The 142,722-nt window shown below is 45.2% G+C and overlaps 7 protein-coding genes and 2 long non-coding RNA genes across 13 annotated transcripts; 3 read left to right on the top strand and 6 right to left on the bottom strand.

Annotated features, from left to right (window-relative positions):
• Window positions 1–13,579: 13,579 nt before the first annotated feature.
• Window positions 13,580–17,233, bottom strand: LOC143523399 (uncharacterized). Its single transcript, XR_013133328.1, has 3 exons — window positions 17,190–17,233; window positions 15,318–15,380; window positions 13,580–15,150 (listed from the first exon to the last, which is right to left on the bottom strand). It is a non-coding gene; the product is annotated as an uncharacterized LOC143523399 (long non-coding RNA).
• A 16,483-nt stretch (window positions 17,234–33,716) lies between these two features.
• Window positions 33,717–44,982, bottom strand: papola (poly(A) polymerase alpha). The gene is made up of 23 exons (XM_077017814.1): window positions 44,790–44,982; window positions 42,304–42,474; window positions 42,088–42,154; window positions 41,913–41,994; window positions 41,495–41,604; window positions 41,342–41,395; window positions 41,154–41,265; window positions 40,947–41,036; window positions 40,225–40,363; window positions 40,046–40,118; window positions 39,325–39,445; window positions 39,078–39,162; window positions 37,299–37,352; window positions 37,016–37,135; window positions 36,734–36,843; window positions 36,340–36,461; window positions 36,084–36,238; window positions 35,921–35,994; window positions 35,697–35,818; window positions 35,490–35,552; window positions 35,348–35,401; window positions 35,157–35,192; window positions 33,717–35,073 (listed from the first exon to the last, which is right to left on the bottom strand). The coding sequence occupies exons 1-23, from the start codon at window positions 44,795–44,797 to the stop codon at window positions 34,978–34,980; spliced, it is 2,118 nt and encodes a 705-aa protein (XP_076873929.1). The 5' UTR covers window positions 44,798–44,982; the 3' UTR covers window positions 33,717–34,977.
• Window positions 44,983–45,808: 826 nt separating this feature from the next.
• ak7a (adenylate kinase 7a) lies at window positions 45,809–50,806 on the bottom strand. Its single transcript, XM_077017813.1, has 18 exons — window positions 50,683–50,806; window positions 50,453–50,602; window positions 50,213–50,321; window positions 50,039–50,130; window positions 49,826–49,936; window positions 49,656–49,739; window positions 49,310–49,398; window positions 49,122–49,212; window positions 48,950–49,027; window positions 48,640–48,789; window positions 48,368–48,496; window positions 48,079–48,157; window positions 47,745–47,873; window positions 47,579–47,644; window positions 47,220–47,417; window positions 46,753–46,973; window positions 46,421–46,579; window positions 45,809–46,317 (listed from the first exon to the last, which is right to left on the bottom strand). The coding sequence occupies exons 1-18, from the start codon at window positions 50,767–50,769 to the stop codon at window positions 46,282–46,284; spliced, it is 2,058 nt and encodes a 685-aa protein (XP_076873928.1). The 5' UTR covers window positions 50,770–50,806; the 3' UTR covers window positions 45,809–46,281.
• Window positions 50,807–51,026: 220 nt separating this feature from the next.
• Window positions 51,027–56,175, bottom strand: galca (galactosylceramidase a). The gene is made up of 17 exons (XM_077017812.1): window positions 55,409–56,175; window positions 55,256–55,324; window positions 55,094–55,157; window positions 54,328–54,441; window positions 54,082–54,221; window positions 53,955–53,993; window positions 53,658–53,785; window positions 53,418–53,573; window positions 53,183–53,307; window positions 52,942–53,069; window positions 52,770–52,859; window positions 52,594–52,683; window positions 52,302–52,446; window positions 51,975–52,155; window positions 51,631–51,791; window positions 51,451–51,527; window positions 51,027–51,363 (listed from the first exon to the last, which is right to left on the bottom strand). Exons 1-17 carry the CDS (start codon window positions 55,538–55,540, stop codon window positions 51,220–51,222), a joined length of 1,983 nt encoding a protein of 660 aa, XP_076873927.1. The 5' UTR covers window positions 55,541–56,175; the 3' UTR covers window positions 51,027–51,219.
• A 2,391-nt stretch (window positions 56,176–58,566) lies between these two features.
• Window positions 58,567–64,712, top strand: lgals8a (galectin 8a). Its single transcript, XM_077017811.1, has 9 exons — window positions 58,567–58,985; window positions 59,484–59,572; window positions 59,979–60,186; window positions 60,846–60,965; window positions 61,270–61,320; window positions 61,722–61,748; window positions 62,219–62,307; window positions 62,495–62,660; window positions 63,002–64,712. Exons 1-9 carry the CDS (start codon window positions 58,947–58,949, stop codon window positions 63,149–63,151), a joined length of 939 nt encoding a protein of 312 aa, XP_076873926.1. The 5' UTR covers window positions 58,567–58,946; the 3' UTR covers window positions 63,152–64,712.
• Window positions 64,713–65,176: 464 nt separating this feature from the next.
• Window positions 65,177–84,661, bottom strand: zdhhc14 (zDHHC palmitoyltransferase 14). The gene is made up of 9 exons (XM_077017810.1): window positions 83,625–84,661; window positions 80,180–80,340; window positions 78,806–78,964; window positions 78,192–78,329; window positions 76,423–76,471; window positions 74,764–74,866; window positions 74,145–74,254; window positions 73,250–73,352; window positions 65,177–66,409 (listed from the first exon to the last, which is right to left on the bottom strand). Exons 1-9 carry the CDS (start codon window positions 83,861–83,863, stop codon window positions 65,975–65,977), a joined length of 1,497 nt encoding a protein of 498 aa, XP_076873925.1. The 5' UTR covers window positions 83,864–84,661; the 3' UTR covers window positions 65,177–65,974.
• Window positions 84,662–85,792: 1,131 nt separating this feature from the next.
• Window positions 85,793–94,620, top strand: tmem242 (transmembrane protein 242). The gene is made up of 4 exons (XM_077017808.1): window positions 85,793–86,065; window positions 92,369–92,469; window positions 93,054–93,191; window positions 93,275–94,620. Exons 1-4 carry the CDS (start codon window positions 85,975–85,977, stop codon window positions 93,383–93,385), a joined length of 441 nt encoding a protein of 146 aa, XP_076873923.1. The 5' UTR covers window positions 85,793–85,974; the 3' UTR covers window positions 93,386–94,620.
• arid1b (AT-rich interactive domain 1B) lies at window positions 93,317–142,271 on the bottom strand. Of its 5 annotated transcripts, none has more exons than XM_077017804.1 (22): window positions 141,205–142,271; window positions 137,424–137,618; window positions 134,302–134,448; window positions 130,508–130,618; window positions 116,812–117,055; window positions 115,997–116,086; window positions 114,513–114,692; window positions 112,354–112,690; window positions 111,884–112,036; window positions 110,705–110,832; window positions 108,966–109,075; window positions 106,248–106,388; window positions 105,363–105,572; window positions 104,932–105,145; window positions 102,891–103,029; window positions 100,785–100,957; window positions 100,456–100,585; window positions 100,247–100,366; window positions 99,771–99,849; window positions 98,107–98,872; window positions 97,621–97,751; window positions 93,317–97,509 (listed from the first exon to the last, which is right to left on the bottom strand). In XM_077017804.1, the coding sequence occupies exons 1-22, from the start codon at window positions 142,177–142,179 to the stop codon at window positions 95,749–95,751; spliced, it is 6,534 nt and encodes a 2,177-aa protein (XP_076873919.1). In that variant the 5' UTR covers window positions 142,180–142,271; the 3' UTR covers window positions 93,317–95,748. The 5 variants fall into 5 exon arrangements, with proteins under 5 accessions (XP_076873919.1, XP_076873918.1, XP_076873920.1 ...); XM_077017803.1 differs by having other exon boundaries at window positions 134,302–134,451; window positions 141,205–142,270; XM_077017805.1 differs by lacking the exon at window positions 106,248–106,388 and having other exon boundaries at window positions 134,302–134,451; window positions 141,205–142,270.
• On the top strand, window positions 106,722–119,632 carry LOC143523393 (uncharacterized). Its single transcript, XR_013133327.1, has 4 exons — window positions 106,722–108,141; window positions 108,756–108,859; window positions 117,901–118,032; window positions 118,761–119,632. It is a non-coding gene; the product is annotated as an uncharacterized LOC143523393 (long non-coding RNA).
• Window positions 142,272–142,722: the final 451 nt, after the last annotated feature.

The following is a 142,722-nucleotide window of genomic DNA, read 5'->3' as shown; positions in this document are numbered from 1 at the left end:
TTCCAGAAACATGTGAATTAATTACTTTTGATGTTTTCTGATATTTAATTTTAAAGCTACAATAATAGATAAATACAATGTGCTTAAATTGGATAACACACAAACAACTGTGCTTCTTCTCGCAAATACTGAACATCACGGCTGGCTCCGCCTCCCTACCGTCTGTGAAGTCTTTTGTTTTCTTATTCCATGTGCTTCTGTTTACTTCCTGGTCTTCCCCATCTAGTGTTCTTTAACCCCGCCCCTTCTGATTGTTCTCAGGTGTTCCTTGTTTAGTGTGCTGGCTTTTTGGCCCCTAAATGTTTCAAGGATTATGACTCTGGATCTGCTCCTAAATCTCGTTCTTCTCAGCGTTTGTGTCTGCCTCCTTATCGCTCTGCGAACACGACGTTACACACACGTTCACAGTCAAGACTAGAAAAGGGTTAATGATTTCTCCAGAAGACAAACGGAGGTAGTCGTTCTCATCAATGAAATGAGATTACAGGTGTTGGTAGGTGTAGCCCTGCCTGATAACAAGCCATTCATGTGGTTACAGTTCTCAAGCAGGAAAAAGTTGTAAAAGTCTACGAAGGCATTTCTAAAGACATGGATGGTGTTCAATCCACAATGAGATGAATGCTATAGAGATGGTTGTTGCTCTCCTTAGAAATCAATGTACCCTAGCAAAGAACATGACAGCAGGTGAAGGAGAAACCTGCTAACAGTAAAGGATCTGTAGAAGTCTCGCCTTCACTGTTTAGAAGAAACACACCCAACACATTACTGCAGGTCTTAAGCTTGAAACAGATCACCTGGATGTTTCATAGTGCTTTTAGGTCAGTGTTATATGGGTGGAGGATCAAAAAAACTCTGGCAGAAATGTAAATGTGTTTTTGTTTGAGAAAAGTGCAACACACCAGTAGCAAACTCCTCATTCCAACCATGGCACCATTATCTGGGGATTTGGCAACCCCATGGAGGGATGGCGCATTCAGTTCAGGGTTGTGAAATTTCAGAATAATGTAGGAGAAGCAGCATATCATCAAACCACTTTAATAAAAGTTGGGCAAATGACCCAATAAATAAAAGAGCTGTGTTCTTAAGGAGCAAAGTTCACAGCTCAACCCATCTGAGATGCTGCATCATGACCTGAGGAGAGGTGTTTGTGAAAGGCATCCTAGCTATATTGGTGAACTGCACCATTTGTGAAAAATAAAAATAACGCTTCTAACGCCTTCTAATCCGAAGACTCCTGAGCATATATGGGAAATGGATGCTAGCAGTTGCTGCTTAAAAAGATCCTACAAGTCACTAAATACAAGGGCCAGACTTTGAATGTTTAGATTAAATAATTCATCATTTACATGAACTACTCCATAACTTGTGTTATCAGTTTAAGCAGATTTATATCTTTATTATTGTGTCTTAGTTGAAGAATAAGCCATTTCTTTATACGTTATCTAATCTTATTAATTCATTAATGCCGAGAGTCCAAAGAGTTCACAAATTTTATCTTGCTACTGCTAAAGAAGTAATTTGTTTCTTTCTGAGAGAAAAGCATTTCGCTTTTTCCTGGCCTGTCTGTGAGAAGTGCCCTGTTTCTACGTGTTCTTACAAATGCCTCATAAAGATAACACGAATGACAATTATTCAAATTCATTCAGATCTGGGCACTCAAAGCAATCAGTTAAAAATCAATTTCATCCCCATACGGGGCAGCAATTGAATGCTCCGGGAGCAGGCAATTATTAAACACACACAGACCAAATCCATAATTAGCAAAATTGTAATAAAGCTTATGCACTTGGAGCAGGAGATGTTAACAGCTCAGCATGGGGAGGAGGGGAGACAGTGCGAGACCCTGGCCTGCTGCTGACACCCTCGTGGGCACGAGTCTCCAGGACAGCCCACCCCCCCCCCCCCCCCCCCCCCCCCCCACTCCCCCAAGGGCTTATCCACCACACCGGTGACACTCGGAAGGGATGACCCTGAGAATCTCATTATGCATACACCCAAAGAGGCCTCTAGGATTTGCATACAGAAGACAGACCAAATAAGGTCATAAATCAGTATCCCATATTCAAATGGATTTGAGGTTGAGAGATGTTGGGTAAGGGGGGGGACCCCTGGTATGTACTCTGAAGTCATATATCCCGCATGGGGTGTGCGCGAGAGAGGTATTCGCTCTCATTAACCAATCCAGCCCTTCTGACCAGGGCGAGTCTGCAGTTTCGCCTCATTGCATTGCCCAGGGACAGCCCTCCACCTCAATATATCAATATTCAAACACACAGACAGAGCGTAACGCCGTGAACTCAATGCCACCTCTGTCTTCTCTCGCATCTTTTCAATCATTTGAACTCTTTTATTCTTGTATTCAGACACTCAAACATGATAGGTGGAATGCACTGTGTCCTAACACTGACATATTGTAACGCTGAAAACCAAGCAAAGTCATTCAACGATGCTAAAAGTGAAATTGTACTTATAATAAAATCCTTTTCTTTGTGTCAGGGGATGTCTATAGCTTACGCTTGTCCCTTAAATCCAAGGATCCAGGAGTGCATGTCTAATGACAAAGCCACAAATGAAAGTCAATGTTCAAACATACGTTTTCTTTATGAGAAAACTGACTCAGGTGACAGCTGAGATAACAGTGAAGCTGTTTACAGTTCACACACTGTCGGCCTCTACTTAGATCAGGATTTTTAAAGGAAAACAAATCATTAATACGACTGCCCTCGTGTCTCTAGCTCCAGGTTTCCCTGTGCACGGGGAAAATCTCATTTTTAGTTACATGCAAATAGCTATCCATCAATCAATTTGCCAGCCACAAAACTACCATCAGAAGGCCACGGGCTATGAAGTATGCAGTCCTCCATCAACAAAGCAAGCTCCAAAGTAATGCTCTCAGGCATAATTAATACAGAGGATCCCTCTATTACTTGGTTTGTTTAACTCATCTCAAAACTGAGGGCAAGATGCCCTTATTTGAATCACTGCACAAAATTCGCTTGTTCAACATCACTGAACTTCGGCTCATCACAGAGGTGGAGGAGGGGATGGGTCTGGCTTTTTTATTATCAACCTTGCACCAGCTGACAACGTCGTTATTTCTGCCTGGACATATCGCCATGCAAATGCATTTACTAATAACGAAGGGCAGAGGGTGAGATCATGGCTTCTACACAAAAGCGAATAAACATATCCATGAGCTAGATAGCTGGATAGGAAATGTGAGTAACGTCTTAGTTCAGTCGTTCCATATGAATTCTGCACTCTACTATAAAGACCAGAATGAGTCACAAAAAAAATGTACTGACAGCATTAAATTGCCAGAAAAAAAATGTCATTACTTCATGTGCGCTTTAAATTGAAAAAGTCATAAACCACAATTGAACACCTTTTATAGACCTTTTTGTGAGTGTAAACATTAGAGAAATGAATACGAACCATTCCAACAAAACAGTAAAACCAAAAGATTAAACGTAGCACTGGGATTTTACTGGAGGTTCCCCAATTATATCTCTGTAAACATAATCACTGTTGCAAAAAGGTTTTTGGAGAAGGAAAGTCCTAAAGTTTGTTCAAAACCTTGAATCGTAGTTTCTTGGAGAGAACTAAATGGAAATGAGTCAAAGCAAACAAAACATGATTAAAGTTTCCTATGGTGTAAAGTCAATTGTGGAAAAATTCTCCAAAAAAATACCAGAAAGTTTTCAGCCTCTTGATCTAATAACTAGTGATGGAGAGAGACTCAAACAAAAGATCAGTCAAATGTTCATTTGAATATTTGAATATTCATTAAAAGCCAGCTTGATCCTTTTCCCGTAGTCATTGTTAAAAACATACTTTTTTCAGACTGCGAGAGGGCATCGTCATTTAAATCTGAGAGAGATTTTGTGTATGCGGAGTGGCAACCGCTGAACCTTTGTATGTTTGCTTATTTTATTGAAGATCCATTGGCTCACACAAACACCACCACATAATTTCATGTGATGACAACTCAGCGCAGCAACAAAGAGTACAAAAATGAGCCGTTTGGCACAAACCGGTTATAATATCTGCTGCCCTCTCAAATACAGAGGACAGTTTTATTATTTTTCTCATTAAAGAGCAGAGATGAACGGAGATAAGGGGTGGCTTGGTGGTCCGTGTGACAGTCAGCTCAGTGCTTTCACAGTTTATTTGGGAGGGTTTTTAGGAAGTCGGGGGCAGTCATCCAAACCAGCGTGCAAATTAACAAATGGTCCTTGGCTAAAACAATTAGGCTCGTTAAGTGGTGGAGTTGTTGACAAGAGCCTGCATGTGTATTAAAATCAATCAGCGCTCAGAAGAGAGGATGAAAGACTCTTGGGTCCTCTACTGTGCACACACGTTAAGCTTGTACCCCACTGATCTGGGTACAGTTTCATCACTTCAGCTATGTGTGCAAAGTGCATGTGTAAAATCTCATTATTAATAGTTAAACAGTCTCAGAATATGTAGAAATCAGTCCGGCCTTGTTTGCAGCAGTGATAACCGCTGTTAATCCCCAAATCCCTTTGAAATGTGATCCCTAAAAGAGATCCCAGGTGATTCTGGAACCTCTTGCAGAGGTAGTTCTAGATATAGTAGAACAATGCGGCTTGCTTTGAGTGGTAAGGAAGGTGTATCATTCTCTTGTAATGGATTCTTAATTATTTCTCTATTGCAACTCCTGCATTTCAGTGGTGGCAGAAATTAAATCACATGTATTATTAATCAGTGCATTATCTTTCCGCACATCCATAAACAATACTGCAGGGGTGTTTCGTCAATTATTCTGCTTATGAGAGTCCCTGTGCACAAACCTCTCTTCTCAGACCGTCAGTGATGGCATCCACACAGTCCAGATACAGAGGAAGACTCAAAATGCTCTTCATTGTAAGCAGAGTTGACCGATAGAGACTCGGTACAGTTTCCAGTGCACATTCCTATGTGGGCTTTGCAATGTCCCTTTGTCTATTTACAAAGACTTGTAATCATATCAGATATGGTATCCATCTGTGTGCTTAAAAACTGCTTAGTGATATCAGAGATCTGAAGACGAACATTTGACATGAAGGAAAACTTCTATACACATCTTCAGTACTATGTTATGGTTACTGATATTACAGTCATTGCATTATAATGGACTGTACTAAACTTTCACCTCACAGACAAGAAAGGAGAGTTCCATTCTCCTATCAACGAGGAAACACTATCTCCAAGGCCTAGGCACTCATAAACAAAATGATTTATCTTGAGTTTCAGTATCAAAAATCTAGTATTTAATTATTCCAGAGGGCTGCAGATTCATCTTGCACTGAGTTATGGAGTGGCTTCTTTATGATTGAAGTTGATGGAATATCAGGAGAAGAACGTCACCATAAATCCTCAATAACGCAAACGTTTGAGGAATCTCTCAAGATAAAAATGCAAATGTGATTAAGAAGCGGTTACCTTGTGCTGATATAGCAGCTCATATTCAAAACGCCGCTACCTCACGGCACGCTGGAGCCGTGGAATAAATATAGCGTCGGACGCTCCTTAGCGAACGCCTTCACGCCTCACGCAAGGCAGGGCCTTGGAAAATAAAGGGGGTTTCCCGTTTTTAATCTTACACCACTGCTACGTCTAACGAGAGGGCATAAACTTTTAGGGAGGGGTGGTGCAGAGAGAGTGGAGGGTTTGGAGATGCAAATGGGAGGTGGATGAAAATGGCATCTGTACAATGTGGAGGGTTGTTAGCAGTCAGAGCCCAACACTGAGGACAATCAAGGCACCTCGTCACTTGCCTTTTATCTCCTGTCACTCGCCAGATGAAAAATCACTATGAATTCGCAACATCCAGCTGCATTAACATAACAAAGACCTGGAGGGGGGGGGAGAGAGAGAAGGGGGGGGGGGGGGGGGGGGGGGCTGTCTTCATCGAATCTCCCGAACGTCCCACCAACACGCTGGAAACTCACACGACTCTGCCGCCGTCTCTCCGCTCCCTTCCCTTCTCTTGCTCTTGCTTCTCTAACACACACTGAGACACACACACACACACACACACACACACACACACACACACACACACACACACACACATACAGTAAGAGCAGCTGTCTGCCAGACACCTCGAGATCTCCCATCGAACATCTTTCCACTGCTATGCTGTCAGCACAATAGATTAGAAGCATTACAGGCCGTTGTTCTTGAACAGCGAGAGAAAGAGGGGGTAAGATGGGGGGAAAGAAGAAAATCCCTTTCCATTTTCTTCTCTCTGTCTCTCTCTCATCCCCTTCTCTCTCTCTCTCCCCTCCTCTCTCTCTCTCATCCCTTTCTCTTTCTCTCTTTCTCTCATCTCCCTTCTCTCTTGCTCTCTCTCGCTCTCTTTTTCTCATCCCCCTCCCTTCTCTCTCTCTCTCTCTCTCTCTCTCTCTCTCTCTCTCTCTCTCTCTCCTCACAGGTCTCATCTCCCGGAAAGAAACAGGATGAGAAGACATTATGCATATGAAAATGTCTTGTGATTTATGTATGCATGCCATGCAGATTCCATTACAGGACAGCAGGTTTGAGCGAGATTTCTCTCATCTTCCTCTTCGGCCACCGTGATCAAACCCTGTTCGTGCTGCACCTCACAGTAGCGTGGGGTGGGGGTGGAGGGGTCAGGGTTGTTGGGGGTACAAAAAGGGGGATTATTTACTACCTCCACATGAGGAAGGGGAAGCACACCACTTTAAAAGGGAATGCAGTTGTGATGTTGGGCCATGATCTGCTCTTTACCACGGCATGGATGCGTACTGGAATACATGGGGAACCACAAAGAACACAATCTAAACAAACCGGGCAACGTGCAATTGAAACATTTATGCCACTCTTCATATTGAAGCCTGTCTGTGCAGAGCGTGATTCCAGTGTGCCAAAGGTTATAGTGAAGGCTGCAATATGAAATAAATACTATTTTCAATTTATCATTATATTTTATTAGTCTATTTTGCCTAACATTGGGTGGAGTACAGATTCAGGTTTTTTTATTTAAGGGATATAATAGTACTGGAGGAATATCATACATTTCATATATAGTTTGAAAAACACACTTTTACACTATTATGGTTATGGAACAGCTGTCTATTTCAACTTTCTTTTCTAAAATGGCAAAATATTGATCTTCGATACCTGTACACTAAGGTCGATGCCTTACAAATGAAATCAACATTTTTGTAAAAGTTTAAGTTTTAAACACAGTGGTAGTTTGGAGAAAAAATTATGCTATTTGTAGTCAGGGATAAACTTTACATGTACCATGTTATTCATGACATTAAAAACTAGAAAATTGTCATTATTTTGTTTTTTCGTTTTTCTTTGTTTGTTTAGGTATATTATGATATAATAGTTATTGTCCAGATATTGGTAAATACTGTAATTTAAATTTCAGTTCATACCACACCTTCCAACTCCACAAGCACATACTTCAACATCCACTAGATACCACTGATCACTGCAAACCTGATTAAAGGTCACAGTTACAGAAGACCAAGTGCCTGAAACCATCTTTCTCTCTCTCTCTCTCTCTCTCTCTCTCTCTCTCTCTCTCTCTCTCTCTCTCTCTCCTCTCTCTCTCTCTCTCTCTCTCTCTCTCTCTCTCTCTCTGTGTCTCATACACACACACACAACCATGGCTGGTATTGTGGACACAATGTCTGCAGCAGATCTATATAAACACACAAACTATAAATAGGTCCAGGTATATTATTACTATTCTTATTTATTTGTTTATCTGTTTGTTCATTACTTATATTGTTGTTGTTTTTGGTGGTGATGTCATGACCATTGTCAGGCTTGGCGTCCAGCCAAGTAAAACCGTGTTTAATAAACGCTATACAAAAGTACAGATGCAGTCTACACAGGTACATCAGTAAAGCAGGCAGATAAACCAGACAAAAACTACCAGCAACCAGGACTAGGCAATGAGTCCACACCAGAATGTTACCAGTGGCTTAGAAACGATAGATAACACAAAGAACAGGAAAAAACTCATAAATACAAAAACAAATCTCAAAGGTCATGGACAACAGGTGAACAGAAAGAGGAATGAACAGGAGGATTATGGGGAATGTAGTCCATGAGTGTTGCACTGGGAGGCACAGACATGACGACTACAATGGTGATTATGATGATAATACCAGAAGCAATTTTCAGAATCAGCGTAAATAGATATTTTACAGCATGCTAAACACATTACATCAGCAGGCCAAATCAAGACCAGCACAAGCACCCTCGCATCGACGTGATTTCGCATACAGGATCCAGTGTGCTGTTTGGTTTGTTAATCCCATGCAGATGAGAGAACAGTGGCTCGAAGGAGAAAAGCCAACAGGTCTGTCTAGCCTCTCCTCTCCTCCTCTCCTCTCCTCCTCTCCTCTCCTCTCCTCATCTCACTTCTCCAGCCTCCAGTGATTGAGGTCAGACAGCCGTTTTCCTCCTCTGGCCAGCTAATGTGATTGCATCGGAGCAATCCCCCCTAAACTACATCCAGCACTGATCTGCATAGTAATTGGCTGTGCTCTCCTTGGAAGTAACCTTGGTGAGGTGCTCTGTCACTTTCCCCTGTGGTGCCAATCACACCAAGATGCCCCTTTCTCTAGGTCGACTTCCATGACTTCAGCTTCTTGCTGGACATCATCCCACACACGTGTAATGTGCTCGGAGAAACGCGGTTCAGTTTAGAGAAACCCTAGTTTTCTGCACTAGAGTGAAAGAAGAGCCACTCACAGGGGTGGATTCCTAGTTGACCCCTAAACTTTGACCCCGAAGTATGCACGTCGTCTACATCACCGTACACGAATGACCCTTAATCAGATACGAAGAGCCACAGCTCGATGTGCAAAATCTTATAACGTGTCTCAGTGTGTCACAAATCTCAAAGGAACGTAATGGATTCTACAGAGATGAATTGTCATGTGTGCGGAGCGTGAATCGCGACAAGGAAGGCATAACACACTCGCACCGCTCCAAAGCACCACTGTAATAGTTATATATAATAGCAACAACATAGCTCTCAACCTTGAATTCCGCAAGTCTGTTCAGGAAATATTTCGCATTTTTTTATACTCTGAGTCTTCGCAAAATGCTCACTGTCAACAGAAAACAAAAAAAATGCACATTCGCCTCAAGACAAAGCCGAGGGAATTAAGATGTTAACCACAAGCGAGGCTAGATAGCTGCTCTTCGTGGCAGCTGGGCTAAAGACGACTGCACGAGGAAGACGTGGCTGTTGAGCAGAAGGTTTGTCATATAAGACGCGCCCAAACACGCTGCTTGTGTAAAAGGTGTCGCCGTGTTGAAGGCAATCTGAAGTCCATATCTACTCTCACTGGCCAATTTGCCCTGGAATCCGACGGTACTGACCTCACCGAGTTTGCTTAACACATCTCCAAATAAGAAAAAATTATTTTACAAACTCATGTGCAGTGTATTCAGTTGGACGTGTACTTTACATTGTTTCATTTTACTTATCCTTTAACTGGATCTATATTAGTTTAGGTATACAACCCTGGATAGTTCAATATAATGGCTGTTTTAACATTTTTCATGGACTTGTTATGACAGCACACAAGTTAAGCACAGACGTGAAGGGTTTGATAGGGAAACACATTAAGGCTTGAAAAGCTGTTTGTTTGTTTATTCAAATGTGTAGGAGATTATCTTGTCCTACCTTCTCCCTCCGGTCCAATCAAACCTCAGGAGCATTTCTCCTGCTAGACCTACTGCAAATTGTTCAAAAAAATGTATAATTGTTTTATTATTATTATAGATTTTACATAAGGCAATGTATTAGCTTAGCTGATGTAAAGTCTTGTGAGTAATATAGCTTACCTGATTACTGCTGAAATGTGATACATACTTTCTTAACTGTTGTTAAGCAGCAAAGAGAGGAGTTTCATCTTTGACAATGCATTTAATAGGTGAACTAATGCAGAAGCTTTGAATGGTAGAAATGCAGAGAATGAGTGATATCTGCTCTATGGCACTCCATGGGTAGTGTAGGACATTAGTGTGCTGCCCTATGCCACCTCTACCCCATCGTAACACACTCTCATGTTCACATTACAGGTTAAGATGCTCAACAGGTTAAATGTGCATGCAAATAGAATTGAATGTAATTAGAATGCCTCTCATTTCAGGAGTAATTGATTAATTACAAAAATTGTTTAATTTTAACAATTTAAAATTTTAACATTACATCATAATTTGCAAAGTAATTTTCACCAGCAGAAACTTAACACTACCACTCATATTGTTATATTGTAAAAAATTACATGCATCCTTTTAAAAATGTAATTAAACTATATTTAACTGTGCTTGATTACGCTAATTAAGTATATGCTATATGCTAATTAATTATATGTACTTGAATTCGGATTCATTTGAATTCATGTTTTTATTTCATTTTGAAAATCTAAATGAAAGCAAATGTTTGCTGGAGACATCCTTTAAAAAGCCATACATCAAAATACATTTTCCATGGAGTGAAAAGTAGCTCATTAAAAAATCTCAGCCTATTTACACACTATTTGAAGAATAAGGACTCACTGTTCACTGTGCTCACTGTTCAGATGCTGTAACCTATAAATTAAGAGCAAGTGTATGAATCCACTTTTTCTGAAGGAAATCCCAACATGTACTTCTGGCTTCTCAGCATGAGCTGCAGTAATTTCACGAGAGACAGGCTTGTGAAACATGACTTAATGCCGTATCAGCTGTCAGTAAATTTGATTTTGCGAGAAAAAAAAAAGTTTCTAAGTAATAAAGACTAAGTATGAAAAAAATACCAACAATTACAACCGTAACACTGGCTCAGACTGATAACAGACAGGCGTTAACAGTGAATATCCGATTAAAGGTGAATATGAGCTGTATGAATGGTTTTCGGCTATCATTTAAAAAATAATATGCTCTTTTACATTAGGCAAGATTTCTCTGCAAAATGTTTCAGAGTAACCTTCTCCCTGTCCTTCCAGCAGTAGGCTACACCCATTTATGTGTGTAGATATAGAAGATAAAAGTCATATGTATATTTTATGAATGTGTGTCTCTAGAATTTCTCCCATCCCACCCTCCACTCCAGGCTGAAAACAAAGGCTCACAACTTCATATGTCCCCAGATGTCACTGACAAGGTACGGAGCTGCTTTTTCTGCTGATTTGATGTGCATTTCAAACAGGGAACTTCACAACTATGGTGCTTATTTGCAATGGAGATTCTGCTTTTTTCTATCGTTCTCTGCTTTGGAAGCAAAACAGAGTGTCAAGTGAGTGACAAGTTTGTTTTCCTGTAATGATTTCTACAAACTCTTGGTCTGTTATGTTTTGTTCCTTTGCCAGTTTGACCTAGTTGCAGCGCAACACAGCTCCACCCTCCACCCTCCACCCCCACCCCACCACCATCATTCCACCGCTGGGTCCCCAATGCTCAGTCCTATTGTTAATCACAGTATAGATGAATGCTGCCCTAAAACAAATCAACAATACGGACGACATTTGGTCACGAAATTCAAACATTGCCAGCACCCTGCGTGTATAATCGTTTCCTACAGAAATTAAGCAGATGTTTATGCCAAGGTTATCAATAAATTCACTGGGCTTGATTGTGGGATTTCCTGTTTTTTTAACGATTTATATGGGTATACGTAGTTTGTGTTTCCAGTAATGAACGTTGTTTTATTACGTCCCTGAGGAAGCTGCTGCCACCAGAGGATCAGCCCAGCCAGCAGACTTAGCTGGAACGTTCTTAACCGTATTCAAAATGGAGGAATGCTTTGTTATACGAGCAAACTGCATCCCTTGGGCTGTCTCACAGCATAAGCCATGGTCTGTGATGACTTTCTCACACCAAAGCAGCACCTCTCTCGCTTTCTTTTTCTCTTTTTCTCTCTCCCCTCCTCTATCGCTCGCTCTCAGAGCTATGGTGGCATAATTGTGCCACAGGGTTTTAGACGCTGACATATTTGTCACCTGGAGATGTGCCACTGCAATCTCTAGACGAAGCTCTCCTTCCTCTTTGGGGGTCTCATATATAGAGGCTCTTTGTTGACTTTTCACTTTCTCTCTCTCTTTTTCTCTTTCTGTCTCTCTCTCTCTCTGTTTTTTTTTGTCAGTGAACTGACAATTTGAAAAAGTTTTATTTTCCTCCAAGTTTTTCCTCAGACTTCTGAGCGTCGAGAGGCGGAGCAGTGCGTAAAAGGCAGAGTCACGTGCCTAAGTCATTTGGATAGATCTCCACGATGGAGGCGTTTCCAGCACTGTAATTTCACCACTGTGGTAAATATTTTTCTTGACTAGTGTACGTTAGGTTAGACACTTCTAAACCATAACGTGTGATAAAATGTCAATATTCCCTTTTGTCTGAGGTTTGGCCCTCATGACGCAGCATTTGGTTAGTGTGTTCTGTGGCCGTGCTGACCTGAATCCTGGCGCCTCAGGTGCTGTTTTACCTGTACGACCATTGCAAGCACCTCCTTGGCCCACCAGCACCAACCAATCATCTCGCTGATTCCACATAATGACTTGGCACCACTGTAATTTACTTTTCAACAAGTTAGCAATCCTGTGTCTTAAGCTTCTGTTTATCACTATGAGGAATGGTGAAAGAGCTGCCTCTAATATCTAAACACGGTGGCGTTTATAGGCCTGGCTAGGGCAGTAATCTCAGAAGAAAAGAAAATGATGATCAGAATTTCACCTAGCTGTAGTCAACTTTAGTGTATCGGAAGACATGTATATGGAAGATTTAACTGTTAGTAGGACTCACATATTTGTGCGTGTGGAGAAGGTGAGTGTGTGTGGAGATAAGCCCTACATTGGGTATGCTGACCTAATTGCATGCAGTCTTATCCGTCTGCTTGCGTCTTGCACCAGTACTTCATACCGCTTCATTTCCTCATTCAGATTATTCATCAGGCAAGCGTTTGGGTTTATTTCTCTCACCCTCTTTGTTTTGATACCTTTGGTGTGCTCTGGTGTGGGATTTCCGCAGAAGAAGAAAAGTGGTTCTTGTTTCTCTCTCTGTTTCTTTCTCTCTCTCTCTCTCTCTGTCTCTGCCAAACACTATTGTTGAAACACCTTAAGTCCCAGGTGTGAGATAGAGGTGGAGGCTGTAGGACTGAAATACATGCCTGCCCTATTTAAATGCTTCAAAGGAAGCAGGCAAGAAGCATCTGTGTGATGGAGCTCTCAGATATGACTGGACCTGTGATGCTTGCTTCATCCATTTGATGATTTTTTTTTTTTTTGCCCCTTTAAGAAAGTTTCAATTGTTGCAGAACTGAATGTATTAAAAATGCCAACAGCCTTTTTTTTTGCTTAAGCATTTGCATTCTTTGGCTTTCTGGAACATTTTTATGTTAAATAAGCAGATTATTGAAAATGTACAGGTGTTCAAATCAAAACAGTTGCTTGTGCGTCCTTGAAAAAGAAACGAGAAAAAACACCTAAGTCACTACTGTTATGACTTTTGTCTTATTTAATGAACTGTGGTGTCCTGAAGCGAAATGCAGAAATCATTGCACAGGTAGACCCACCCCATCCCCCACGTCCATGTCTCTACATGCAGTGGGCTGAAAATGAAGGTCCATAGTACAGACAACATAACATGAACACAAACCCCCACCCGCCCAAGAGAAAACAGCACATATACATACACACACACGCAGACAGCGAGTCACTTCCACGCATCAGAAATTGAATGAGTGTCGTGTGAAGGTGAGACAGGGGGAGGATTTGCAGCCGTTACAGCTCGTCCCGCTATTTGCATGCGAGCTGGTTTTGGCGCCGCTCGAGGGTGGGCAGGACGCAGCGACCCTGCAGGGGATTCTGGGGGAGAAAGGAGCCCACAGGAAGGCGGGTGACAGCAGCTGCTGTCTGACAAGGGACAAGTGTGCCCACGCTCATCAAATCTCGTCAGTCACAGTTCTCGTAATTAACAAGCATCTGCTTCCTCATTTCATTTACACGCTTCCCCCTGACCCCTGACCCCTGACCCGGACTCAAGCACGTTCGCGGTTCTCGCCCGCAACTCCAGGCGAAACGGGATGAGCGCTTGGGAGTCGGGATTGAAGGTCACGTGCAATGATATGTGCTGTCAGACGTCAATATTATTACTACAGCCGCAAATGTATGACAAAAATGCCTTTTGATTCCACGTGTTATTTGAGAAATCAATTAAACCTAACTGTAATGATGCAGTCCTTAATGAAAAGGAACAAATACATAAATCACATCAGCTGGCAATGTTTAGAATTTAGAAGGCCTGTAATTAAATACTATGTTGTCATGATAATACTTTTACGCTCAGAAGCAACGTTCTTCAAATCCTATAGAATTAAGAATAAGAATTCCAAGGAAATACACAGCCTTTTGACATATATAGAAAATGAATGCACAGACATGTATGTATGTTCCTTTAATTCTTTTGTAACTGGCAGTGTATTTGTCAGTTAAAGTAATTAACATACAGCTCTATACCGTGCATTAGTATTGACAACAAACAAAACGTGAATGTCATGTTTCAGAAATTGAAAAAAAAAAACATCCTTTTTCATCCGATATGAAAAATACATTTAAGCACATTGTTGTTGGCTTTTTTGCATTCGTCAAAATTGTTTCACAGCCAAAAATGACTTGATTGAAGCTCAGATTCATTAAAACTTAATTAATATGCATCATTATGTAAATGAGACGGTCGTTAATGAGTTTTTAAAAGAACCATTCCTTAATTAGTTCACTTTTAATAGCATCATCATTTATCTTTCCCTTCTTTGAAGCAAAATGATGTGCAGGAGCAGTCAGTATCAAAATGCTAATCTATATTTTATTATTTCAATCTTACTGATTTTTATGCAATTTGCAGGACATTTTCAGCAGAGGGATGTGATTGCATTTATTATTATTTTTTTGCCTGTATATGAAATTTGAACATCCCTCTCTTCATGTATTGGTGAGTCCAACTCAACAACTGCCCATTTTTTAAGAGCCTGAAGTGAGACCCGGTTCAGCTGCCACTGCTCCTGCAGTAGGCCCAGGCAAACAGCTCCAAAACAATTAAAAGCACATGTGTAAATCCTGTACATGGCACCATCCAGTCAGATCTTCTGCTATTGCTGTGAAAAGTCATCAACAGCTTTGTTTTTTAAGGAGAGAGGAAAAGAGTGAGAGAGTGAGAGAGAGAGAGAGGGAGAGAGAGAGAGAGAGAGGGAGGGAGAGGGAGAGAGAATGAGAATATCAGGTTTGATGTGCCAAGACATTTGCTGAAAATAAGAGATTTCCTCTGCTTCACAACAAGGTTACCTTCTCTCTTCCTGTGAGAACCAGCCAATGTCTTCTCTGAGAGTGAGGAGACAAAGTTTTGAGCTGCAGATTTTGATAGTAAATATAAATACTCAAATTTTAGGTGTTTATAATGCACTGTGATTAATTCATTTATTTATTTGTCTGTTTATTTCACTATGGCAAGTTACACATGTCCTAACATGATCTTATGTTGTTCAGTACAACATTGATGTAAATATGGTCTCAAAATAAAGCAAGACTAGACCTACAGTAGACATTTTTTAACTTGTCACACTGATTTGAGTTTATTTCTATGTTCCAAAAATAGAGTGATTCAAATGAGTCAAGACAGCAGCCTTACTAATTAAATAATTCCAGATACTCATAATTTAAAATTAGCTCCCTCCCCTTGTTTCATTGGCAGTGTTTTGTAGCAAGGTGCTTTTCAGCTGATCAAGAATCTCAGACAAAACATTCATGTTTTAATTTATATGCATAATTATTTATCTTTGTATGAATGAATATTCTGGCTGCTCCTTATAATTTTTAAAGGCCAGATAAATTAGTAAAGACATAAAACATTGCTGTATTGTACCTGAACCCTTTCTGTTAATCTGAGGTGAATTATATGTAGCAATGTGTCACAGCTCTTCTACACATTTGCACAAGCTTTCCAGAGTTAACCTATTAGACATTTATTCTGATGCGCTTAAAGCAATAACACAAGAATCATTATTAAACAATAACACAATATAACTAATAGCAAGTATTACCCTCTAATAATAATAATAATTTTGTAATTTATTATTATTATTATTATTATTATTATTATTAATAATAATAATAATAATAATAATAATAATAATAATAATAATAATAATAATAATAATGATAATAATAATAATAATAATATAAGTTCCACAAACAGTGTGGTTGTTATCATTATTTAAGTGTGCGCTGCTGTGGAAATCAATTCTCAGAAACACATATAAATTACTGTTTAACGAGATGCCATATTTCATAAATTATTCAAAACACCTGGGATTACAATATGAGATCAAACGATAGGAGAGAAAGGGCACTCTGCTGGAGGCAGCGTCAACACCAGCCATCACGCTCCTGTTTTGATGTTAAATAAGGCAGGAGTCCTGTGAGCTGTTCACACAGGCAGCAGCACGCACTCTTCAATCATAAGTTTTTTAAAAGCGCTTGGTCAAACATGCAGAGCAGATTATCGGTTAGTCCTCTGAAACGTTGATCTTAAAATATTGCTTTAGTAGTTGCAGTAAAACAGCACTCTTTTGTCTTACTTTTTAACTTTAGTTAGTTAACAATTCCTAAAGATTTTAGCTGATTTGGCTTAAGTATATTAATTTCCATAGTGAGTATCAAGGCTTCAGTCTCACAACTGTCGCTTATAAACATATCAGTGGAAATATCATGTTGTCATGTAGTAATGTGACGAATGTCATGCCGTGTACTTTAACAGAGCCCCAAATGGAAGACTATTACTACACTAATATCCGGTCTGAAACTAAAAAATAAGCAACAAGTTGAACAAAAACTTTTATGTATGAAGTTCAAACACAGGCCTGCCACATGGCTAGAGAAGACGTTGACTTGGTTTAAATCAGAGTGTAAATAAATCAGTGAAATACTGCTAAAACCTTTATAGGCCTTCAAAACACACAACAAGAATCTCGGATTTGCTCACTATATCCTATTATGTGATATGCTGTCAAACACACTATAGTTAAGTTTCTTAGTAATATGACTACATCAAACAATAATATATCTTGACAAAAGGAGTTGCATGATTCTGAGTAAATAAAATACACTCTGTGTTTTTTTTTTTTTCTTTTCAAAATTCAGAGAAAGAAAAGTGCTCACCACAACGACGTCAACGAGAAAATATGTGAACATGGAAAAAGCAGACAGATAAGAGTGAATACTGTACGCGTGCATGCGTGGGTGTTTGTTTGTGGGGGTGTGTTCATATATGTCTATATGCGTATGTATGCGATTCATTAGTACTGTACAAACTGAAGCAACTGTATTCTGGGAAATAAAGTCAGGCACTTAAAAAGTGTGCTACAGCGCCCCCCGTGGGCCACAGGCCACACACCTCCTCCTCTCAAACAGGAGGACTGTGCACAGAACTGGGTGAGATTAGTGTTCCATGGATTCGTCAGAAACGCACAGAGCATGTGCCCCATCGCAGGCAGCTTCCCCAGACCCTCCCACGCCCCTGGTAAAAGCCTCCCATCACGTCTGGTAGCAGAACACCATGATGCTCCACAAAGTGAAGACAGTGCTCCGTGATTTTACTCCCTGTGCTGAGGAAGATCTCTCCTCCTTCGGCTCCAGCTCTTTCCCGAGACCCACCAGGAAATCGCGGATTACACGGGCAGGAAGGCGAGGTCACAAACCGAGGGACCAGGTGTGGCCCACCCCAGACCACAGAACCCCAACCGCCACCTATGAGCTGTTTCCAACTGTTTTGCCGGAAATCAAGAAAGAAAGTTTGTACAGGGAGGGGCGGTGGGTTCAGGCTAGGAGATATGGATGAAGAAGGGAGGAGTGTTCATTATCATTGTCTTTTGGTGTGCAGAATGGTTCAGAGTGATGGGTTTAGTGTGATGACAATGAAATTTAGATTGCACAAGCAATGTAAAAAAGGGGGGAGAAAAAATGCTTTGACGCATGATTGTGCATTTGCAGTCATGTTAAAATACTCATCATTTTATGTGATATATGGGATTGTACACACTTTTTTATGCTAATGGATCTTCAGTGCATGAGCAGAAATATAAAATTATGACCAACACTGCCACCCATCTCCAACATAAAGACACAGCAACTGTGAAGAAGGGTGCATGTATGTGTTTTGCAGAGAGAAGAAAATAAGTGAGTTGGCCACCCATGCCAATCTTCGTGCACACACCCACGCCAATCCGCGTGCACACTCGGTGCATCACAGCCCCATTCCATAATGCCGGAACCTCATTTAGCCAGACCCACAGAACTAAGAGAAATACAACAAACTGTGTGAAGAACTGAGTAAAATTCGTCAGGCGGAGGATGAGCTAAGCGGGGGAGCCGTGTCAGACACTGACAAAATAACTGCAGATAATTAGACCCTTTTGTAGCGTGAGCGTATTTCAACAAAGACACCTGCACTTCCTGCGGAGGGGAACGTCGCACGCGGTGATTGTCATTTTTAATCTGCTGCTCCCGCGGCGCTCCGCGCTGCTCTCGGGGAGACCACGGGGATCCCGGCGCGCGCGTTGCGCACCGGCCCGGCTCCGACAGGCCCCCCGCCGCACGGATTAATCACTGTCTGCGCATAAAGTCCACATCAAAATTTTAAGACCGTAGGGTGGAAAACGCTGTGATGTCAGCGGTTAAACTGTAATTTGAATGAGTGCTCATTTCAGCATAACAATTGAAATAAGCTTAAAATGATCTTTGGGAGATCACGTTCGCTGCCACAGAGGCCGAGCTGACGCAAAGTGGCCATCATCATCATCATCGTCAGATCACGCTTTTCACATGCCATTTCAGGTTTGAAAGAGCCCGTCTTACTCGATTTAAGGCAGGGTTTTACAACAGGTCAGGCATCCAGGAAGCCAACACGCTTTAGGGCAAACAGCAGCGTCTGCAGTGTAAAGTTTCCTTCAAGGTCTCAGGGAGCTCAGAGGTGCTTTATCCCGGCAAGCTCATCAGGTCGGGGAAATCACCGAGCCTGGCTCTCTTTCATCCCCCCCCCCCCCCCCCCCCCCCCCCGGAATGAAGCTCTGTGTCTGATCGCCCAAGCCAATTTGCCAGTCCTCGTGGCACACATCCCATCAGACCTGGGCATTGTGCCTCCCACATTCTGGCACTGCACGCCAAATTATTTCCTTCCCTCCCCCACCCCACACCCCCCCCCCCCTCCCAAAAAATGCACGGATATGCCCCGCTGATTTCAAATGCCTGGCTCTTGCATTGTCGGGATCGCTTTGGCTCGCCGCCAAACCTATTATATTGATCTCTCTTTTCTGCGCACTCCAATGGCCCCAGACAATGCAGATTTCGAGCAGAACATATTAAGCAAATAACACGAGCTTGGAGCCCCGCACTCTGAGACTGATGTCGTTAATATCAATGTCTCGTGTTCTCAGCCTATAACTCAGCATTTCAATACTCCCGGGCCACGGGGCGAGCCTCCCTCTTGCGCGCGCGCAACTCCGCTCAGTCTCCGCGTTTCGCCCCCAAATCGCGTTACGTGCCATAATAAACTCTATGTAATTATGTTATGGGATATTTCCGCGCTGGTTGTGCGGATTTAGAGCGGGTCGACCTGCTTTAATGATACTTATCGGACGCTATCTGCAGAGCAGCTCCGCGGGGTCCTCTGCTGGCACGCGCCGGGCGCGCTCTCGGCTCTTAAGCGTCTCGCAAAGCCAATATGGGAATAGTCGTCGGTTTAAGCCCGACTGGGCACGGCGCGTCTGCTAATGAGCACGTCTATGAGTCCATTCTCCGTGTCCTGAGAGGAGAATCGGGGTAAACATTTAAATGGCGGTGCTCCACAGGCCCAAAGCGTCGTGGCAGGCGTGCAGGGGAACCAGGGACTCCTCTAATGTCCGTCATCCACAGTATCACCAATCTGAATTCAGATCTGATGTGGCGCGCTGTGGTGAACCCGGTCCACCAGCTAACTTATAGATTCAGCACAACGTTGGACCTCTTTTTCACAAGAGAGTCCCTGCACTCGGGGAAGGCAGCACACTTGTCATTACTGCAGGACTAGTGGTGAGCGCTCACAGATAGACCTGCTCCTGGGACACGGTCCTACACCGCCCCGGGCAGCCGGAACCGACACCCCATCGCCATTTCAAATGAAGTACAAACAGCCATGACTTGCACAGAGTTCACCACTTAACGCGTGTCACCTACATTGCCAGCCAATAAGAAACATTTGATGCATCGCATCTATTTTACAGGATAAAGTCATAATCGACTTATCAATTAATTTGTCCCAGCATTTCTCCGCCCTGGTGTTGGTGTACTGCAATTTCCCCAACTCGAGTCTCAGTGGCGAGCACCTCCGCGCCTCCACGCAAGGAACAGAGGGCGCATGTGCGTGATTTCAATACTGAATTCATTTGTGCCGCCACTGACGTCCTATTCGCTCAGCAGTCGCTAAGGGGACCCTGGGGAGCCCTATCACAGTTCTATATGCAAATGTCCTTGCACCTGGGCAGCGGTGCAGGCATGCTGGGAGCTTATTTATGCAAATCTGATAGAGTGCCTGCACGCACGCGAGCCACAGACACCAGCAGCTAGATTTCAAAGAAACGCTGAGCTCCTGCCAGGAGGTTTTACGTGAGCAAAGGACACAAAAATACAGAGCAAGAAAATAAAAAAAGATTGACAAAAGTGTTATGGTAGACATTCACCAGCCCTCGACACGATAGCTCATATACAGTCATACAGGTATGTTCTATTCTGAGGGCGAGATGATTTGTCAGTGTCAAAAGCGAATGCCCCAGAAAAGTAATTGTATTCCAGTGTAAGGATGTGCTGTCAACAGCAAATGCTTGCACGGGTGACCCAGAATATGAATGTAGTCAAGGATTAATTTGAATATTAGGGAAACTGTAGCCTCACAGCCAATCAGAGGTCCTAAGCTTCAAGGAGTAGTATTACATCAGCATTGATCGTGTATGACTTGGCAATTATTTAATCAGTTACAGCAAAGTGACGGACTTCCAGGGGCATTCAGTCAATGAGATTCCTGTTTCTGTTTAGCTTTGTCTCAGGCATTTTGTGAATTTCTTTGGATCTTTGGTTCTTCTCAGAAAAAAATGTTGGAGTAACTGACTCTGCAAAAAGTGAACAACAGAGCATGTCTGTGTAAGAGTGTGTAAGAGTACAATTGATTAGTATGTAAAAGTACATAAGTAGCTGGTTAGTAAGTGAGTATTATGTAAAGTACATAAGTAACAGTAGTATTTAAAGTACATAAGTAATTGATTAGTATGTATGAGTACATAAGTAATTGAGTAGTATGTAAGAGTACAAACGTAACTGAGTAGTATGTGAAACAACATAAGTAACCGAGTAGTATGTATGTGTACATTAGAACATAAGTAACTGAGTAGTATGTAAAGTACATAAGTAATTGATTAGTATATGAGTACATAAGTAATTGAGTAGTGTGTAAGAGTACATCAAGAATTGAGTAGTATGTAAAAGTGCATAAGTAACTGAGTAGTATGTATGAGTACATGAGTAATTGAGTAATATGTAAGAGTACATAAGCAGTTGAGCGAATGAAAGGATTATTGGTGAGGGAACAATAGATACAAATAGATGAGGGATTAAGAGCAAAGTACACGAGTAATAGTGAGTGAATGAGGGAGAGAGTGTGTGTAAGAGTGAGTGAATGAGGGAATGTGTGAGTAAGAGTGAGTGAATGAGGGAATGTGTGAGTAAGAGTGAATGAGGGAGAGGGAGTGAATGAGGGAGAGTGTGTGAGTAAGAGTGAGTGAATGAGGGAGAGTATGTGTCTAAGAGTGAGTGAATGAGGGAGAGTGTGTGAGTAAGTGAATGAGGGAGAGGGAGTGAATGAGGGAGAGTGTGTGTGTAAGAGTGAGTGAATGAGGGAGAGTGTGTGTAAGAGTGAGTGAATGAGGGAGAGTGTGAGTATGAGTGAGTGAATGAGGACAAGTGTGTATGTAAGAGTGAGTGAATGAGGGAGAGTGTGTGTGTGTAAGAGTGAGTGAATGAGGGAGAGTGTGTGTGTAAGAGTGAGTGAATGAGGACAAGTGTGTATGTAAGAGTGAGTGAATGAGGGAGAGAGTGTGTGTAAGAGTGAGTGAATGAGGGAGAGAGTGTGTGTAAGAGTGAGTGAATGAGGGAGAGTGTGTGTAAGAGTGAGTGAATGGGGGAGAGTGTGTATATAAGAGTGAGTGAATGAGGGAGAGAGTGTGTGTAAGAGTGAGTGAATGAGGGAGAGTGTGAGTAAGAGTGAGTGAATGAGGGAGAGTGTGTGAGTAAGTGAATGAGGGAGAGGGAGTGAATGAGGGAGAGTGTGTGAGTAAGAGTGAGTGAATGAGGGAGTGTGTGTGTGTAAGAGTGAGTGAATGAGGGAGAGTGTGTGTAAGAGTGAGTGAATGAGGGAGAGTGTGTAAGAGTGAGTGAATGAGGGAGAGTGTGAGTATGAGTGAGTGAATGAGGACAAGTGTGTATGTAAGAGTGAGTGAATGAGGGAGAGTGTGTGTGTGTGTGTGTGTGTGTGTGTGTGTGTGTGTGTGTGTGTGTGTGTGTGTGTGTGTGTGTAAGAGTGAGTGAATGAGGACAAGCGTGTATGTAAGAGTGAGTGAATGAGGGAGTGTGTGTAAGAGTGAGTGAATGAGGGAGAGTGTGTGTAAGAGTGAGTGAATGAGGGAGAGTGTGTATATAAGAGTGAGTGAATGAGGGAGAGTGTGTGTGAGTAAGAGTGAGTGAATGAGGGAGAGTGTGTGAGTAAGTGAATGAGGGAGAGGGAGTGAATGAGGGAGAGTGTGTGAGTAAGAGTGAGTGAATGAGGGAGTGTGTGTGTGTAAGAGTGAGTGAATGAGGGAGAGTGTGTGTAAGAGTGAGTGAATGAGGGAGAGTGTGTAAGAGTGAGTGAATGAGGGAGAGTGTGAGTATGAGTGAGTGAATGAGGACAAGTGTGTATGTAAGAGTGAGTGAATGAGGGAGAGTGTGTGTGTGTGTGTGTGTGTGTGTGTGTGTGTGTGTGTGTGTGTGTGTGTGTGTGTGTGTGTGTGTGTAAGAGTGAGTGAATGAGGACAAGCGTGTATGTAAGAGTGAGTGAATGAGGGAGTGTGTGTAAGAGTGAGTGAATGAGGGAGAGTGTGTGTAAGAGTGAGTGAATGAGGACAAGTGTGTATATAAGAGTGAGTGAATGAGGGAGAGTGTGTGTGTGTAAGAGTGAGTGAATGAGGGAGAGTGTGTGTGTAAGAGTGAGTGAATGAGGACAAGTGTGTATGTAAGAGTGAGAGAATGAGGGAGTGTGTGTAAGAGTGAGTGAATGAGGAAAAGTGTGTGTAAGAGTGAGTGAATGAGGACAAGCGTGTATGTAAGAGTGAGTGAATGAGGGAGTGTGTGTAAGAGTGAGTGAATGAGGGAGAGTGTGTGTAAGAGTGAGTGAATGAGGGAGAGTGTGTGTAAGAGTGAGTGAATGAGGACAAGTGTGTATATAAGAGTGAGTGAATGAGGGAGAGTGTGTGTGTGTAAGAGTGAGTGAATGAGGGAGAGTGTGTGTGTAAGAGTGAGTGAATGAGGACAAGTGTGTATGTAAGAGTGAGTGAATGAGGGAGTGTGTGTAAGAGTGAGTGAATGAGGAAAAGTGTGTGTAAGAGTGAGTGAATGAGGGAGAGTGTGAGTAAGAGTGAGTGAATGAGGGAGTGTGTGAGTAAGAGTGAATGAGGGAGAGTGAGTGAATGAGGGAGAGTGTGTGAGTAAGAGTGAGTGAATGAGTGTGAGTATGTGTCTAAGAGTGAGTGAATGAGGGAGAGTGTGTGTGTAAGAGTGAGTGAATGAGGGAGAGTGTGTGTAAGAGTGAGTGAATGAGGCAAAGTGTGTGTAAGAGTGAGTGAATGAGGGAGTGAGTGTGAGTAAGAGTGAGTGAATGAGCCAGAGTGTGTGTAAGAGTGAGTGAATGAGGGAGAGTGTGTGAGTAAGAGTGAGAGAATGAGGAGGAGTGTGTCTGAATAAGAGTGAGTGAATGAGAGAGAGTGTGTGTAAGAGTGAGTGAATGAGGGAGTGTGTGTGAGTAAGAGGGAGTGAATGAGAAAGAGTGTGAGTAAGAGTGAGTGAAAGCAAGGGAGTGACTTAAACCTACTGAATCACTATTAGTGGGTTGATGATGCCTCTCACTGCATGTAAAAAATGAAAGCTGGGAGTAAATGTGATAAAGCCATGGGTTGTAAATGAGGACAAAACAAATCATCACCATTCACAGCTGGAGCGCCACCCGACTGGGCCACACTCCTGTGAAAAACATCACACAGGAAATCTTTCTTTAGAATAAACAGCCCCTCACAGCAGACAATAGGCAAAATTAATGTGCAAATGTATGCAAGAAATTAAAAAGCAGAATTACCAGGCAAATGAGGTAGCTACACTTGAATCCTTGGAATTATGAATAATTACGCTAAATTTCCTGCTCCTATTATGACTTTTTGGGGTGTAAACAAAGGCCTAATTGTGGAATCTGGGGGTGAACATTGGTGAGCCACAACCGGTTGTTGCAAATGACACAGAGTAGTCTGTAATGTACCAGTGTTTAGGCTACTTGATGAACCTTAGCACAAGAATAACAGCCACCACTGAGTCAAAATGTGAAAAGCAGCAGTTAGCCTATACAAAGAGAGAAATGAACTTCTTGTATGTGGTGTGTTACTTGGCCAGAAACAACCTGTCGGCACTCTCAACTTTTATCTCAGTCTTATCTCAGTTTTGAAGGCGGGGGGGGGGGGGGGGGGGGGTCCGGATGGAGCGCTTTGTGACAGCTGAGGGGGAGGAACGGAAGAGAGCGTGTGAAAAAGTGGAGGGATAAGGGCAGCTCCCACGCGCCTTGAACGAGGAAGAGGAAGCAAGGAGGAAGGACCACGGGAGAGCTAGCACGGCGGCGTGTCATTGGATGAGAGTCCCGACAGCTCGCAAGCGCTTCGGGTGCCTCGGGCAGGGGAGACGGCCGTGTTTCAGACGCACGCTCACTGTGCACCGACGTGCAGTTTGGCTGCGCAGAGAACCCATCGATACAGTGCGCATGCTTTAAAATACACAGCTTTGGACCGCAACGGAAGACACAGGCGTCATTTCCGCTAACGCCGGGGCCTCCGCGTAAGTGGCGTTTAAAGAAATGCGGAGCTGTGAGCCTCCTCGTGGCCTCGTTCTTACTCTTGTTCAGGTACCATGCTGACAACCCCCAACCCCACAAGGATACCAGCAGAGTCAGCAAACGGTCATTCTCATCCCAGCCATACTGAAACCACCCCACCAGCAGACACAACACGCCCTGAATCATATCTGGCTCAGGAAACAAGTATATTCAAAGGGTATCAGGTGCATCCGTGTTCTGTTTGACAGGATGTACATGACGTAGGCTATCATTACAGAGACACTCTGAGCAGGATTCCTCAGAGAGAGCGCACAATTATAATTTTTATATCACCTCGGTGCTAAGTTGGGCTGCGTAATGCACTGAGTCACTATCTAGTCTGTCAGGGTTGCCAGCTGATGAGAAAAGAGGGACCAAGAGACAGATGCAGTTTCACCGCACGCGTCAGCGACGATCACGGAGACATGGCCTGGAAAAGGGCCAGAGATAAGCTTGCATTCTAAAAGCTCATGAACAGGGCCACAACACCTCCGGCCTTGTTTACAATATAACGGGAGTTTGCAATTTAAGATTACAATTGAACGTGATTTAATACAACGCAGTTTACAATTTAACGTAAGATACATTGGTGCAGGTAGAAAACCGTTTTTTCTACTCATGTGTAGCAGGTGGCAAACAACATGAACAAATCGACGTTCTGAAATTCCTTTACACTGCGTTTCCTTTATTTGGAACATTTCAGCGCTTTATTTATGCATGAGCCCGCCTTGCTTGAAGGGGTTTTAAAGGCCGTTGAGCAAGGGTGTCTGGCTGCTTAGCTCTCTGTGCGATCAACAGCCAGTAATTCACACAGGGAAGGTCAGTAAAGACAAGGAGCTAGTTGACACGAGGGTGTAAACACAAGTGGCCTAGTGGTCACGACTTGGCCACTGCACCACAGTGTAAAAGCAGAGATTTGGGTGCATTGTTCGTGTGCGTTTCTGGCTGGCCATGGCAGATGATGCGTGATCTGCGTCTCCTGCTGGAGTTCAGGATGGGGAAGCCCGAGTAGTGGGCATCTCCAGCGTCGTCGGGTACTTGGAACATCTGTCAAGGCGGACACACGCGAGTTCATTTGTGCTGAATGAACAAATGAGCAGATTGATGGAGGGTTAGTCGCTGGAACTGACAGCAGAGCCTCTGTGCTGGGTGTCAGTTGAATTGAATCAACATATTGGCACAGTGGGAGTCTCAGACAAGTGCTACAGTTTCCTGTAAAAGACTGAGATGCTCATTTTCACCTCCTCCTTCCTCCAAGAATGAAGGGAAGAGAAGAAAGAAAAAAAACACGAAGCGAAAACTTTTAAAGTAGAGAGCAGCAATTAGCAAAGTGTTAATGAACACTGCTTCATTGTCTAATCTAAAGGTCTGTGCTAATTATGAGCAGAAACATCTCAGTTCAATTGGAGCTTGGGCTGAAGTTCCCACTGGACTGAAAAGGTACAGAATGTACAGATACACACCTTTGTACAGATACACACCTTTGTACAGATACATACCTTTGTCAACAAGTGCCTTGTTGAATGAAGAAAAGATCTGAGAGCTTTTAACCATCCAACAGTCCAGGCATCCACACAGAACCTGAAGCAGAGAGCAAAATGGTTTTGATGTGAAGCCCTTCAACTTTGTCCACACAACAGGAACATCTAAACATTAATGAGCTTTAGTAGTAGAAACCTGAGTATCAAGGTTGTAGAACCGATGAATGGATTCATTTTCAACTGCCAGTGGTATTCAGTGAGTTATACAATCGCATGATATTTTCACTTTAGTGATCTTGTGTATGGCTGGTTTAAAAAATGGTATTGGTAGTTTTTTTGATGTATCGGTTATAACCCAGTAATTACACACGTACAACACATTTGTGTTGTTAGACACTTTCAAATGCAAATGATGAAGGCTGTAAATTACTTTAACAGCTGCATTAAAAATAAAAGAACATTAATCAGTGCATTAAAAATAAAATGACATTAATCAGTGCTTTAAAAATAAAATGTATATATTACACTCTTTATATTTATATATATTATGTATGTATATAAATAAATGTTAAACTTTTTCCATGGTATGTGTTCCAGTTCTGGAATGTGATGTAAAATACAGATGAACAGAAACAGGATGGGCATATACATCATGTATCCACTAGAGGAAACAGCTTTGTGATACACCCCCCCCCCCCCACACACACACACACACACACACACACAAGCCGCCCCCCACTTCCCCCCTACCCCCACCTCCGAAAGGCTCTGTGGCATCACCAGAGAACGCTGACTAAACATGCATGTCCCATGGGCTCTGCTCACAGAGTTGTAATTCAGAAATAGCACTTTAATAACAAGCTACTGCTAGTGCACATCGTTAATCCGCAAATTAATGAAATGCTCCACCCCCACGTTAATTCTTCTTCTAGTATTATTTTTAGTTATGGGGCCAAGCACTTAAAGGCTCAATGCCGCTTGCATGTTTTAATTCCACCAATCATCAATTGAGTGGCCCACTAGAGAGCAAGGGCTTGTGGGTCTTAGCACATAACCTTGGTTGATCTACATTCTGACATCATTATGTCTTCTCCATAAACATATGGCTTCCCTTTTCTCTACTGCACCTCACAATAAATACTGTAAAGCGGAGTGTCCTGCTCGTGTGTTTCGCCGGGTTCGGGACACGGCGGCGTCCTGTCCGTTCAGTCGGTTCGTTTTCCACCGCGGCCTGATCTCTACCCTGTAAAAGTCACCTTGTTCAACAAAACATTTCTGTGTCAGGTTTCTATAAGGCAAAAATAAGTTGCTAATTTTGTCTGGTGCTCTTTCCAGACAGTGCAGGTTTAATTGCTAATTGTTAACTGGGAATGAATGCATTTGCATATTAATTAGGGAGCCCATTTACATTTTTAATTTGCTGCCTTCAAAGGGGGTGAGATAAAAGGTCGCACAATTTTAAATAATTTATGCTCCGTTGCTGAAAAGAAGCTGAAAGGAAGCGCTCAGCTGATTTTAACCCCTGAGAGCTTTTACAGAATGAAGCCCTCCAAAAATTGTTTTTACAAATCTAATTAAAGAGAAAAGGACCAGGAGCAGAGGGTGGAGTGACGAGACAGTCTGCAAGGCTGAAGCAGCTCTACCACACCAGAGATCTCCGCTGAAGATACGCAGGCTATCTCACAGCCTTTCCTACTGCTCACTCACGCAGGTGGGCTCACAACTCGGCGAGACCATCACAGATTTTTTTTTTTGCGTTACCAGACACCTCTACGGAGTTGGCCACTTCTAAAATACACAGATATGGCTTTCTTTGTTTTGGAAATACATATACTAACATGAAAGAGAGCTGTCAGGTCATAATATCAGACTAGTGTTGCCATGACAGCCTTGACGTGACAATCACAATTCATATTTCCTGAACACAATATTCAATCACGTGTAGTGTGTTTGTAATGACAGTCACACAGTGCATAGGGCATTACGCTGCTGTTACGTGTCCTGCCAAGAACAACTGAGAAAGATATGGCTAGTCAAGATCACTTTCCTTTATTTCTGATGAGAACCAATTCTGCCTACTTATAATGATCTCAGAAGGCAGAAACTACTAACCAGTCATAACCGGAGGACCATCCTACCCATAATGAACATGAGATAATAAGACTGAAGAGAAATCAACATTGCATCTGTAACAGTAAACCACAAACTTTTCACCTATTCCAGCTACTTACAGTTAGCAGCTAAATCTCACTCGTTATATTGCTTTTGTTTTTCTTGAGAAACGGCGGCTGTTCGTCCGCTCTCTATATTTGAAATACAGTCAATTATTATTATTTCTTTGGACTCTTTTTGTACCAGTGATCCTAATTACACAGCAGCAGCAGGCACGCTTAAATCTGAGCACGTCACCGTCCTTATTGTCTACGTGGCATTTGGTCTTTGTGCCCATGCTCTTAAATTACACCCTGACAATCCGACTGGTCACAGGGAGCAGAGGGGGGAGACGGAAGAGAAGAAAGGAGGGATGGAGGAAAAGATGTGATATATATATAAGTGTCACTTCTCTGAGCTCTTTCCTACTCATAAAAATAGTGGCCAGATCTGCTCTGTCTTCCTCGATCGACACAATTAACTCAACATTCCACTGAGTGGAAACAGCGTTGGGGAGCTCTGGAATTAAGGGTCTGCACAGTGGCACGTTCGCCCTGGCCCCTAAAATTAAGTAAACCAACTTCATTCACCTCGTTGAATACAACGGAGGAGGTGGGGTGGGGGGCTCTTGATTGAATAATTGATTTTCTCGAGCAGTCTATGTTTAAGAGGGATAACTTGACATCTTTTGGACTGTAATGATTGTAATTACTACAATGACTGGTCACGTCAAATATGACACTGAAAGGGCTGTTATTAACCATTATTATCCACAAAGAGAAATTTGAAATAGTGAGACACTTCTGTCTCTCGCCTCGGCGTGACTGACCTCAGCGGAAGGGCTGAACGCCTGGTTGCCTCCCCAGTAGCTCCTCTTCATGTGGAAGAGCCTGGTTAATTGACTGTGCATTCAGAACCACTGAGATGTCCACAGCCCACTGCCCCAATTCTCCCCTCCACCCCCTCCCCCCCAGAAATCAGGCGTCCTCCTTGTCCGTGGGGTTACTCGACGGTACTCTTTGGGTCACCAGGGGTATTACGAGTACGGCCACCGTGGAGTCGGACTCGGGAGCCCGGTGGCCGCCTGAGGCCCGACGACCCGGTAGCACTCTATCTCGTTACTGCTTCGGAGACTCGAACAGTGACCCTTCAGTCTGTTTCATCATCCAGCTTAAAGCCTCAATGCACTCCTGACAAACACTCCGGAGAGGAAGGGGAGGGGAAAAAAAAACCCACCACACGCAGTAGTTTGACAGCTGTTCTCATTTGCATACTGAGGCATTAATTATCGTGTGAGAGCGGAGGAGAGAGTGTGTGACCACGGGACTCTGAGCAGGGAGGGGGATCAACAGGGCACAGGACGGGGGCAGCGTGGGCGTGGTGGTGGTGGGCGTGGTGGTGGTGGGCACGGGGAAACGTCTCTGCTGTGGCGTCATCGGGGCTGAACGGAAACGCCACGGGTTCCTCTGGCTACAGTGAAGTGAACATCTATGGTCCCACATTTAAGGGTGTGCAAAGACAGCGTTGGTATAAGGACAGCGCACACGTCTCTTAAGGCACTTTTCAGTAACGGGGTTTTCTGGCCTGACCTAGACTGTGTCAAGAGGTCCTATTACATCCTCAGTCACAAAGCTGTGTTGACCTAATAAAGGAACTAAGGGACCCGTTTTAAGTTCTAAGAGCCTGAGATATTATCATTTGAATGTTTGGTCCTTCAGGGGCTAACAAAGGACAATTTGCATGCTATTTTCAGTGAATTTTAACAAATAACCAAGCGCTTGCTATTGGCTATGATTAAAACCAGGAAAAAAAAATCTGTAGCTAGCTCAAGTCTGGAGCAATGAATATCACCCACAGTCACAATATTAAGGAATACAGATGACACGTTCACATTAAGTATTACCTTCAGGATGTAAGGTAATATTGTGTCAAGACCTGTATTCATTGGGGTGGTACATATGCATATGTTGCCATAAGTGTCTGGAGACAGCGATCAGTTTGCTAGAAAATTAACTTACACAAAAACTGCTTCAGGTTACATCAAAAAATTGAATCTTTTGAATCTTTGTGATCAAGCTTTCTGGGGCACACGTCCTAACCTTACTACTGCAATGGATCAGGTCACAAAAAAAACCTGAGCCAAGTGTCACCTTATTTAACCTTATTAAATAATAACCTTATTAGTAAAGTGACCTAAACCATGCAATGGAAAGACATACTAAACACTACTGCTTTAGCATAGTCTAAATAACATATTACTGTATTTTAGCTTTAAAATGTTTAAATAAATATTCTATTTTTATTAAGGCCTATTAGCCTGACAAAACGTATATTACTGTCATTTAGCCACAGTTAATTGCTATTGTTAAAATGTTCGAGTTAATCCATTAATCTGGTTTATCAGACAGTCATTTGCTGCAGGCCATATTTCATTTGGTGCTCATCGGGCTGAATTTAATAACTTCAGAGGACTATCAGCGTTTAACCTCTCCTTTGGAGACATTTAAGTACCCTCGTGGAGACCCAGTTCTTATGCACTCCCAAGGCTACTTGCGCACTGATTTGTTTGAGCAGACTATCACAATGCAACACAGGACCTGGTCATTTTAGGGAACTCAGTTGGCTAGACACAAACCAACACACACAGAACACACATATTTAAGGCAATTATTGGACTGAGAAGTATCCGGCACTGGACAGATATTCAAAAGGAAAAGAAATGCATCGAAAAAGTGGTCAAAACCTTTGTCTCAGTAACTATATGATGCAGTAAACCCTTTTTCCACCCATGATGCTTTGCTCTCATTAGCAGCCTTAGTCGATCCCTCCGTGCGATGTGTTTTCTAACGCTCTTGAGTTTTTGATCCGGATGAGGAAAGAGAAAGCTCTTTCATTTCAGAAACCTGGCACCGCTCTTTGAACACACCAATGGTTTAGTGTCAAGCACTTCATTAACGTGAAGGTCCCTCTTTTATCACCTGTTTTGGGGCTGTCAGTGGTAGAGAGAAAACAGGAACTTTGTAGACAGACACAGTGAACAAAAACACGTATAAAGAGGACAGTCGAGAAAGAAGCGGCGAGATCTCACAGCAACTGTTCAGAAGAAGAAAGTGGAAGAGACTAGAAACATTAGACAACAGGATCTGTCCATGAGCTTATTACAAACCCCCGAAAACCAATTTCCAAGGGCTTGATGCAGAGCAACGGTCATGTCAGCGACAACACATTAAGATAAAGAGGTTGTGGAAGCAAAGACATGACTGTTGTCATTGGCCGTGCTTCTCACAGCAGTGCTGGCCTTACACCAAGGCAGCTGAGTGGATCAGTCCCTCAATTCGACACCGAACACGTCCCAAGGATGTGCTATCTGTCTTGTTGCTAACTGCCCCGCAGATGGGTGCTCAGTGGGGTGACGGGCTAGTTTGTGCACTACCCAGGGGCCCCGTCCCAGGCCACGCTGGGTGAGAGGGCGAGAGGGTGGCATCAGTCTTCTCAAATGTGCTGTTTGGCACCAACGCTCTATTAGCAACTTAGCAAAGTGCGATTTTTAAAATGACTTTGGATATGTCTGGGAATATTGAGCCAGTCAGCATTTTATTCCCAAAGTGGATGAAGCGTTTGTTTTGTTTCGAGTCACTAAAAACAGCAATATCAATACCAGTGCGGTTCTCTGCAGCTTCATGTAACCGATTGACTTTTTTGCTCATTTAGACACTGCTCAGTTCAATTTGTGACAAAAAGCAGGCCAATCACAAAACGCAGAGAAGTACCACCACTATGGATGTGGGAAACACTATGCAATCAGCCAGAGACATCTAGGAGCAGTACTTGGCAACAAAATGTGACTTCATTTAACAGGATCTTCAAAAGCATTTCTTCACCGAGGTTACAGATGGAAATCAACAATGACCACTTCTTCGTCCAGTCTGAATATTTGACTGACGTGTAATATGAATAGGACACTTCATTTTGGAGAGGGGCCTTGAATTTTAAGGTTAAAAGAGCCAATCAATACTGTAGTTGTACAAGCTGGCTGAGAAAAAAAGTATTGTAAGTATTTTAGAGATGTTTATGGAATGAGAATCAAGCAGATGCTTTCGGTTGCATATACTACAGAAGAATACAAGAGAAGGCCAACCTTCATCGCACCTTAAGTACAAAATCACATCATGACTATGAACTGAAGGAACACTAGAAAGATGCGGAGACGTTCAGTCATCACTGTAATGCTTCTGTTGATGAGTCCATGGGTCCTGATCTGGGATCATTCCTGTGCTCTGTGACAGGTGACCTCTCAGGCTGACATGGGGTGGACGACCTCCTGGAGGGAAGGACTAGTTTGTTCAGTGGCGGCAAGGCCAAGCTAAATATGCCTCTCGAACACTCCAATTAAGCCCTAGAGGACTCAAAAGGTTCGAGACTACTGAAGGTTTCTGGCAGGTGTTGGAGAGTACAAGAGGAATGAAGATTACAGCGAGCTATCAAAGCACTTGATCTCATTATTAGCTGAACATGCTGATCACGGTTATAAAGGAAAATGGAAAGTAGACAAAGGTGTGGGGAAATAGGGGGAGGGGAACAATTTGCTTACATATTGTTCAGGACTTCCGTGACATTAATGTAGTCGTATATTATAGTCATTACGCATACAGTCGTTATTATAGTTCCTGACAATGCGAACATGGAGATCATAGAAGTATAAGATAGTGATTTTAACTGTAGGAAAACGCAAGTAAAGTGTGGATTACAGAAACCAGCAGATGTGTCTAGAGCCATAACTGAGATTCACAATACCGCAGACACCTCGGGCGTGTTTGTTCCCTCAAACTATTTTTTAGGTATTTGCACCAAGCATTCACCACAGCATTTCACTGCAACTTTGTAGACCTTTATTTGTGAAAAAAGTACAACAGCTTGTTCTTACAAATAAGCCTATGGAAAGTTGAACTGAGAATACTGGAACCAAAAGGTTTTTCACTGCAGAGGTGAAACGGACAGCGGAACGTCGGCTTTCTTGAGAGCGTACCGTCACTCGTCCCCACATGATTTCACAAACGTAATCAAGACCAACAAATCTCAAAAATATCAGCAAAAGTATTAATAAGAAAAGCCCGTGCACATTTCAAGAATCAACCCAATCAATCTCCTGCCTCTGTAATTACAGATGTCATATACTACAGCTTTGATTTCAACATCATATCCAAAAGCTTATGACAGCATATGCTTGGGTTTATGTAGTACTAATACCAGATCAAAAATGCATTTAAATATGCATCACTAGTTCCAGGTTGTTTAAAAAAAAAAAAAGATGAAAAAAAGAACAAAAGGGAAAGGAAGCCTGGCACTAAAGTAAAAGGTATGAAGCAAATAAATGTATTTTTCCTCTTTTTTTAAATAATTAGATTTAGATGAGATAAAAAGACAATGCCAGCAGGAATCAACCACCACAGGAACATATGACCCATACCACTCTGTTTTACACACACCACTGATTGATGCTTACAAGGCAAAACAGCAGAGATGTTCAGACTAGAATAATCTCTAATTAGAGATTAATTTGGTCATACTTTCATTCATTCAAATGAGCTTTAGTTCCATCTTAGTTTTCTATTAAAAACAACTAATTAGTCCTGACTAACCAGATGTAGCTTCATTAGCTGAGCACCTTTTTTTAACCTGATCTCCAAATGAGCTTCATATACAGTGGACTGACTCCCAATCAACCTACTGCAGTCTAAAAAATATGCCACATTACAGAATCACAAAAAAAAATGTACACGTATGTAAAGGAAATGTTACCGGCATCAGAGAACAAACAGGAAGATAGGACTATGGGAATATACAAGCTTTATGTCCACGTGCTCACACGTTTAGTTGTTACAAGGAGGTTGTGAGGGCATGACATCAAATTTATGCATCGTTGTTTTCTCCATGGAGGGAAGGAGTGGAGCGATAACCGTCAAGAGTTTACGGAAGAGCGGCGCTGCCCTCTAGTGGACCGAGCGGAGCACTGCACGTGGGGCACTCGTGAAGAGGCTGTGCCAGAGAGCGCCCGAGACTCTGCGTGGGGCGGGGCGCTACCGCTGGGTCTCCCGTCTGGCCGCTGTGAGAGAGGAGCTGACCGACTCTACCTGCTTAGTCTGAGTTTTATGGAGTTTTTCACCACGGGAATGGGGTTGGCAGGGAGGAGGGGCACGTCGGAGAGATCCGCACTGGCTATTCTCTAAAAAACACAACAGACACGATCAGTGGATGGTTGCTTAAAAAAAAAAAACCAGTTGAAAAGTTTGTGTTGTTATACCCTACCTGAGCAGGTGCCACATTCTTTTCCGTGTCCAATTCCTATGCATGAGAAGTCATTGCATGCAAAAATTATACACATTGTATGTAAATATATACACACACACTTTTAAATGATGAACATAACCCATGAAGTCACACTCCAAACCTGCTCAGAAACATATTTGAGTGAAACAAAACGAGATTCCTGCACTTACTGTCGTCACCGTCTCCATTTTCTCCTCTCCTTCTAAAGCAGCCGGATCTCCTGCCTGGAGCAAAGGAACAGCACTGCTTTTAGAACCGAGCCTCACTGGTCCCGACAAGCAGCATGTGTGCGTCAACAGCCGAACTCCCTACCTCAGCCTCCGCAGGCGGGTCACTGTCCCCGTGGTCTGGGCTCTTTGCCTCTGAGGTAGACTCCTTCAGGAAAGAACAACTCCGTTGTTTTTACATGATTTACTTTCACGAGCAAGAAAAAAAAATGGATTTACATGAAACTGGTCGTAAAGAAGGCTGAGAGACCACGGGGAAGGGGGTCCAGCCAGGAGCCCCACGCTTCCTTACCTCCTCCACCTTCAGCCTCTTGTCCTTGTCGGAGTGAAGAGGCGAGCCCGGTCTCTTCCCCGCGGGGGGGGCCATGGGAGCCGGGCTGCTGCTAGCACAGGGGGCCCCAGGCGGGTTGGCCTCTAGCAGGGAGAACGCAAGAGGGGAACAGGGGGTTCAGGCGACGGCGCCGGGGGTGAAGGAGAGACTCGGGAACGAGGGCGGAACGGCCCGGGTGTACCTACCTGCGGCTGCGGGCACGCCTCCCGACGGGTCCGCTTTAGACTGGGGGTCCGAAACGATGGCGGCCCCTGTGGAGCTGTGCATAAGGCAGAGGGGAGATGAGGAGTTAGTAGAGGAGGAGAAAGGCTCCGGTATGCGTCTCCGGGGGGGGGGGGGGGGGCTCACCCGTGCGGGCTGGTGGAGCGGCCGGTCTTGGAAGCGCTGAGGCAGGAGGAGGACGGTGTGGTGCCGGTGGGGGAGGGCATGGACATGCTGTTGTCACTGTCCAGGGCCAGATCCACGCCGCTCTCGTTCAGCGACCGCAGACCCTCCGTGGAGTGCTGCAGGACGGGTGGGGGGTCAAGGGTTCCACACGGTCAGAGGGGCGCCAAGGAGGCGGGACAAAGACAGCCGGGCCTGTACGCGGAGAGGACTGACTTGCCTTTCGTCTTTTGACGATGACCAGGTCTGGCAGGAGTTGGTGAAGCTGCTTCCTCTTCACATGCATGGCTGTTATTTTCATGTCGGGCTCGAACATCTTGCTGCTGATGGCCTGCCGGTACACTGCACTCACACACAAGGTGGGAGATGTCAGACAGATCGCAGGCAGGCCTGAATGGGCGCCCAGAAACCCACAGAACCTGCACCAGAACACTACTGGGACTCTTCCATGTAACTGACCACGAACAACAAATTCTTGCTCAGTTTGTAGACTTCTCTTTATGGTATTAAACTTGCATTTCACCAGTGAGGTGTCTCAGAAAACACCCAGAATACATGGCCATTACAAAAGAAGGTGACCAGGACTGAATTATCCAAGAAGGAAATAATCCTACCGGTGTCTGTGAAGGACTGGATATCAAATGTCAAGTCCACGTTAAGATGTTCAGACCCTTCCATTTTCTTGAATTCAATGCCAATAACCCACATAGTGTTGAATTCCTCCCTGTTCACATTGATATAAAGAGAGTAATGTAACATCATGCTGACAAGATCAATAAACAAGCTTATGTTAATTGTCAAGTTGCATTACCTTGACCTCTGAGTAACATACCTGACATTTTATACTGAACCATCTGAAAAGCATTTGCAGAGTTTTAAGTGGAGGAAAAACTCACTTATCATTGCCTTCCTTGGGTCCTGGGAATGATTGGGGATTCACGTGGGCCAGTGTAATGAACTCATTTTTCTCCAAGTTCCCCACCAAGATTCTGATCTTGGACTCAACGAGACCGACCCTGTTGGAAATATCCCACATAGGGTCACCGAAAAGATCACAAGTCTAACACACTGCAAACAAATCGACAGCCAGATGGACAAACTTGGTAAGCAATGTTTGCATAGCAAAATCAGGGGTCATCACACCAGTCATTTGACTCAGGGCGGGAAGGCTGTACTTACCACTCAAGGTGCTGCTTCTCAGTGGACGCACTTGCTAGCAACACAATATAATGCCTTGGAACATAAAAAACAGAACAATTCCGTTACGTCCTTTTAGCACAAGCCGTTAACCTAATTTCGGGGAAAGCACTGCGCATCCGGGGCCACCAGACCTAATCTCAGACCCACACTGGGACTGCACGGAACTCGGAGCGAACACAATCACCACAGTTAGACCTAACCTACGCAGCCAAAACGAACGAAAAACAGGAACTGTTTGAAAAACGTTCACGCTATAAACAAAACGGAACATTTACATTAAAAAGTGTTCCTCCGCAATACTGCATTTAAATAAAAATAAAAGCTAGCATACGGACATAAATCTAAAATGTGCACACAAATGATAAGGCACTGAATTTCTGACACAGACCTTTAAGTATGGGGAGAAGGAATCATTGGTGTACTTGAAAAAGAAAAAGAGATAAAAAGCACTGCACAATTTCACATGTACATTTATTTACGTTTGGAATACTGTAGAATGAAAACAAAACCAAAACCAAAAATGGGGGGAGTGTTTTCCTCTGCAGGAAAATGCTTTAGTTCTCAGCACACTGGTCCAAACAGGCCACCGTAAGGAAGGCAGTTAAAACCACCCCAAAAAAAAGTCACAGGTTTGTCCAAATAGCAGAACTTGCACAAGACTTGAATGTATTGTGCTGTACACGAAGAAGTCGTTAAAAGCACAGGCAAACCGTCATCTGCAGTCTGATGGCATCATTTACGCAGCACTGATTGGTCAGCTAAAGAATCACGGGCTTATTTACATGAAATCAGTCGATTTTGTTTTTTATTATTACATGTTTCAAAAAGAAAATGCATTTGTCTGCATCATAAAACTGCCAGACCTTCTTAAGAAACAAAAGGAGCATCTTCCATAGTTTTATTTTAGTTGTAGTAACATTAATAAATAAAATCTAATAGTAATAACAGTCCATTAGATGCTAGATCTTTAGTTCACGTAATACACAGAAAAACAAACAGGATGCAATAAGAAAACCAAATAACCTAGTGCTTTAACTACGACCTTCCCCTTTACTCCCCCCCCCTCCCCCCCAACAGGAGAATTTTAAGAGGCTCTGATCAGACTAACAGGGTGTTCTTTGGTTCACCAAATACTGTGTGCTTAAAAAAAAAAGAATATTCAGAAATTAACTGTGATTAACCCAAATGTGTTAACTTCAGATCATGTCATTTTTTTCAATCATGAGATGAGAACATGCACACTAAATGCTTATGGAGGAAAAGAAAAAAAAAGGGGGGGGGAACGCTGTAAAAACACAGACTAACAAGAAATCCATTGTACAAATTGTGAACTAAAACATTTTATTTTTGAATTGTATACAAGTATAAGGCACAAGAAAAACCAGAAAAAATCAGTTTGCGTTTTCTAAATACCTACCTTAGGAAACACAAACAGTACGATTTCTAAGACGAGACTGGTACATTGCGGGCACAATACTTAATATTTAAGCAGAATAATGACATTTTAGATTTACAAAAATGCTATCGCTATGTCAAGCCCACTGTTTTATGCTCAATGTGTTTCGAAATATGAGCATAATTATTCAATAATTTTATTTTTTCATACTCAAATCATGTCGGTACGCAACATATAACGCAGTAGTTTTATGCAGATACTATGTAGAAGTGGCTGTGTGTGCAATTTTGAAAAATAAATCTTTATTGAAATAGTTGAATCTCACCATGTGTGTCCAACAGGATAAGCAGCTCAATACATACTTGTATTTCTGAAAGAAGTTTGGAGCTTCAAATAGTTTGGACCATTCTGCTTTGTTCTGCAATATTTCATCTGTGATGGCAAGACCTGAAAATAGATGCCAAAAGATAAGCACGTGTTCTCCGTCATACAATCATGCACCTTGCATCTTTAAACTACATTATAACACGTACTTCAGTGATGCTGCCGCATACTGAACTGTAACCAACCACAAGTGTTATTTTGAGTTCTTTGCCACGTGTGACTGACCCTGCTTGAACTCTTCGACCATGATGTTGCGTGTAGACACGGACACGTTGTACGTGGAGTTCTGCTGAGGGTAGGCTGGTGTGATGATGGGCATGAGGTGATATCGGTCGCTGGGGGTTACCTGCAAAACCAAGGGCACCCAGGTAACATTTGGTAATGTTACGGTCACCGACCACCTTTTTCATATAATCATAACACTCTACCAATACAAAGCTATGTGGAGGCAAAATATCATTAATATTTTAAGGATGAGATGAAACCAAAGAGAATATTTATTAAATTCAGTGGTTCCTATCCAAAGAGCTCAGCACAATTCCTGTGAAGGTCTGAAAGTGTCGCATGGAGCCAAAAGCGTTTTGGCGACCTCACGTGAACGCATCTGGTTTTGTCAGTCACGTACACTCCACACCTGCGGGTGGCGCCGTGACATTTTATGATAAGTTCCATGACGATCATTGCGGTTCTAGATATGGCGAGGTACTAGACGGAGCAAGAACTGTTTCTGCTGCTGTCTGCTCCTCAAAGGAGTTTTTTTCACAGCACACCGCTTTTTTAATCGACCAATCACAGGTTTTGCAGCATGGCGTCATCTTTGCCACGTTCACGATGCGACAACCGTTTTTGCCGAGAACAGCCAAACGCCGTCTCTGCAGGAAGTATGCTGAGACCTTTAGGTCAGGCTGTGAGTCTACGGAGGCGTTCTCCGTAACGGCAGTAATACCCTTGGGTCCCAGACTGGCAGGTTGAGGTTACAGTCCTCCGGCTGCTTCAACAAGACTGGATTGGGCCACTCCCTAACACCACATGACGACAAAAAGCAAAACACGATCACGCTCCACACGTTCGCTCACAAAACCTCGCTTCAATTCGCTCTTCAACAGTGCGGAGAACAGAACTCACCACTTGGAGAAGACCAGGAAGAACTTGTGCACCAGTGTGGAGGCCACAGCGTTGGGGTACAGCTGGCATGTCCGCGCCACCAGCATAGCCCACGACACTCCACCCAGGAACCCCAATATGTTCGAATAAATGTTGTGACCTGAAATGGAAATTAAAACAATACGCTACAGGGTCTGTTTGAAAGAGCGCAGTTAAAATTTCAGTTGACTGATTACAGTTTACTAAGGCAGGGTGGATTAGCTTAAGATTAGTAGGTGAAGTCACTGCAAAATCCAATAAATCAGAAGCCAAATAAAAAGTGCAAATGTTTGTTCCACTACATGGAAACTTGTGCTTATGACTACGTTCTTTTCAGAATTGTGCTCCCTCAGTATTATGCATGTATGTATTTTTTGTTAGTTAAAGTGGTGGTGATAAAGTACTAAACGTGTTTTTAAACTGAGGTTGTAATGCAGTTGCTCCTCAGCATCCTGTCAGTGGCAGTTTTGCTATTGTTTACTAAAGTAAAACCTCTCAGACAAGCAGAACAAACAAACCAGACTATTCCAGACAATGAGCTGCTCAGTACCCAGGTTCCCCTACGACTCGACTTCCCTTTGAAGAGCGCGGCAGGTTAACGTCTAAAAGCCACGATCACATTTAGTGCCACAGAAGCACTCAGAAAACAGGCCTCACAGGGGAAGGCGTAAGAGGTGGGGGTAGTAAATAAAAGCAAGGCTCACGTTTGGCCCACAGTTTGATGGCTCTGAGAGTAAGTCGGAAGTTCTCAATGTTGGGTACCAGATGAAGGATCTCGTCCGTCACCCTGCAGCCTGAACACAACATCACACGTCAGCCGTGAGTTTCACGGTACAAACATGTTCACATGTGGAATGCTTCACTTGTATTTCAAAACAACATTTTATTGTAAGCAAGAATGTAAAACTAACCATTCAGGCTTCTTATACAACGGATGTCCAGGTTCTTCAGTAAACCATCATCTCGCAGGTCTAAATTCTCGGGAATGGTCTGCAACGCTAGCCGAGCAAACAGTATGTCAATCTGTTCACAAAATAAAACGAGTCAGTGTCCAGCATTAACATTTTGACAGTTTAAACACCGACATGGCAAAAGGTACCTCAATTCCATCAAAGGATAGTTTAATCACAGGAACAAAAGCCTCTTCCACAGCCTAGAAAACAGAGAAAGCCAAACGTTACAGAATAACTCCCACATCTCGGCCATTCGGAACAAATGATTGAAGCAGACATGCATTTCCTAACTAGTGTACCCTCAAGTCTTTGACCTCCTCTTGCTCTTTTAATTTCTCATAGAAAGAGGTGAAGAAATCCGACCTCTCCACATGGCGAGGGGAGACACAGAGGGCGTCTATATCCGCACCTGGAGGTGGAGAAGGACCACAGTCATGCACAGGTTCAAAGTTCACAATCAAGCTACACAACAGGCTCGCTTCATTAGCTGGTTTAAAGAACCAAAACGGCTGCAAACGAATTATAGCCATGGAGTTCATATACTGGTTATCCAGCATATAAACTATTTGTCTGTTATAACTTGATTTCATTTCAAACTACTAGGAGACCAACAAAAAGGGATCTCCTTTAGGGATAAATATACTTTTTTTGTTTTTAAAACACAGGGCATCTGCGCTTATATGTTGTGTTGTGCAGTGCATTATGAATAAAGCCTACCTTTTGTATGTACTCCTAACCTGTATGAGCCAAATGTAAATATTTTGCCTCCAACATTGTCCATCAACGACGCTGGTATATTCTGTAAACAGAAATGAGAAAGAGAGAACACATTTTACATCGTCGCCTTTCCTGAAGTTGAACTATTTCGCTAATCGAGAAGGTAGCATCATACCTTGGATTCACTGATCTCACGGATCCACTCCTTAACCAACGTGTTCAGTTTTCCCAAGACGAGGATTCTGCAGACAGATAACACAGCCTTGTTTTATTTTTTTTCCTTCCTCCCCACCCAAAAGCCACCCCACAATAATTCGTCGTCCCAAGGCCAGCTCAACACAGCCGATGACTGCATCGATCACGGGTGTGTAACACAAGGAAGAACACGTACCTCCTCTGCAGCTCCAACTCCTCCTCGAACACCCCGAATGGTTTCAGTGCATCGGTGAGTTTCTGAGTCAGCCCCAGGTCGGCCTCCTTGGGCAGGGCCAGGCTGATGGGAGAGGTGATCCCGAAGTGCTTGGCAGGCTGCGGGGCCATTTGCACTTGATTTGTAATTGGACTGGGGCAAGAGAACGCAGGACGTCAGACAGGTAACAGTTACAATACAATGTGACTGTATTATGAACCAAACAAGGATGTTGCTCATCTGATCAAATATATTGACACCTTTTGCAATACGTTTAATAAACTGCAAGAAGTTGTCGGACAGCCTAAAACACCAGCCTCATATAACATAATAGCCAAATATAACGGCACTCGACCAAACAAGTTCCGTCAAGAAATTTTACTTGCTGGTGAAAATGTATTATATAGCATACACACAGATTTACAATACCAACAAAGTACTGGTATTTCTCCCACAATTGGCTCGTCCACACAATTATAACCATCAATGAACGTGAGAATAAAATGTAACTTTAAACGATGAAGTTGAAATGATGGAGCATGAAGACAAGGCTGAAAATAAAACGTCCAGTAGGAAGCTTTAGACAAACTCGCGAATGTTACTTTCTTTTAGATAGCTAGGTTAGCTAACCTAACAGAATTAAACTAGCTAAAAGCTCTTTCAGCTGATGAGTTAGAAATATTCAGATTACACACATTTCAGTCGTATATGGTCATTTGAAGGTATTTGAAGGTAGCTAACATTGGTTAGCTAGACTAGGCCTAGTTAGCTACATTAGTTAGCTAGCCTAGGTAGATACATTAGTTAGCTAGCCTAGGTAGCTACATTAGTTAGCTAGCCTAGGTAGCTACATTAGTTAGTTAGCATAGATAGCTACATTAGTTAGTTAGCATAGGCAGCTACATTAGTTAGTTAGCATAGGCAGCTACATTAGTTAGCATAGGCAGCTACATTAGTTAGCATAGGCAGCTACATTAGTTAGCATAGGCAGCTACATTAGTTAGCTACATTAGTTGGTTAGCCTAGGTAGCTACATTAGTTAGTTAGCCTAGGTAGCTACATTAGTTAGTTAGCCTAGGTAGCTACATTAGTTAGCTACATTAATAAGGTAGCTACATTAGTTAGCTACATTAATAAGGTAGCTACATTAGTTAGCTACATTAGTTAGTTAGCCTAGGTAGCTAATTAGTTAGCTACATAAGTATGTTAGCCTAGGTAGTTACATTAGTTAGCTACATTAATTAGGTAGCTACATTAGTTAGCCTAGATAGCTACATTAGTTAGTTAGCCTAGGTACCTACATTAGGTAGCTACATTAGTTAGTTAGCCTATGTAGCTACATTAGTTAGCTACATTAGTTAGTTAGCCTAAGTAGCTACATTAGTTAGCTAGCCTAGGTAGCTACATTAGTTAGCTAGCCTAGGTAGCTACATTAGTTCGTTAGCCTAGTTAGCTACATTAGTTAGTTAGCCTAGTTAGCTACATTAGTTAGTTAGCCTAGGTAGCTACATTAGTTAGTTAGCTACATTAGTTAGTTAGCCTAAGTAGCTACATTAGTTAGCTAGCCTAGGTAGCTACATTAGTTAGCTAGCCTAGGTAGCTACATTAGTTAGCTAGCCTAGGTAGCTACATTAGTTAGCTAGCCTAGGTAGCTACATTAGTTAGCTAGCCTAGGTAGCTACATTAGTTAGCTAGCCTAGGTAGCTACATTAGTTAGTTAGCTACATTAGTTAGTTAGCCTAGGTAGCTACATTAGTTAGCTACATTAGTTAGTTAGCCTAGGTAGCTACATTAGTTAGCTACATTAGTTAGTTAGCCTAAGTAGCTACATTAGTTAGCTAGCCTAGGTAGCTACATTAGTTCGTTAGCCTAGTTAGCTACATTAGTTAGTTAGCCTAGTTAGCTACATTAGTTCGTTAGCTACATTAGTTAGCTAGCCTAGGTAGCTACATTAGTTAGCTAGCCTAGGTAGCTACATTAGTTAGCTAGCCTAGGTAGCTACATTAGTTAGCTAGCCTAGGTAGCTACATTAGTTAGTTAACTACATTAGTTAGTTAGCTACATTAGTTAGTTAGCCTAGGTAGTTACATTAGTTAGTTAGCTACATTAGTTAGCCTAGGTAGCTACATTAGTTAGTTAGCTACATTAGATAGTTAGCTACATTAGTTAGTTAGCCTATGTAGCTACATTAGTTAGTTAGCCTATGTAGCTCGCTAGCCGGCCTACAATGACATAACCAGTGTTAAGTTAGCTAGCTGCTTCCCCAATGATCATAATACACAAACTGAGGCCAATTCACAAACACAAGTGCAGTTCACCACAAACACCCACAGTTACATCACCGTGTACCGACACCGCCGTTAGTCTGATCAAGGGGCCCGGCGCCAGCTACAAGTACACCCGACCACCCAAGGCCTCATCGGCTCCGATATCTTATCACCGTGTTTGAACACGGACCACATACTCACAAGGGCATTGTGATAGCCACCGTCTAATCCAGCGCTTCACATCGACTATATCACATGTTGATGTTGTTTTGTGGCCGTCGCGAGGCGCACCTCATGCACGAGCGCGAACAAGCGTACAGGTGCGGAAAGTGTTTCTTTTGTTTGCACAAACATGGCGGTCGAGCAGCGCGAACGGTGAAGTTTATTCTTCTTCTGTGATGAAGGCGCCTGCCAAGATGAATACGCACATCGCCACCATGTGGACATGAAGCAGAATCACTGGATCGTATCGTCACGTTGTTATTTTGAAATACTTTACATACGAAATCTATGTCCTATATGACAATAATAGTTGATATGGCAGAAACAAAATAAAATGTGTATATATACCACATTACTACAAATTAACATATGTAAAAGTAAACAGACTCAAACATCCTAAACTAAAGAAACAATTTTTTCTAATAGTCTTTGAAGTATGTTCAGCCACAAAATATAAGCCCAATATATTTTGCCCAATAGAATTCCACAAGGAATAAATCAGTGACATTTATAATACAGAGAAAATTTATCTCAAATTAGCCATATTGCCTGCATTTCGTGTTGATGTCTGAAAAAAAATAGAAAGCTCATAAAATTTTATCTTGTGATTACATTTTCACACATTACACACACACACACAAACACTTAGCTGGTGTCATTTCCCAGCCAGAAATCATGATGTGGCAGTTCAGTGATGGTAACATACGAAGGAATAAAAAATCCAACTGTGAGTAAGAATACTAGCGGGTTATGAATTTGAAGCATGGACGAAATTTTGATTTCACAGGTGGGGGGGGGGGGGGGGGACGGACACAAATGGCTTGAGAACTGGGGCACAGGGTTTACCAAAATCGGCTTTTGAAAAAGTGCAGGGGACATGTCCCCCCCCCCCCCCCCCCCCCCCCCCCCCAATTACGTCCGTGATTTGAACTGTAATATCTGAATTAATATGAAGGCAATGCAAATAAAAAAGATACTCATGTGGGTGGAGGGCTACTTTTTATTGTACTTAATAAACCAACAAGTGCTAAACTAATTTTACAGAGGATTTACGCAATGGGTGAAAAAAACAGTAAACATCAAAATTACTTACATTAAGAAATGAACAAGTTAAATAACTACATTTAAAAATAGAATTACTGTTTAAAACCCAAAATAACAATGCATCTCTGTTTGAATTCTTGCAGTCAAAGGGTTTAAGCCATAGCACTACATTTGCACTGGACACTCAAGAGATAGGGTGTGCGTTCAGCAAACTGCACACCTCAGCTTTCCAATTTCACTTGATCTTGCCTCAGAATAGCTGAAATACCTGGTTTTGTTAGTACTTAACCACTGCAGGACAAATATATAGTCCTTGATATTTTACGACTGTAAAGATGCTGGAAATATAATGCATAAAAAAGCATGTACAACATCAAGTCAGAAATGACTCATTTCGTCCATTCTAGATCTAGCCCAGAGCAGTTGACTAGTCTTCCAAGTTGTTCCTGAAAAGATATTCCGCCTAAAATGCAGATCAAAATTAAATGAGTACTTTAAAATACCCAATCTATATAAAAAAGTATTTAACAAAGGAGAACAAACCAAGACAATAATAAAGTCAGTACCAAAAATTCGACAGGGTCATCGGGCTTCACTTTGCAGCACTCCAGCAGGGCCCCGGTGAGTGTTGGTATGACGTTCTTCATCAGGTAGTGTCTCATGGGAATGGAGCGTGTCTCCAATAACTCCTGCTCCTGCTTCTTCACCTCTGTCACGTTTCTGCTCTATAGGGACGTGCAAAAAAAATAATAAAACAACTCTATGAATAGCTTCAAGCCACAAGACCTGCCGGTTTCACAGATTTCAGAGTCTAAAACAGGAACAGTGGCAAATTCAGAGGCTCTTGCAATCAAAGGGATTTTCTTCTCGTCATTCTGTGAGAATCTCTGGTTTTTACCCATTCCTCTTGCAGGACGCTCATTCTGGCCTTTTCTTCGGCCTCTCTGCATGCGCACTCTGCTGCCCCCTGCAGTCGCTGCTGGTACATAGCAGCAGCTCTTTTCTGGTCGTCTTCTGCCTGTTCTTCTGGGGTGGGACCATAGTTCATTGCCTTTCCCACTATCTGGACTATCTTCTTAATCACAGCATCATTCTCGGGGTCACTGGTGCTGTTGATATCTGCGGGGGGCAAATTTGGCTGACTATAAAATTAACATAAGCAACTGTTTTCAAAAAATACTTTGGAAAATCTGGTCTTGCAAACAGATAATTAAAAACACACAAAACATTTTTTGAATTTGAGTTTTGTCTAGAGACAAAAATGTTATTGTCGTGAGCTCTATAATCCTGAGGCTGGTGTTATTATTAACTATTCTCAATGAAAGGAAGTAGCACTTCTGGTTAAGTACAGATTACAACGCTGACCTATGTGCTCAGGATGGATCTCTAGCTCATCGAAATAGTTAAGCACGGTTTCATCCTCCGCATTCTCCTCCCTGAATCTGTTAAGGCGCTGCAGAAACTCATCCTGAGTGTAGTGCATGTTCTCTGCTACACTCTCCGGAAGGTTCTGCACACGCTCTGTTAGAAACTCATCAGTAGCATCCAGGGAGAAGATGTACTCTGTGAAGAAAAAGACCCAGTGTGCATTATTAGATCACGTACATAAATATTTGGTCATTACAGTTAATCAAAGTTGTGACATATTAGTCTATATTTATATATATCATAAACATTCTGAATGTATGTAAGGCAATACTTCAGTGCTTCTATTAATGACTAACCTGGTATTATATCTTTGTTAAATGGCTGCAATTTGAATCTGGACCCTTCCAGTTCCATGTCTTCATCTGAGACACATACCGCATGTTAAAAGTCTCAAATGTACCTTGGGAATTTAGGAAATATGCCTTTTTCTACTGGCCCACAGTGTTAATAAATGTGCCTCACCGTAGAAAAGATGTTTAGCTTGCTCAGAAGTACCGGGGTAACCATCCAAAACAAACCCTTGATTTCTACAAGGCTTCGAGTTCAGCTTCTCTCTGATGACCCGTAAAACATTCTGGTCATCCGATTGTCCTATACAAATACAGAAACTGCGTTGCTAAATTCTATATACGTTTTGTTGTATTCCTAAAATTAACAAAATGCAAACTGGTGATCCAATGGAGCAAAGTCCTCAAAGTATGCTTTATAGAAATTTGACAAAGGGAAGTGTAGATGACAAAGGGAAGTGTAGATGACAAAGGGAAGTGTAGATGCAGTCTTGGAAGGGATGCTACACCGTGGTGAGACAGACTGTCCTTCAGAGAGTCCACCTGCAATGCTTCATCACTCTCATTTTCCCCATCACCCATTTCTTCCTAATGCAAAAATATGTACATTTAACCCATTACCTCAAAAAATACAATTCCACAATACCTCAAACACCATACCTCAAAACACAAATCCATTTAGAGCAAGTATGTACACAGTTACCGTAATTAAAACCTTGTTGCTGAGGGCAAATAGTTTTAGTTCCATTCAATGGGAAAAAAATGTTTTCATGAACTTTTCCTATGAATCACACTGACCAGATGTTTGATTTTCTCTTCAAGGGCATCCTTGACTTTAATATGAGAGAGTTTATAATGCTTGCATAGTTTTGTTGCCACTGAACTCTTCCCAACAGCAGGGGGGCCAAGGAGACAGATCTTGAGGGGCTAGAGAGAAGGGAGTTAATCAAATGAACCATGACGCTGTTCTTAAGTAGTCATTCTCCTTACAGCTGATGCCTGAGAACAGCTGTGGTCTAACACTCCTTTGTGCTGAATAGTTTCAGAACTTGACATGCTCTCATACTTACTAGAAGCTGTCTGATCTCTTTGTACTCCTTCACAACACGGCTGATGTTGTCAATAAATCCAGATTCACACACCCAGAGCACATTTAGCATCTCTTTCAGGAAAACTGCCTCAAACCGAAGGTTTATACTCAGGCAATCCAGATCAGCTTTCTAGAAACAACCACATTTTTCTATTCATAGTGCTCCAAGGATTTCATTCGCAAATCCACGTTTATATGTACAGTTTAGTAATAGAGTCATCATTTTTGTCCATACCACCTACACAAAATAAGTAAACAATGCACTTTTTTCCTAAGGCTAAACTCGTTACCGTTAGTGCCTTTGTGAGGGATGCATTGTCTCTGGGGACTTTTTTAACTTCTCCAGGACCCAGAGCATATGCAATGGCCTGATAAATAGGGCACAAACCAAATTAGGCACATTAAATACAAACGATTTTATGCTATTTCTTTAAGATAGCAGAGAATGTAGAGAACTGTTACCTTTACAATATCTTCAAATGTATTCTTAGAGTCATCCACAGCAACAAAGTAGTGCTTTTTGGGGCTGTGATCAATTACGTTTTGCACTACCCTGTTGATAATTACACATTTAGAATAAACATGTGCCTGAAAAAAGCTTCAACCCTCAACACACACTACTACAATAAATATATATCAGTTCCACAAACCCAGCCAGATCGTTGACATGAATGGTAGGAATAACATTAGTGCCCGGCTCCAAAATCGGGATACTGCTCCACTCTCCAAGCCAAGATGCCTGACATAATTGTTAAAAACAAATAATAAGCTTCAGATTACACATTAACAATACCGAACCAGATATGACATTAGAGATCAGTATTGCATCCAGTCCCAGGGAGCACAGCATTTTCCTTCCCATGTTTGATGCTCGATCATACTTGATGCAGCTAACCAGGAGGAACAAGTCAAAACCATGAACCATGGAGTTCAGGATTTCCCAAAGACCTGAGCCAACAAATAGATAACACTCAAAATATTCATGAGTTAAAGTACCTTAAAGAAGAAGTGGAATATACCCTCACCCATGCCGTACTGCAGGCCTGCAGCCACAACGTAAGTGGCTAGCTTGGACCTTTTCTGAGGAGAATATTGTAAAGGGTATCAAAAAGAACCATTAAACTGTTGATGTATCATCAATGCACATATACGTATCGCTTTCTAACCGTTTTCCCCAACTTCAAGACTAGTTTCTCTGCGCTAGTTTGCTCTCTGAAGTTGGGATGTGGCCTTCTATGTCGATAGTCATCTTCAGTCAAAGGCATTTCGGGGTCATCCTAAGAAAAGAAAAAATTATGAATAATGTATTCTATTAAAAAAAAAATTATCATCAAAAATCATTACTTTCTCAACTGTGCATTAAATAACCGAACACTTACAGGAGCTGGTTTAGTCATGGCCCAGGTCATTAGCGTTGACACCAAAATGAACATCTTGGGACAACCAAAGTGTTCAATTTCACTGTGGAGGGCTGTAATAAGAAGATCTAGCATCCTGAAACACATCCCATTAAGGCCAAACAGAAAAGACTAGCTGTGGTAATAATTAATCACCTGAAATGGCCCACGTAGCTTCTTCTGTCACTTCTGCAGCCTCTGAGATGTTATAGACGATGATATCACATTTCATCAAACGTTGCAGAAGCTCATCTCGACTTAACGCCTGACACAAGGGAGTTCACGCAACTGGACGTTAACATGTAACCAGTTAGTTGGTTTTTTTTAGCTATTTTATCTTAATTTGCATGCATTTTAACTTTTATTTCTGCACATTGAAAACAGTTCGAGGCTCACAGAGTATTCTTCACACGCAAAACGTCGCGTCTTCTCGTCTTTGCTCGGAACACTGACGGTTCCGACGATCTGAAACTGGTCTCGCAGTTTTGAAACTTTCTCATCTTCATCTTCATCAAGAGACTCCCCGACCACACATGTGGACAGGTGCTGCAGTGCGAAGGCCACGGAGTTAATGCCCACTACACCTGCACCTACACATAAAATAATGGCTAATCTTAAGGGCTTACCTTGGCAATGTATTTCGACGAGTATGAATCGATGTCGTTGACAAAAACGCGTTTAACGCGGCGCATCTCTTTCTGGACGTCCGCCATGTTTCGTTACTAGGTAAACGTGTCGCGCGAACTCGGTTGCTAAGGAAGGACAGCATATTTTTTAAAATATTTTTTGCATATATATATATATATATATATATATATTTTTTTTTTGCTGATGCTGGTTGTACTCGGTTAAAGGAAGCTTGGTACAATTAGTCTGAATGAAACATGTTCTGAAACATAAAATCTTTATTAAAAATTGAAGGCATTCTCAATCTAAAAAAATTCAATAATCATTTGCATACAGTACAATGGAAAATTCACATTCAGTTAATTTATTGGAAACTCAGTTATCGTTGATTATAACGATTAACGTACATACATAAAAATATATTCACATCTACAGTTATATAAATGACATTTTTCGGTGATCTTTATTCTCAAACACGATAACTTTCAGTCTCATTCAAGTAGGCATATTTTAAATGTGCGTTTAAAGGCAGGGCATCAGTCTGCATCAACCATAAAGTTATCAAACTGTGCATACTCAAAAGAGCTTGTCCCTATTGCTGCCCACCCTTTTTGTGGTCGAAGAACCACAGCATTCTTCCAGAGAGGATAGCCATTTAGCATCCCAAAGGCAAAATCACCCTATTGGAGCAAAGTGCAATAGGAAAGAACATTAGGGGGAGACTACTATAAACAGATATGCAGTTCTATAAAGAATAAAACCTTTACCTTCACAGTGAGAGTTAATGTGTGCCATACACCCACTCTTGTCCCAGACAACCCTTCAGCAAGAACTCTCTGACCAGCTAGAAGAAGAAGTCGTCATTCAGTCTACTTTCAGAGAGCCGAGGCACACTGAGAAACACCATTATTACTGAAAACATCAGTGAGAAAAGAATGGCGACTCACCTAGGTCATTGGTTACTTTGTATGTGCCGTTTGCAAATACCCAAAAAAAAACACCCCTGGCGTTCTTGACAGATTCCCCTCCTTGGTCCACTCTGACTGCAAGGAACACTCCTCCTTTCTCCGTTTCAATGTAGACATCACAGGACACGGTCAGGTTTTGCCTGATGAAAAAACATGAATCCCATAGTATGCAAACAAAGGCAAATAAAGAATTTTGCTTGTACTTGTATTTAAATATAGAACTATTACCAGGTTACAAAATCAAATTTATGCTACTCTTTGCATTAACATACATTAGCATGCATTAACATGGCACATGCAGACGGGATCTGTAATAGACTCACCAGTTGTGGTCTCCTATGACAGTGATGGTCTGGTCAGCATCGTTAGCCCACGTTACTGGCCGCTGTGTGACCACCTGGCGCAAGGTGTACGCATGCATCCCTTCATCTGTAAGATTCCTGAAGTACTCAAACACTCCAGTTTGATCAGCAAAGTATGGAGCCTCTGAGAAAGGTGGGCTACCTGATCATGAAAGGAACATGAGGGAAAGAATGTTAGAAAGCTTAATCTACAGAATGGTTATAAAGTTAGAGCCATGCTTTTACCACTTACACCTTGCATTTCATTGTGTTGCCAATCAAGAGCATTAAGAACGTAAAGGAACGTACTGACATTAAAGTCATCAAAGTATTTCTTGGGAAATGACACAGGATCTGGAGGACCAGGGTAGAGGCCTTTTTGTCCAGTGGTGACTGTTGTGATTGTATAAATTTCATCAACATCCAGTTGCAAGGTAAAATATCCATTGATAACCTACAGATAAATTAAGAAATGTGGCGATACAAGGACACCATTTATAACATGGCATACAAGGATGATAATTTTTTAAGATATTAAGAATTAAAATATCATGATCTTCCTTTTTTTTTTTTTTTAAAGAATCCAAGGAGTCATTTTTACCTTAATGGGAGTGATGTTCTGGAAGAGTGTGTTACTTTTGTTCTCAAAATGTAATTTTGAGTACCACTGCTGGAGCACAGTGAGTGCAGCCTAAAAACCATCATAGTTTTAAATAAATTAACATTATAGTTAATGAATAATGGTCTGGAAGTCTTACAAGGAGTCACGACACTTACAAAGGAACCTTTGAGCTGAAATGTTGCTTTCTGTGGAGAAACAGTATATGGTGGAAGCGAAGGCCGTATGCACTCTGAGTGATTGTGGGTCTGCAAAAAGAGGAAGAAAAAGTCCTGCATCATCTAAACTCGTGAAATGTCACAAGACAGAAGGAAAATGCAAAGCACCCACCATAGTCTCTATTATAATTGTGAGGTTCCCATTGCCATCTGTTAATGTGACGTAACTTCCACCATAACTGAGGTGCCCCACGGTCTGCAGATAGGTCCAACCCGGTTGCGCAAACTGAGTAGTGTGAGCTACACAGATTGGAGTACATGGAAAAGAAGAAATACAAAAAGGACCTGTAGATTGCTTGACATTTTGAACTTTGCCCTTTTTGTGACCTCACTACCACAGGTCGTAAAATTACCAGTTATCCATATTGGAGATTCCACAACGTAATTCCCACTCCACGGCTCTTCTGCAGTCATCAAACCATCTCGTCCAAAAGACAGATCCTCATAATAACTTGCAATCAGATTCCAGGATATAGTCCTAATTTATTAAAAGAGATGCCCAAAATAGATAGTTTGAGAGTCACTTAATATATTTATTACTGGGAAATGAAAACAAACAGAAATAACACAACAGCGTATTCTACTCACGAGGTCATTCTTCCATTTACATAATTCTGGTTAAGAATACGTGCCCAACATCCCGCACCAATGTTATTATTAAATGTGCTGTAATCTTCAGAGGACCAGAGCGCCTTGCCCGTTATCAATGCCTCCTTGACTGTCGTGGTACCTGGGTAGTGAACCCTGGCAACAAAACAAAAATCATACTGTGACACAAATCACGTAATAAAAGTATTTATGTGTAATTGGTTCTGGACACATTCTTACCCTATGATGTCAACAGCATCATTGAGATATGGATCAATAAGCATGGCTTCTGAAATGTCCCAGTTTCCATCTGCTGCTATGATGCCTACGCCTGTTAAACCAGCTCGGTCTAATGTATCTCGAAGTACCTGGACAGCCACAGTGCAAAACAGAAGAGATAGCATTTGCAAATAAACATGTGCAATTAACTTTTTGTTGTTGCTTCTTTAACTACTCACCAAATTCTCAAATTATATATTGATTTAAAAGAAATTGAAAGAATGTAGTTTTGGGGAAAAAAAAACAACAGTTTCTTACCGTTATATACTTTACATTATAGTCTTTTTCATTCCAGATCTTTAAAAAAATGAAAATTGTATGGTTAAATATAAGCATGTATAGAAAATCTGTGAAGATGCAGCATAACAGAACACTTACAACATACCCCTATGTAATTGATATCAAGGCCATGATATTGTTTTGCTCCAATCACCCAGGAAACAACGTATTTAGCAGTAATGTTTGGAAATATGTACGGCCATTTGCTGCCTTGGCTAACCCATCCTGGGAATGCCCACGGCAGACCTGAAACCCCCAAAAAAGAGAAGATCGACCGCCATCAGAGGAGTCAGATACATAAGATGATTTTGTAATTTTTCTCAGCAAGATCTACCGTCTTATTAGATCCTACCAATAAGAATGATGTTTGGGTTTCTCTTCTTGGCCTCCTTCATTAACCACCATTCATAACCACGAAAATAGTTCTCATCATTCTCATCGTGCATGTGAGATGGTTCGGTTCCATCTATAATGGAAAGAAATTCACATGGACGGATAAACAAATGCATGAATAGACACTGAAATCTAAACAGTATGCACTCAGCCTTTAAATGAGTGAAAATTTCGTTTGTACTTGACTGTACACTCAGAGTCCTAACGTACAGAAAAAAAACCCATGTTGTGCATGGTTGGAAAATGAAAAAAATTTAAGGCAACATGTTCATTTAATCACTCATATCCATTTCACTGGAGACATATAATGGTCATTTGGGATTTTCAGATGTTATTTTGTATAGCAGCTGATAGGTTTGAGTGTGTCCATACTTGACACTCTCAAACCCATCAGTATTTCTCAATGATGCTAAGATGAAAAGAGTAAAAAAAATAAGCACACTTTCTATGTCGTAGGTTTTGTCAGCTGAAACCTATCATTTATTGTCTGCTGAAGACTACAATATGTTGTAAATTCTGCTCAAAGCCTGTACTAAAACCGCCAATAAAAAGGTCTATAGTACTCACAAACCTGACATCCATGTGATCAAACCTGACTAACCTGAAACCATGTGACAATCAGCTGACTGGCACTTTCGTAACTGTAACAAAGATTTATGTTGTAGTATAGCGTTCATTTTCATATCTTCACTAAAAATGACCGCTTTACCACTTTCATTTTTTACCTGTAGTTTGAGCATCGCCACCAATTTCCACTTTAAGGATATGTAGTGATGCTCCAAAGTTAGGCTAGGAGAAAACGCCAACCATCGTATTAAACATAGTACTCACTACAATTTTACAAAGTCTCAACAACAAATGTGCAGTTTAGTTCAGTGTCCCACTACCTTGAACAAATAGTCCAGTATTTGACTTCGATATGGTTCGTCGTAGTTGATCAACAGTCGTGAAGTGGCCTAAAAACAAAAGACGCCACTTTTCCCTCTTGGAAGTTCATTCAAATACGCAGTGAATTCGTGAATTTGAGAGATAAATCTTACGCCTCCGCCACTCAAGCCGCCTATACCGTCAAACCGTCTCCCCAGCCCGGGTCTGTCGTCCACCATGTAGAAGTCAGCGGCGCTTAAACCAATACAGGGTAAAAGAAATAAGAGCAGACTACGAGCGGACATCGCGGCTGCCTCTTCAAACCCAGCACAACGTGTTGCTCACGCAGCAGAACCAGCAACGGACACACACCCCACCGGACGGCATGAAGTCAGAAGTCCAGGATGAAGTCAGTAGTCCAGGATGAAGTCAGTAGTTCAGGATGAAGTCAGTAGTTCAGGACGAAGTCAGTAGTCCAGCCTGAAGTCAGTAGTCCAGGATGAAGTCAGTAGTTCAGCCTGAAGTCAGTAGTCCAGGATGAAGTCAGTAGTCCAGCATGAAGTCAGTAATTCAGCCTGAAGTCAGTAGTCCAGGATGAAGTCAGTAATTCAGCCTGAAGTCAGTAGTCCAGCATGAAGTCAGTAGTCCAGGATGAAGTGAGTAGTTCAGCGAGATGCATCCAATTGCACAGCCGGAGAGCCAACTGCAGTTCTAGACCTGCAGTTTTAGACCTGCAGTTCTAGACGTGCTGTAGTTTTAGACATGCGCCACCTAGCGGCTCGGAATGTAGCTAACGACAGCCAACTGCAGTTCTAGACCAGCAGTTCCAATGCATGCCGTAGGCTCAGGGGCTTGTATATTGTAATAATCCATTGTATAAAGAGTTTATTTGTTAAATATGCCCATTGATTCTCAATTGTTTTAGCCAAATCTCTAACATTTGACAAGTTTTAAACGATAATCTACACCACATTTTGTATTTAAATAGAAGTAGTACGCCTCATTTTCCCTGTTCTTTTAGGGAGTTTGGATTAATTTTGTCATTTACACACACAGCTTGTCTCCTGAAGATATTTTATTTTTAATTATACCACAGTTAGTTCCGACCCTACAATGTGATTGGCTGAGAGGCGATCTAGGAGTGCCAATATTACATGTTATAGCACTGTAACCGAAGCTCTCCATGTATTACTCCGCCACATACAGGTAACCTAGCAACGAAGCGGCGTTTACAAGCCAAACAGCGCAACTACAAACAAGTATCAAAAGTATCAAAATGAATTACACGGATTTAATTAAATCTATTGGCTTCGAAACCATTTGTTTCGATCTGAAACTGGAGGATGACGTTATAAATGACCAGCCTGATTCCTCCAATGAGCCTCCAAGGTTTGTCATGCTTACAAATAATGATTTGGATGAGCTGGAAATGCAGAAAAACGAAATTAATACCGTTAAACAAACGTCCTGGGCTCTTAATGTATTTACATCCTGGTTAAAGAGCAACGACACTGCAGTCGATTTTAGTATTAACAACAAAAATGAAATGAATCAGCTTTTACGACGTTTTTATGGATCCGTCAGAAACGTGAAGGGAGAGTTATATGGCATCAGCAGCTTCGTTGGTTTAGAGCTGGACTGAACATATACCTGAACGAATCAGCTGTGGATGGTCAATAATTGTACTTTATTTTTAATAAATACAACTTTATCAACAGTTGTTTTTGTGTATATTTACCTCTATAATATTTATTGGGTAAGGCTGTTCCAGTGTTGTGTAAGTTTAGCAGCGAGCCATTGAATGGAACTATTTTAACTGGCGGAGTGTTTTTAACCAAACAGGTCGTATTTTCTCGTCCTCTTTTACTCAAAATCTTTCAATAAACAGCGATAATGGAACTGTGGTATAATCGCAATAATACACTCGAGGTTCGTGCTATAACGGGTAATATCGGCACTGCTGTGCTGATCTACGGCACGAGGCCGCAGCACAGCAGTGCCGATATTACCCGTTATAGCACTCCCTCTCGTGTATTATTGCGTCATTAAACTACTGGATTACTGGCATAGGCTATTTTATATTAAATCAGCAAAAATTGCATAATGTCCGGATGCTTTCAGTGAGTAAGCATACGTTTCCAGAATGTTAGGAGTGATTTATTTTACTTGTATACCTTCATTGGCATGCAACTAGCAAATATTATGTGATACTTGGGGTTTTTCGCTCACACGCCACACATCCGATTTCTCACGCCGAAAAAAAATCTAGTTTATTTACCTCTCTCTCTCTCTCTCTCTCTCTCTCTCTATATATATATATATATATATATATATATATATATATATATATATATATATATATATATATATATATATATATATATATATATATGATTCAATGAGTTACCAGTTCGCTCTGGCGCAAACACTGGCGATCGATCGATCGATCGCTATATAATACTTAATTTTTGTCCATTTTACGTTCGCCACCCCCCCCCCCCCCCCCGCAACAACTTACGTTCGCAGGACTAGCATTTCTCTCAAAGTCGAAGTAGCTATAAAGTAGCCATAAAGGTAGCCAGAGACACACTAACGCTAGCCAGATTCATCCTTCATGACATAAACATTGCGATAACACAAAAATGTTACATTTACATTTATGGCATTTAGCAGACTAAATATATGTCTATCATATATTAATATGCTCAATTGTATCAATATTCAGAACATAGTCTGGGTTCTTATGGGTTAATAATGATGGGGAAATGCTACTTTAGCTTGCTTACTACTTTTAGTATTAATAGTAGCGTAGTACGTGCTAATTTCCTTCCTTTAAGTTGTTTCAAATTTAATCAAAGCTACTAAATAGCCATAAAGGTAGCCAGAACTAATGAACTAAGACACACTAACGCTAGCCAGATTCATCACATAAACATTCATGACATAAACATTACGATAACCCAAAAATGACCTTCAGACATTATCATATATCTATCATATATTATTGCTGCTTATAAATATCATTCTTCCATCTGCTCCCGCGACATACTAAAACACTATCTGGATATTACGTTACATACATCTAAAACTACGGCACGTCTAGAACTGCAGGTCTAGAACTGCAGGTCTAGAACTGCAGGTCTAGAACTGCAGGTCTAGAACTGCAGGTCTAGAACTGCAGGTCTAGAACTGCAGGTCTAGAACTGCAGGTCTAGAACTGCAGGTCTAGAACTGCGGTTGGCTCTCCGGGTGTGCAATTGGATGATGTAGGGTTCAGCCTGCTGCTCACAGGGTTTTGTTTTTTTTTTTTTTTTTTTGCTTCCTTGTTTGACAGCGTGACGTTTTTTTTAAGGACACATTTCAGCATTTGTGGCTGCAAATGATATTGGACCAAAAAAACACACAATGTCGTGTGAAGGTTTCACGTTTGTAGAGAAACAGGACACTGTTGTGAACACCACGCCGTTCGTGGTATACACTGGGAAGATGAACGAGTGACTGTGCGGTTATCTTATTAAAAACGTAAAAGCAGGTTGAGTGTAACTCGGTTTCGTCGCGTTATTGTCATCGGCCACTTTTCGTCAGGAGCGTCGCTGATGAACGAGGAAGTTGATCTGTGTGGCACAACAACGTCTACGCTGGTCTACAACACAAGTTTGGGGGGTGTATTTGCTCTGAATACAGTAGGAGCCGTTGGGACAACACGGCGAAATGTCTGTGAGGAATCCGAAACAAACCGTTTTGAACCCGGTGAGAAAGATATTCTCTTGATATATTGTTAATATATTAATATATTGTTAACCAGTACTGTGGTTGAGAGTGCTACCTCAGGTAGCTACGTGGCTAGTTAGCTAATAGTCGGACCAGCAGTGGTAACTATAGTCAGATAATTGGCGTAGTTTGCCAAATAATGCGAGATACTGTTATTTGCACTTCATTTCACGTTTTCTGTCGCTGTCGTTGTTAACTGCTAATGTTTTGTCCTGTCTGTAAGAAAGTGCTAGCTAGCTGCTAACCCCAGCTATCTTCCTTACAACAGAAAACTTTCAAATGTGCTGGTGCTGTGCCTCGTTTAATGTGTTATTCACAATTAACCTCTTTTTAAAAATAGGTTTTTTGTCTTTTTGTTTATGTCGGGCAATGACTTCTCGGGGTGAATTGTGTAGCCACAGGACACTTTTTCGTGTTCATCTAACTTGGTGGAGAAACAAAGTTTTGATCCTATCCTGTTAATCTGATTATCCTCAGGCAATTCCGTTGGCTGTAACCATTCTGGGTGGACTACACCCAGGAGAAATTGTGCTTATTCAAGGGTCAGTGCCAAGTGAAGCAGACAGGTGGGTGATGCTCTGTGTGTCAGTATTTGTCCTATAATCTGCATTATGTTCACACACTGTGTTGGCACAGTTATCCAAGTTAAGTTAAACCTGCAAGTACTATGACAAATAAGTGATGTATAGTCATTATTAAAATGTACAGTACTGTAGCGTCTGTGTGGAAGAAGGACCAGATTATGTAATTTCAGCTCAAAGGATGGCTTTTTTTCCAATGGCATAGGCTTAAAATGTCTTACAGGGGGGAATAGAGGGACTAATCTACAAACACAGTTTTAAAACCGCCACAATTACACCTAAATCAGGACATGCAAATTCATCTATGGACCATTACATTAAACAAAAAGGGTTGATTCAGCTTGAAGGTAAGACTGAGCATTCAATCAAAGAGTGACACCGTTTCTTGTAGGTTTCAGGTGGATTTCACATGTGGGAGCAGTATTAAGCCCAGGGCAGATGTGGCCTTCCACTTTAACCCTCGCTTCAAGAAGTCCCAAATCGTGTGTAACACACTGCAGCATGAGCAGTGGGGCAAAGAGGACATCCACTATCAAATGCCCTTCAAGAAAGGAGCAGGTTTTGAGATCATCATATTGGTAGAGGAAGATATGTACAAGGTAAGGATGGCAATTATTGTTTAAAAGATTAAATGTATACAATTAAATTAAACAACAATTATCTTCTTGTCTAAAACAATTATATTCTTGTCTACAACAATAACAGGTCCGTTGGCTATGACAGTGAGGCTTATTCTGTAATCTGTATTATGATAAACCATATACTGAATCTGGAGGGCAGGAGCCTAAAAAGATGGGAAGAGGTTATAAAACTCTCTGCCTCAGAGTGACCGTGCAAGCTGGGTACATCCTGCTTCCCGTGTCGTATTTTGGCATCGATGTTAACCACGGAAACGGGTCGAGCTGGTCTCCGTCAGCACTTTTCTATGCTTGCGCTTTCGTGACCTCGCAGACTCACCATGACAACGACCCCTTCACTTAGTCAGAGTTCACAGGTTCGCGGTCCGGAGATTAAGAGCGGGCAAGATTAATAAGTTGTAAAGCCTTACTGTAAAAGAGTTGGTGTCCCTTTGCAGGCTGTCTCCTAAATTTGATAGGGCTAGTGGTTTTGGAACAGAATTTTAGCAAAGTGGAACTTTAGGTTTACTTAAACCTAAGGTGACGATTTCTTCACCTAATCTGTCCTCAGCCCACTGTTTCCCTGATATCCAAAGTGAATTTTCACTACTTGTGACTGCCATTTTAATCTTTATCTCCAGGTGGCAGTAAATGGTGCTCATGTGCTAGAATATAAGCACAGAGTAGATCTGGGCAAGGTGGATACGTTGGCAGTATCGGGGAAGGTTCAGATCCAGGCCATTGGATTCATTCCAAGTACAGTAAGTACCGGACATTACAATTGTGAGCTTCATCTTAATCTGTATGTAAAATAAAAGCACAAAGCACTCTTCCATTCTGCTGTCCATTACAGGTCATGCATGTTTTATGCAGCATGCAGTTTTACATTTGTAAACAAAGCTTAGCTGGTCTAGATGTGTTGGGGAGTTGAGCACATTCAGAAACAGGACCTGTCTGAGACGCTTTGAATAGGAAGCAACATTTTGGCTCTTGCCAAAGATATTAAGTGTTTGCTTTGGACTGCGGTCCATGAATTTGCTGTGAAGGCCATGTCTTTGTTCACAGAACTCAGCTGTTTCTTTAGCAGCGGTGGCTAAGCCAGGGATTCAGGCTGATGTGAGTGGAATTCCTTTTGTTTGCAGCTTTGCTTTGGTTTCTGTCTGTTTCTTTGTGTGCATGAATACATTCAGCAGTTTCTTATTTGTATAGTCTGCATAACAACCCGTAAGCTCTGCCCAAATCTAAATCGCTCACAATCGGCACTGATTTCATGTGGAAATGGTTCGCAATCTAAGGTCTCAATCATACGCAGTTCCAGTCACTGGTTCATAATTGAGCCCTTTATGTGCCAGATCAGTTGTGTAAGGCCAGAAAAAGCAACAGAACGCTCACGGATAGACACAGAGAGCCTGCTGTGTGATTGGATACCCTCCTACCAGGATTAGCCTTTTTCCTCTGTACTGTAACAGTGAAGGCAGCCTTTGAACACACTCTCTGTGTACTACTCTATCTTGCAGGCCATGCTGCCAGAATCACATGATATGGTGAGTCCTTGTCACTCTGAAACATACATACATAATATACAGGAGATAATGGTAACATGCAGGAGATATACTTGAACCTAAAGAAGGAACTAGAGAGAATGTGGAAGATTTATTGTGATGGGGAACAGAGAACCTTAAAGCTGGAGAAGAGGCTACAACAGATCCCAGGAGTGACGTTAGTGTCCGTCCAGAAGAGTGCAGTCCTAGGGACAGCAACACTGACCGCAACAGTCAGACCCTTCAGACTGCAGGGTCTCTGGTAGGACGCTGGAGTATAAATGGGGAAGAACATGATTTGACTATTTTGATCAGAGGTCCTGTAAGAGGAGGTTTTGTGAGCAAAGTGCTTCTGAAGCTCTAGAAAAGCTCCGGGAAGCTCTTTTTAGCATCAATTTAGGCCGTAGCGAGCAAAATGTGGGATCCGACCTAAGACGAGCTGTCATCTTGAAGCTTCTGTGCTTGCATGTTAGAGTCTTCCTTATAGACGAAAACTAATGAAGGGGCTGAGTCCAGGACACACGATCACAATCAAGGGACAGATTGGTGTCTATTCTCACAGGTATGAACCAGGGGAATGTTGTGACCAAGTAATACATGTCTAACATATATTGTTTGAGGACATGCAAAGCCACCTTAGATTATGAATTCATGAATGAATAGCAATGATTCATGAATTATTTACTGATTTCTTAACTTTTCTGTTTTTTGTTTGTTTTTGTTTTTTCCCTATGCGCAACTGTATGCAGCTTCGCTGTAAACCTGCACGTTAAAGGCTCCGAGGACATTGCGCTGCACCTTAACCCGCGGCTTAAGACCAGTGTGTTTGCTCGTAACTCCTACCTGTCCCAGTGCTGGGGTCCAGAGGAGACCGCCCTAGCCAGCTTCCCCTTCCTGCCGGGGGAATACTTTGAGGTAAGCACAGCCGCAATACTGAAACCATTTGCACCTTCTCTGCGTGAAAATATCAGTTTGCTTTTGAACATACAAAATACACAGTGGGAGAAAAGTGGGAAATTGTGTTCTAATGAGAATCCAATTTTTCCAGTAATGGATACCAAGCTCTTCATGGACCTGGCTCATAGGGTCCTAGCTTCACTAACTCCCTCGAGTTTAGTTAAAGAACGTTCTCCGAGCGGGAGCAATTAACGCTCAAGTAGCTTCCCTGAGCAGCACTGGAGCGGAGGAGACCGCTGACTCCTCATCACTGATGCCGTTTTCCCGCCTTTTTTTCCCGCCCCCCCCCCACGTCCCAGATGATCATTCTGTGTGAGGCGCAGCAGTTTAAAGTGGCGGTGAACGGGACTCACCAGCTGAGCTATAAACACCGCGTGCAGGACCTCGGCTGCGTGGACGAGCTGGAAATCATGGGCGACCTACAGCTGCTCGACGTTAAGTTGTGGTGACCGATCGCGGTCACGTCACATGACCGAGCTGAGCTCCACAGCCAGACCAAGCTGCATAACCTCTTAAGCACCTTTAACAAAGCAAAAATGAATGTCAATGAAGCCTTTAAGCCTTGGGGTCAGGTGGGGGAGTTGTTGTTGTTGTAGTTTGGTTCCTTCTCTTTTGTTGTGTATGGAACGTGGTGTGTGTGTGTGTGTGTGTCTCAGTTTGTGGATTCGAGTGGGTTGTCTCATATCATGCATACCTGTACCATATAGACTAAACATACCAGAACTGCATTATTTTGACCATGTTCGTAAAGCTAGTTCATTAATCCGATTAAAGAACATGTTGATTTGTCAAAGACATTATAGCACTTACCTTAGGTTGATCAGACCAGATGAAGCACACCATATCCAAACTTCGCTTGTAGGGTGCAGTAAAATGTTACGTTCATTTGCAATATGATAGTGGAAAGAATAGTACTGTGATACCTATGAATAAATAATATATTCTGCAACTCTGTTTCACAAAGTGGGGAATGCAGTGGAATTCAGAAACCTGCTAAATCTCAGCGGATGCAGTCAAAATGAGATACTAATTCTGAATTCTGTGAGGTGTGTCTGCTGTGCTCTACTAGTGATGCCATTCTCAGTATGTCTAATAAAAGATGTGGTAGTAGCAATAATATACAATATGGTGAATACTATAATTACTGAAAATTACAGCTTAAAAGAATTCACCTCTCCTTCATTTTAAACTCAAGTACCTAACCTTATGTACATATGGCTCTTAGCTGAGTTATATATACTGTGCTGTCTTGATATAGTGTTTGATATTGCTTAAGGACAGTAATCCAGAGAAACATCTCAATCAGACCCATAGAGAGACCAAATAAGCGAAGCACAGATTCAGATCAGGGAAGCATCAAAGAGTGGGACTGGTACTGAAGGTCTTCTGAATCCCAGTACTCTGAACTGCTAGACCTTCAGCTGTGTGAATTTCACACATCACCGGCTTATTTCATCCTGCTTAGGACACCAGAAGATTGTTATGAGGATCCAGGTTTAGCATTTCTGATCATTAAAACCGAATGTCATATCTTTAATTAAGAGAGAGGATTGGACGCCATGTTCACTAATCATCATTTAGGAGGCTATGAGGTACAGAGGATGAAAGTATGTAAAAGAGAAAAGGCTTGTTCATGTACTTCATACTGACTTCTTAACAAAGTACTGAGTGAATTTAATCTTCAGGGGGCACTTTTCAAAGAGCTCTACACTTAAAGGTCATCAGGGAGTCCTTGTCCACTAATGGCAGTTTGATTCTATGCAAGTTTCTGTCAGTCTGGAGTCTTTGTATGCACAATTCTGCTGTCCATGGCTATTTAGGTCCTAATCAGTAAATACTAAATTGGGTCAGGTCCACTTTAGGGCTAGATCTAAGTACTGCTTCTAGGGGTCTGTTTTACTGTTGCTTTGGATTACTAGAACTGGTGTTTTTGTTAAAATACTTGTTTAAAATGTATGTTGTATGCAGTGTTCTAACTGAATTCCCTGTATAAATTATACCATTATGTTACTTTTGGCCTTTGTGGTATTTCTTACATTGATTTCTTATACTGAGAAATATTATAAATTTGACTTACAAAAATTGAAAATGTAGGGTTTTGCCTGTTTAGTGTCTATAAAACAAACTCATTACCTCAAATAATCTTGCTGGGCCTTTTCCCACAAGTGATGTAATTGTATAGGCTACCTACCTCTGCTACCTGTTATTTGCTCATTTACTGTTGTATGTTTGCCAATCACAAAGTTATTAGGACGCTAAAATTTGGACAGCACTAAAGAAACAGCACCGCGGCTTCTGACCAAGCCCTAAATTCACTAGCCCCTAGACACGTGTCCTGTCAAAGATCTCTCTGGGCTTACCAATTCACCCATTATTGTCATCAGTAGAACTGAATGACCTACTAGAACTTCCAGCAAGGTGATTTTGGATTTTTGTCCCAGACATGAAGTTAGGCCTTTTATGAAAGACAGAAATGTGGATTCCATATAAAGTGAATTTATTGACAAGATATCACCTCTACAATGGTAAATCAGTAAACTTGTATTTGGCACGTAATCACATCACTATAATGTGTTGGCACTTGATTTCAACGTTTCCAAAAACATGTGATGCAATATGACCATAGCATATTTCATAATCGTCACCAATAAGACCACTGTCATATTGTCAGAACCCCAGAGATGTTAAAGGCAGTGAGATTGCATTTAAATGTGTTTCCATTTTAAAGTACATCATGCCACAGTCATGTGACATCCCTGTGTGGCATCATGTGATATCACTCCATAGTCATGTGACATCCCTGTGTGACATCATGTGATATCACTCCACAGTCATGTGACATCCCAGTACAAGGGAGCAACACAGTCAGATTTCTGGGGTTCACCAGCGCAGTCATATTTTTAGTTCTGTAGTGGAATGACTCGCACAACGACACAACAACATCCTTAATAGAAACAAAGGTTGGTTATCGTGTCAGTAGGCTGATAAAGTATGCTGTACTTGGTCCTTAAGCACAGAATTCACCTTGAGGTACAGTGGGGGTCGGGATCTGGCCCATCAGCTCTACTGTACCATCAGCAGAGATGGAAGACTGCTTTTGGTCTTCCGTGCATGTTTCCCAGGGGGTTGTAGCCTGGCATGGCCTTTTAATAAGACAAAAAGCTTACCGGAAGTGGTCATTCTGTGATGGAATAAAAGTATGGCTTCTGTCCCCGCCTCGACCGCCCAAGCCTCTCGAAGGCTGGTACAGCCGAACCTCCCCCCGGTTCCCCTCACACAGAACTGAGTTTCACGAGCCCGCGCACGGAGTCCTCGTGCAGCGAGTCCTGACTGGCGGGGTCGTAGTGCAGCGCCGGGTGCACGTGGAGGCCCACGTGGGCGGCGCAGGGCAAATTGGCGGGCGGGGACGGCGTCTCCTCCGGGCTGATGAAGCGCTGGAGGGAGAGCTGGTGGGGACAGTGGGTTTCCGAGTCGTGGAGAGGCAACAGGTCTCCACAGCTCATGCCCGGGATGGAGGACGGGATGGAGGGGAGGGGGGGGAGAGGAGGCTGGCTGGGAACCAACGCCGAGCAAGGCAGCCCCATGGTGGGCTTCCCGTGCAGGACGGGGCCCCCGCCACCCAGCAGCGCAGGCTGGGTGTGTAGGAGTGGGGTGGCGGCAGCCTGCAAAACGAATTTAGTGCTCTGAATGCACTGGTCTTGGTGACACTGAGAGAAGAAGGAAAGACACAAAAAAAAAGTAAGGACAGACAAACACAAAGAAACAACAGTAAGAAGTAGTTAACAGTGAAATATGGGACAGGATAACTCATTTGGGAAGAAAACTGGTGAATGAAGAGTTTTTGGTGAATTTTTTTTTTTGATGATACGAAGACCACAGTAAAGCGTAAGGACACCAGCATCAGCTAGACAGAATCTAGGAGGTTATTAGTACAACAAGCACACATTTTTTTCACAACATATGTTGTGAAAAGCGCTATACAAATATATTTGATTTGATTTCTGAAATCAAATACATTTTGTTGTTCATTTTGTCTTTTCTATATTACTGTTAAAGGATAAACAATGACATGATCCCATCATGCTACATACGAGTCTGTGGAAAGCAGAAAATCGAACCCTTTGCCAGACGACACCCCTGTCACACAGGTTATTCAAGAATGCCCTCGGGACTCAAACCCAGATTAAATACGTCAATATGATATTATGCACTAATCACACAGAGTTATTACAGTGTGCCAAACCTGAGTGCATTAATGAGCTGCTCCCTATTGATCTGACTGCTGACACTACCCTAATCACTCGTATAGGAGAAAGGTGAAGTGGTACTGTGAACGTGGTACGAGTGGGTGAATATGGAGGTGGGTCCACTACAGAGAGTGAGATGGACATGCACGCACAAAAGTTCCAGTTCCAGGTGTTTTAATGTTGAAATCCAATGAATAAATAAATAACTGACGAATAAACGTAAAGGAAAACCGTATAAAGGAAAACTAATATGTACAATGTACTCAAGCCCGCAAAGGCTTATAAGCAGTACTTTTAAACAAGCACTGGCAACAGCAGCCAGTCTAGCCCCTAACTTCCTTGGGCTTAACGCAACACATACAATATCCACCAACCAATAACCAACCAACATCAACCTCTCCACCATCTACCTCCGCTAGCCTCTGAGAGGAAGCCCTCTTATACTGGTAGCCCCTCCCCTTAATTAAGCTGGGGCATACCATTACCACTAGCAGGGGTTATCTATAAACACAAACATACCATACATACATTACATAACATTACTGCAGTAACAATATATACATGACATTTCACATTCAGTGCACCATAACAACAATGATGATTAATATGTCCATCCATTGTGTACATCTGTCCTCAGGTATTCCCAGGACCTGTAACCCCCCCTCCCCTCCTTTAGTAGGCCGAGGGCCCTTCGGCCACTATAAGAGAAGGAGCTGGCTGGGCCGCCAGTCCCCCTGAGAATCGCTCATAGAGGTCAGTACTACATTTTGTCGATTACTTGAATGTCTATAGAGTCTTTTGGTGATGGGCCAGAGCTACTGGCATCATCACACACCCCCCCCCCCCTTACCGCAGTCACTCGCTAGAATGACGAGAGAGGAAGTCCGCTGTGACGTTCTGGGTGCCTTTCCGGTAGCGCACCTGGAACTTAAACGACTGCAGTGACAGGTACCACCGCGTAATCCTGGCATTGCTGTCACGCATGCGATGCATCCACTGCAACGCCCTATGGTCCGTTTCTAGCACAAAGTCAGCACCGGTGAGGTAATACCTCAATGAATCCAGCGCCCACTTAACTGCTAGTGCCTCCTTTTCAATTGTTGAATAGTTCAGCTCCCTAGGAAACATCTTTCTGCTGATGTAGAGGACTGGTCTCTGGTCCTCGCCCTCACCCTGCAGCAGAACTGCCCCTAGGCCGCTGCCTGAAGCGTCCGTTTGCACTATGAATGGTCTGTTGAAGTCTGGACTGCGCAATACAGGGTCTGCGCACAAGCACTCCTTGAGATCCTTGAATGCGGTCTCACACTCTTCAGTCCATTTCACCCTTTGAGGTTTGTCCTTTTTAATCAAGTCCGTTAATGCTGCCGCCCTGCTGGAGAAATTGGGGATAAACCGCCGATACCAGCCGACGAGACCCAAGAAGGACCTCACCCTTCTCTTTGTCGTTGGTGCTGGACACCCCTTGACCGCTTCCACTTTGTCAACTTGTGGGCGGATAAGCCCTCCTCCCAGGACGTAGCCCAGGTATGACACCGTGTCTCTTGCTAGGTTACACTTCGCCGGGTTCGCCGTTAATCCAGCGTCTGCGATGCGTTGGAGAACTATGCCCACGTGTTGGACGTGCTCCTCCCACGTCGCGCTGAATATTACAACATCGTCAATGTATGCTGCTGCGAAGTCCCCTGTGTCTTTCAGTACAGCATCCATTAGTCTCTGGAACGTTGCAGCAGCTCCATGGAGACCAAACGGCATGACCAGGAAATGATACAGTCCGCTCGGTACCCGGAACGCTGTCAGCTCCCTTGCTTCTGGGCACAATGGCACTTGCCAGTAACCTTTGCATAGGTCCAGTGTCGTCAGGTACCTTGCCTTCCCCAGCCGCTCGATCAGCTCATCTGCTCGCGGCATCGGGTAAGGGTCAAATGCAGAAACTGAATTCAATTTTGAGAAGTCAACGCAAAAGCGAAGCTCTCCATCCTTCTTAGGGACTAGGACCACTGGGCTGCACCATTCACTTGTGGATGGCTCAATCACCCCTAGCTCCATCATCTTTTCCACCTCCATCTTGAGGTTCGGGATCAGGCGTGCAGGAACTCTGCAATTGGTCTGCCTGATGGGCTCTTGTTTCAGTAGCCGTATTTTGTGCTCGGTGACATTAGTCCTCCCTGGGTCCTCACTGAAGACGTCCGTAGGAATGTGTTTCCTCAGCTGTAGCTGTTGCTGAAATCCCAGGTGTGAGAGACTAAGAGGTGCAGCTGGTCCGTTTCCTCCAGGAAAGTACTGCTCTTTACTCTCCTCTTCTTCATCCACGGCCCGAACCCATAGCTGTTCCGTGTTGCTTACTTTGGCTTCGTTCCATGGTCTGAGCATGTTGATGTGTAGTATCTGGTGCTTCTTCTTTCTATCAGGAAGCAACAGTTCATATGAGGTTTGCCCCACTCGTCGTACAACCTCGTACGGCCCCTGCCATTTTGCAAGCAGGCTTGTGTCTGAGGTGGGCAATAAGACCAGTACTTTCTCCCCTGGCCTCAGCTCTCTGTCTCTTGAAGCCTTGTCGTACCATTCCTTCTGTTGTTGTTGGGCTTTCCTCATGTTCTCTCTGACCAACTCAGTCAGTGTTGTCATTTTTTCTCTCATTTTCAGGACGTGTGACAGAATGTTCAGTCTCTTTGTTGGATTAGGTCCTTCCCATGCCTCCTTGAGTACATCCAATGGGCCTCTCACTTCTCTTCCATAGAGGAGCTGGAACGGTGAGAACCCAGTTGACGCCTGTGGCACTTCTCGGTAGGCGAACAACACGTATGGGAGCCACTTGTCCCAGTCAGAGCCAGTCTCTGACACAAACTTGCGAAGCATGCACTTCAGGGTCTTATTGAAGCGCTCAACCAAGCCGTCAGTTTGTGGGTGAAAGGGGGTCGTCCTGATGCCTTTTATACCCATTAACGCAAAGACGTCTTTAAGCTGCTTGGACATAAAGTTTGTTCCCTGATCTGTGAGTATTTCACGTGGTATGCCTACTCTAGATATTAACTGTAGGAGTGCATTAACCAGCTGGCGTGTTTTCACTTTACTTAGTGCAAATGCTTCTGGATAGCGTGTTGCATAATCGGCAATTACTAAAATATAGCGTTTGCCACTCTGACTCTTGGGTAGGGGACCTACTACGTCCATGGCGATCCGTGAAAACGGGACGTCAATAACAGGTAAGCTTATCATGGGTACTCTGTCTGATTTTCTTTTTGGTGCTGTTAGCTGGCACTCTGGGCATGCTTTGCAGAACTCTATTATATCTAACTGCTGACGTGGCCAGTAGAATCGGTTCGCTACTCTGCTCTGAGTTTTAGCGTGCCCGAGGTGACCTGCCCATGGGTCAGAATGACCTAATTTAAGTACTTCCTGCCTCAAACCTACAGGTACCACGAGTTGTTCTATTTCACCTTTTACTCTGAAAAGAATGTCCCTAATTATTGTGAACCGGATCTCGCCCTTCTCTGTGCTCGGGTTCTCTGCCTTTAGGAATAATGGCTCAAGTGTTTTGTCCTGACGTTGTAACTGCGCTATGTTACCAGGCAGTGCATCTACCTCTATATCAGGACATTCTACTTGTTCCTCAATAGCAGTGCCTCTGATTTTATCTTGTCTTTTCTGACTTTTAGACTTTTTAATTTTAGGAGTCTCATTATAGGGTAGCTCCTTCAAGAGAGTTTGATTTTCCCCTGCTACACTTTCTTGCTTAGCCTGCAGCCTGGTTACAACCATTACATCAGCTGTATTCTGCCTATCTGCTAAGAGGTCTATTAAAACGGGTACATCTCTGCCTAAAATCACGGAGTAGGGTGATTGCTGAATTATTCCCACGTTTAGTAGATAAGCCTGTCCCTGGACCTCTATGCTCACTTCTGCTGTGGGATATACCTGCTCGTCCCCGTGTATGCATTTTACCCGTAATTTCCCGGTGTGTACGACTTCATCGTTGGGAAAACATTTAGCAGATACCAGCGTCTGACTAGCTCCCGTATCTATGAGCGCTTTGAATTTTCTACTGCCTATTTTTACAGTAATTGTGCTGTTTTTAGTGTCATCAACAGTTTCAAAGCTAAACTCTTTCCTTGGGCTGTACGACAAACGACTGGAGCTACTCGATAAATTAGGACAAGCACTGATTTTGTGGCCGGTTTGGTTACAGTTAAAGCACCGTAGTGTTTTATCTGCGGGGCGTCTATCGCTAGCTGCTCTCACGTTAATCGCACTCGGGCGCCCGTGTGTAGGTGGTCTGCTATATTGTGGCATCGGACTACCCCGTCCCCCAGCAAACTTACCCAACTCGGCGTGCTGACGCGGTTTGTTGATTTCGTCTAAGCGGAAGTTGCCTTCTGTCTGTCGCGCTGCCACGAATGCCTCGGACATCTCTACCGCTTGGAGAGTTGAACCGGGACTACGCTCGATAATCCACCTCCTGAGCTCTGGCTTGACCATGCGCAGGTACTGTTCCAGCACGATCGCGTCGCCAATCTCTTCCTTGGTCTTCTCCTGTGGTGTCATCCACTTCTCGTAGAGTCCTTTCAGTCTAGTGTAGAGTTCCCGTGGTGTCTCTGCCTCGAGTATGTTGTTCATCCGGAACCTCTGACGGTAAGTGTCTTTGTTTATTTCGTATTTTCTCAGGATAGCGTCTTTTACCTTGTGGTAGTCGCCGATGTCCGTACCATCCATAGCTACGTAAGCCGCCCTGGCTTTTTCTTCCAGAAGCGGGGCCAGATGTAGCGCCCAACTTCCACTTGGCCAGTTCGCCGTTTGCGCTATGCGTTCAAACATTGTGAGGAAGTGTTCGATATCATCTGACTCTTTTAACGTTGGCAGTCTTGGTGTCGGCCACGCTGTGTGTGATGAAACTTGCGATGTAGCTTGCCGAGTTTCACTTTCATACGCTTGGTCTGCGCATTCTGTTTGAGTGCGTCGAATAATCCGAGAATGAGCGAATTCGGTTGTGTCTTCGCTCTGCTCTTGTTCGCGTCTTCCTGCAGCCCGGTCCTTGTGGACTTCTTCCTGCAGTAAACCGAACTGGTGCTGCATTGAGCGCCATCTTTGCTCTTGTTTTGCGACTTCTTTTTGGAAGTAGTCGTCCCTTCCTTTTTGCTCTGTCATAAAGTTCTGGAGCATTGCACACAGCTGTTCTACGTCTGCGGGTGGGTCGCCAGACGCAGCTTCGGTGCTAGAGCTTAGAAGCGGGTCATCTTCTCTTTGCTGTGGTTGACTCATTGCTGGTGGAACTCTTTTTGGCGGCATTCTCCCAGTCTTGTAGCTTGTCTTGCATTAGAAGAGTTTGCCAACCTGTTTCTCTTCCGCAGGTGACCCTCCGTGGCCGTTTCACTGAAGCCAACCTCTTTCGGCGTCACTCTTGCAAGTCCTTGTTCGCTGCCACCATTTGTGAACGTGGTACGAGTGGGTGAATATGGAGGTGGGTTCACTACAGAGAGTGAGATGGACATGCACGCACAAAAGTTCCAGTTCCAGGTGTTTTAATGTTGAAATCCAATGAATAAATAAATAACTGACGAATAAACGTAAAGGAAAACCGTATAAAGGAAAACTAATATGTACAATGTACTCAAGCCCGCAAAGGCTTATAAGCAGTACTTTTAAACAAGCACTGGCAACAGCAGCCAGTCTAGCCCCTAACTTCCTTGGGCTTAACGCAACACATACAATATCCACCAACCAATAACCAACCAACATCAACCTCTCCACCATCTACCTCCGCTAGCCTCTGAGAGGAAGCCCTCTTATACTGGTAGCCCCTCCCCTTAATTAAGCTGGGGCATACCATTACCACTAGCAGGGGTTATCTATAAACACAAACATACCATACATACATTACATAACATTACTGCAGTAACAATATATACATGACATTTCACATTCAGTGCACCATAACAACAATGATGATTAATATGTCCATCCATTGTGTACATCTGTCCTCAGGTATTCCCAGGACCTGTAACCCCCCCTCCCCTCCTTTAGTAGGCCGAGGGCCCTTCGGCCACTATAAGAGAAGGAGCTGGCTGGGCCGCCAGTCCCCCTGAGAATCGCTCATAGAGGTCAGTACTACATTTTGTCGATTACTTGAATGTCTATAGAGTCTTTTGGTGATGGGCCAGAGCTACTGGCATCATCACAGGTACTGCCTGATTTTTTTTCCCCAATTTGTCAACCACCCCCACCCCCTCCCCCAGCGCGCGCACACACACACACACACACACACACACACACACACACACACACACACACACACACAGATCTTACCATATGACTTTGCAGCTGAGTCAAAGGACATGTGCTGGTGCCGTTTGATTGAGCCATGGGCTGAGCGCTGTCTGGTTCCACAAAGCCTCGCCTGTCGATCAAGCTGAAGGGCGGACAGAGAGTGAGTGAGAGAGGAGAGGAGAGGAGAGGATGGCAGATTAGCAGCCTCAAGCAAACACAGCCCGTGAGTCATCCAACGTGGGTGAGAGATCCAGAATGAGTGAGCTTGGGGGACTCAAGAAGGTCCTCGCCACTGTGTGTGTGTGTGTGTGTGTGTGTGTGTGTGTGTGTGTGTGTGTGTGTGTGTGTGTGTGTGAAGCAACCGGGACTTCCTCCCACTCTGCACACCCACATATGAAACAGATGGTAACCACTTGTACCAAGCCAGACTCAGCCATTTCCCTGTGCTGATGGGAAACTTGCTAATGGCGTGCGCGCAGCGCTGGGTGTGTGCGTCAGCGTGTGAGAGTGTGAGCATGCTTCAAAAAAAAAAAAAAAAAACCCAATTATGTATTCACCACGAACAATAATGGAGAGGCAGCTGACGCACCCATAACGCCACGTAATCTAGGAATCGCTGCCGCCGTGCCTACGAATAGCTCGCTCGCAATAGACCGGCTCACATGAGCAGAGTTGAGTGGTTAGCTGGGCTGCTCCAGTTGGCCCGTACTTGTACACGGGCCCAGCAAACCGCTGAACTCATCACAGTGCTTCTGACAAAGGCAAATCAATTCCCAGAATCAGCGAGCATGTGTAATTACCTCCTGGGGGTACAGATGGAAATCTTAATTGAAAAAGTTTTTTTTTTTTTTTCCCCTGTGTCGACTCTAGTTTATGTACTGAAGACGTGATTTAGTGAGTAGACGAAGGAGAGCAGAATCCCCCGTCGCTTCACCTGGGTGGTAGGGGGCCGCACAGGGCACTGCAGCAGTTGGTCACGACGCTGCCGGAGCTGTAGGGGTTGTAGTTGTCCTTCCCCCGCTTGGACGACCAGGCCCCTTTGATCTGAAACGAGGACGGGCACCGTGAGCGAGACAGCCCGGGACGAGGCTGCAGACGAGGAATGAGGCAACTCTCCAGACACAGCGCCGCGATGAAACGTTCGACCGTTCCACGCCCCGGGGCTATTATTCAGCTTACAAAGAACTGATTTGTTTTAATCACAGGGCCCTAAAATTGAGTAACAACCTCCCGTGGCCATTAGATTTTGTTTTGCTGATTCATTCGTAGGTCAATTCCTAATCATGTCTCCTCACATCCTCCAGCAGGGAAGGGGGTGCTCTCTTCCTCTGGGATGTGTGGAGTCTGTCACTGCCTCCTGAGCACCTGTGTTATAACTCTAGGGGCTGCAATAGAACAGTTGCATAATTGGTTTTGAATGAAATGCGTGTCTACAGTCAAGACCTTAAAACAATCCCCTGCTCACAGGGACGATAACCACCGTAAGAACCTGCCTAGACGTTTGGGGTCGGGGAGGGGGAGACAGTGTGTGAGGAACGGTATCGCTAACTCACGTCTTCGTTGGTGGTCTGGTTGGAGCTGATCAGGTAGGTGTGGAAGCCTGACAAGCCCACGATGGACCAGACAGAGAAAAAGCACACCACAACCTCCAGCACAGTGCGTCAGTGAAGGAAAGCGGACCACTGTTTCCATGACAACACCCAGACTTGTCCAGACACACACACACACACACACACACACACACACACACACACACACACACACACACACACAAACACACTTTCTCTTTTCTTCACCCAAATGAATGAATGGTTGTAAGTCAAACTCAAAAGGTGTGTCCAAAAGGTGTCGGGTATCTCTTACAGAGTTTGGAGATGTAAATACGAATATGAAGCTAAGCTACAATAATATGGAGCTAAGCTACAAGATCTCTGCCTGTCATGGCTACTTTCTACATTACACAATTTTTTATCCACTATTTTCATTAGAAATGTAAATTAGTCCAAGTAAAAGCTATCCAGACAACCAATGCATATTAATGTGCTAAGAAATATAGTAGATTAATCTTAATGTATAAGGCCATAATAGTTTTGAGGTTTCAATGTTATTTTATTTCTATCTACTCACTTGTGTAATTCAGTTTAGTTATACAGTTATTATGGTTTCAGGTATGGATCAGGTTTGAGTTTTCAGGTAGGCCTTAAGGTTTTTAACTTTATTTTCTTTCAATTTTAATCTCAACTTTAGTGTAGGCAGTCTGTAGCCCAACCTTTTCTGGAAATCTTAATCTGGGCCTGAAGATTCTTTTCACACCACAACCATTTTACATTCACATTCCCAACACTGGCAGGTCTTATCCACAGAGACTTGTCAGCATGGCGCTCTGCGTGTTGCTTAGGAGCTGAACCCACGAGTGTGTTTCTGCATGTCTCTTGGTCTACATGCCATACCAGGTGAGCTACAGTTTATATTTAATTTCATTTATAAAAAGTGATATTTTACTTGATGTTGCTTCACTTTGCCCTGTACTAGCGACAGCTGCTATGCAAGCCTTGACTTCAGAAAGCTCATTTGTGAACTTTTTTTGCTTGGGGACTAAGGAATGTGTATGTGATTACCTGCAGGTTGATGTGTGTGTGTGTGTGTGTGTGTGTGTGTGTGTGTGTGTGCGTGTGCGTGTGCGTGTGTGTGTGTGTGTGTGTGTGTGCGTGTGCGTGTGCGTGTGCGTGTGTGTGTGTGTGTGTGTGTGTGTGAGAGAGAGAGAGAGAGAGAGAGAGAGAGATCGATCATTAGGAAGTAACTAAGGCCTGGTAAGTTGTTAATTCACTGAGACCAGCAGGCGGGCTTCAGCTAATGAACCCAGCCGTGAGGCACCTCATCAGTAACAAAAATCAACAGAGAAAAGACATCATCTGACATCCTGACTCCTCCACGTTCAAACCCTATTTCGTCTTTACATTAGAGCTGTCTCCTCTTATATTTCCATGGAATGGCTGCCTGAGAGATGGGGAAGAGAGAGAGCGAGTGGGTGTACAGCCACATTATTACTTCTCTCAAACCCACTCAGAGATACTGCTCTTTGTCACTGGGTTTGGGAGGTGTGAAAGCTAGAAATAGACTGTTAGACTCTCTCTCTCTCTCTCTCTTTCTCACACACACACGCACACGCAAACATGCACGCACACACACACAGGGCCTTTGTGGAAGGATATCTGGCAGGGCTGTCTTTGAGGGCGCTGAGGAATCCAGTCCGGTTGGATCCTGTAGGCAAAAGCATGGGTTATATAATGCACGGAAAGTACACAGGGCAGTGTGACACTCCTAGCCATGGGCAGAGGCACACTGAATGATAAGCCTATGAAATAGACTAGATGTAACAGCCCCAATTACCGTAGCAAACAATGCTAATGCTAAAGCAACAAGTCATATTCAGCAGCCAAATATCACGTTTAATGAAAAGAGCTGCTCAGATATACATCAGGTGTGCCCAAGGCTGGTATGTGGGGATCTACCACCCTGCAGAGTACCTGAAACCCGACCTGATCGACTATTTGGGTAGATTAGATTTGGGTTGTAACTAAACTCTGTAGGACGGTATACTTGATATCCATGATACATCAAAGAAAAATAAATGAAGTGAGATTTACTAGCATCAGTTGCTAAAGAACCTGGCCAATGGCTAACAGTGATTGATGATTATTGATGACATCTACATTGAATTTATGATACTCTCAATATGATGACACATTCGCAAAACCTCCTTTTGTGATTACTGAACTAAAGCGGCCCCTTGCCTCACCTGTTTTCTCTGCTAGAAGCTAGCGTGAGCGCTAAATGCTTAGGGCGTCTGAGGAAAGTGTATGGAGGCTCAGACACAGGTACATGAGACCTGATCATAAGACCTGCCCCAGCGTTACGAGGCCTGCCCCAACTTCTATATAAGGCCTGCCACGGCGTTACGAGGCCTGTCCCAACTTCTACATAAGGCCTGCCCCAGCGTTACGAGGCCTGCCCCAACTTCTATATAAGGCCTGCCCCAGCGTTACGAGGCCTGCCCCAACTTCTATATAAGGCCTGCCCCAGCGTTACGAGGCCTGCCCCAACTTCTACATAAGGCCTGCCCCAGCGTTACGAGGCCTGCCCCAACTTCTACATAAGGCCTGCCCCAGCGTTACGAGGCCTGCCCCAATGCAACAGCGCCTGTCCGCTGCTACCCATCAGAACGCCCGCCTGGAGGGATTGAGTGGCCATATGCTACGAACAGCGTCTAGCTCCCTTCCATAACTCGTCCTGCGCCCGCCAGGACAGCTCCTGTCTTGTCAGCAGCCCCCAGTCCCATGACTCTGCTACTGTCAGTCAGGAGGTGGGGGGGAGGAGCAGGAGAGGAGGGACCAATCGATAGGAGGAAGCCTCCCTCATGGACAGAAAGCTGCCTGAGCTCTCAAAGGGGAAGCCTATTGCAATGTCTTGGAGTAAATATATATACAATCCAAACTGCAAGTTACTGGGACAGTGACAACTGATTTTATTTGGTTCAGTAGTCCAGCACAATGGCTGTGGAATTAATCAATCAATGACTATAAGTGCTGAATATATTTAAAACGACAGGAAGAGAGAAACAATTGTCACATTTAAAAGCCTGTAAGCAAACCAATGAAAACTGTGTTAATGTCCAATTCCATATTGACTCCACAGACCTCAAGTACATTTAGGTGGGAAAACTCTAAATGTCTCCGTGACATCTGCAACAGTGTCAGAACGTCGGGGCGTATGAAGCTACAAAATGTCTTGAGTGCTTGAGACTTTGGAAAGACTTTAAATACAACAGTGTACAAAGCTGTGAAATGCCTTTAACTGCTGAAAACACACGTAGGCTAACCTCTGAAATGTAGCTCAACCCACAGCGTTAGTGTGGATAAAAACACCGGCGGCCCTGAGAGCAGCGATTGAAGAGTCAGTGTGGGCGGGAAGTGTTACTCACTCAGTATGACGTGGGTGATGACGAAGGCGAAGATGAAGATGGTAAGGAAAGAGAGGGAAAGAATGAACAGGTAGAAAAAGCGGTAGTTTCGTTTTCCCACGCAGTTGCCTACCCAGGGACAGTGGTGGTCAAAGCGCTCTGCATTAAAAACACACAAAAAAATGAAGCAATCAATGAGACAGGGTGTGATATACAGTCATGCTCACCCACTCATTCCCCTCATGCTTACCCACAGTCACACTTACTCATTCACTCACCCACCCACCCACACACTCATTCACTCACCCACCCACTCATTTATTCACCTTCATGCTTACCCACAGTCACACTTACTCATTCACTCACCCACTCACACACTCACTCACACACTCACTCACACACCTTCATGCTTATCCACAGTCACACTCACCCACTCATACTTACCCAGTCACACTCACTCATTCACTCACCCACTCACTTACTCACACACACACTCACTCACTCACACACCTTCATGCTTACCCACAGTCACACTCACCCACTCACTCACCTCACTCACTCACCTTCCTGCTTACCCACAGTCACACTCACTCATTCACTCACTCACTCATTCATTCATTCACCTTCATGCTTACCCACACAGTTGTCACACAGACTGCAATGAGAAGCTCGTGGCGGCCTGAATATCTTGCAGGTGAAGCAATACTTCAGCTTGACCGTCTGCCCGTTGATGACCACCTCCCTGGTCCTGGGGGGAGGCCGGTAGCCCGGGCCACCCGCACCATTGGCCGCATCTGCAAGCCACAGCACAAAGGAAAACTTCAAGCACCAGGTCTAAAGCCTGGCCAAACCATGTTCTTCCTCTATACACGCCATGACTAAACTGGATCACAGGTGGTAAATTCCAGCCCTGGAGGGGCACATAATTCAGCATCTTCCCACCTCAAGCACACCAAATTCAGCCCAAGAAGGTGAACACCCAGAAGAGGAGTCACCTCAGGTGTGTTAGTAGAAATACCAAGAGCCTGGTGTTGAGGCCCTTCAGTTCTGCTCCCGCCACATTAATGTTCTTGCCCTGTACACATGCTGTTCTGCAACACACAGAGATATTCTCCAGCTCTCTCCAGATGATATGGATACCCTACAGCACAGGACTGGTGTTTACTAAGTATTAGATTATTCTCCAGAGCACGAGGAATGTTGCCATCATCCCAACAGCCCAGCCATAGCTGCGTGCCCTTGAGTCCGAGAGGTTCGCGTTCTCTCAGAAGAGTGCGTCGTACGTGAGGTAGCATCACTACACTACGCAGTAAGAGTAGAATATGCGGGCGTGAAGAAAGAAATCAGTCAAGATTTTACCCAATCATTTTCCATGCACAGATATGAATGATAACAGAGTCGTTTGTTGCCTGAGGTGTGGTTAACTTTGCTAATGTGTGTACAACTACCCACTTACCCTCTCACCTGAGTTAAATATTAACCTTCGAAAAGCAAAAAAACAAACAAAAAACCCACTACAGTGAGCACTTCATTTTCTTCTCTATGAATATTTAACCAGATTTTCCATTTAAAATGGCAGCAGACACTGACAGAGGAAGAACATGCATTATGCATATCCCAAGAGGAGGAAAAGATAATGGCAAATCCTCTCCCTCCGAATCCTAACACACGAGTAGTCTCTCCATATTAGTCCACAGACCCCCATGTTTTGCAAAGAGAAAGGGCAAATCCACCGTGCTTCCTGACACGTACGAGTACTTGGTACGGAATGGAACATCGTGAGAAATCTTGAAAGTAAAAAAAAAAAAAATCTGAAAATATCTCAGCTAGTTTTTGAAGTGCCTACAAGATGTAGGAGTTTTAGCCAGGAAAAGAAATCATTCCATTGAAGAAAAACTCTTTCCCCCCCCCACCAAGTAGTGATGTGGCAATGCCCAGATGAGCACTGCCCTCATCAAAGCCAAGACTTTAATAATAAACAGAGTGTGAGTGAAGGCCAAAGTCCTTACCTATCTGCCTCTCCACATCCGCTGCCTCATCTGGGGTGGCCCTGGGCAGCACGCCCGGGTCACTGAAACTCGCCCGAAGAAGCATGCCCATGACGAAGAGAAACAGGACTCCACCAATGGCTGGAACGGCAGGGCTCAGATTGGAGGCCAGAAAGGGGCAACTATAAGATGAGAGACAAAGAAATGAAAGGGATATTCAATTAGTGTATCTAGAACGTTCCGCAAGAAAGCGTTTCGCCACATTTCTCCATGAAACTTTTAAGCCCACCAGAGAAGAACAGTATGTATATATGCCCTTATAAAACAGGACACAGCCCCCAACCTGGTAAAAGTTCTCTAGGTTCTTAACGCACTTCCCCCCTTACAGCCTCATTAGTGGCCTGTGAACAATTTGGGATCAGGGAGAAACAACACCGTTTTGAAGGCCTTTGCCTTCTGTATTTATCATAACGTCTGATACCTTGTAGCTGCAGGCAATCTATGGAGTAATGGAAACACATGCAATAAATAACAATAATAAGCAATTGGCCCACTTTCACCACAGCTGCAATCCTGAACTGCTTCTACACTCCACTAAATAACGTGGAGAGATGGGACTTCAGAGCTTCAGCAGACGCACTTAAAATATAAAGGAGGGGTTAAGGAGAGGCTGGTGGGGGATTCCTTAGGCAACATTTCAAACAAAAATCACCCTTTCTGATAAAACCATATGTGGCATTTTAATGGAATTGTTCTTGCTTCCAGAGACAGTTCTTCCCAGAATCCCCCATGATCCCACCAGAGTTTAATTCTCCATGACATCTGTTCTGTGTGTGTGACTGGGACATCTGAAATCTTTTCTTTATTTTACGGGAGGCCATGCAGGAAGGACATAAACGCAGCGTCACAGACAAGATTTATTCACAGGAAAATACAAGAGCTTTTGAAATGTGGTTTATGTGGCGTGTTTGTTATTATGTGCCGTTTGTTAGTCTAGTTTATTAAAAATAGATAATAAATAATCAAATTTCACAAGCATACCATCCTCACAGCCGTATACAAAAATAAACCAGACAAAAGCTTTGTGTGAAGCCCTCGATTTAGAGCATGACCGTCCCCATTACATTGAGAAAGCATGATGTATAGATGTCTATTTTAATACATCTGAAAAAACAATTGAGAGATCTGACCCAAAAATCCAGCCACACTGTCTGCTAGGATTCTGCCTCAAAACTATAATGACCTGTGCTGGAAAACCGAGTCTCCCGACTGCTGTTGCGTGTTATCTGATGCCGGCTTAACTGACTCCGAACTGAGTGCGCAGATACCATCAGCTGGTGTTTCTTTTAAAAAAATAAAAGATTGTGTAGCTCTCAAGAGACCTTTTAATCACGCCTTGTTGTGTCTGCCCCAGCTGGTAACATGCATTGCTCTTGGCTTTACTGAAAGTATTGTATTTCAAGTGGAGTCCAAGTAGTGTTTCTGAAGACACACCGGCCTAAACATAGCAGACACTGCACCTGAAGGAGGATACAGTACACAGAGTCCTTGCCATGGGCTGCTGTGTCTTCCTCCTTTGCTTTCATTCCATGGTGCATCCGCCAGATCTTCATATGGGAACTCCCAAAAAAAAAAAACCAAAACCTCAGAAGGACAATAACAAGGCTCCTCCAGAAATGAGATCCAACCCTGAACGTTATCAAAGACTGCTAGAGAAGGATTGATGCCAATTGTAACCATGCCGTGCTTTACTGTCATACGAATGATATTCTGAAGTTAAAGAGCTTTTTCCGTAGGACCAAAGTTAGTCCAGCTGGTCTTACGATGGACAGCCGGAAATTGAATGTAATATCCTACTTCCTGTTTGGTCTATGAATATGCAACTGATATGCAAAACAGATTCTTTTTTTTGCCCCTTCAAATGTATGAATGCAAATCTAAACAGTTCTCAGTCACCAGCTGGAAAATAATTATCTCTGTCAGTGAATTCCAAAACCGTCTTAAATGTCACATTACACAAAGCCTGCACTGCTGCTGGGATCTCTGGGACTACGGTTTTCTGCGTCTCAGCACTAAGTGCTGGCTCTAATGGCACGAAGAGCCACTTTAATGACTTTTATTGCTATTTAAAATAGCACGACACAGCCGGGGGCACCGAATCAAAACGTGGGCAGGGTTTTCTACTGTTTCCTAGGAGACGTCGGCTGTTCAAAAGCACACATAAAAGTGAGAAAGGAAACCGTTGCCAAGGAAACATCAACACAGGAGGTGCAGTGTTTTTGAAAGTTGCAGCACAGGTTGTGGGTTGTAGGGAGGAGATGGCTGAGGGAGAGGGAGGGGACAGTGGAAACTGCGGCCCACACATCCTTTCTGCTCAAAGACCATGACTTCACCCTCCCACCAGCAGACACGAGCATTTCCTTCACAAAACTGCCATGACAAAGGCACATCATTATGTTTAAAGTTGAGCGCTTACTTTATACTGTGGAATGTAACATTTCATTTAAGAAATGTTTCTGGCAAGAAGTAGTCTAAAGTTTGATTCTCTTATTATTGTAACTCTAAATCGCACTTGAGCAGCGTTATGGACCAGTGCAAACCCCTTGGGTGTCATAACCAAACTTGAATAGATGATCCTGTTCCTGAAGAGACATGGGACAACACAAGCTGTCCTTGTTCACTAGGAATTTACATCCAGCTCAGGACCGTAGGAATTCACATACGTCAACACCAGTTTCTTTACCTGATCAAAAAACACAAATCACTCATTACAACAAACGCAAGTTAATAAATTCATATGTGTCCACCGGAGAATGCCAGAGAGAATGGATTTCTTTATCCCTACACCTTTATTTATAGGACTTTCCTGATCGGACAATTCACTAGACGCTGCAATCAGATCAAATATCACATCATATCATTACAGAAAATGAACTGTGCCAGCAAGAGGTAACTAATCCTATATTACAGCCATAATCTGAGAGACTTTACACATATGAAATTATATTTTCAGACAACTAAAGACTTTTTCATTTAACAATGGACTAAAAGGACTTAAAAAAAAAAAAAGAATCCTCCACCGATCATTTAAACAAATCCAAAACTTTAACTGATGTGGGGAAAACTGGCCCAAGTTAAACTTAAACAAGAAAACATTTTGTTCCTTTAAAACTTAAGGTCTCAGCTTCAACATAATGCAACAGATGGCAATGACTGGGCCCTTTGACAAAGCTGCAGCTTCTCCATGAGAAGGTGTGTGCAGCTGTCCACTATTTTAATGTGATAAGTGAGGAATGCCCACCAGCAGAACTTGGAAAGAGATGACCAGACCCCCTTCAGGATCAGGAGGCACACTGTGAAGCTTGAAGCTTGCTGGTGCAAAGTGGGAAGAGCCATCTTATACCGTGGGAAAGCAACACGGACATAGTAAAGAATGTGGGCTATTCACCGTGACTGCAACACTTACTCAAATGCGAAGAAGAGTCCACTGGTGACCAAGATAAGCACCATGGTGAGGTAGAACACCCCAGTCTGCTTTGCCATCATGATTCGCCCATCACAGTAGAACTTGTTCCGGCCAGGAAACACCTGCCACTTTCTTTTTACTCTCCTTTTCTTCGTGTGGGGAGTCTCCATGGGCGAAGAATTATGTGTACAGATCTGATTGTACTGGCATTCCCTGGACTCATCTATTCCTAGATGCATGTTGTTGGTCGCGTTTATTACTCCAATTACTTACAAAATACTTTAAAGCAGCAATAGTTTTCTAACAATAAAAGTCAAACCAAACCTCCAAGTCTAAAAGCATCAGTCCAAACCACCTTTGTCGGTACAGAAAAACTAGAACCATACCATCGTGTTGTCCCACCTCCCCGATTAAGTGCAATAGTAGGTTATCTTAAATGATTCCGGGTATTGGAATAAATCAGGAGCGATTAATGGCATACATAGACAAACGGTTCCAGCCAAGGTATCGTCACGAAAGGAGATCCGGAAAGGAAAAGTGAAGAGAGCTGAACTCTCGTGTTTGCTTGACGCATTCCTCCATTGTGGTCCATTTCCCTCCGATAAAAGCAAGTGGAGAATGCGCTCTCGTCCGTCATGTACTCGGACACACGAGGCGAGACGACCACCGCCGACAGATCAAGAGCTCGTAAAAATGAGACTAGGTACGATTCTCCTGGACTCCTTCATTTTCCTTACACGTAAATGCATCGGTCTTGAGAGAAGAGATGTCACACATCCATCGAGAGACTTAATCCAACATAAAGCGCGTCCTTCGCACGTCCTCGTATATCCGTATGCACCGAGGGTTGTGATTCATTTAAGGCTTTTTGTTTATAAAAATGTACACCGGTTGTTTTTGGCTCCGCACTAAATACGCATCACATTTGCTTATCGAAGAGCACCTACGACGGTAACACAGGCCCGTGGTATTATGGAGGCTCCTGCTTGAACTATCTATTGGTATGTCCGTCAGGGAAGAACATGAGGGCTGTGTACTATCGAAGCAATCTGCGGTCCACCAATGAGAAGCGTTTAGTAAATGTGAAATCACTTTTCATTTTTGTGGTAGCTATAAGTAAAACAAACAAACAAATAAACAAACAATTTAGAACACTTGTTTATTTTGGATAATACAATTACATATGAGATTCTTCTTAAAATATGCTAGATACATCTTAAGACAGCATATATGAAACGGATATAGACAGATGTAGATAGTATTGTCAATAGCATTGTAGCAGTTTCATATTGATCTATAACCCGCACAGTTGCAAAGAGAAATACTTGTATATTTTGCGAATGTAATCTTTGTTTAGCCTATATAGTATATAGTTTAAGATACGTTTAGATGTCATATGAGTATTTATTTGTTTGTTATAAATGGCTGATACGTCGTCTTTTCCAACGCATGACAGACTTTAAAAAAGTTATGACTTTAAAATGTCATTTTAAAGCTAATTTCATATGCATACGAGCTTTATTAAATATACTGGATTTTTTTTTCTTTAAACACTGTCCCTCATTCTTTAAAAAGTGCAAAGCTTTTCTGAGGTGTCCCAATAAAAAATATTGTAGTTTCACCCTCACAACATTCATGAACTAAATGTGGGAGACACACAACCCCATTTCACCCCTCTGGCGTTTTCTCCCCTCTTCGCCTCTTGACCTCAATTATTTACATAATTATTTATTATGTGATTTCCCCATTGCCTCCTCACATGTTTTTTCTTTATAAACATTGTTTTGCACAACGAAATGAAAGTAAGATGAGGAGACGTGGAGAATATATTGTAATGTCCTACAACATATTAGGCAATGTCGTGTGGCATCTCCATTGTGATAAGGCGCACATCACTGAGTAAACGCTAGAGTGGACACAACCAACCAAAACCTATAGGTAGGCAGTTGTAATGGCATTGTAATTATTTTTATAACCATTTAGAACCAATTGCAAGCAAATCTGACTATATTTGCTTTTTGAGCATTACAGAAGCGATATGTCACACATATCAGCGTGATCCTAGTGAGTGTCACTCCAGAATACAAATCTACCAATACGGCGAATTGAAATTTGAAAATAGTTCCGGGTCGAAAGGACTTTAAGGCGACGAGTGCAATAAATAAACGTCGTCTTTTAGGAATCATCTCACTATCGTTCACACACTTTTATTTTTGTATACACCTCACGACAGTAATAACGCCGGAATATGCTGGCTCTGTTACTGAAACGTTAAACGTATTTAAAAGTAGTAAACATTGGTTCCCAAGAATGTTTACACCGGAACTTTTCCGTGAAGGACACGGTCAAGATGGCGGCCGAGGAGGAGCGCACAAGCTTGAACATCAACAATCCCGCTGCGAATAACAGTGCCGACGGTGATCAATTACACATACTCAAAGGTATGTGACTGTTGAAACCAAATAAAACGAGCAGTTCAGTTGTTACCGTGGTTATTTTGACAGGGGAAGTCAGTGTATGCCAGCCAGACTGGCGACCATTGCCGTTTAGATGTCTACCTAGTTAACTTTTATTGTATGTGTACTTGGCTACCTACACTATATTTCCAAACATATTCGCTGACCCGTCCAAATTATTCTGGATCCAGGTGTATAAATCATGCACCTAGGCCAGCAGACTGTTTTGCTCTCTGGAGCTCAGTGAATTCCAGTGTGGCACCATGATGGGACCTGTGCAAGTCCAGTCGAGACACTTCCTCGCTGTTAAATATCCCAGTCAACTGTCAGTGATATAACAAAGTGGAAGTGATTGGGAACAGACATCCAGACTTCATGTGGCCTTCAGATTAACTCAAGACCAACGTGCAGCTTTACACCATCAAGCCCAATGTGAAGTGTCAGATGAAGTGGTGTAAAGGATGGTGCCACTGGGTTGGAGCACTGGAGACGTGTTCTCTGGAGTGACCACTCATGCTTCTCTGTCTAGCAGTCTATGAGTCTGGGTTTGCCGGTTGCCAGGAGAATGGTATTTGTCTGACTGCATTGTGCCAAGTGTAAAAATTGGTGGAGGGGATATTATGGTGTGGGTTGTTTTTCAGAAGTTGCGAGTTTCCAGTGAAAGTAACTTGATGCTTTAGCATCAAGGATTTTGCCAAAATTCCGATAAACACACTCCTAAACATTGTAGAAAGCTGTAGTATTCTGGGTATAGCCAGGAATACACCGGTTAATGATGTAATCAAGATGCGCCAGAGTGCGACAGTTCGAACTACAATAAAGAGTTGGCGACACACGCACGCCAGACAGCGACCCGAGCACATTGTCTGTGTCTTATTGGATCCGTTCAGTGAACATTACATGGTGTCAGAGTTCAGTGCACATCAACCTGCCGACGGAAGATGGACAGCACAGGTGTCCCCACGCCACGGATGGACTGGGACTCGTCGAACCTGCCTGACGCATGGAGAAAGTTTCGCCAACATGTGGAACTTATGTTTTCAGGTCCGCTAGCCTCCAGAGAAGAGGAGGAAAAATGTAGCTACTTGCTATTGTGGGTCGGCGAGAAGGGTCGCGACGTGTTCAACACATGGACTCTTGCAGCGGATGAACGGAAACTGCTAACTACATACTATGACAGGTTTGAAGCGTATGTAACACCAAAAGCAAACCCCATTTTTGCACGATATAAATTTCATGAAAAGATGCAAGGGAATTGTGAGAGTTTTGACCAGTTTGTAACTGAGCTAAGGCTACTGGTGAAAGATTGTGGTTACCCCAACGGCGATGAGATGGTCCGAGACCGAATTGTTTTCGGCATAAACTCGCCAAGAATACGTGAAAAGTTACTCTGCTACGGCCCAGGCCTCACGCTTGAAAATGCTATTGACGTTGCACGCTCACATGAGTTGTCGCAACAGCAGCTAAAGACGATGGTCTTCCCTGCTGCTAACCAGGCTAGCCAATCCGTGAATGCAGTCAACAGATGGATAGATAAAGCAGCACACGCGCGCCATGGACGCAAAGTAGCCGGCGAAGCTGACGGTGACCGTGCGGTGAGGAGCAAGGAGTGCGGCGCGTGCGGCCGAGCACACAGTCGCACAGAGGACTGTCCAGCAAAAGGACGACAATGCAACAAATGTAAGAAATTTAACCATTTTGCTAAAGTCTGTAGGGCACGTACACAACAAAAACAGACAACATTCAAGTCAAGGAAAGTGCACACAGTGTCGGACTGCACAGAAGAGTCACCACCTGAGCTGTTTATTGATAGTATAACAAAGCTACATGCAAACACAGCCAGGGAACAGGCATTTGCAGAGATAGAAATAGGCAAAGCAAGGAGCAAATTAAAGTTTAAAGTCGACACAGGCGCTCAGGCTAATGTTATACCAGCAGACACATTCCACAGAATGTTTGGAGATGTGCGGTTAGGCTCACCAGACGGTTACATATCTGGATACGGGGGACAGAGGCTTAAAGTTAAGGGAGCCTGCAGACTAACATGCAGACACAAAGAAAAAACAATCATGTTGGACTTTGACATTGTGGATGTCGAAAATGCCCCTGCAGTCTTGGGAATGAGAGCATGTTTAGATTTAAACATAGTCAAGCTCGTACACATCATCCAGGCACAGCCAGAAACACATGCAAGCATCACAGAAGAGTTTGCAGACGTGTTCAAGGGCATTGGGCTGTTTCCTGGTGAGTGCGTCCTCCACCTCAAGCCTACAGTCACACCTGTAGCGTGTCCGCCTCGCCGCATCCCATATGCTCTCCGTGGCAGGCTCAAAGATGAACTGGATAAAATGGAAAAAATGGATATTATCACAAAGGTGACGGAACCAACTGAATGGGTAAATGCCTTAGTGGCAGTGGAAAAGCCAAAGACAGGAAAACTCAGGGTATGCCTTGATCCCCGCCCCCTGAACAAAGCCATCCAAAGACCGTACTACCCGCTTCCCACTCTCGACGACATCACACCGAGACTAGCTGGAGCACAGTACTTCAGTGTGCTGGATGCCCGATCAGGCTACTGGACAATCAAACTAAGCCATGAATCATCCATGCTCACCACCTTCAACACTGTCTTTGGCAGATACAGATTCAAACGACTTCCCTTCGGGATCATATCAGCACAGGACGAATTCCAACGGAGGGTTGATGAAGCCTACGAAGGGCTTCAGGGCGTCGCAGCCATCGTAGACGACATCCTGGTATATGGCCGCACCAAGGAGGAACACGACGCAAACTTACGTGCCATGTTGGAAAGAACGAGAGAGAGAGGAATAAAGCTGAACGAGGACAAAAGCGTCATATGTGTTACTGAGGTGAGCTATTTCGGTCACAGACTGACACGAGAAGGCATCCGGCCTGACCCCAGCAAGGTCAAGGCCATCAGAGAAATGGCTCCCCCACGCAGCAAAACGGAGCTGGAAACCATACTGGGCATGGTCACTTACCTCTCCAGATTTGCTCCCAGACTATCAGAGGCCACAGCTCCCCTCAGGCAGCTGTTAAAGGATAGCAGTGAGTTTGTGTGGGACTCAAACCATGACATAGCTTTCCAACAGGTGAAAGACCTCCTGACACAGGAACCTGGCCCTGTACTTACATACTTCGACCCCACAAAAGATGTAAAGCTGCAGGTTGACGCATCCAAATGCGGCTTAGGAGCCGTGTTGCTACAAGAAGAGAAACCAGTCGGATACGCATCTAAAGCACTGAATGAGACTGAAGGAAACTACGCCCAGATAGAGAAGGAGCTTTATGCAGTGCTTTTCGGATGCAAGCGGTTTCATCAATACCTGTATGGTCGTCAGGTGGTTGTCGAATCGGACCACAAGCCACTGGAGTCAATCATGCGGAAGCCTCTAGCAGCAGCTCCCCCAAGACTCCAGCGCATGATACTGCAGCTGCAACGGTACGACATTGTCATCACACACAAGCCCGGAAAACAGATACCAGTTGCAGACACACTCTCCAGGAAGCCCATCGAATGCAACGAAAACTCGCTGAGTGAAGGTATGGACTTACAAATACACTCTGTGGGCAGCAACGCACCAATAAGTGACAACAAATTGTCAGAAATCAAGGCTGCCACAGCGCAAGAAGAGCAACTCTCAATGTTAAGACGGGTCATCGCCGCAGGGTGGCCTGAGTCACGCAAGAAATGCCCACCTGCTATTGCAGCATACTGGAACTACAGGGACGAGATATCAGAGACAAATGGCATCCTGCTAAAAGGAGAGAAAATCATCGTACCCCACTCACTCAGAGCAGAAATGCTTTCACGCATTCACACAGGACACTTGGGGATTGAGAAGTGTAAGCAGCGAGCGAGAGATGTACTGTTCTGGCCCGGGATGGGTAAGGAGATAGAGGCGCTGGTAGGATCCTGCAGCATCTGCCAGGAGCGACGCAATTCCGCCCAAAAAGAGCCAATGATCTCACATCCCATTCCAGAGCGACCTTGGCAGGCGATAGCCACAGACTTGTTCACATGGAACAACACTGACTACATCGTTGCTGTCGACTACTATAGCAGGTATTTCGAAGTGGAAAAAATCACCAGCCTCACATCCAAAACAGTTATCCAAAAGCTCAGGGCTATGTTCGCAAGGTTTGGCATTCCACAGACACTTATCAGTGACAACGGGCCTTGCTATAGCTCACGGGAGTTCAAAGACTTTGCACGCACATGGGACTTTGAGCACATCACAAGCAGCCCACTATACCCACAGAGTAATGGTCTGGCCGAGAGGACTGTCCAGACAGCCAAAGCCCTCATGGACAAAGCACATGCGCAACAGTCAGACCCCTACCTGAGTCTATTGGAATATAGGAACACCCCGGTTGATGGACTGAAATCGCCAGCGCAGCTGCTGATGAGCAGGCGTCTGCGTTCAATCCTTCCATCCACTGAGAAACAACTCCAACCGGAGATCGTCTCCCGCAGCATGGTTCGCAGCCGAAGAGAGGTCTGTCAGACAAGGCAGAAACTCTGCTACGACAAGACTGCAAAAGCACAACCTGCCCTGCCTGCAGGAGCTGCAGTCCGTGTCCAACTGCCAAATGGTAAATGGGAACCCGCAACAGTTGTGGATTCAGCAGGCACCCAGAGATCTTACAACATCCTCACAGAAGAAGGTCAGACGCTGAGACGCAACAGGCGCCACCTCCTGAAGGCTGAGAGCAGCACCAACACAGAGACACCAGCTCATGACCCTGATCATGAGAACACCGAACCAATGACCTTTCAGCAGGACACTGTGGGTCAACCACCCCCACAAGAACCTCCACACTTCATCACCACTAAATCAGGTCGCATAGTGAAACCAAGAGCTAGGCTAGACTTATAGAAAAAAAAAAGGAGTGAAGAAACTGTTGGAAGTGTTTGAAAATATGACTTTGATGGTGAAATTATTTGTTCTGATGTTATAACTAGAAAATACCAGAGTCAAGGTTACAATTGTTATATTTAGTTATGCTAGGATTCTCAGGAATGTTTAAAATTGAAGTTAATGCTGACATATTGTATTACATTTCAGTGACAGTTATTGTCATACTGCTTAGTACATTTGAACTGTTGGAAGTAACTGAACCAAGTTTGAGTGTTCGGAGTAATGGTTGCTGTGACACTTTATGGATATGATTATTTACAACAGTCATGTTCTTTAAAAGGAAGGAGATGTAGTATTCTGGGTATAGCCAGGAATACACCGGTTAATGATGTAATCAAGATGCGCCAGAGTGCGACAGTTCGAACTACAATAAAGAGTTGGCGACACACGCACGCCAGACAGCGACCCGAGCACATTGTCTGTGTCTTATTGGATCCGTTCAGTGAACATTACAAAAGCCTTCCCAGAAGAGTTGAAGCCGTTGTTGCTACAAATGATGGGCCAACATAATATTAAACTATGGGTTAAGAATGGGACGTCACTCAAGTTCATAGGCATGCAAAGGCAGACAAACAAATTATTTTATAAATATAGTGGAAGTAGTTATCTAATAGTTTAGCTAGATTTAACTATTGCAATGCAAATATAATATTTGCATTTAGATTTGCTTTCATTTCACTTTGGCATTTAGTAAAATGTAAAAATTTACCAAATTGTTCCACAATGTATTGATCTTCAGAATAGTGCAAAAGAAAAGGTGATTCTTGAAGTTTGAACGTTTCTACTGCTTACAGACACTAATTGAAAATGACAGCTGTGCAAGGTACATCTTTCTTGAGAATTTCACCAAATACATTAGTAGGAGAAGCTGCCAAATACCAAAGAAACTGACATGGTTCTTTTGCTTATACTCCTAAATCTCACTGACACTATGACAAATCTCACAAGTCCACTGTGCCAGTCATAAATTATGCAGGCCAAGGTCAAGAAAATCTGTGCAGTGTCGTTTAGACTGAAGAAAAACTAGTTTTGCTTTTCCATTCCTTGAAAGTATTTACGTATTTGTGTTTAACTCCATATTTTATCTTTGTGAATGTAAAGCACTTTGGTCAGCTGTTTTTAAATGTGCTATACACAAACGTGAATTAAAACTTTGTCTAGGCTGTAGTAATAATATGAGGACTGCTAGAAAAATGTCTGCAGTGAAACCTTAAGTAGTTTTAAAATACGATTAAATGATTCTCTAACCCTCATTCTAAAACATTCCTTCTAAAACAAAACTATCTGTTCCCAGAAACACAAGACAATATGCATGGTGTTAGGATCTTTGTTTCTGCTTTTGCAGGTGGTGCTTTTCTTACAACAGTAGCCACTGCAGGCATGATAGCTGGATTTGGGTCAACACTTGCCTTGGCTAAGAAGAAGAGCCCTGAATGGTTTAACAAGGTGTGGCGCTTTTAATGCACATACTATATGAAGTTTATCGTACTTTGCATGCATTAGAATGCTGGACACAAATTCCAAAAGGACTTGTGGGTAAAGTATAATTTATTAAATCAACACATCCCAAGCAATTTTGTATTTTTGCTTATTTTTTAAGCTCTGACAACATTGGTTTATTTCTATTTGTAGTTATTTTTCTTTGTAAACATGCACTGTAGCCTAATATACATTTTTAAAGAGGCCAAATTCAAGTGTAAGAAGAGATGGTTTTTATTCAGTGGCTCTGGTTGAAGACCAGTATCTTTCTTGCCTGTCTAGGAATACTTCATGTATTTCACTTAAATGCAAAGTCAGCTTGTTTACATCCTTGTGTAGTGTATTTGAAATATTTAAGGCAGTGAATGTAAAAAAAAAAAAGGCAAAACAAATTTGGACTGATTTCAAGGTAGTGCTGTAATATTAATACGCTATAGATCTGAAATGTTTCATATGCTAACGATTGAGGGCTCCAGTTTGTGACTTCAGTGTAAGTTTCCCATGTGGGAAATCATCATGCATCGTCATACACCACCTGTTTTTGTTTCTAGGGTGTAGTGGGGACGGCAGCAGTCCCAGAGAGTGGAGCGTCATTAGCCCTGCGTGCACTGGGGTGGGGCTCCCTTTACGCCTGGTGTGGTGTTGGCCTGCTCTCGTTTGCGGTCTGGAAGGCTCTGGGTGTTCATAGTGTATGTATTTGTTTTTACCCCTGGAAGCTTCAAAACATCACGTTCACACTGTGAATACTGACCCTTCCTTCATTGTTTCGCAGTTGTTGGAATTTCGACAGAAAATGCAATATTTTTTCCCTGCCATCCCCAAAAATGAAGACATGCAAGAAACTGCAACACCTGATTGGGACTCCATCTTCAACTCAAAATAATCACTGTGGTTCACAGACTTTTAATAGGTTATTCAACTTTTGCTCACTGGAGAGTCAACATTCCCTGAACGGAGCACCCAGCCAAGATGAGAATGAGGATTATTTTCTGTTCTTTTCATAAGAAACTGATGATTAGACATCACTAGATATGACTATTTAAAAATAAAATATCTAGTCTCTACAACAGCCTTGTTTGGCATTAGTTCAAGCCCCGTCATCTGGAGACAAGACTGTGTGGGATTGGCAGACTTGATGCAACCCTATCTGTAAAACAAAATGTGGCTAATTGTGTGGCAGAACACCTGGACCTCACAAATCTGCAGTCAGTTCGCATGACACTGTCCTGAAGGTGTAGAGTACAACACTGTAAAAGTTGTACAGTTTTGACTAAAGTAGCGAAATTCATCTGGGTCCAATATAAATGAGTCATGGTTGCTGCTGGTCGAGATCTAGTTTTTAACAGCCATAATAAAGAAGTCCAACATCATTTACAGGGAGATTTATATCGACTAGCTGTGGAAAAGCACTTTTCACTGTAGAAAGGACTACATTGTCAAGAGGCTCCATAACTACTCCACATGGTTAGCAACAGATTTTACACAAATTTAGCTCGGTGGGTAAGACGTGTGGCAAACACTGATGCCACAGCAACCCTGGAGTGGGCTAGAGCCAGCTGTGAGCTATACTTCAGCACTTCAGCGTGCTTGCCAAATGTTCTTTAAAAACCAGGAGTAGTCGGTGTTTATTCTAGGCGTTTATTTGTGATTGAGAGTTTGATTTTTGCAAGTAGCTGGATGTCTGTATTTCTTACAATCCTGGGCCTCTCTCATACTGTTGTTCTTTGCTCTAAGACATTTGATTCAACTTCTTAGGTAACCGTTGTTCAAGAGCTGATTCAAATGCTATTTTTTCGTTTCTCTATTTTTTAAAATCCTATAAAATGCCAGCTTTGAGGCACCAAGTAACACATCATTTTCTACATGACACGGTAACCTAAAAAATAAACAGGGCTCCCCAATATTGATGTATAGCATTTCAGTATTAGCATTAATTGTGGAAGTTATGTAGGCTTCCAGAATTACACCAAATTAAAAGACAAAACACTCAAAAACAACCTTCACAGTGCTCAACCAGATTTCATGTACATTTACTTTGTTTCAACATGTGGAACATGTAGTATAAAGACTTTATACTAATAAACAATGGTCACCAAATTAAATGGCATTAAAAATTCACAGGGTGGTAAATTTCATTTGAAGTGTTGCTTAATAATTTTGGGATACCTTCGGATTTTGCTGGATTATAGTGACACCAACTAACTTTGATAAGCCTGTTTTTTTTTTCTTTTCTTTTTTTTTTTTTTAAAGCCGTACGTCTAAGGCTATTGGGGGAACCGTTCCTGTCTGTTTTACAGAACTGTGTGTAGAGTCTACACAGAAACGTATTACACATCAGCAGACTCCCCAGACAGATGATATGGTGAAAATTTAATTTTCAGGTTATTAATTAGCATTAACTACCATCACTTTGTATAATACCACATCTCTTGTAGGGAAATAAAAAGTGAAAAGGGCCCCTTTAAATGTACAGCTCATATATACAAATCGGCCCATGAGTTGAATGGAGAGGAGTGGTGAGCCGAAGCACTTCAGAGTTCAGCTCTCAGTGAGGGGATTCTGCCATGGTCATACTGGTGGAAGCAAGTAAGTCTGAAACCAGCTCTCGTTTTACCCTTTAGATACTGGTGTGGTTACGCAGTGCAATACTGGTTGTCAAATTTGAATATTGCCTGTGGTAAAGAGTCATTCACATTTGGTAATCTCCCCTCCAACAAGCCAACTAAACCCTATTGCACAATGCTTTTTTAGAGCTGGATACATGTATATTTGAGTAAAGTCAGTGTTTTTTTGTTTTTTATCTTAACACATTGCAAGAGAACTTCTATCTACAACACATCTCACAATTTAAATAAATCTGCATCCCCAAATAAACAAGTCCCACTGAACAACACAATGGAAAAATATTTTGAGAGCAAAAAGCTCTGAAAACTAACATACAGTATTCTAACTTTGGTTAAAACGGAAATGAAAGAAACAAACCACAAAAAAATAGGAAAAAAAACAAACATGAAGTATTAAATATCTGTATTAAAATCATTTATAAATCCAAAATGAAAATTGAAAATAAAAATAAAAATGGGGGTAGAGGAGCTATATATATTCTCTATATATCCATTTGTATGTAAAAACATTTTTTGTCTTTTTTTTATTAAATAAAAATATAACACCAACAGTTCTGCGAGATCTCGATCGGTGTGGCTTGACCGCGTCCCGTCTCTCTGATGGCACCACGGGGCGTTCGTGTCACGAGCGCCCGAGTTTGAACAGTACCTCGCACATGATGGCCACCACGCTCGAGTTCAGCGCCGACGACAACATGATGTCCAGCAGCCGGCTTTCGTGCAGCACAAACTCCGCCCGGTTCTCCTCCACCTGGGCCAGCGCCAGCAACGCTCTGGCGGCCCGGCACATCATGTTGATGCTGGGCGGCTCGGGGTGCGTGAGGTGCCCCGCGTGCAGGAAGCCGTGGGGACTCTGCTGGTACTGCGCCATGGCCACGCTGTCCTCCAAAAACCCCACCAGGGTCCCGATGCTGCCCTTCTGAAGGGCGATGGCCCGTGCCGCCGTGGGGTCGCCCCTCGCCAGGTTGGACAGTACCGCCACGGCCATCTCCCGGCACACCTGACTCTTGCGCTCGGCCACGTGGCGCACCAGCGTGGCGTAGAGGCGCTGCTGGCGGCCGAAGGGAGGCGTGGCCAACAGCAGGTCCACGTTGCAGTCCTGGATGCTGAGCTTACACAGGCACTCCAGCACCAGCCTCTGCGGCGTCAGCGACGAGAAGCCGCCCGCCACGCAGAACGGGTCCTGGGCCTCGGCCGACGGGCACACCATCCAGTGCAGGAGGCCGTCCAGGATGGGCAGGCAGATGCTCTCGGGGTAGATGGACAGGTCCAGCTGCCCCGAGATGTTGGCCAAGGTGACCAGGGTGTTCTCGTGCAAGGCGCCGAGGCAGTCCCACCACCACTCGTCCTTGCTGCACGCCAGACCTCGCTCTTCCTCGCGCTGGTAGGTAGGGGGCGTCTTTTTCCTCTTTGGGTGCTCGTGATGCAACAGCACCAGCTTGCCCAGAACGAGCACGAGGCCCGGGTGACGCGCCATGTCGATGTCGTTACCCGGGATGAAGGAGAGGCCGCGCACTATGTTGGACACGCACACGCACCGCTTGGCCAGCTCGTCTTGCCGGTCCTCGGCTGTGGAGAGCGGCGCCTCGTCCCAGCAACGTGGCTCGTCTTCCAGTAGGGTGACGCTGCCTTGTGCCTTCTCCTGGCTGCTTAGGCACAACGCTTGGGCCTCGCCCTCCGGTACCGCCGGCCCTGGACGGGAACACAGGATCTCATCCATAGTGGCTATTAGACTCTTCCCGGAAGGTTCTTCCATACGAGACGCCGGTTCTTCATTGCTGGAACCCTTATCGTCTTGTTCTTTGCCGTTTTCCTCCTCAGACTCGGACTTGATCGGCGTTGGATTAGCTCCCGTCTCTTGGAATTTCCCCTCAAAGTGGGTCTGGATGTGTGCGGTGCAGTCACCGCCTCCGGCCTTCCAGTGCAGCAGCCCACTGGTGAACCCTCCAGCCAGGCCCAGCCGCCCACACTGGTCTTCCACCCGGTCGTCGGCCGCCTCCCTCTCTTCCACCTTTATTGGTAGCTTATCGTATTTGCTGGTTTGCTTGGGCCTGGGTTCCTCTGGAGGACACTCCTCCCCATCTCTCTCCTCCTCTCGATCAGTCGACTCTACCGACGTCGTCTTCTCCGAAAGACCCGTCCCGCCCGTGCAGCTGGGGACGGGCCCTCGGAGCTCCGACTCCAGCCTCTGGTCTGCCCGCTCGCTATCTGATTGGCCATCCGGCTCCTGAAGGTCGGCTTCTCCTTGGTCCGCAGGCTCTGGAAGGGGACCGAGAAGTGTTTTCTGCCCTTCCGCGCCCACTTCGTACTCCTCCAGGATCCCGAAGATTTCAATCAAGCAGCGTCTGAAATACTCGACGACGAGCTCCAAAAAACCGGGCAGCTAGAGAAACGGGAGATGTTTTTATTAACGTTTCAACGGCCGATCTGTTATGTTTTGGAACAGCTGTGTAACTTCGTATGCACCCCGGGGTGTTCTTACGCTCAGCTTTACCTGGGACAGGGTGAAGGAAGACACCGTGCTGTCATCGTATAGTAGGATGTTTATAGTGTCCAGGGCCCAGGTGCTCTCTGCTAGCAAACCAGACTTCAGAGACATCATTACACGCCAGGCCTCCGGTGTGCCTGCAAGATTGCAACAGCCCTGAAGTGACAGCTTCACAGTTTACCATTTATACCTATACTATTCACAGAGCATATGATGAATGTCGAAAACATAATGGAAATGTATTTAAATTGGTGGTAGGCCATCAGTCAATATACAGGTGCCAAATTATTGACTAGAAATTTTGGCGTGGTAATTGTTGGCTACTTTTTATAATAAGGTTTTAATAATATGGGAGAAGTAATACATTGTTTTGAGATTTTACAAATATTGATTTAAGTTTGTAGTGAATTATGTTTGCTTTCAGCATTATTTCCAAGAAGGTGGTGCTTTATACATTTTGTTGCCCAATGACAATAAAAACCCCTCGCTTACCAATATCTTTGGAAGTTAACCGTCTACGGGGCTTTAGCTGAAGCTGTGTAGCCTCAATGGAATCCAGTGGGAAGTTGATCTCTCTGTGTATGTGTGGGAGACCTTGACCGGGGACACCAGCACTCTGTGAGCCCGCCATGGACCCGGGTACCCCTGGCTTGGACATCTTCATTGAGGGCATCATGTGAGGTTTACTGGGGGACATAGAACCCCCCATAGGTCGCGGGAAGGGTGCTGGGCTAGGGGCCCGAGCGATGTGATTGGGTGCGGCCGGAGGGGACTGGTACGAGGACGGAGGTTGGCGGTTCGTCATGGGTGGCATGGAGCTCGAGGAGGACTGGGGAGGGTACGGCGACTGGCGCTGGCCAGGATGACCGGGCCACTGACCGTCCTGATTTGACCTCCCCTCCGGATCATCCGCACGGCTCATGGACGGGTAGGGGGGCCCGTGACCCTGCCTGCCAGGGTAAGGATAGCCCATATCGGTCCTGGGGTGCCACATGTTCCCTTGAGGCCCCCCGGTGGGGGTGGAGGACGGCCCTCCGCCCATCATCCCGTGCTGGGGGGGACCCTGTCCTGCGTGCTTCATGCGTTCACGGTTGTACTGGTACGGGAACTGTCCCTGCATGGGTCTGCGCTCTGGGTAGCCCCCACCGTACTGGCCGTACATGTCTGGCTGCTGGCCACCGTACGGCATGGCATAAGTCTCGCCCTCGTGCCGCTTCGCTGGGGGTCCGTACATCCCTTCACCAGGTCTCTTGTAGCCCTGAGATATTGAGACATATCAGTTACATTAACATATAGGCATGACGAAGCTAAGTGTTCTTTGTTTCAGATTACTAAGAGCGTTTGTACAGTGGCCAAGGAAATCTTAACTAGGGATGCACCGAAAATTCGGCCACCGAAATACTTTCATCACCGAAACAACACAAGCAAAAATCGCCACCTGCACGCGCTTATTTGGATAAAGCTAGCAAAAAAAGTTTTCCAGTGATGGCGCCGAGGCAAAGGACATTACACCAAAAATTATGGAACTCGTTGCCTTAGACGATCAGCCGTTCTCTGTCGTAGGGATTTCGTAGGCTAATAGAGCACATTGAGCCCCGTTATGTTTTGCCGAGCAGACGACATTTCTCAGAAGTGTGTTTACCTGAGCTGTTTAATGTTGTTGCAACTCACGTCACGTTTTTATGAGAGAATTTATATTTATCTTTCAGGCCAGTCAGTTATAATTAAATTTAACTCGTATAAAATACATATATTTATCCTCTCAGATAAAAACGGTCTGCAAGCGAGTTAAATTTAATTAGTGGTCGGCCGTTGTCAGCGGTATCGCCGTTAACGGCCCACCACTAATTTTATTTTATAATATGCATTACTATAATGTCAGTGCTAAATAAATATTTTCAAATCAAATTTTGTAGTTGATTTATTCTTTGAATAGCAATGCCTTGATTTTAGTGAGGTTAGCCATAAATCCAATGTTACTAATAATTGGCATAATGTATTTCTGTGTTTCGGTTTTCGGCTTTCGGCCTTGGTTTCCTCATTTTCGGTTTTCGGTTTCGGCTAGGAATTTTCATTTCGGTGCATCCCTAATCTTAACAGTTTAAATCGTAACAATTACGATTCAGTGACTGAACATGTTTCATCTGAATGCCAACCTGTGGCTGTGGGTACATTCCATGTGTGCTATAGGGCATGCCTTGTGGATACTGTTGGCCATAACCTTCATGTCCATGCCTAAAGAATACACACACACACACACACACACACACACACACACACACACATTACTGTAAGTCAAGGCAAGATAATTTGTCAATTTCTTACACAGGTAATTCAATGGACTTAACCCAAGCAAGATAAGAACTGGAGGTATTGCGTAACCTATAAATGTGATCAAAATCATAGGAGAATAGCAATATTTTATTTCCAGTTTTAAAGTTTTAAAAATGCACACATCATCTGAGACCTGGGCCTGATGTATTTGATTCTAGTAATACTAACTAAAACAGCTCATGTTGATCTGTTAGTTTTTTTTATTGCCAAGGGTGTCAGGAATGTTTCATGCAGGTTCACACATTCAGATCAGACATAATCTTGCACTCATTCACACACATAACTTCCAAGTCCTTACCTCTGAGGCATGGGGTATCTACTGCCCGAGAACATGCTTGGGTCACTGTTGGACGGCATCATGTTGTTCTGATTCCCAGGGGGCACCATACTGACGTCTGGGCCCATGGCCTGATCCGGCCTGAAGACGATGCGTGGCGAAAGACGAACAGACAAGTGAGACTGAGTTTCATTTAGATGTCAGCCACCCACTGATGAGACGTTACCAACCTTCTGTCAAATCCCGGGCCGTAAGGGTACTGGGGCCGCGGGCCCACGCCCTGCCCTGAAGGTCCTCGTGGGTAGACGTCTTGCAAGCTACCGCTGGGCATCTGTCCTGGCATGAAGGGCTCACCGCTACCTACACATGCATACGCAACTTTCAGTGATACATACGGATAATACCACAGTTGGAAATCATTAGTTATAGCACCATTGCCGACACTAGAGGGCAGCACTGTTCAAGAAATCACTCCTGAAACGTACCCTGGAACACAACATGCCTGTAATAAGCAAAGGCACCTTGCAGAAGAGTCGTTGGATGGCGGTGGCTGGCGTACCTTTCCTGGGCCCTCCGTAGGGCTCCCTGGCGTCGGGCTGCATTCGGACCCCGGCGTCGGCACCGCCCCCGCCTTGCTGCGGGAACATCATGCCGGGCGGCACGCCGCTGCGTTTCTGGAAAGCCGGGTCGCTGGTCTCGGAGAACGGGTCCTGCACACTGACACCGCTGCTCCTGCGGGACAAGACGATGCAAGACGATGGAGGATGGTGTAGCGTTATGTTACGGGATCTTGGGGACCTTACGGAAGCAAAGCTTGAACGTTCAGTGTCTTGTGATGGAGCGGAAGGTGAAGACTTGTACATCGTCTTATTGAATCATCTCATGTGTTGATGTGAGATATGTTAGAATTATCCCAAAAACACCCACAAACATACTTTTAGGCAGTTCTGGGTTTGTATAGCATGTTGGAATTATCCCTACACTGTGTGTGTGTGTGTGTGTGTGTGTGTGTGTGTATTATTCCAACACATATCAACATGCTGTTTTCACCTTTATCTGTAAAAACTGGGCATTTTGGATCCTACTGTGAAGCGATATGTGCAGAGAGATGATAACTTTACAATGCTGCGAGTTTGCCAAGAGACATCGATTTGAGGACTAATTCAAATATAATTCACTATGGGTGGCTTGTTTACAAACATTAAATAGGATTGGAGACGTGAAAATGAAAATAAAATAATATCCAATATTTTTATTGCAAAAACAATGAAAGCGTCAAACACTTGTATATAAAACAGCAAACTCTATATTTTGCCTATAGAGGTTAAAGCAAGAGGATAAAGACACTGAAAGTGCACACAGAGCTCAAGCCCTCCATCTTAGGCGTATAATAATGCATTCGCTCAGACCGAGATCTCAAGACACGTATAACTGTTAATAAGCAAGGAGCTTCTGACATTCTGAAGCAGTTAAATGTATTTGAACAGAGGCCAATCCGCTAAGAGCCCAGGAGAGGGAGATGGGGAAAGAGAGGGAGGGAGGGAGAAGGAGAGAGAGAGAGAGAGTGAGAGTGTGTGTGTGTATCATTAATGCACACCACAAGGAGCTAGTAATAATCATTATATAGTAATTGTGTGGTCTTTTTTTAGGATGATGGATGGATGTGAAAACAAAGCTTGTAGCACTGGAACACCGATATTTGAAAAGCTCGTTTGCTTCCTGACCATATTTGTCTGCATCTACTCAGAATCTCATTCTGTTCAGGCAGTTTTTATTAAGCTAACCCTACGGAGAACAGCTGGTAATAAGCACACAGTAAACACGTACCGGTCTGTTGAAAGAACCGAGACTTTGGTTCTGTAACAATCTGAAAGGTCTTAAACCTGCTTCTAGTGATTTGTTGATTTCATTTGGTTTTTCATTGGCCAAAAGAACTTAAATGAAAATAAGTTTCCATTTCCAAGCCAAGAGGATCAGGGTGAAAATAAGACAGACAGTTCAAGTTGTCAACATCACTTTATAGTGAAATACTGCCGTCTCCCAAATGCTGGCTCCTGATTTCAGCACAGAACGATCCACTCATTTCCCCACAAGTGTGCAATGAGCTTTATTACATTTCAGACTTCAACTATTTACAAATCGGTGTCTGTACCGGCATTTCCTATAGATGGCACTGTTGCGTTTTCATCCCAAACCGATCCTCATCATCCAACAGCCCTCAACCAGCACAGGAGCTGTGTTGTGTAACGTAATGGTTATCAGGCTATAACGGATTTGCAGGTGAACACTATAGACACCAGGCCCATCCAATCCAAGCCATATGTACCAATGAAAATCATGTCCATTGTGGCTCTCTGTACCCCTATTAAGCACACACTTTAGACCTGTCTGAAATACCTTCTCAGGGAACCCGAGAAAAGGTTTGTCCAATTGTTCTTTTTCTCTCTCCTTCATTTCCACTTCATTTCCAATAGTGTCCAAGGTCCTTTGTTTATTCTGTTTTCACACCACGCTATTCATTCCACAGCTCATTACTGCCCTCTGCTGATAAATTACCAATCCGAAGAAACTTAAATTTTACCGAGTAAATTTAAGAACAAAGTCTGAGTTAATATTTGCCGAGTTCATTAGCAGGTTAACGCGGCATCGTATCAGCTCTACCCACCTGCCACTTTGCAGGGGGGTCATCTGGCCTTGTGGTGTGGTGGCTGGAGTGGGGGGCTTCAGGTCTCCTGCCAGCTCCGTCATGGAGCTGCTGCCTGTCGACTGGGGGGTTTGAGGCCCCTGGAGAGACCCAGAGTTAGCTATAGAACAACGACAAAAGAAAAAACAGAATATACGTAAGAAACGAGAGAGACTTGCAACACACAGGAGAGCACTAGTCCTACAAATGACATAAAGGATATAAACGGCAGCTTCTCCCATTATCCATCATCACCGCAGAGTAAACAGCTCAATTCAGACTCTTCACAGGACTGAGTGTAACTTTCTGCTTTTTAGTTTGGTATTCTGACTTTACCTATAAATGCCTGGGGAATAACACCACATTCACAACTGCGAAACTTTCAGAGTTCATAAAGTGGAATGTCAGATGTTCGTTTCAGTTTAAAAGGTTTTTTCTTAAGAATAATCATTCTTTTTCTTAAAAAAAAGAAAGATGATTTAAAAAACCTTTTAGGGAAATAACACTAATGTAACAGCTGACATCAGAATTGCAGAAAAAAAATTGCCCCCCTTTCACATTATTAAGTACAAAGAAAAAGAGTATTTTATAATCTTAGGTGTTCATTCCATAATTCAAAAAATACATGAATTCCTTAGCCTTGTGTATACGATCATCCTAATTTTAACCTTAAACCATTCACACTTAAATGAGCTATGAAAAGTTATAACCCTGGCTGGTGTTTCCTTAGTGTGGCTGAGGGTAAGAGGAAGGAGTGAAGCAGCACCTCTTCAAAACAACAGGGCACACACACACACACACACACACACACACACACACACACACACACACACACACACACGCCTGCATCTACTCTGAGCCCTGTTTCGGCTGCCAGCCGCCACAGGAGTTTTAGTTCCCAGAGTAGAGGATACAGGGGCAGTCATGGCCTGGCGGTTAGGGAACTGGACTTGTGACCGGAGGGTCGTGGGTTCGATTCCCAGACAGGCCATGACTGAGGTGTCCTTGAGCAAGGCACCTAACCCCAACTGCTCCCCGGGCGCCGGGCTAGGGCTGCCCACCGCTCTGGGCACGTGTGATCCACAGCCCCCTAGTAATCACTAGTGTGTGTGTGTGTGTGTGTGTGTGTGTTCTGACTGCACAGATGGGTTAAAAGCGGAGGACAAATTTCGATTGGGGTGTAAAAATCACAATTGACAAAATATGGCACATTTCATTTCAGGCAGGTCACGGGAGGCCGGGCCTGGCCCGCATTCACACTGGCAGCCCCGTGTAAACTCGTGTGACCTCAATGGCATATTCAATCAGAGCAAAGGAGGAGGGGGGGAGGGGCAGGAGGGGAAGGGGGAAAAAAAGTGCTGGCTCACTGGTCTCTGTGTAAGGAGGGAGGGGGGAGGGGGGTCAAACAAAGGTCATTCCTGTTTATATCCCACACTCCTCCCCTGTTAATCTCCTCCAAGGGAATCCCCCCTCCTGCTGCTTGACTGGTCCTCCCCCCCCCCTCTCTCTCTCCCTCTGACATCATCAGCATGCAGCCTGGGGGGGGGAGGGGATCCTTCAGCTGGCCATTTGTGAGCAGAATCCCATCCCCCTCTTTCTCTCTCTCAGCTTGACTCAGTCACCTGTCAGATATTTTTAGCTCCTGCACAGCCAGCTCCAAATTGATTTCAAAGCAGATGCCAACAGGATGAAGGTGACATGTTCGAGCCTGAAGGACCATCCATTAGCCTACACCGTGAACTAACCCTGATCCACACTGTAAGGTGTTATAAAAATGCTACACGCTGCCCCCCCAACTCATCCGGATGCGAGCAGTTTCTCCACCACTGGCCACAGGTGACGCGAGCGTCTACTGCCCCAAAGCCAAAAACCCAGCGTGAGACCAGCCGTGTTGGCATACGGCGCTTGGAGCTAGTTCACTCTTGGACATTACTGGAGCTAGTGCGCGATGTCAAGTTGCTTAACAGCACTACACTCATCCGTTCTGCATGCGGACCGGGCCGAGGTCGGGCACACTCCTCACCCGGCGAAGGCGGCTGGGCCCGGGCCTGCTGCGACTGCTTCTTGGACTCTGTGGCAGCGAGGACGTCGGGCGGGGGCTCCTCGCCGCGCTCCACCTTGCACTCGTAGGCGAACAGGTACTGGGTGTACTGCTTCTTAAGAGAGCTGGCGGAGCTGCTGGAGGTGCCCACGTTGAGGAGGGTGGAGAGCTCCCTCCACTTCTTGTTCTTGTTCACCTGGAGCGGGGAGGAACAAACGGAAGAACAAGCAATGACGTGAAAGGTCCAAATGCTCAGGCGCGTGTTCACTGCCGTTACGTTCATCGAAACCTTCTCGGTTTAAAACGAGGGATTCGTTTTACGGTTCTGCACGGAAACGTGGCCATAACGCACTGAAGGACCGACGGATTCGGACCTTTTACGAGAGCGTTTCATGTGCGGCGCCGCCACTCACCATCGCCAGCCCTCCGATCTCCCGCACGCACAGGTACAAGCGGCACAGGTCCAGGGGCTTCTTGCCCACGGCGGGGAGATTGGGCACGGGGCTGCCCCTCTCCTCCATGAAGGCCAGGTAGCGGTCGACCCAGGCCCGCCTCTCCGGCTCCCCGCCCATCTCGTACAGACGGGTGATCTTCTCACTGGTCATGGTGGCGGAGCTGTGCTTCTGCCGGGTGGAGAGATGGAGGAGATGAGCTAAACACCCACCCAACACACCAGTGATATAGTAACACTGCATTCACAATAAAAGGAGGCAGACCCCTCGGGACGTTCGCAAGATACGACCCAACCTGTCCTTCTGTTCTTCTTAAATTATTAGTTCAGAGTCCAAACATGTGGTTTCTCATCCACTGTTATCCAAGATTTGAGCATAACCCAGCATAGTTAGTTAGTACAAACTATGAGTCCAGGAGAAGCTACTGTGAAGTGGACAGTCGGCTGCAAGGTTTTAGATTGGAGAAGTACACTGTCAGTTGAAAAATTCCCAAAAGTTTTATTAAAATTATAGACTGGTTGTCAAGTCTGACAGCAAAGTCTTACCAAGAAAAAACTTAAATTAGGCTAAGAAATTTTGAAAATGTGTGACAGTAGAGCGACATCTTGTCCAGCTAATGAGAGTGCCAGTATGCCTCAGTGTTAACTTCAGAGGCAAAACAACACGACAAGGAATAAATAAATAAATAAAATGAATAATATAAAAAACAAAAACAAACCAAAAAAAAAAAAAACAACACTTCTACAGTCAGAAAGAGAGAAATGACAGAAAATGCAGGACAGAGAGAGAGGGAGGAGGAAGAGGGAGGGGTAAAAAGAGGAGAGGAAAAGTGCTTGTGGCACTCACAGGGCTGGTGGGGGTCTTTGGCCAGGCAGGGCTGCTAATGCTGTCACTGTCATCGCCGTGATTAGACGAGAGACTAGCAGGGCTGGGGGACAGTGGGGACAGGGTTGGCGGCTGCGAGACGCACGGAGAGCCGTAGCCGTCCTGTCGCCGAGAACAAACGAGAGGTCCGCACACACACACCACCCCCGACACAGCCACGCAAGGTGTCCACACACACACACACACACACACACACACACACACACACACACACACACACACACACACACACACACACACACACAACAGAAGCATATGTGTGAGAGACGGACGAAATGGAGCAAGAACTGCAGTTCCTCTTTATCCCCTATGCCATTTTTCTTCCCCCCTGGCGCACGCACATAGCGGGATGCGCGCGCGCGCACGCCCACGTGCGCCGCTGTCCTCAAAGGCGCGCTCCCGCACGCGCGAGAGCCAAACAGCCTACGCGGCGCGGGGAGGAGGGAGCGCGAGAAGAGGGGAGCGTTCATCTCGTCTCGCCGCTGCTAATCACCAGCTGCCACCGGCTAGCTCCGACGGGGCGTCGCGAGGACAGCCACGAGAGCGCGAGAGGGAGGGGGGAACTATTTAACGGCAGTTCAGACGATGCGAACGGGGCCGCTTCCGCTATCTGGTGAAAGACGAGGCAAAAAACAGCCGTGCGCCTGCGCCGACTGTCGCCATGACAACAGCGGGCACGGCGCGGAGGTAGAGGAGCCCGCGTTCAATAACCCGAACGACAGCGAGACGAGAGGAATTTAGTTCGCACTTGAATACTTGAATCAAATACCCCCACCACCCACCCCCGTTCGTCACCTAAGCAGAGAAACTTGACGAAAGACACAAACTAGAGCTTCCCAGGACAAGCCAAAAATAAATAAATAAATAAAGAACGAGCAACAGCATAAAAGAAAAGAGCACAGAAAGCCAAACAGAAACCGGCATCAAAGCAGCGGGAACACCAGACGAGGATGATCCGAGAAAAGTCAAGTGCCTTTGTATCCTGACACGTGTAGATCACACAGGGGAAAAGACCAAAGGAGACGTGGGGAAATAAACGTTACTCGCTGTCAGCATCCGAACCAACCATGAGCTCTAATTAGCCATGTCCGGGTTCTTCATTTATGCACTAGTGCTCCTTACACCCACAACGCCATATTACTGGACCCCCCCATCCACTCAAAACGTGGTACTGGTACAGTGGGGCTGTTTTATCTCTTAACGAGCCGAGGTTTCTAGCAATGGTGCAAGACTGCGCTGAAACAAAGATGCCTTTGGCAGTGTGTAAACGCAGGGCCAAAGGTTGATCCAAGGACGTGAAAAAGACGTGGAAGATTCTGCAGAGTACGTGTTTCAGAGCTGGAAAGGATGGAGATGAGAGCCCAGCGAGTCTGTCTCTCTTGGACATCATTACTGCTCACAAGAGCTACAGGAGTTACGAAATTATTCATCTCCGCAAGCATGTTTAGCTTGTGGGAGGTCAAATACACATAACTGGTAACATGTTTATGGAATAGCAGAGCACATTTTGCACTTTGAGGATCAGCGTGTCTGGTTTTCTGGTTGGAGTGGCAGTGGCACCACGAGGAACCGAGCGAAGTGAAGGCGAGAGCGGCCACAAACCACAGGAGAGGAAGGTCACAGAGCAGAGCTGAACCATACGGACATCAACTAGTACTCTAAATCCGCTTATGCAACCGAATTGGTGATAAACCCCTGACATTGGACTGTCAAAATAAAGACCGTCGTGTGGAGAAGAGAGCAGCACCACCACGGATGTCTGCCTCGGCACAACGTACACAAGGTCACTGTCGTTGATTGAAAATTAAATGCAGGTCATGCGGAAACGAGCGAATCATTCAGCAACAACCGTGTGGTAAGAAAAGCAGTGTTTAAAAAAACAACTTGGCCACACAGAGAGCGTGAGAGAGAGAGAGAGAGAAAAATTTATACTCCGTGTAATTTTGGTTAGTAGACGGAAACATTTTGGACCCTCGAGATTAAGTCGTAGGTAAGCTTCAGTAAGCGGACTACTGTGGCACATCTAACCTGAGGAAACATTTGGAAAATACGCACTTGACCTTGACCTTGTGTCCGCTAGCATTTTAGCATTTTTTGGAGTTCTAGTTAGCGTCGAAGTACCCCACTTTTCTGTTTTTAATAGCATTTCACTGTAATGTATCCCTCAGCGTAAACTCGTCACGTTTCTATGCATTGTGTGCCACATATTTACTTAAACACCAATACTGAAGTGTGAGAACTGCTGTACTGAAGGTTAGCGACGGTAGTTTCATGGACTTATAGTCCCAAATGGTTTGATGATCATTTTGCGTTTCATGTCAAAGGAAAGTTGAGCTTATGTTGCAATGAATACATCTGGCTATACAAGTAGCTAGTTGTGTCTGTCGCTTATGGGCATGATACTAAAAACGTATCCCTGTCCGTTTCTAGACGCAATAATGGGACATGATTTTTGACCTATTTTTACAGTGCTAGACACGAAGTCAGCGGAGCTGTACCACAAGCCAGAGGAAAAGGCAGTCACAGACAGGCAGAGTTGTATCAGGAGACGGAACAAAGACAGCAGTGTGGAGGTATACAAACGTTTACTTATCATTCAAAGGTAGGGTCACCTCTGATCACGTGTGAATGAGTGGCAGAGAGAAAGAGAAAGTCCAAGAGACGGAGAGATGTTTGTACCTTCGGTTTAGGTGGTTCGGCGCACACCACACTCCCTTCTTCCTTGTGCTCTGATCTTGGTTTAGGATCTGTGGCCGGAACACTCTCCACTGGCCCCATGGCCATGGGTCCTGCAATGACACGCGCACACGGTCCCATGTACATCTATATAAGTGCAATTCTAATATTCACCCATGTAATATACATTATATACACATTCATACGCAGTGCTGTTTGAAAGTTTGTGAACCACCCAAACATGGTCATTGTATTCTAAAAGAGAATACTAATCTCTTTTAGAATATTAATCTCATGAAATTCAAATCCAAACCTCAATTTGTAAAGCAAACCTTCCAAATAAAGGACACCGAAATTCAACTAATTTAATTTCTCTCCTAAAACTGAAAATCTGCCAAGGGCAAAAGTATATGAACTTAGTAGATTGTGGCACCTCCATTTGCAGCCATTACTTCAAGCGAACGTCTTCTGTAACCACAAACAAGTGTCTCGCATTTGCTTTTGGGTATTTCTGCCCACTCCTCCTTGCAGAACTCAAACAGTTGAGCGAGGTTGGGGGAACATCTGGTACCGCACACTTCAGATCTTTCCGCACCATTTCTATGGGATTGAGGTCCGGACTTTGATTGGGCTAATCCAGAGTACAAAATCTTCATTCTCTTAAGCCATTTCTGTCCCAGCTTCAACTCTTTTACTGATAGCAGGAGATTCTGGTCAATAATTTGTTGATAAGCCTTGGAAGTCATGGTTCCCTGGATAATATGGAGTCGTCCGGGTCCGGAGGCAGAAAAGCTGGCCCAGACCTTCACATTCACATCTCCACCTCCATGCTTCACTGCTGGGAGGAGGTCCTTCACCTTATATGCAGTGTTGACTTCTCTCCTAACATGGCGCCTGTGATTATAGCCAAATAATTCAATTTTGGACTCTTCCAGAAAACCTCTGGTTTGTCCAAGTGCTCTGGCAAAGTCTAAAGGGGCAGCTTTGTTCTTTCTTGAGAGCTGAGGCTTCCTTCTCGCAACTCTCCCATGAACGCCATGTCTATTGATTTGTTGCCTGATTGTAGACGCATGTACATTTATCCTAGATGCTGCCAGAGAGGGCTGCAGCCTCTTGGGTTAGCATTGGCCTAGCCTATTTGATGATTTGTCTTACAGTGGATGGGTAGAGCTGGAATATTTTGGAGATGGTCTATTTTGGAGATGGGCGGTCACTACCTTCTTCCTGATGTCCTCGGCTGTCTCGTTTCCTCTTGGCATTGTTGGTCTGTGTGTTTTACATCTTGGCGTGGCAGTGGTTTGGTTGGCTTCCACTCCCTTTTAATCAGAGCGGCTCAAATCCTTTCCAAAAGATGTCTTTTACACACATACATATATATATATATATATATATATATATATATATATATATATATATATATATATATATATATATATATATATATGTGTGTGTGTGTGTGAATAAATGGTTTGGAGTGTTTTAACTCAGTTTGAAGACCATGTATTTGTTGTTCCAAACACACCACAACCACGGACATGTAATCCACATAAGAGCTGTACAGGGTTGATTGGCTGGCTCAGGAGTGTTAGGAAATGAAACACGGACAGGCAGGGGGTCTCTACAGACTGAAAAATCCTTACGTCTGATAGACTAATAAAAGGCTTTGTGGTTAATCGAATCAACTCACAAATAGGTTTAACAGTGAACAAAGGTCTAACAGCAGAAGTCCTCAGAGCTCTTACCAGAAGGTATGGTATTGTATGCTGGACCCTGCAGGTTCATCCTGCTCGAGCTGCTGCCTGGGGGTTGGTTATAGGGGCCACCTGGGCCCATTCCACCCACAGGGGCCCCGGCTGGGTACCCACTTGGTCTGCACACATCACATAGCAAAATTGCATTTACGACATCCCATAATCCCGTTCATACAGTTAGCTGTAAGCAGAATTGTTGCATGCTTAGTATTTCTGCACCATAAAGACAGAAGCGTAAGGGCAGAAGGTTTTTCCAAACATTCATGTTTTCAGTTTGCAGAGAAGGAAGAAAGTGAGGAGAGAATCTGTTAAAGAAACTTCTAGTCCACAGGAGGGCAATATGCTTTATACTGTGCAATATACACCATTATGCACTATTCATCTAATTAGGCACTTCCATAAGTTGCTCTGGTTAAGTGTGTCTGCCAAATGGCTACAATATAAAAGTAATTGTCAAAAGAAAAAGTGGCATTGAACGGTATCAAACGAAACGGAGCGTACGCAGCCATAATTAAACGCTAAATCTGAGAGTCAGCTAACTCCCCGTATAGTACTGCAAGACGCGGAGTGGAGAAATGAACAGAGTAGGGCTGCTTAAAAAGTCCATTTTCCTTATTTCAGGCTCAACGTGAGCTTTCTGTTTAATGGGATTTCAGCTCTTTGGAGTGATGAGAACTCATACCGAGATGTGCCAGAGGTCACGTCTTATCCAATTTATAGTCTTTCAGTCGGATATCAGGAAGGAAGTCATTTTGCACAATCACACCAGGGGGCAGGAGGGCTGCTGCTCGGTTACTCTGTCCCCTTCTTCACCCAACCGGCAGACGCACGTCGCTTATCACGGCAATGCACGCTGCAAGCGGCTGGTGCCGGCGATCAAATATGGCTGCTTCCGTGGCACCATACATCAGCAGCGCGCGTCCGCACCCAGAACGAGTTAACGGCTTCGGCACAGCGGGCCATCTTAGACGGCGGCGTTAGTAATGCGGACCAGGCCGGGTGAGGAGGGTGACGTGCGGTTCTGAGTGGCGACTTGGCGTGTAAGCGTGTGTACCGAAGGTGCGGGGTTAGTTTTTCAAGGCTGCGAAGGCAGGGGGTGGGGTGGGGGGTGGCAGGACAGGCCAGCTGAGCAGCACAATCAGCGGGGTTGCGGGGGCTTGCTGCACCTACCCATACTGCTCGGCCTGTGGGGGACCCAGGCCGCCACTACCGCCGTACGGCCCGTCATGGGGCTGGACAAAATGGGGGGGAGGAGGGAAAGGGACAGGACGTCCACCCGGCCCGGGCAGCCCGGGGTACACAGGGGATCGGGCATATGGAGGCCTGGAGCAAAGGGCAAGGGTACAACAGCCTTGTTGGTCGGGTCCCCAAAACACTTTAATTGATAATATAAACATACCCAATATAACCGTGCATAGAACTATGGAGTTTCAACCCATCTCAGTTATTTGTACCATTATAACATTTATAAGCATGCAGGTGTCAGTGGCCATAGTATGTTTACAATAAACAACAGAAGTATTTTTTGTACTTAATTAGTCAGCACTGGTGTTAAAATGCAACAAATGACATTGAGATGCTAATGGCTGGACTATTAAGACGAATACAGTACATTATGTGCAGAGTGCTGTTATGCTCACCTGGCCTGTGGAGAGGCGAGGGGGTTTTGTGCAGAGGGTGCAGGGCAGCTCTCGTGGGGTTTGCGGCTACCCGTGGCTGGAGGGGGCCCCATCCCGGGTCCGGCAGTCTGGGGCACGTTGGGCGATGTGGGGGCCACACTGCTGGAGCCTGCCGTGTATGGACGCCCACCCGCAGGCTGGCCCGGCCCCCTCCCGGCTGGCATGGAGCCACAGGGTTGCCCAGGGCCCTGGCCATGCATAGGGCTGCTGGCATTCATGCCCAGGCCCATACCCGGCCCAGGGCCACTGTAGCTGGGGCCAGGTGCTCCACCATAGTTGGGCGGACGGGGGTAGTTTCCTGGAAAGACACAAAGGGTTGGGGCAGATGGAGAAAGTTATTTATATATATATATATATATATATTATTTATTATAAATAAAATATGCAAGCAGTAATCTCACATTAACATATTAACTACATAGCTAAGGGACTTTAGTAGCTACTGGCAAGATTTTCAGGAGAATCTTCTCGGTTCTAGGCGGAGAGGGGGATGAGGGTGTTTTGCACGCTTCGTTCTTTGCTCTGCCACTCCGGAGCAGACATCCAGATTAGCGGAGCTCTGCGGGAGGGCGGCCGCTACACAGACAGCCACTTTGTCAGCAAGATCCTGAAGCACCGAACGGAGATTCCACACAAGAGGAGCTGCAGCATCTCACCACACAACCATTTTAACGAGTCGCGCGCTCCCTCCCGACGAGGCGGGCTTCCGACGCGCGGACCGCTCCCAGCGTTCAAAAAGCGCCTTAGGTCTCCGGCATTCTGAATTCGTGTCGAAACCATATGCATATTATTATTATACGTGAGACTTCACCGAGCAGCATTTGAGGCACAATTAGAACAGGGATTTCCAATCCGACTGCAGCTGTCAAAAACGCAGCCAGAAATCTCCACCTTGCTGAGCTGCCGGAAGGTTTCAAGAGTCCCGCAGGAAATCAGAGGCCTCGGCATCTCCTCCTTCTCCCCTCTACGTGAATGGAGGGAAGAAAAAAAATATATAACCTTTTGATGTGACACGAGTTCCAAAAATATATAAAGCAGGTCGAGGTGTTGGTTGGGGAAAGCTACTATTTTTTCCCCCCCACAATGTTGCAGTTATTCCAAGTCCTAACCCCTAACAAGCTCGCTGGCACTGGGAAGGAGTGGATCTTTACCCTTCCGGAGTGAGGAAGGGCCCTGGAGCGCTGCCAATTACATGTGAAACCTCAGATGCTGTCAGGCACTCCGCACCCCCCCCCCCCCCCCCTCTCCAAGTCCCCGTAATCCCAGAAGTCCCTGGGGGGGCACGAGAGGGCACGGTGCCACTGATCTGAGCGATCCACGACAGCTGCCTTGCATCCGAATACCCAGAGTCCCCGGGGGGACCTCCTCTGGATCCACGCCAGGGCCGCGGGGCGAGTTCAGCCGGCGCTGCATCACGAACGGACGGCCTGGCTGCAGCCGGCGCACTGATCTGGGGTCAGTGTTTGAACAATTTCCTCAGGTGGTGCTGAGGGCCAAACAAAAGCCAGCGCCGACGCCAAACACAACACGACCAGCAGGCTGCTTCTCCGTGCACCTTCCTCCACAGTGCAAAGTTTTGACCAAAAAAGGGAAACTTTGTGCACATTAGCACACGCTCTCACAAAGCTGCCTATATAAGAGAAGCATATTCCTTTATTATTATTCTTTCCGTGGATAACTAAACACGCAATCATCCCCCGACGTCTCCTCCACTCTCAACTAGCTCTGCCGGTCAGCGTCGGGTCCACAGCGGTCACGTTTCCGTCATGTTCAGCCAGCTGCCAGTTACACAAGTAAAACAACAGGACAACAGGGACTATCAATCAGAACAGGAAGTCAGGCACGGCCCGGTGATACTGCGAAGGCACAACGGCCTCTCATTCATTACCCAAGCACGCCATAACACTCGTGATGGATTACGGCCTAGTCCCGTTCGGAAGGTGGACCGCGGCCATTTTCCCACCACGCACACGCGCGCGCACACGCTCAGCTGCTCACAATAGGGGAAATTAAAGCAGACGATTGTGCCTCCGGCCCGCACACTCGTCATCACAGATCCAGGAAACACACGGAGCAGAATTACAAAAGCATCCACTGAGAGGGCCAACGGCATTGACTACCTGAAGGACCGTACTGTGTGCCCTGGGGCCCATAGGTGGCACCACCCTGCTGGTAGGTGCCTACATTGTGGTGCAGGGGGCCCATAGGAGAGGGGTGGGGAGACATGGAGGGCCCAGGCTGCTGGGGGCCGAACTGGGAGCCAGGCCCGGGGACGTTACGCTGCAGGCTGGGAGCAAATCCTGGACGGGCAAAAGCAAAACACAAGGAGGCAATATGTCAGTCTGACAGGCAAGAGAATATTACGCATTTAATTATGAATATATAAATGATCTTTTTTTATGATTCGATTCTTTTACGCTCAGTTATAAACATGGTTGATTAAAGATTATACAAAACTATTAATTAAACCCAAGATGATGTCAGGACAGCCCATTTGTGTATGGCACAAGGAATTCTTGACTTAGTTCACAGCCATCCGTGAAGGACAAGCAGGATGTTTTGTGTGTGTGTGGCTTGAAAAATGGATGAGAGAATGAGTCAGAATGCCCATATCATGCAGAACACACACCAGCCATTAAAGTCCCAGAGACTGGCAGTTTGATTTTTTGCCCTTAACCAAACATTAACAAAGAGTAAACTCACGAAATCAACACACACACACACACACACACACACACACACACACACACACACACACACACACACACACACACACACACACACACGCTGCTCAGAATAAAAACAAAGCTTATTATCTCTCAGATACATTAACTGTGGCTCAACGTCTAACACTTTATTTCCATTTGCCATTAAAATTGGGTTTTCGGGAGCAAGAAAACAAAGTTGAATCTCATTCTTTCCACTCTTCCCAGCGAAGGTGAGAGACAGAAGCAGGTCAGCACGGCTCTGCCTCTAGCTACTCATTAACAACCAGGAAACGGGCGCTTTTGTTCATCTCGGTTCAGAAACGGCCGCGCTGCGGCTAGAACCGAAAGCCAACCGGCATCAGCTTACGTATTACACACAAAGGTCCTCAGCTTGCCATCGGTAAAGGATCATCGGTAACTGTTTTATTTAATCACCAGCTCCAACGCTACACTCGCATGTAAGTAATCTACCCCGAATCAATAAGCCGGAATAACGATGGTGTTTGGGTACGAGCCCACGGCCCGTAATCAGCAGCGCTCCAGAAGTGCGTGCTGGGCGAGGTTCTGGTAACGGGAAACGCACGGCGTCACGAGTGGGAGAAGCGGAAAGGCTCCCGCGGCAAATAGTCTGTAGGGGTAAATGGCGGCCCGCTGCCTGAAGGGGGCGCACTGTAGCTCGACGGAGATATAACGGGCGCTAACACGTCACCCAAATTAGCGCATTTATCCAGAGCGGCTGTGGAAAATGGCGGCGAGGGGCAGCAGACGGAGGAGAGGCAGCACGTTGAAACTCAGACATGACCATCGTGAGGCAGGGAACCACATTGATAGGGTGTGTGTGTGTGTGTGTGTGTGTGTGTGTTTGTGAGCTCATACGCATGGCAGGCTTCACTCACCTCTCTCCTGAGACATGGGCGACTGACTGAGCGCAGAAAGGGAGCCCACATCCGACACACTCCCCGGTGTCTGTGGGGCCAGCTGTGTCCCTACACACACATCAACAAAAAAAAAAACTAAACAAAAAAATGACAGCGCTCCGCGATGTGCAAATATTAGCCCGAAACTAGCATATCCAACCCTACCCGTCCTCGGGGACGCGTGTCTGTGGGGCTAAATGGTTCTTTTAGGAGCCGTAGAAAGTTTGTGTGCGTGCGGTTTTGCTCACTACAGCCTCTTACGTACGAGTCTAATGGCGGACGGCTCTCCCAGCAGGGGTGAGACACTGGCGTGCCTGCCCTGGTATAATGGTCTCCCGCAGACCTTGTTAGTGACATCCAGAACGGGACGGGGCACTGGAAGCAGCTACTCAAAGGCCACGCCAGCCAGCCTATCGGGCAGTCCCGATTAACAATGCCCCTGCGCGGTAGGAGCGTAATTGTGTTGAGGTGACAGCAAACTGCTCACAGACTTTCCAAACCATCGTAATGACTGGATGTTTGGGAGTTTGGGAACTGGGAACGGCCTCCACTGACCCACGTCTGATGGAAGCGCGGGCGAGCTTTTCCCTGAGGGCAGGCGGCTACAGCTCCGCCTGCTAGTGTCTACAGAGTTTCCCTAGTGGAATACGTGGTGAGCGAGGCCGTCTGGACTACGGTGCAGGCGTAATCGAAAGAGGCAAGAATTTAAAGAGGAAACCCAATACAAGAATGATGACGTCAAGAAAATTACAGCACTAAAAGTAGAATTTATTTTATATCACAATTTCCGTTACCTGGCACGCTAGCGGGTGATATGGGTCCAGAGCGTGATTGGCTAGAGCCCACAGGTGAGCCAACGGGAGATGGCGACGGTCCACTGCGCAGGTTGGAGAGGCGGGGCGATGCATGAGGGGAGAAAGGTGATTGGGCGGGGTTGCTCTGCTCGCCCTGGCTGCTGGTGGAGCCTGAGGCACTGACTGCAGAGCTGAGGGCCGCTTCCGTGCCGGTGGGGAGGTCATCTATGGAGCCAGACAGGTCCTACCATACACACACACACACACACACACACACACACACACACACACACACACACACACACACACACACACACACACACACACACACACACACACACACACACACACACACACACACACGCGGAATGAAACCCGAGTCCCATGTTTCTGTCTGGAGGACATACTTATAAGAGACGAATGCCAAGAAGGACAAAAATGACACTGCTGCGTTAGGCAACGTTTTAGTCCGGCAAACTTCAGACAGCAGGTAATGAAGAACCTGAGCGGCCATTCGATGGGTCTTTCATCTTGCCGGAGCGAGCAACCAGGAATGCCAAACGCTCTCTCTGGAGAAGCCCTGCCCAAGCGACGGTGCCAGGATAGATCTGGCCAGGGAGTTGCTTGTTTTTGTAGGCCCCATTCCAAAGCCTTTGCCCCAGGGGCATTCTGACCGCATCCAAAACCACACGACTGCCAGTGGTAAATTAAACCGCGTCTCCGAATAGCCCGCTTCGTACGAGCGCGGCCCGAGCAGGTGGCCAACGACGAGGTGACAGCAGCTATGGCGGAAGCCGTGACTTCAGACGCCTTTATAAAAAGGCTCCTTCACAAACCGCTCCTTTGCGCCGTTACCACACCGTCCTCAAATGCTCCCTACCTTTATGACACACACACACACACACACACACACACACACACACAAGCATCAAAGCTATGCGTGGGGCTGAGCTGGCACTGTTGCTGTGGCATATGGAGCTCTGGGGGTGAACAGTATGGAAACCTCAGACTGATCAGGGAGGGATGACTTCACTCTCTCTCTCTCTCTCTCTCTCTCTCTCTCTCCATGTGGCGTGCTGACTGAGAAAGGGCCTGACGGTGCTGACCTAGTTATGGGGAGGAGCAGACCTTGGGCGCACGAGCGTGGCTTTAAGACCCGCCACTAAGTAGCAGTGCTGGAGGTCAAAGATGAGCCCACATCACTTCTCAACATTTCCACTGGTAATTTTCCTACAAGTGAATTTCCACTCATCTCGGATGGTAATTCCGCTATCGTTTGCATGCTTTTTCTCTGTGACTCACAGGACACCCTCATTTCAACACACACACACACACACACACACACACACACACACACACACACACACACACACACACACACACACACACAGAGCATGGTTTCAACATTCATTTCCACACCCTGGCAGCTCTGCCTTCAGTCTCATCCCAGGGAGGGTTTGAGGAGAACTGGCCCTCACGGCAAACAGCTGCTACAAGTGTCAATTGTAAAGACATCACTCTGTGAAACTGGTATGATGTGAAAACTGTAAAGCACAAACTTTTAACAGATTAAAGTAGAACTAGCAACGTCTTTTACTTTCCGTTTTCAGTCTCGCATGGAAAACGTTGACCACTTAAACCTTTTCAAGCGTTCGCAAAGACTTTTTTTGTGATTTATGTTTATAATTATTCAGATTTGTTAACGCTCCAGGTTCCTTAATTGATGGATGTAATTATTCAGCCTCATTGGCCATTCGAGCTCTCTCTGCCACCCTAAAATAGATGGAAAGGAGAGAGGGAGGGGGAAAGGGAGGGAGCGTTGGGGATGGAACCAAATTAATGCAGTTTCTCTGCAGGCTGCCCTCGTAGGCTAACCTGCTCTTTCTGTCTGTCTCTCTCTCTCTCTCCCCGTCTCTCTCTCCCCCCGTCTCTGGTGTGCCTGGGAACAGGAGGGCGGCGAGGGGCGAACCCCGTGCTCTCGTCTTCGCCGTGGTGTCTGGGCTCATCTCCTCCGTCCCCACCGTGGCCAATTAAAGCTCCGCAGACGAAATGGGGGCTAACTGGGGGGCCAGGCGTGGCGACCCCGCTCGCCTCCCCGCCGAGCAAGGACAGGGCAGCGAGCCTTACAGCAAAACTCTACTAAAACCCGACAGGAAGACTGCTGACCGTTTACGAAGCCCATAGTTGGCAGGATCACACATCCCTCTCGCTATCTCACTACTCTGGGGCCTTCTCCAAGTTTCTTTTCTTTTTGTCGTAACAGCCGTCACGACGGAGACCGTTTCTGCAGCGTTCAAACCTCTGGTGGAGCTAAAACGACGTGATAATATAGACTTTCACCACAAAGGAATAAGGCAACAGAGCCGTGGAGCTACGCGAGAGACGACGCTAGTGGACGTGTCTCCGCACTCGCGCACCAATCCTCTTCCCCCGCTGTGACGCTCCACAACCCGAGAGCCGGCCGCCATGTTACGTCCGACGAGAGCGGGCGAGCTCCGTAGACGAAGAACGCACGACGGAGGGAACAAAAGACTGCGATGTATATATAGAAAAAACTAAGAAAGAATAGAAAGAACAGATAATAATGTTAAAGAAAAGATTCAGTGTTGGTGAGGTTTACGTGTGAGTGAAAGCATGCGCGTAGAAGCGTACAGCCCATCTGAGGGGAAGGCAGATGGAAGAAGAGATTACGGCCTCTCCATCTGGGCCCCCAGTGGGAGGATTGGGTTGGGAAAGTGTGTGTGGACGAAGAGTTGAAGCGCTCCTCCCGCTTTCACACACGACAGAGAAGCCCAGAGAGGAGGAGGAGGAGGAGGAGGAGGAGGAGGAGGAGGAGAGGCCAGAGTCAGCAGTAGTGTGTGTGAGTGTACCATAAAGTATTCTGAATGCTCGACAAACAGAATAAACTAGTTCAGTAGTTCAGGGCACACAGTGTGTGTGTGTGTGTGTGTGTGTGTGTATGTGCATATATGTCAGGTTGATCAGGTCCTGATGTCATGACAGCTTGTGCTGTCAGCTTCAACATCATAGAACTGGCCGATAGAGCAAATACTATTGCCATGACATATCTCACTCTCCCTCTTTCTCTCTCTCTCTCTCTCTCTCACACACACACACACACACACACACACACACACACACACAAACACACACACACGGCTCACCGAGTATTGAACACTGATGGAAACTATTTGTTGTGGATGATGTCACTGTTCTAGCATCAGCGCTGACAGTTCATGTCCACGGGGGCCCTGATGTTCTCAGCAGGAGCTCCCCTAAACGATCGCACCTTATCAGGTATGCGCCCGCACACACACACACACACACACACACACACACACACACACACACACACACACACACACACACACACACACACACACACACACACACGGCACTGCCTGGCATCATCTGAAGCGAGGGAGATCCATGACAGATGATGCTAGTGACAGTGCAGATCAGAGGCGGGCGGAGGAGACGGTGGAGAGGGAACGACCCCCCCAACCCCCCCCCCCCCCCCCCCCCCCCCAGCCCCCGCGCGTACGCTGCCTTTGAGTGTGTCAGAGGGACAGCGAGCACGTTCAGGAACAAAGCCAGAACAAAAATAAATAAATAAACAAGCGGAGAATGCTGGGACCCATCCAATACTTTCATTATCTCTGATGTCGAGCATGAAAAAAGGCATCATTAAAGTGCTTTAATTGCCTCCCCTCGTTCCTATCAGCACTAATCAATGAGACGGAGAGAGAGAGAGAGGGAGAGAGAGAGAGAATGGGAGAGTGACAGCCCTCCACCCCTCCCTATTTCTTACTACAGGAGTTGGCATCACGCCAGCTGCTGCCACTGCTGTCTGCTGTCTTGGTAACAGTTGCTGGGAGGCAGTTGATGAGGAGCAGTGCTGATGGCCCGTGTCCTGGGACCCCCAGGAACAATACTGTCCCGAAATCAAAGAAACAGACCGCACGGCTCCTGCACTACCATGGGACTCCAAAAGAGAGAGAGAGAGAGAGAGAGAGAGAGGCCTGCGTGTTCAGACACGGCTCCAGCACTGACTCTGATCTCCGTGCGGTTCCAGAAACCCGGCCCCGCACTCCTCCAGAGGAGGTGGTGATGCCTGCAGCTCTGACAGGACCTCCGCTTACGCTCATGCGCCGTCGGTTATGGAAGGCAGATGCGAGTTCTCGAGCAGCGTTCTACAAGCTCCTTCACTTCTGTTCTGGTATCTTGGCAGTGGCGAGAGGAGACGAGACGGGAGGAGGGGGAGATGAAAGCACTGGAAAGATCAACTGCATCACTCCGTATCTGAGGCGGAATCTCATCCGAGACTTCCAAATGGAAAGTCCAATCGAGTCAGTGGGCGCGTGTGAGAAACATGTAATCATTTTTTATTCTTTTATTATGTAAGAACAAAAAGACAAAGACAGATCTGAGGTCCGTGTTGCGACAGCATGCGGGTTTGCGCACACATCCAACCCCCTGCCCACCACACTCATAAGCCTCACTTCATAACTCGTTAATCTAATCTTTGCAGAGGCAGACGGTTCTTCATTTCGTGTTAAGGGGCATGAAAGAGGCACCCTGGGTGCCGGACCGCGTGCGAACATCTCACTGGCTGAAGCTCCTGTCTGTTCCGCCTCCGAACGCTCCGATTTGCTACGAGCAGCTTTGAAGGCGGGACAGACATGTCGCCAAGAAGAGTTGGACAAAGAGTTGGGATGCCGCTTTAAAATCAGGGACTTTGGTCATAGCTAGTGTGCTTCCCTGATCTTCTCAAGGTCTTCACGACTGCACCATCAATCTAAGCTGCTCCTTAGTCATCAATTAGCAGGACCCAGCACAGCACGGTCCGAGGCCAAAAAACCTCATTACCATGATCGACTCAGTCAATTAGAGCGATACGCTGGTGTAATTAGAGCGATACGCTGATGCAGGATGACGGCTGGGTCGAGTTTGTGTTTGCGTGTAGACGGCTCTAACGAGACGATGTGGTCTTCGCACGGCGAGAGGAAGAGGAGTGGAAGAAGAAGAAAAAAACCCACCACGGATAAAAGATCTGGGTGGAAAGCAAAGATCTGTTCCCCGGTGCAGGCGATGACTAACACACTCGCAGCACGGCGAGGGGAGCCAGGAGAGCTGAAGCAGTGGCTGATTTGATGAGCTGTTGATGAGGAGCCTGGAGAAACACACACACACACACACACACACACACACACACACACACACACACACACACACACACACACACACACACACACACTCTCGCAGCCTCCATCCATCACTCAGTCCCTCTGGGCCAAGGAGAGCCAATGGCATCGCAGCTCCCCATCCCCCTGACGCCCCCTGCCAACCGCTCAGCCTATCAGCTCCCTGTCCTGTCTGCCTCATCAGCACCCCTCCACCCCCCCCCCCTCTCATTTTCCATGCCCGTCCTAATTATGGAGAACGAGTCGCAGAGCGAGGGAGAGGAATCAAAGGAGCGGAGAAGCGAGAGGAGGAACGAGGGATGGAGGAGAGGGGAGGAACGAGGGATGGAGGAGAGGGGAGAGATGAGGGCTGGAGGAGAAAGCACTGACAAGATGCACACCAGCCTCCAGGGCTAAAGAATAAACAGCACTGCTTTCAAGCTCACACTCACAGTAAATTAGAATGCAGCACAAAAGGGGTGTGTACACAATGTGTGTGTGTGTGTGTGTATGTATGTGCAGGCGAGAGCGGGAGGTTGGGGGGAGCGAAGGAGAGAGAGAGAGAGAGAGAGAGAGAGAGAGAGAGACGGTTGGGTGTTTTTCAGCACAGCTGTGTTCTCTGTGGAGACAAACCTCCCCCTCACCATCACAGCTTATGCACAAGGGAAAGGACAGGAGCAGAGACAGAGAGAGACAGACAGGGTGGATGAGAGAGAGAGAGAGAGAGATGAGGGGAGGGAGGGAGGCAGGAGCAGTAGCGAAAAGGCAGGGAGACATGCTCGTTTCAAGAGAGAGGATCAAACCCAGCTGAGACATGTGAAACAAGTGAAAAGATAACAGTGATCCACGAAGGGTGTGAGATGGGGGTTCGGGTGGGGGTGTGAGATGGGGGTTCGGGTGGGGGTGTGAGATGGAGGTTCGGGTGGGGGTGTGAGATGGGGGTTCGGGTGGGGGTGTGAGATGGGGGTTCGGGTGGGGGTGTGAGATGGGGGTTCGGGTGGGGGTGTGAGATGGGGGTTCGGGTGGGGGTGTGAGATGGAGGTTCGGGTGGGGGTGTGAGATGGAGGTTCGGGTGGGGGTGTGAGATGGGGGTTCGGGTGGGGGTGTGAGATGGGGGTTCGGGTGGGGGTGTGAGATGGGGGTTCGGGTGGGGGTGTGAGATGAGGGTTCGGGTGGGGGTGTGAGATGAGGGTTCGGGTGGGGGTGTGAGATGAGGGTTCGGGTGGGGGTGTGAGATGAGGGTTCGGGTGGGGGTGTGAGATGGGGGTTCGGGTGGGGGTGTGAGATGGGGGTTCGGGTGGGGGTGTGAGATGGGGGTTCGGGTGGGGGTGTGAGATGGGGGTTCGGGTGGGGGTGTGAGATGGGGGTTCGGGTGGGGGTGTGAGATGGGGGTTCGGGTGGGGGTGTGAGATGGGGGTTCGGGTGGGGGTGTGAGATGGGGGTTCCGGTGGGGGTGTGAGATGGAGGTTCGGGTGGGGGTGTGAGATGGGGGTTCGGGTGGGGGTGTGAGATGGGGGTTCGGGTGGGGGTGTGAGATGGGGGTTCGGGTGGGGGTGTGAGATGAGGGTTCGGGTGGGGGTGTGAGATGAGGGTTCGGGTGGGGGTGTGAGATGGGGGTTCGGGTGGGGGTGTGAGATGGGGGTTCGGGTGGGGGTGTGAGATGGGGGTTCGGGTGGGGGTGTGAGATGGGGGTTCGGGTGGGGGTGTGAGATGGGGGTTCGGGTGGGGGTGTGAGATGGGGGTTCGGGTGGGGGTGTGAGATGGAGGTTCGGGTGGGGGTGTGAGATGGGGGTTCGGGTGGGGGTGTGAGATGGGGGTTCGGGTGGGGGTGTGAGATGGGGGTTCGGGTGGGGGTGTGAGATGGGGGTTCGGGTGGGGGTGTGAGATGAGGGTTCGGGTGGGGGTGTGAGATGAGGGTTCGGGTGGGGGTGTGAGATGGGGGTTCGGGTGGGGGTGTGAGATGGGGGTTCGGGTGGGGGTGTGAGATGGGGGTTCGGGTGGGGGTGTGAGATGGGGGTTCGGGTGGGGGTGTGAGATGGGGGTTCGGGTGGGGGTGTGAGATGGGGGTTCGGGTGGGGGTGTGAGATGGGGGTTCGGGTGGGGGTGTGAGATGAGGGTTCGGGTGGGGGTGTGAGATGGGGGTTCGGGTGGGGGTGTGAGATGGGGGTTCGGGTGGTCTCAAGAGGTCTCGGCACCGGTCGCAGGTAAACGTCAAACTTCAAATGCAGCCGATTCAGACGAGCTAATTCTCACCCAGTCGACTGCAGAGAGCTCCTGCCCAACGACGCGCTTTGATCTTCCACAGCCACGCATCTCCGCTCCTCTCTCGTTGGACGCCTGGGCCGGGTCAGCGCGGAACAAGAACCTCCCGGCCTCCGTTTTGGAGTTCACACGGCTCTGGCTCCACGCCACCAACACGGCCACTTTTTACCCAGCAAGACAGCAAACCCAACACGCCAACAATGAAAGGGCGGCCCGCCTCATCCCGGATCAACAGAGCCGTAGACGACCTTTCAGGGCGTCCCAGAATGCCACAGGGGCAGGCGGCGGGAGTGACGAGGCCCCGTATCGGCAGGTGCAAGCTCAACAAACGAGACGCACGTGAGCAGAAAGCCCATTTACTCGGACTCCACAGGCCTGGGAACCATTAGAACAGCTCTAACGCAATCTGGCCCGCGGACTAATCAGTTCACAAAAACACAGAGAGTAAATGAGGGATGGAAGTTTCCAGTGGCCAATCCACACACCATATTTCACCTACAGCAAGACTAGAAGGACTTTTTTTTCCATGTTCTGTTAAGAATTTTGCTCCAATTTTGAGTAAAAATTCCCTGGCAAAAAAAAGTAGACCAATTCTGGCATTTGTATATCACTACATATCAGAATCTGCTTACTGGAATCCAGCTCCCTGTACAATGAACAGAATGGATACAGCAAAAGGATTAATTGGTCATAGCATAAAAGTGGATTTGTGCTGCTAACACAGAATTGATAACTGTAATTAATTTGAGTGGGATTGTAACTGAAGTTACTTTTTGATACAAATATGGTGCACTGGGATGTTGAAACACTAGGGAAGATATTTTTGATCATCTCCTCAATGATCTCCTGGAACACCAGAAAAACCCTTTGACATTTGGAACCAGAAATACTGGCTTACAGGCGAGTTTATTGCTTAACAGATTAACTGTTGCATTTCCCCCTATATAATTGATATAATTGTTACAGCATTAACTTGTGCAATCCAGCAGAATAGCCAAGGGTCATCCCGTTGACTGACAAGGATGTTAATCCCATTGTAAGGATATTCAATGAAGGTGGTTCTCAGGTGAACCCACACAGCCACACAGATCAAGAAGAACTCTGCGATACACCCCATGCGTCAAAAGCTCGAGCCAAGTGAGCAACGTAGAAAGTTACAGCTGGTGTTAGCAGTACTACTCCTGCAAGTAAACCCGACTTCTTGGCTTGGGCTTACGAGCGCAGACCTGTTACAGAGTTCAGGCCCCTCCAAGTAGTACAACCTCGTTATTCCAAAAAAGATGGGGGGAGAGAGAGAGAGAGAGAGAGAACACGGGAACAAAAGCCACAAGCAGCCGAAGGAGTTGAACAAGGACCTGCGCGTTTGTTGCGCTCTGCTTCTAAAGGGGCCCTCTGATGGGAGCACACAGCAGCCAAGACGCTCACCCGCTCCAGCTCTTCCTCAACACAGGACGACTTGAGAGCCCCTCCACTCCACGGAGGGCACGAACCAGGGAGGAAGACAACCGCACCTCACACACACGCTAACTACTCCCCCGCCACGCAAAAGAAAAGCTCTAAGCAGCAGGTAACAAGGAGAAAACGCACATCAGTTCTGCACGAGCCAAAAATACTCCAGGCACCTAGAGGGGTAGGGGCTGAAAAGCACACCAAAGCAGCGTTTATTCCGAGTGAGTGATGACACAGCTGTGAGAGGTATGAATGAAGTAAGGCAGCGCACCTGCCTGTCCTACCACTGCTTTGGCAAAGTACTCTCACGCACAATTGAGCGGCCAGCACACTAACAGACACCTTTCCCCTTTTTTTTACTTGCTAATTGTACGACTGTACCTGCTAGTTGTACCTTCGATAAATAGCGTTTTAAGAGATGTTTGCATCTGAGTGTTGTGCTTGTTTTTCACTGAGCATGTGTGAGAATGTCGGGCGGCCCGTTTTGATGCTGACGTGGTGTCTAATTCTGGAGCCTCGTCATCGCTCTACGTACTGTAGCTACGGCAGGAAACGGGCCCGGGGATCAGCACTGCACACACCAGCACCGCCATCTTATGCAGACATGTGCACTTTACGCTCCACATAATGCTATATATGCAATGTGTGCACTATATATATATATTATATATATATATATAGTGCACATGCATATATAGTATATAATATATATATATTATATATTATTATATATATATATAAAATATTTGTTACTTTTTTGTTTGCCACAATCAGTTCTGCTCCCCCAAACTGGCAGGCACGTGTCTTCAGCATGTACGTGGGACTCGAGCTGTCAAGATGGACACAGGGGGACGGGTTTTCATACTCATGTAGACCTAGTGAGTGTGTGTGTGTGTGTGTGTGCTGGTATAGAGAGGGGATATGCGTGAGGAGAGTGTTGAGCAGAGCTGTGGTCTCTACGCAGCAGACAACACTGCTGGTCTACGGTGACATGAAGCGCCATACTGAATACGAATACGTGAACGGGACCGCAGTCTTTTCTTATGGGTACAGCGAGATTCTCTCACACACGTGCCTGCACACACTATATCAGGGGACAGAACGGATGATTGAATAAAGAACTGAAGTTGGCTGAGAAGCAGGGAGCACTGTGTGAGTGACAAGGCTTCGACAAAAGGTCTCAACACCACTGAGACGACCCCCTCCCCCGGGTTACAGCCAGCGTATTAGAGTCCGATAAATTGGTCAAGCTGGTTGATCAGCAAAAAGACACAAAGGCAGAGACCGATCAGATGAAACGCTGGGCATTTCGGACTGTGGATGTGTACAGCTCCCACCGGGCTTTCCAAAGTGAAGCCCCAACGATGCCCCCGGCCCACACGCGCTCCCATTCCCCCGAGCGGACCCGGTTGGGCCGCAAACGCCATCGGCGCCGAACGCTTCGCTCTGCGGGGAGTGGCGCAGGAAGCCTGAAAGGTTCTGGAGTGTCGAGGGCTCCCCGCGGAGGAGACGGAAAGGACCCGAGCACACTCACGCTTTTCACCAACACAGGACGCCGATTCAGCGAGGACCCAAGGTCAACAAAAACTAATCAAGTCTCGAGGCACAACTGGCACTTTGCGCGTGAGCTGCATATGGAGTAACGTTGGCCACGTACGGGCTGGCTGAGGGGTACGACAAATGCGTCCGCAGGTAACGTAGAAAAAAAAAACGTAGGAAATCCCATTTACACACACCGCTGAGGCTCACCGAGAAAGTTCACTCCTCTTAAATTCCAGAGTCGGATGTATTTTCTAAAACGTTACTCCATGTAAGACACCTGCTCAAAATGTCAGACGCCGTACAGAAGACAGCTAGTCATTTATAAAGGGATGCACACGAGGACCAACGGCACAATAGGAATGACCCCAAGGACATGAAGCACTTAGGGCATAAAGCAGGACATGGACAATCAGATGTGTAATGGTACATTGCTGAGACAGAGATAAAAGTATCACTGTCCTGAATAGGATCACTGTCACCAGTGTAGTGTGAAATGAGTTTGCACCCCACCCCTAAATAAAAGTTTCAGAGAACCATTAATAAGCTTCAGGTATTTTATTATACTAATTTGATGATTTATGGCTTTATTTGGCATTTTGTTTTATATATGAAATAAACTAGCTTGAGTTACATATGATCGGCTCTCTCGGAATGTGCTTCTCTTGTTAGATAACAATACTGTATCATTATTATGTTGTCCGTTCTGGAAACTGTCCTACCTAACATCTGGAGAACATGGACCATGATGTGTGTTACCCCATGGAGAGGTGTGTGGCACTGCTGTGGATTCAGCCTGCAGAACGCAGCAGAGAAGACAGCCCTGTGCCCCCTCCCCCCCCTCCACACATGTATAGTGGGATAGAGGCAGCAGTGTCCTTCAGCCTGAAGCCATCATCTCAGAACACCCAAGCTAAGCCATGGACAAGGCCACCGCACTCTGGAGATGCCTCCCGGAGAAACGCACACCAGGTGTCGGGGTCACAGCGGCCCGGCTTAACTCGCTCGCCCGAGGCCGATTCGTGCGCCGATAACCATGGATCACGCACCGGCATAATCCATCAAGATTCACCGAACATCGAAAAAAACTGACAACCCCCCGGACCGACCCGCGACGTGACGGATAACGTGCGCTAATAAATTCCATTTTCTTCAGCCAGAGGTTGAGGCAAGCCGCATCATGACACATTTTTCACATATCATTTCAAACGCTGCCTGTCAGAGGGACCGTGTGAGGGGCAGCGTCTCCACGGAGGCCATCCTGACACCGGATAACACCAGACGAACCAAACTAATCCGACTGCCGTGGTTCTAAGGCTCGCGTAATGACGGCTACGCTAGGTCGAACTTCTTCTGAGGCCTGTCAGCAGAGCTGAGGTGGATTGCATCATGTTTGTGTACTAACACAATATTTGTTCTCCCAGCATGTAAAAATGCCACACTGGATTTTATGGAGATTCCTTAGTTAAGAACGGGAATGTGGGAAAAAAACAGCAGAGTGGAGAGAGGCCAGACCTGGTGAGGAAGAGTTGTGAAGAACCCCGTTCGTTCAGCAGAAATAAGCGTGCTCAACCCTGACTCACAGGAGAAACATACAACAGGCATTCTTCCCATCGTCCTCCACTAGAGCTCTTAGCAGTGCAAAATCTCATATTTTACCATTCATGAGGGAAAACAAACAGTTCGCTGATTATAAATTCCATTAGAAGAATGATTTGATGAGACATCAATAGGAGCCCTGTGCACATCCATGAGTGGGCTGATACTCGTGAACACGTCTCCATGGCAACACTACCAGCAGTCAGACTTCAAAGACTCAGCTCAGACTTTAGAGGGAGAGCTGAGGGGAAGACTCACTGTGTGTGTGTGTGTGTGTGTGTGTGTGTGTGTGTGTGTACATGTGTGAACATGTGACAGCCACAATAACAACACCACCAGCCTCCTTCTGTTTACCAGTGGATATAATAGATTCACAGCTTTATCACGTTTTCAAAGTGGAAGACCAAGAGAGACCAAGAAAGGCTGTTTTGTAAGTTAGAAAATAACACTGATGAAACCTTCTACATAATCACTGTTTAACAGTTTACGCAGGGCTGCCGTATGTAAACATAAGTTGTGTTCAGTAACACCTCAGGTCTGCTCTGTAGCCGCTTAGCTGTTGACATTATGAGTCACAAGATTCTGAATGTCAGCCAGATAGACAAGGCATACACACGCTCACACATACAGGCTGTCTCTCTCTCACACACACACACACACACACACACACACACACACACACACCCCACTACTCCTCCTCCTACTTGGCAGGGTTCACTGGGCCAATGGGCCACAGTGACACAAAGAGAGATTTAAAAATAGATCAGCGGGGAGAAGCCGTGGTATTAAAACAATGCTACCTCCACACTATGGCACCATAGATATGACACTGCAACTTGAGTTAACCCACTACCCAACCCTGGGGCGTGCACAGTCTCGCCGAGCTGTTTCTAAGAGCTCTCCCGGGCAGGGCCCATGGCTATATCACTACGGGGTTACTAATTCCATGTTCAAGCAGCCCAAAACACCTTAAAGTATCTTAAAAGCTGCAATGGAACAGAGCTGATTTCTGTGTGCATATGAGTAATTGAAGTCTACGAGCTGTGCTCTCTAGAACAAAAATGTATGCGTGCGTGCTACGGCGAACGTGATAGGCTCGGAAGGCCCGTGGGCCCGCCTTGACTGACAGGCCCGGCATCCAATGGTGTGCCGACAGCTCAGTGGGGAGCGGAGCAGCAGTGGAGGAAGTGTCGCAGTGAGGGAGGAATGTGTGTTCACAGTCTCTCTCTCTCTCTCCCTTGTCTGCTCACACAATCCACTGCATTAACGCCAAAAGCCCCCCACCCACCCCCCAAGCACATTTCTGGGCCGAAGCCGTTTCAGTGAAGGTGGAAACACACTTAGCGGGTTGTCTCCAGTCCTGCTCTGTGTCGTTAAGAGTGGTAGTACGGCTCTTTTAACAGAAGGGAGTGGTTTTTACTACTGTGTGAAATGAAGCTTGTGGATCGTGTGAAGTTCAGAGTACAGGGCAGCCTCAAGCCAAACCCTGGAAGCAGGAACTATTCTTTTATTTCTGTCAGCGATATTCTGACCTCAAAAACAAACACACAACTGCTGCTTCTCACAAATGCACATAGAAACATATGCACCTGGGCGAAAAAATTAAACATACATCAAGATAAACAAAGATTTTTACAGAGCCCACAGTTACTGGCGGAACTCACCGGAAGACTAGACGGCCGATCTTGTTGGTTGATCCCCAGGTCGTCGTGATTGGGCTTCCCAGGAGTCAGGGCGGACTGGCCTCGGCTGCTATAGCCCTCCTGAGAAACGTCCTGCAGAAAGAGAGAAAGCCTCGAGTTTTCTTGCATGGTGAAACAATAGTTCATGATTGCACGTGCGATCGATGATGCTTTCAGAAAACTGCGGGAGTTCTCCGCTGACGGCGTCCTGTAATTCAGACCTCGACGCGTTCCAGACCAGCAGAGCTGCTTGTGAGGTTGAAACGTCTAGGTGCACAAGGAAGATTCCATATGGCTGCCGGTGGTGTGAAGACACCTGTCTGGTGTCGTCTACGAAGAGCCGGAGAGGAACCCAAAGTGAGAATCTGCTTCTGCTGCCTTGTTACCTACAGGCAGATGTTACATGATGCACTCCTGTGGTCCACCGAATACACTGAAGAAGAATGTAGGGACCGAGGTGGCCACGTGCTCGATTCACTAGTGTACACAAATGGCACTCTTGCGTAACCTTTCTCCATTCAAAAGAACAACACAGGAAGGTGGAGTAGGAGAGGGTGGGTGTGTAGCGGAGGGAAAAACATTCCATGCATGCCATAGTCTGACATTTATTTAGAAGTGTGTGTGTGTGTGTCTGGGTAATGAAGTGCTGTGATAACTGGGTCATGGCCAGGTCACACCCTCAAACTGCTGTTTACAGTCCAGCCATGACATCATGACTCAACAGTAATAAGAACAGCTGCCTCCAACAGCTCAGAGAGACAGTGTGGAGAGACAGCCCAGAGAGACAGTGTGGAGAGACAAGTGTGGAGAAACAGCCCAGAGACAGTGTGGAGAGACAGTGTAGAGAGACTGCCCAGAGAGACGGCCCAGAGAGACAGTGTGGAGAGACGGCCCAGAGAGACAGTGTGGAGAGACGGCCCAGAGAGACAGTGTGGAGAGACAAGTGTGGAGAGACAGCCCAGAGAGACAGTGTAGAGAGACGGCCCAGAGAGACAGTGTAGAGAGACAGTGTAGAGAGACGGCCCAGAGAGACAGCGTAGAGAGACGGCCCAGAGAGACAGTGTGGAGAGACGGCCCAGAGAGACAGTGTGGAGAGACGGCCCAGAGAGACAGTGTGGAGAGACAGCCCAGAGAGACAGTGTAGAGAGACAGTGTGGAGAGACAGTGTGGAGAGACAGTGTGGAGAGACAGTGTAGAGAGACAGTGTAGAGAGACAGTGTAGAGAGACAGTGTGGAGAGACGGCCCAGAGAGACAGTGTGGAGAGACAGTGTGGAGAGACAGTGTGGAGAGACGGCCCAGAGAGACAGTGTGGAGAGACGGCCCAGAGAGACAGTGTGGAGAGACGGCCCAGAGAGACAGTGTAGAGAGACAAGTGTGGAGAGACAAGTGTGGAGAGACAGTGTGGAGAGACAGTGTGGAGAGACAGTGTGGAGAGACTGCCCAGAGAGACAGTGTGGAGAGACGGCCCAGAGAGTCAATGTGGAGAGACAGTGTGGAGAGACAGCCCAGAGAGACAGAGACACAGAGATGCAAGGCATCAGCAGAAATGGATGTGGCGTGAAGGTGAAGGTCAGGCTCCGCCCTCCTGGGGAACAGATGCGCCTCCTCTCTCCTCTCTTGAACAGAAGTTTCTGTGCGCCCTGGGCCACCACAGGCCCGTCCGTGACCCACGCCTGCGGTCTGGACTCAGCACACTCAGCGCAGCTCAAGTGCAGCGAAGCTAAAAGCTTCTCCTGCTGAGATGTGCGTTCCCAACCTAGTCAGCTGTTCCCAGCTCTCACATCACTCCACAGGCCTGGCCGTGATGGATGAGACAGAGCTCCTTGACTTTGGTGTGTGTGTGAGAGAGAGAGAGAGAGAGAGAGAGAGAGAGAGAGAGAGAGAGAGAGAGAGAGAGAGAGAGAGAGAGAGAGAGAGAGAGAGAGAGAGAGAGAGAGAGAGAGAGATTCTGCACTAAAAGAAAAGCTAAAGGAATTTTGTTCTGAAGAATGAATGTGCATGAAATTCTTGATTTAAAAAAAGAAAACAGTCAGACAAGCAAATAACTTGAGACCACACACAACGCAGAGCAACTGCACAAAGAACTGTGTGCTTGGCTGCCGCGTTTCACAAAAGGCAGATTACAGATGTTTGGCGTCTCGTTTATTTTAGCTGTGTGGGCATAGTTGGGGTGGAAGCATGTTCAGACGCTGGGTTGTGCATCGAGAATTATTAGATGCATCACATTTCACAACAAGAGGTCTCGGTATTCATGTGCAGAGCTTTGCTGCTGGATCCTTGGCAGGTGTCCACAATCCTGTATATTGTTTCTTCTGGGCAGTCCAGATCACGGTCACAGCACTCAGGGAGAGCACAAGGTCAGGTCGGCTGGCCTGTCCTCCGGCGAAAGGCATGTCTGAGCGAGCCATCAGACTCTCTATATCCAGGCCTCTGATTCATCCTCAGTGTTTAGGGCTGGGTATTGATTCAAATTCCAAGAATCGATCCAATTCCGATTCTGAAGATTAAGAATCGATTTATTTCGATTTAATCTGATTTAATCGATTCGATTCGATCCAATTCGGGGTAGGCGAATAGGGTAGGCCTGATCTACGACCGCATCACAGCAGTGCCAATATTACACGTTATAGCATGAACCTCGAGTGTATTATTGCGTAAATGTGCATTCGCGCAGCGTCTTGTGCTCGTCGTTGTTTGAGTCACACATGTTCTATGTAAACGTGTTTTATGTGCGCTGTCGTAACGATTTGGAAAGTGCAAAGGATTCTGTCTCGTCCATCACCTTGCGCCCAAAGTTACAAGAACATTTTTAACTTTTTTTAAACTGTAAAAACACTGGGTAAACTGTCAGTGACATGGACTAACTGTAAATAGTCACTGACACTGGATAAACTGTCCTTCTGTTTTTAGATTTCCGATTTGACTATCGTCGTTACCGTCACTGTCCGACGCCATGTTGTTTTACAGTTAGTTAGACAGAGTGTGCCTGCGTGAATTCAGTGACGAGGCGGGGGTAAAAGTTCACAAAAAAATAAAAATAAAAAAAAAATCGATCTTTGGACGTAAGAATCGATTATCAGATCATCATATGCGACTCGATTCTGAATCGGAAAATCAATTTTTTCAACACAGGCCTATCAGTGTTCATCGGAGAAAACACATCTCATATTTTTTTAAGGCAGCTGACCTGACAATAAAATGTATATATCCTGATAAAGCAATTCACCACATATAGGAAAATGATTAACTTCCTTTCCCCACCCCCTGTTGGAGTCCAGGCATGCAGAGGGAAAAAGATGAACCCCCACCCACCCAAAAACAGTTGGCAAACTAAACAAAAAACCCCATCATGACAACAAAGGCACACGCAGAAGCCGGGCTCATGCGAGTGGCGGCGTGAACGAGCCCGTATCGTCGTGCACGACTACCCCGACAAATCTACAAGCTCGGTGTATTGCTGAGGCCTTCACCACGGAGTGGGAGTGCACGCACGTCTGCAACGAAGCAGAACATGCTAGTGGAGCAGGCCGTCCAGCCGCACATGGCCAAGAACTCGCCGAGCCAACTAACTAACTAACCCTGAGGTTCGAGCTGTGCGTGCGGGCGCTTTGCTTTGGCCAGATGCGGCGGGTCGACCGCAACGGTAACCGAGGAAACAATCTGGAACGCGAGAGAGCTGTTTAAAAACAAAAAACTAGCGAACGTCCAACTAAAATGTCAGCGCGTCTGTGTGCGAGGCACGGTAGTAGTGGTGTTGGCGGAGGCGGGGCCTCACCTGTTGGGGCGGAGCACGGGGGTGAGCGTAGTGGGCGGGGCCGGTGGGCGGCGGCTGCTGCTGCTGTTGCTGGGGAGAGCCGAAGAACGGGGCCTGGCCCTGCTGGCAGTACCCGGCCAGGCCCTGCTGCTCGTACTGGGCCGGCACCTGCTGGAGGGAAAGGGAGAGGACACCAGGGGCGTGAGACGCAGAACCGGCTCGGCCCGAGGACACGGGCGACGTCACTCCCAACCCCTCCGCACGTCTCGAGTGCGGGAGGCGGGTGCGTGGGGTCAGCGTCAGTGTGGCTTAAGCGGACAGCGGTCACTGGTCTCTCCGCCGTGTCCAACGCTAACATTCGAACGACTGCTTCGCTCCACACACCGCTCCGGTGATTAAACACGAGCTTACAGGTCGCGTCAGGAGTCGGAAAAACACTAAACAGCAGAGTGTCGCCGCCCGAGGCCTGAGAAAACCGGTGTGACAGCAGCTCGCCTGGGTGAACGAATGAACGCGGAAGGAGCCATCTGTCGGGAACACTGCTGCCACTGCTGTCTCCTGTATCAATTCATCACGAGCTGCAACACACGGGCCCGCTTCCAACAAAAGAGGAAAATCAGGCCTGGTAGGGCTGCGCCTCGACAGGCTGTTCCCAGTACAAGGGCCTTTGATGAGGCAAGTTTGAGGGGGGAGGAGGGGCCGGGGGTGTGCTGATACTCAAATGCCGCATGGTCTATCACCCCCCCCCCCCCCCCAACACATACACACACACACACACACACACACACACACACACACACACACAGCAGAGCAATCTGACTATGTGACAGCCTTACGTAACAGGTTTACAGGGGAACAGATGCCATTTGGCACACCCCTTCGCTTCAGCTGAAGTCATCTGCATTAGTCATTCAGGCCAAATACAAAACAAAAGCCAGTCACCATTATGACAGTGCACACTCAAGGCCCCGGTTCCTCACCAGTGAAATTAAGCACAGATGGAGTATTGAAGGACATTTTTAGTATTTTGACCAGAATAACCTTTTTGACACCCAATATAATGCTGTTGTTCACCAGATTCCGAATGCCCAATCTTAACATTGTGATAGTGCCAGTTGGATGTGAATTTTTGGACTGTAAATTATGTTATTAGCATAGCTGTGATTAAAATATGGACATATGAAGAAGGTTTAGCTAAAGTTATATAGAAAAGGTATAGCATAATGTTATATTGCTTAAATGTTCTGTTTTTCTGAAACTTGACTCAAAGCCAGCCACAAAGCATAGCCAATCATTCAGTACCTCAATGATGGAGTACACTGTACTGTACTGAAGCCTCATCAAACATAGCAACATAGCAAAAACCCTGAAAATGCTTTACGCCAAAAATACCACACCGTGCACTCACGAGACCCCCACGGCTCACAAGTCTGCCTCCAGCCACCCGAGAACGGCAGAAAATGTCTCGGCTCTAAAAAGCTGCGAGACGTTTTTTTTATTCACTATGGAGGCCTTAACTCTGCATTTTACCCTTAATTTTAACACTTTGATCCCGAGACCCACAGTAGCACACGTTGTCCGGTTCAGTCAGTGCCCTAAACCGCGAGCGCTCGGAGTCCCCGCGGAGAAGCCGACAGCGCGGAGGTGATGCGTGATCACGCGGGGCCGCAGAACCTCCCCGGGGTGCCGCGCCCGCTCCAGGGCCGTCGTGACGGGACATATGCGTTTTGTTTGTTTTCGATAACAGGACAACAGATTTCTGCTGAGGATTGGCACAGTTCTTGGCAGCGACTGATCCGGCAAGCATGAAATCGGTAATCAGCAACCACCCCCTCCCCAACACACGAACCACACATTCTCTGATAACGTCAGTACAAATAAAAGTAGCGCTCCCTTGACATCCAACTGGCTAAAATGGCCAATTTCAGGTGAGGCTGGAGAAAGCTCTGTGCTCAAGCTGTCTGGGGCCTCGGAAGGCAAAAAACAGTCATTACTGGCCTCTCAGGTCAGCGAGAGGGAAAATAACAGCATCACTGACACATCACCCTCCCTCGGGTTAAAGATTACGCAAACCCTCCATCCTGCAATGATCTAATTATGCGATGACCGCAATGTTGAGTCGGTCTTTGGTCAGCGTGTCTTTTTCCATTCCTCCACACACGGAGAACGTTTTCTGACGATTTCGATCTTTCGGCCATGACCAGGAAAATCAAACTCAATGAGACAAGCAGAATTTTAGGTTATCATGTCAGAAAAAATTCATCAAGAAACAATAACCTGGTTCCAAACATCATACTACTCTCCAGTAATTAAAAGCAAAGTGAATATGTTTCAATGTTATTAAACATAAATGCAAAGACAAATCTTTTTAGTCTGTTTCTTTGAGTCAGTAAGTAGGAGTAAGAGTAACAATAAAAATGAAGGCAAAGCCAGGCTGGATTCAAGCTCTAATAGGTCAATAAGAATCTGAATAACCAGGTACCAGGTAGGTGATTCTAAATGGGTCTATATAGGTAGATTTTATGTGGGGTTTATGCCTTTAGGATTTGCTCCAAAGCCCTCAAAGATCACACCTTTTACCAATAACCACACCTCCAGAGCTAAGGATCCCAGTTAATGAAGTGAGCCGCTTCTATGCAGGTTGGCAAAAAGCCCTGCCCACAATGGGCCCTCATGTTGGGCCCACCATGTTGAACAGGAAGGTCTGGCCAAATCACATTTTTTGTTGTTGTTTGTTTTTTTTATATGTAAACAGTTGGCTTGTGGGAGTTTTACTGAGCACATACAAACACTTTACATCAGCAATCAAGGACCATGACTGTGAGACATCAAGTCTTCATGGCAGTGGTGCACGCCAACCAGCAGGTCAGGCTAAAAATAGCCGTAGACCAGGAGAGGGCTACCAAGCCAAAAATACTGTAGCCTAGCCATCTATAACAGAGAGGAACATGAGATCCGGCTGTGCTCAGTGCTCAGCTACAAACTATTATATACTACCCCACCCCCAATCATATACCCTCTCTACTGAACTCTACAAACCCCCAGCAAAGACCAACTGTTAGAACAGGTTTGTCTGGTTTAAATTTCTGATGAAACACAGTTCTTATACAAAAAAGCCAAAGGTTACCTTGAAAAGACCATACCTGTTGTTGAGGGTACTGCATCCCTCCCATACCAACTTGGCCACGCCCCTGCATCCCCATTGGGTATCGGTGTGGAGCAGGTGCTCCGTATGGTTGGCTGGAATAAGCTCCACCCGGCTGCTGCTGAGAATAAGGGCTGTTGCCCATCCCATAGAGCTGAGATCGCTTCATGGCCATTGCGTCCATAGTTGCCACCTGTTGGAGGTTGTTGCAGTAGTTTACCAAGTGTGACATCATCCATTTTATGACCACACAAAATTATAACAATGCAAAATTATCGTTCCTTATAGAAGTGTGCGATCTTCGCTAAAAAACATATCACGATATTTTGAACACTCACGTTTGCCCGTTCACGATCCGAATTGTGATCTATCTTCCCAATTTTGAAATGTACGGTCAAGAATATCCAGATTCAAAACTATTGAAGGACACATCTTCTATTTACACCATTTAAAACAATACTGCATTAAAGACACCGTTTACAATATCAAAACTAAAACCTCAGTTAAACGTTAAGTTAAATATTAAACAAAGCCTTAATCACCATTCGGTATTAGAAAAACATTTGCGACTTCATTGCTCGGTGCGTCTCGGGCGCAGTGTCTTAAACCCCGCATTGTGCGCAGCTTCAAACGGCACCGTAGCGTTAGACAGAACGGGACTGCCTCGGTCAGCTCTTTCTATTGTTCGCTGCTTTTATTCATATCTTTTAAATGTTCTAATACGCACACCAATGATAACTGTTTGTTTCAGGATCTCGTGAGACACAGATGAGTGGGGTTGTATGACCTGAGCAGACCACACTCGGCATGCTCCTTCAGAAAAGGTGCATGAATAGATGTGTTGTACTCCCTCTGAAATGCTAATCCCTGTCCAACAAAGCTCACAGATAACTTTGATTTGAGAAATATCTGACTGGGCATAGCCATAATTTTGACTGTCATCTTCAAGATCGGTCACGGTATAAAACCGTCGATTCACCCACCCCTAGTTCCTGACATTGTTACACTGATGATAGCACTGAGCCCAATGGTAGGCAAGTGCAGAAATTCAGGGCAGTGTGCCATCCCCTGATAGAGGGAGTCAGGTTTAGTCTCAAATGTATTGGCTTTGCCAAAAAGAGTGAGAGCTATCCAAGCTAATCTTCTGATATCACTGCCAAATTCAGGGCAATTGAAGCAGCACTCTCAGAAAATGTCTGCAATCGAGAAAGCGTGCAAGGACACTTTAAACGAGCAGTTTAAGTGTCAGCAACCATGCTGTGGCACACTGCAATTTCCACAGACTCCCTTGCCTTCTTCCTCTTTGTCTCACTCTCTCTTTCTTTTACACACACACACACAAATCCCAGATGCATGCATGCACATGCTACAAAAACACTCCTAAATCTTGACTTAAGATCCTCTTTTAACACTACAGCAAAAACAATTTTTAGAACAAAACTTCAGTCACAATAACACACAAATCTGCATCTGTAGGTGTTTTTTTTTACTTATCAGTACTGCATAGTATTGTACAAACAGTGAAATTCTTATCTACATTCTACTTTAAGCATTAATGCCATGTGATATTAATGATAAAAAAAATGTTAGGATATGGGAAATAGGGAATTTATATTGGATTAACAAGACTGGAGCTATTAAACAGAGCAGTGACCTCATTCCTCATTTTGCCTAATCATGGAAATGGTCATGTTCATCATCATAACAAGGGTACTTTGGAGTCTTTAGTTAAATTACACAAATGTAAAATAAAAATTAAATGGGGAATCTCAGTATAGACTATGCCTAATTATTGACCATATTATAATATTATTTGTTCAACAAGACAAGAAAAAATCGTTAAACTGTTCATGAAAAAGAATGGCTAATGACTCACTACAAGTTGCCTAATTTAGCCTATTATCTATAAGAATAACTACTAAATACTGGACCAAGCAATGCATGACCCTTTGTGGCTCTTTAAAAACATGAATTGAACATCAACACTGCCTCCTGGACACCACATTTCTCACAACACAATAATCAGCAACACATCCGTAGGGCTGGCCAGTATCTTGGCACCTCCTTCAGTCAGATCGAGGCTGGACAGGCCCTGGGAATAACCAGGGCGCTGGAGCACAAATGCTCCATACATTTCCTGCTGAGATAGCTGGCAATAACACCTAGTGAGCACATGGCTAATCTGCATGTGTGAAGGTCAGAGCTACTCATCCACAGAGGTGCTGCTGAAAAGCGCTCCCTGCCCAAAAGCACCACACAAGAATGCAAGTCTAAAGAGACTGCTGATCCCCACAGAAAACAAGAACCTGTTGCTAATAGAAGAAATTTTATAAAAGGATGCATTTTCCATATTAAAGGTCATAAAAATTACCCATTCAGAAGCACAAATACCTCTTAACTTACATATTGACATGGCATAAGGACTATGGTTGTCCATGGTTAGTTACATCTTTGTAAAAGCCTTTAAATCATATTTCTCACACACTTCTCAAAAATGTTATGGTTGCGAATACTAAAACAAGCGACGAAGGTTCAGACATGGCACACAGATACAGGAACTTCAACAGTAAGATGATTTATTGGTCACTTCCATGAACATCAAAATTGGAAACGTAAAACGGGCATGAACTTCTCTAAATTATTTTTGTTCTGTTTCCTCCGCGGAATTTCAGCTACACACGGTCGATATAAAAAAATACTGTAGCTAAATATCTATCCATCTAGTTGGTTAAGCTCGTATCACAATATAAAATGTTTTTTAAAAAGTTTTCATATAAATGGTGATCAGATGCTGATATTTTATACGGTGTTTCCAGTGCAACAGAGTAAATCTGCTTTGAGGACGTCCGTGTTTAGTCCAGCTAGACAGAACAGCTAACTGGCCACCATCAAGCTAGCTAGCTTAGCCACAGTCCTTGAGCTGCTACGGTTATTTTAGCTTTAGCCCGCACGCTTACATTTACACTACCGACTAGTCTTTGACTTAAATTACTTACTCGTTCATTTAATTCTGATAAAGGATTATGTTTTATCAAAAAAGACACGTAATGTCTAAAATTTGTCTTGACACTAAATAAAAAGTGACTGCACTAGCTGGCTAGTTAGCAGAATGCAAGATAACAGGCTACTACTAGCTTCAGATAACCAGACTCTTGTGCTAAAGTTATACCACCAGAAAAAAATATTGTAAGCTTGTCACGATTTTTACATTTATTTATGCCCATTACTGTTGTTTTAAAGATTACACGTATTTAATGGAGAAACATGATATTGTAGATATTATTTAGATATTATTTAGCAGCATGAAGGTAACTAGCTAAATACAGCCGTCGGTTTTTAGCGAGAATGAATGACGTGTTGCAGTTAGCATTAGCCGAGCCACTGGGGAGCGAGTTACGGTTAGCTTAGCACAAGCGCGCGCACGCTAACCACCTAGCTAGCTAACGAAATGCTAGCTAGCCTGCTAGCCAGGGTAAAACCGAACAACCTTGGTCACCTTGGACAAGCACTTGACAAGTTATTTCTGTCAAACGACGGGAAGATACTAGTTAACAAATTATACACGTTAATCGCCCCAGAATGCGACTAGATGTCCTAAACAACCGTTTTTTAATACAATAAATCATAATAATCGCCGTCGCCCTTGGTTTTGAGCGGCGAGAAACGGGCTAAGCCACAGGCCGCTTGTCCGGCTAGCAGCGATGCTAACGAACAGAAACCCCGAATGATAAATATTTACAAACATTTACACACAAACAAACCACCCGCCGCGCGTTTACCTGCGGTCTGCTGTTGCCTTGGCCGTTGTTTCCCGGACTCATGGCCGGGTGGTTCCTCTGCTGTCCCCCCCAGCTGTGGCTGTACTGGGAGCCCATCTCCTTGCTCAGCCCCATGCCGGACTGTTGTTGAGCGGGGTTGCTGTAGTCTTGATAGCCGCCGCCATAACCCCTCATCATCGGGCTGGGAGAGGTGAGGAGCTGGTTTAAAGTCGGGGTGGCGCCCGACGGGTGCTGCTGGTTCTGGCCCGGAAACCTCTGAAACCCTCCGACGTTTCCACCCGGAGATGGGCTGGGAGTCACGGTCGCCTTACCGTGACTAGCAGCAGCGGCGGAGCCGCCACCGGGGCCCATCACGTTCCCTTGTCGCGATGGACTCATCATACCATATCCAGGTCCGCCGTAGCCGGGTCGGTAGTTCGGATAGTGGTTGTAAGGGTTGTTGTGGTACTCTTCGTGTGAATTTTGTATCTGATCCATGTCGTTCCGTGCCGAACGCGTTACACCAGCACCAGGGCTTTGTTGTCCGCCATGTTGATCAAAGCAAGGCCCTCCTCTTCCATTCCCATAATAATTATTAAACCCAAAACCCGAACCGGTCCCACTTTGAGGCTGGACGCCGCTGCTGTTGTTGTTGATCGCCGGTCCAAAGTTAGAGTGCTCGTACCTGCTGCCCATCCGATCCCTCGTTCTGCACACACGACCCTCCTCTTCACTTTTATTCAGCGATCGATCACCGCCTTCGACTCGGTTCCGATAAATGTTCTCTTTCCCACCACGTTGTCGGTTCCCGGGGTCTCCATGTCCAAACGGGGGGTCATTGGTGTTAGTTTGGACCTCACATGGGCGATGCTGTTGGGAGTGATTGAACGGTTGCGGCTGTTGCTGTGGAGCCGTGTGGCGGTGGCGAGGCGAAGGAGGGGGATCTCCACATCCAACATGTTTCAGTTTATGATTCGCTACCGAGCCCGTTTCCATGCTTGAAGTCACACTCAAATTAGAAGAGCAGACGAATAATTATTTCCACATTACCCTTCACGAGCAGAATTGCTGCTTTAGAAAACAAAGTGCGAGCTATAGATGTTTATGATGGTGACGGTCTACATTATTCATATAGGCTATTCTGCCCCTAAGCGCAACCCCAGACCAGAGATCAGTTGCTCCGCCTGTCTTTTTACAATGAGATTTTTGATTCAGACAGTTTCATAAATTGCTTTAGATGTCTATTACTTACCTTAATCACTACACTAGTAATCAAACTAGAAAAAGTGACACAAATAGATGGGCTGATAGGCTGTCAATGATCATTTTGGTGCTAAAACACTCTTATGATATCCCAGTGATGTCTTTTACATTATTCCAATGTGTCAGAATGTGTTTCTACATACGCAAACGTGGGTCGGCACACATAAGTTCACCTGTACCAAAAGTATCACTGAAATCACCAGCACACACGCTCTAGTGTGTGTGTGTGTAGCCTACACACACACACACACACTCGAAATATATATTTTGGACCCA

The sequence above is a fragment of the Brachyhypopomus gauderio genome, chromosome 9 (genome assembly GCF_052324685.1).
Source record: "Brachyhypopomus gauderio isolate BG-103 chromosome 9, BGAUD_0.2, whole genome shotgun sequence".
NCBI classification, from domain to species: domain Eukaryota; kingdom Metazoa; phylum Chordata; class Actinopteri; order Gymnotiformes; family Hypopomidae; genus Brachyhypopomus; species Brachyhypopomus gauderio.
This window is presented reverse-complemented; position numbering and strand designations above follow the sequence as displayed.

Coding starts and splice junctions, on each gene's coding strand:
- papola (XM_077017814.1), bottom strand. Junction 41,037..41,153: donor TTGTATAAGAAGCCTGAATG/GTTAGTTTTACA, acceptor TGTTGTGTTCAG/GCTGCAGGGTGACGGACGAG. Junction 35,074..35,156: donor AGAATGTGGCACCTGCTCAG/GTAGGGTATAAC, acceptor TGTGTTTTTTAG/AGAATAGCCAGTGCGGATCT.
- ak7a (XM_077017813.1), bottom strand. CDS start 50,769: ATGGCGGACGTCCAGAAAGAGATGCGCCGCGTTAAACGCGTTTTTGTC. Junction 48,158..48,367: donor AAGAGAAAATCAAACATCTG/GTCAGTGTGATT, acceptor TTTTTGCATTAG/GAAGAAATGGGTGATGGGGA. Junction 47,645..47,744: donor AGCTAAACATCTTTTCTACG/GTGAGGCACATT, acceptor TATGTGTCTCAG/ATGAAGACATGGAACTGGAA.
- galca (XM_077017812.1), bottom strand. CDS start 55,540: ATGTCCGCTCGTAGTCTGCTCTTATTTCTTTTACCCTGTATTGGTTTA. Junction 53,786..53,954: donor ATAATGTAAAGTATATAACG/GTAAGAAACTGT, acceptor GTGGCTGTCCAG/GTACTTCGAGATACATTAGA. Junction 51,528..51,630: donor CAAAGTAACCAATGACCTAG/GTGAGTCGCCAT, acceptor TTCTTCTTCTAG/CTGGTCAGAGAGTTCTTGCT.
- lgals8a (XM_077017811.1), top strand. CDS start 58,947: ATGTCTGTGAGGAATCCGAAACAAACCGTTTTGAACCCG. Junction 58,986..59,483: donor AACAAACCGTTTTGAACCCG/GTGAGAAAGATA, acceptor GATTATCCTCAG/GCAATTCCGTTGGCTGTAAC. Junction 62,308..62,494: donor ATTGGTGTCTATTCTCACAG/GTATGAACCAGG, acceptor AACTGTATGCAG/CTTCGCTGTAAACCTGCACG.
- zdhhc14 (XM_077017810.1), bottom strand. CDS start 83,863: ATGCATCTAGGAATAGATGAGTCCAGGGAATGCCAGTACAATCAGATC. Junction 78,965..80,179: donor GGATGTGGAGAGGCAGATAG/GTAAGGACTTTG, acceptor TGTGGCTTGCAG/ATGCGGCCAATGGTGCGGGT. Junction 78,330..78,805: donor TCTGTGTGACAACTGTGTGG/GTAAGCATGAAG, acceptor TTTTTAATGCAG/AGCGCTTTGACCACCACTGT.
- tmem242 (XM_077017808.1), top strand. CDS start 85,975: ATGGCGGCCGAGGAGGAGCGCACAAGCTTGAACATCAACAATCCCGCT. Junction 92,470..93,053: donor GCCCTGAATGGTTTAACAAG/GTGTGGCGCTTT, acceptor TTTTGTTTCTAG/GGTGTAGTGGGGACGGCAGC. Junction 93,192..93,274: donor AGGCTCTGGGTGTTCATAGT/GTATGTATTTGT, acceptor ATTGTTTCGCAG/TTGTTGGAATTTCGACAGAA.
- arid1b (XM_077017803.1), bottom strand. CDS start 142,179: ATGGAAACGGGCTCGGTAGCGAATCATAAACTGAAACATGTTGGATGT. Junction 130,619..134,301: donor CCCGTGCTCCGCCCCAACAG/GTGAGGCCCCGC, acceptor CTCTTTCTGCAG/GACGTTTCTCAGGAGGGCTA. Junction 112,037..112,353: donor CTCGCCTCTCCACAGGCCAG/GTGAGCATAACA, acceptor CCTTTGCTCCAG/GCCTCCATATGCCCGATCCC.